At 43.9% G+C, this 141,879-nt stretch overlaps 5 protein-coding genes across 14 annotated transcripts; all 5 read left to right on the forward strand.

Annotated features, from left to right (window-relative positions):
• The first annotated feature begins 1,705 nt into the window (after positions 1-1,705).
• Positions 1,706-34,433, forward strand: ENTPD3 (ectonucleoside triphosphate diphosphohydrolase 3). 4 transcript variants are annotated; one of them, XM_055321158.1, is made up of 12 exons: positions 1,706-1,786; positions 2,158-2,281; positions 2,856-2,977; positions 5,543-5,670; positions 12,686-12,803; positions 21,353-21,503; positions 23,665-23,824; positions 24,712-24,945; positions 29,928-30,200; positions 30,369-30,479; positions 30,867-31,004; positions 33,185-34,433. In XM_055321158.1, exons 3-12 carry the CDS (start codon positions 2,938-2,940, stop codon positions 33,419-33,421), a joined length of 1,590 nt encoding a protein of 529 aa, XP_055177133.1. In that variant the 5' UTR covers positions 1,706-1,786; positions 2,158-2,281; positions 2,856-2,937; the 3' UTR covers positions 33,422-34,433. The 4 variants fall into 4 exon arrangements, with proteins under 4 accessions (XP_055177133.1, XP_055177134.1, XP_055177136.1 ...); XM_055321159.1 differs by having other exon boundaries at positions 2,926-2,977; XM_055321161.1 differs by lacking the exon at positions 2,158-2,281 and having other exon boundaries at positions 2,926-2,977.
• Positions 34,434-52,389: 17,956 nt separating this feature from the next.
• RPL14 (ribosomal protein L14) lies at positions 52,390-56,088 on the forward strand. Its single transcript, XM_055321751.1, has 6 exons — positions 52,390-52,455; positions 52,947-53,048; positions 53,616-53,710; positions 55,307-55,406; positions 55,497-55,550; positions 55,760-56,088. Exons 1-6 carry the CDS (start codon positions 52,453-52,455, stop codon positions 56,036-56,038), a joined length of 633 nt encoding a protein of 210 aa, XP_055177726.1. The 5' UTR covers positions 52,390-52,452; the 3' UTR covers positions 56,039-56,088.
• A 14,172-nt stretch (positions 56,089-70,260) lies between these two features.
• ZNF619 (zinc finger protein 619) lies at positions 70,261-81,837 on the forward strand. 2 transcript variants are annotated; one of them, XM_055320885.1, is made up of 5 exons: positions 70,261-70,370; positions 71,058-71,143; positions 75,123-75,249; positions 75,819-75,935; positions 78,178-81,837. In XM_055320885.1, the coding sequence occupies exons 2-5, from the start codon at positions 71,120-71,122 to the stop codon at positions 79,611-79,613; spliced, it is 1,704 nt and encodes a 567-aa protein (XP_055176860.1). In that variant the 5' UTR covers positions 70,261-70,370; positions 71,058-71,119; the 3' UTR covers positions 79,614-81,837. The 2 variants fall into 2 exon arrangements, with proteins under 2 accessions (XP_055176860.1, XP_055176861.1); XM_055320886.1 differs by having other exon boundaries at positions 75,822-75,935.
• An 11,896-nt stretch (positions 81,838-93,733) lies between these two features.
• Positions 93,734-108,303, forward strand: ZNF620 (zinc finger protein 620). 2 transcript variants are annotated; one of them, XM_055321062.1, is made up of 4 exons: positions 93,734-94,119; positions 102,354-102,480; positions 102,950-103,063; positions 105,570-108,303. In XM_055321062.1, the coding sequence occupies exons 1-4, from the start codon at positions 94,096-94,098 to the stop codon at positions 106,565-106,567; spliced, it is 1,263 nt and encodes a 420-aa protein (XP_055177037.1). In that variant the 5' UTR covers positions 93,734-94,095; the 3' UTR covers positions 106,568-108,303. The 2 variants fall into 2 exon arrangements, with proteins under 2 accessions (XP_055177037.1, XP_055177038.1); XM_055321063.1 differs by having other exon boundaries at positions 102,985-103,063.
• A 5,986-nt stretch (positions 108,304-114,289) lies between these two features.
• ZNF621 (zinc finger protein 621) lies at positions 114,290-132,257 on the forward strand. 5 transcript variants are annotated; one of them, XM_055321064.1, is made up of 5 exons: positions 114,290-114,689; positions 114,978-115,066; positions 124,554-124,679; positions 125,280-125,391; positions 126,963-132,257. In XM_055321064.1, exons 1-5 carry the CDS (start codon positions 114,665-114,667, stop codon positions 128,021-128,023), a joined length of 1,413 nt encoding a protein of 470 aa, XP_055177039.1. In that variant the 5' UTR covers positions 114,290-114,664; the 3' UTR covers positions 128,024-132,257. The 5 variants fall into 5 exon arrangements, with proteins under 5 accessions (XP_055177039.1, XP_055177041.1, XP_055177043.1 ...); XM_055321066.1 differs by having other exon boundaries at positions 115,011-115,066; XM_055321068.1 differs by having other exon boundaries at positions 114,290-114,673.
• The last annotated feature ends 9,622 nt before the right edge of the window (positions 132,258-141,879 follow it).

The raw sequence follows: 141,879 nt of genomic DNA on the forward strand, positions 1-141,879 counted from the left end.
CGAGTCAAGAAGAATCTTGTTTAAAGATGTCAAAGTTTTCATTAGCAATTTAGGGGTGAGTAATGAGATTAAACATCTTTGCCACGTTTACTGGCCACTTATACCTCTTGTGTAAATTGGCCAGGGTGCATCATTTGTCCATTTTCCTTTTTTTTTTAATGGAGAACTATATTTATTTTATTTTTTTCAAATATTGCTATGATTTTTTTAAAGTTTTAATTTAAACTCCAGTATATATATATATATATATATATATATATATAGATATTATTATTGGAGTTCAATTTGCCAACATATAGCATAACACCCAGTGCTCATCCCATCAAGTTGTCCATTTTCCTATTCTAGAAATTCCTATTTTTCTAGATTTGTATGACTCTATATATTATGATTTTTCACTCTTTGTTATCATATTCTTAAATATTTCCTCACGATTTATCTTTTTTTTTAAAGGTGTCTTTTTCCATGCAGTTGTTTTATTTTTTTTCCCCCTGCAACATTGTTGTTTACTTTATCTTCCTGCTTTGATTTCATGCTGAAAGAGGCTGTTTCTTCCCGGGGATCATAAAAATGTTCTCCTATATTTTGTTAGGATATTAAATTCTTTTTCTACATTTAAACTTTTATCTAGGGCAGCCCCAGTAGCTCAGCGGTTCAGCCCCGCCCTTGGGCCCAGGGTGTGATCCTGGAGACACGGGATCGAGTCCCACGTCGGGCTCCCTGCATGGAGCCTGCTTCTCCCTCTGCCTGTGTCTCTGCCTCTCTCTGTGTGTGTCTCTCATGAATAAATAAGATCTTTAAAAATAAATAAATAAACTTGTATCTATCTAAAATCTATTTTGGGGTATAATGAGTGACTGAGATTTTTTTTCTCACTTCAGTTGACCAATACGTTCTTTCGATCTTCTGTTTATGTTAAACTAAATTCAATAACCATTAATCCGGTGTCAGCCTATCTCTTTCGTTCTTTAGATCTGTTGGTTTAGATCCTGTGCCCAAACCAGGCTGTTTTAATTACTGTAGCTTTATCGTATGGTTTGATATCCAGGGAGGCACATCTGTATCACTTTATAACCAGGAAAAATCATAAAACTAGAAAGCTCTTCCAGGAAGAGCTTGTCCTGAATCTGAGCCTAATGATACTTATATAAAATGGGGTAGAGAAGGGCCCTGCTGAGTACAGGGAGCAGATCCCTGCGCAGGGCCAAGGCAGTTGGTCTGAAATATATGACAAGGGACGTCTCTGTATCACTTTGCTCTCCTGGCCCAGGTGATTCAGGGACCAGTGTGCCTGCTGTCCTCACGGCCAACATTACGGGTGTTTACCGGCTTCCACCTCGCGGAAAGACGGGGGCACGCGCCCACCTGTGCACGCGCACGAGGTGCCTGGTTTCCTCTTTGCCCTGCCCCCACTCCCCCTCCAGTTAGGCTTGGGGTGAGGATGGAGGAAACCAAAAGAGAGATCAGAGGGTCCTTGGCCTCGATATTGATGGAAGAGGGAGTCAGGCAGTGGACACCCTCCTGGCCTCCGCCAGGTGAGCTCCGGCGGGATAGGGGTGGAGGAGACTGGAAGACGGGGTGAAGCCCGGGTGCCGGGCCTTGACCCGCGGGGGGCGGTCCCCGGCCGCCCCGCCCCGCCCCGCCCCGCCCCGGCTCCCCGCCCGCCCGGCTCCCCGCCCCGCCCGGCTCCCCGCCTCCGCAGAGCCTCCTGCAGAGCCTCCTGCGGGCTGAGCGCCGCCTGTCACTGCGGCAGCGCCGCTCGCGCTCCTCCGACGTCCGCGCGCAGGTGAGGACCGGGGACCCCGCGCCCCAGCCGCTGAGGAAGGAGCGGGAAGCTTCGTAGATCTGGGAGCTGGGAGGGAAGGAAACGAATCGGATCCCGCCGCGGGCCGCAGGGAGGGAAGGAAGGGCGCGCGCCCGGTCCTCGGCGGCGGCGAGGTGGCCCCCGCCAAGCCCGGAGAGGGGGACGCGTCTTCACCGGGCGCATCCGAGGCTCCGGCTCCGGAGATGCGCCGGCGCGTAGCTCTTCTGGCTGTGTGGAGACACAGTTCCCGAGCGGGGCCTCCCAGATCCTGGGGCTCTGGATCCCGGGGGCCCCACATCCCCGTGCAATTGTTTCCAGCCAGCAGCTAAAAATACCCCTCCTGGATCTTCCAGGGGCGACTCCCGGCTTGCGGGTCGCCAAGCCCCACAGAAACCTCCCTTGCCGCTGTGATTTGAAGAAGAGCCCTGCCTCAGCCCCGTGAATGTTACTGATAGGTGGAGGACTTGTTCTGCCCAGGTTGGTGTGTACAGGTGGAAAAAAATCTGCAAGAAATGACGGACTTAGGTCTTGAAATTTTTCAGTTTAAAATTTCGACAAGCCTGTTCTCTTCCTTGCATCTGCGGAGGTGACACTGGAACTTGAGCCCAGCTTTGGGTTTATAGGCAGAGGGCTGGGTTTATCTGTCCCCCAAGAGGTTTTGAATTTTTTTTAATTTTTATTTATGATAGTCACACACACACACACACACACACACACACACACACACACACAAAGGGAGAGGGAGAGACACAGGCAGAGGGAGAAGCAGGCTCCATGCACCGGGAGCCCGACGTGGGATTCGATCCCGTGTCTCCAGGATCACACCCTGGGCCAAAGGCAGGCGCCAAACCGCTGCGCCACCCAGGGATCCCCCCCAAGAGGTTTTGACTTGGAAGAAGTGAAGTGGGTTCCAAAGCGGGTTTCGCTTCCTGACAGGCTTTCCTGCTGGTAGTTGTAGCTTTCTACCTGAGGACCAGGAGGCAGCCGCCTGGCCGTGGTCAGGAGACTGCTTACTATCACCTCCCTCCCTCCCGGCACAAATGTTCTTTAGCACTGCAAGTTTCTGGAACTGAAGTCGGGGTCCACCGACACACCGTCATTCTGTGTTCTCTCACCTGCAGTTGGGAGGAAAGATGTTCACTGTGCTGACTCGCCAACCTTGTGAGCAAGCAGGTTAGTATCTCTCAGCCGGCAGCAAGTGTGGCGTTCTCGAGTCACACTCCCCGTATCAGCCTACAGTTCTTCCCGCGTGTCCCCTGCGAATGACCTTAACGTCTTTGGTTGGAGACTCGGTTGCTTACCAGGGTTTCATCACCAGCATTCCTCAGGTGGAAGTAATGCTTTTGATCACAGCTACACGAAACAAGGACTAACATGCATGTTCCACTGAAATGGTTTTTCCGGTTTGCATAATCCATTAATTTGGCCGTTTGTGGTTTCTCTTACCAAGCTGTGTGTGAGATCTGCTTTAGAATATTGTAGATTTTGTGATAGACTCTAAAGTACGTACCTCTGTCCTCTGCTTCCATCCCAGTGTTGTTGCTGGCACAGCGCCTACAGCGTCCTGCATTCCCTACCCCCTCCCTAGGTCAATATTGTTACCCTTGTAACTGGAGGCACATATGTAGAGTTCACACACACACACACACACACACACACACACACACACACCCAAGCTTGTCCTGCCTGCCTACCTCTGGAGCATGTTTTGCAGTTGCTCATGTGAAAACCCAGAAGGGTCTGGCCTCTCCACCCTCAGACACCTTGTAATTACAGTGTTTGCTCACTCCTAATGACAGCACAGCTCTGAGCTACATTCTCTAAATGAATGAGACCTGGTCTAGTCCATTTTGCTTTGTGATAGGCTTTTCTGCTGGAGCAAGGGTTTGCTGAAGGTAATCATAGCTATTTACCTGCTAAGTGCTGAAGCACAGAGAGGACTGGGAGGCCAGCCACATATCTGTGGTCAGCAGACTGCTCACGTATCACCTCCCTCCGGCCCCTGGACAGATGCTGTCTTTAGCTGTGCACCAAAACTGGGCATTCTTGTCTTCCAAAAGGATATAATTTTAGAATGGTAGGGGCAATTTATACAAATCTTGTTTTGTAAAAGGAAATTATACCTAAGAAGCCTAGTTTACTTGGATTTTCACATTTTCCTCAAAGGACTTTGGAAGGTTTGATGAATCTTGACAAATGCACACACCTATATACCCCGTAATTCTCAGAAGATATAGAGGATTTCTGTTACCCCAGAAAGTGCCCCTGTGTTCCTTCCTAGTGAGTCCCTACTGCCAATCCCCTGGGCAGTCACTGTTCAGATTTCTGTCACCTGTCTGTTTTAGAACTTCACATGGATGAAATAATTTCAGTATAGAACAGTATTTGTTTTTTTAAAAAATGTATTAATGTATTTGCTACTTTATTTATAAAATTTCCATTAGCCCACATTGGTTTAAGACCCAAGTAAATATCTGCTCAAAATCATTTATGTAAGCAATATTAGTTTAATACATAGACATAGTCCATTATGGTAATTATATACTTTTATACAATACAGCTATAATTATCTTTATTCAGAGGCTATATATTTAGTTGAAGATTATTCATAGGCTTTGTTATTATGATTATTATTTTGCTCTTAAATGGATATAGTTTACATGTTTTCATTGAAATACAAATGCCAGAGTTGATATGATCCCTTTGGGAGAGAACACATGGCTTGGGATCTAGCTATTTTTTGTGAAGATGTAGGTGAGACCCTATGCCTTCACTGTAGACACAGGAAAAATCACTGAGATTAACTTCTTACTGCAAACCCAAATATTTCAGAAATTCATACATGTTACTATTTGTGTAATAGTACATTACTGTGTACTGGATTTATAATCATTGATTATATCTGAAGTATAGTATTGATTTCTTTTATTTATCTGATATTATTTTTAGATGAAATATTATATCACCTGCTTTAATAGAAAACCAATATTTTAAGAATTCAATTAGCCTACATATTATACATCATTAGTTTTAGATGTGGAGTTCAATATTTCATCAGTTGCATACAGCATCCAGTGTTCATCACATCGCGTGCCCTCCTTAATGCTCATTACCCAATTACCCCATCCCCCCACACCGACCTCCCCTCCAGCAACCCTCAGTTTGTTTCTTAGAGTTAAGAGTCTCTCATGGTTTGTCTCCATCTCTGTTTACTTAGAAAACCTGTATTTTAAAAATCTACAGTGAAATAAATGTTATTTTTTTTAAGATTTTATTTATTTATTCATGAGAGACACACAGAGAGAGGCAGAGACATAGGCCGAGGGAGAAGCAGGCTCCATGCAGGGAACCTGATGCGGGACTCGATCCTGAGACCCCAGGATCATGCCCTGAGCTGAAGGCAGATGTTTAACTGCTGAGCCACCCAGGCGTCCTGAAATAAATGTTATTGTAAATCACCTCAGGGACAATCAGTAATATACATAACACATTTTAGGAGATAGTATAAACTATGCACACTGTCTCTGCAAATGCTATCTATTCCACTCTTTGACGGAAAAATAAATGGGCATTAGAGTCCAATCTCCACTCCAACTTTAAAATGTGGGCCTCATTAAAGGCCTCATAAAGGAAGTGATGTATGCACATGTTATGTATCCAGTCTGTGGATTCTACAAAGAAAGCCAGTGCCTTGTTCCTACTTCTCCCTCATGTGTCTTCTGGGTCTTCCCATTTTAGGCCTCAAGGCCTTCTCCCGAACCCCAGCCATCATCGCCTTGGTGGTCTTGCTTTTGAGTGTTGTGGTGCTTGTGGCCATCACACTCATCCAGTTTCACCACAAAGAGGTCCTCCTTCCAGGACTGAAGGTAAGTGTGAAGGGATTAGCACTGATGGGATGGGCTGTGACATCAATTATTCTACAGCTGTGAGTTAGATGAAAAGCCTTTTCTCTGCATCCAGTGGGAGAAGACCCAAGGGAGAACCGAAGGATCTTTGGTGTTAAGACCTAAGGGAAAAGCTCTGGACATTCTGGTTTTGTAACATTTGACACCAGAGTATGTTAATGGTGACACCTTCTCTAAGGACTGTATGTCCTTACTTTGACTCCTGACTGTTGCCCAAAGCTAGACTTTGTAGCCCAGATATAGATGGCTACCAAAGATCTACCAGCTTGTGCATTCCCCAAGACCACACAACTCTGATCATGAGTGGAGACCAGCAGACCCAGGCTTCTCTTCTGGCCTAACCTAGGAAACAAAACATCAAGGACTTGAAAAAGTCTCCTTGAGCTGTATGTGCGCTACCTCTCTTGAGTCTAGAAGTGTGCCATGATCCTTCTAACTCTAACCCTTGAAAAATTACTCAGGATCTTATGCTCAGTTTTAGAGGCAACTCTTAGCCCTTGATAAAGTCTGTCCCCAGATGGCCTCTCAGATGATGCCTGATAGTCTGAGAACCATGTGTATCACCCCAGCCTTGGTGTAAGGGCAATGGGAGGTGATCTCCTGAGAGGCTGTCAAGTGAAGTGGAAGAGTCCTTTAGTCATTTGGGTAGATGTTGGCAAACTTTTTCTGTAATGAGCTAAATAGTACATATTTTAGGCTTTGATGGTCATTTGTAGTCTCTGTCACATATCTTCTCTCTTTTTTTTTGTCTTCTTATGATTCTTTAAACATGTAAAAACTCTTAGCCTAAGGGCCATAGGAGCCAAGAAATTCAACTGTTATTTGAATCTCATTTAGCCTTTACCCTTGACCTCATGTGTCCTTTCTACATCTTCCTGCTCTTAGTGACTGTTCAAAGGCTATACTTGAAGTAGAAGTTTTTTAAGTTCTTAAAAGATAAAATAGAAACTAATATTGCCTCAGCTTTGTGGGTGTGTTTGACCTACCAATCTGAGGCTGCTCTTCTGGAAGATTAAAGTAAAATGTCCTTTAGATAATGGCATTTGGTTCTTTTATAGGATGTTTTACAGTAAGAATCTTAGTACCTCCCCCCCCCCATGAATAACATGAAGAAAAAAGAAAGAAAAAAAAAAGGAAAGAAACGTTATACAACTGTCCAGTGATGAGAGGAAAACAAATTATCCAGTTGTCCAAAAACATTAGCCAAGGCCTAGAGAAGCCATTTCCCAAGCTCCTGGCACTGCCTTCTTCTATAAACTACAGAAAATCAGGATTGCAACTGGGAGTAAATACTATCTCCTTACACTTTGTAAGCCGCTTTTCCATTTAGTGAAACTTTTCCCTGAATTATCTCATGTAACCCTTGTGACAGCTATAGCAGAGGGGCAAAGGAAGCATTGTCACCACCATCTTGCAAGTGAAGAAACATACGTTTGGCCAGGGAATGGCAGACCAGAACTGACCAACCCTCCTGTTTGTAAGGCCAGGGTTTTCTTCCCTCACCTCTCTCTTCTCCTTGATCCTAAGTTCAGAACAGAGAACCCAGGAAAAGATACTGGCCCCCGAGAGGATAATTTTTCCTCCTTTACATAAGAAGAAAGATGGGGAGGTGGGTGCAAATGCAGGAAGTTTTGCTGAACTGGGGGATGGAAGTATCCCCCAAGTGGGGGGAAGGCTTATAGCCCTCTTAGACCTCTAGAACCACTCTTATACCCCATATTTCAGAGGAACACCTCTAGCTGTATTCCAGAGTTATCTCTGTCCACAGCACAAGGGAATGTGCCCACCCAGAGCCATGCTTCACCTTCTAGAATAAGCTGTGGTGCCGGGGTCTGTGTGGGCCTCCTCCTGAGGACTGACCTCACCACTGGTCTGAAAGGTGCCAAAGGGGCAACTGTTTGCAGAGAGTGTAGACAGAGAATGGATGTGGAGTCTGGGCCACCACACCTTCTACAATCAACATATAAGTGCATGAGGCTCTTTAACTCTGTGTATTTGCCAGAGGTGGGATGAAGACAAGTGGAAGTTAAAAGGGAGAGTAAAAGACTTCATTTATAAAATTTCCCCACAGGCCCAATGAAAGTTAGGGATAGGCTGGTTATGGCAGTTGTCAGCTGCTGGCTTCCACTCTTTCTGGGAGGTAAGAGGTAAGTCTTCTGTTCATACTGGAGGAACATGGAGGAATTGACAGAAGACCAGAAAACCGAGTAGAGTAGACCCCAGGGCAGTAAGGAGGCTACCGCTGAAGGAGGTCCTGGGTCAGGTGGGTTCCCCTGATCAAAGATGTGAGCAAAAGTAGACCATCTGGGAAGGACCCTGGAAGCACAGGCCGAGGGTGGGGAAGTGAGACAAGAGGGAAGCAGCCAATGGAGGGCCTGCTATCCAGCCAGTTATGAGCAATGGAGGCTCAGTCCTGCAGAGGATCCCTGGGAGCTGGTACAGAACTCTTCCCAGGGTTATCCTCTACCAAAGGGCATCTAGAACACCTGCCTCAGAGGTATCTCACTCAAGGATACTTACACAGCAACTTCTTCTGGGTAATGGTTGAGTAGCTGCTCCCTGGGAGACATGAACTTCCTAGCATTTCCTTAACTCCCTAACATCCCTGGGCACATTGTATGCTCAGGTGAGCTCAGGTCACTGGAGAAAGCCTTAAGGCAGGTGGAGAGTGCATGGCTGGGCATCACCAGGGTAAGGCCTGAAGGACATGGGTAGGGAGCCCTCAGTGATTCTTCCACATAGATATGATTATTGTTATCCTCATTTTGCTGATGAGAAAGTAGAGGAACAGAAAGGGCAGATAGCTTCTCACAGTTACACAGACTGGAAATAGCAGACGCGGTGCAGAAGAAACAACAGAGAGCAGAGAATGTTGGCGGCCTTGAACAAGGACTTAGAAGGACCAGAAGAGACACCTTCACCCCTTCGCAAAGAGTTCAGAGATGGGATTTTTAATCTCCCCAGATCTAGCTGTCAGGCCCCAATCACAGTGTAGGGGACAGGAAGTTGTAGAAAGTTTGAATATTGGCTCAGAAGACCCATTCTGCTTAATCGGGTGGATTAAATGTGAGAAAAGACAGATGTTCTGAGCCAGTGGAACCAGAGCAGAATGGCCACTTGAAAGAACATTCCACTTGCAGCTCTTTTCAGAGTGAGGACAAGCCTCTTTTTTGGGTTTTGTTTTGCAGTGTGTGCTAGGGGTGGGAAGGGCAGTTGTGGAAGTGAAGCTGAATGAATACAAGGGCTTTTAAATTGTTATGTTGATGTTTTCATACCTGGGACCTTATTTTGCCTTTGTGTGCAGCTGACAGTTGGTTAGGAGGGGCCAGCTCCACAATGGCCTATGGGGGGGGGGCGGCTGGAATGTTCCTTAAGACCCTATTGAAAGGTGATCGCTGTCTATTAAATCCAGCCTTAGCTTACCTAGCCTTGGTTTATCTGAGTTGAATGGCAGAACTATTAAAACAGTCAAAGGTCAAAGCGTCCCCAGTCCCTTTTCATTGTTACTGGTCTGACTTGTTCTACAAACCTGAAGCGTAAACATGACAGCATCACTTTTATTTTTCACTCAAGCCCTCACTTGCTTTATTATCATTAAGTCTGGTATCTTCCTTTGGAGACTTTGCCCTCCTCACCCCCAGTCACAACTGTCTAGAAGCCCTGCAGCTTCTCAGTCCAATATGATCAGCACCCCCATCACCATTGTCCCTTGCAGCCGCATGATGTCACTGTTGAAGGGGGGCCTACATAGTCCCTCTCGGGTCACACTAGATCCCCATGTTGCATCAAACTCCCACTCTTGGCCATTCCTCTCCAAAGCACAACCAGGGGACGAGGCTGTGCTAAAACCATTCCCTTCTAATCCTCACCAGTTCTCAGTCATTGGGCTGGAGCTCTGGTGCCTATGGCCCTCCCTGTTTTACCCTTAGGAGAGTGAGAGTTAGATAATTGGTTTCTTCCTTTCCAGAAAGACCCAGCACTTTCATCACTTTGATCCACCTCCTCTCCAGCCAGATCTGCACACTACTTAACTACGAGTTTGCTTTTGAGGGACTTTTTGTCTGAACAGAGAAAGTCTGCGATATCACATCTTATTATGAAACAATCAACCCTGATAGACCTGGTTTCCTTGGAACTCAGTGAAAGCATGGGGGCTCTGTGTATAGGTTTGGGGTTGGTTAGATCTAGACTTGAGCCCAAGTCTGGGACTGTGAGCAATTATTTAGCTCTGTGAGCTTTAGTTTCCCCAACTGTCAGGTGGGAATGATGACAACACCAGCCTTATGAATGCCACACTACAGCACTTTGTGTGTGCCTGGTATACTGTAAATAAATACTCAACAAATGTTTACTACTACAATTCCTATTATGATGCTAATAGTGGTGATGATGATAATGATGGTAATGATAAATAAATCTAAGAAAGTTGATCTTATGATCTTTGCTTTTGCTTTGTTAGAAGCTCACACAGTCCTTAAGTTGGGGATCATCGGTTCATATGGAAGGCTGTTTCCTTTTGGTTAATCCATTGAGCGTGTCTCCAGTTCCATGTTCAAGCCATGTTTTTCCTGACACTGCATTAGACAGAGGGTTACTTATTGCTTTCCATGTAGCTGAACTGAATGAAATTCAGTTCCCACCCCAACCCCTCTGTCAAACCTCATTGAGTGCCATTGATCTAGGCAAATGAACTCTGAAAACTGGTTAAAGACCAATTTTTCCACTTTTGAAAATGTCAGCAAATGATGGTGGTTACTCGGAAGTAGCACTGGGCTCAAGATTGGTCCCTGTCAGCACATTGGCTGCCGGAAGAGCAGCCATTTCTCCAGGTTCACAGTGGAAAGTCTCTGGCTGTCCCCACCCTGGTGAAAACTGGATCCCAGCTAGGATGAGGAGGAGAATGAGAATGACCCTTCTTCCTCCTTTCTGATCTTGGCCCAACAGCCCCAAGTTTTCTTCACGGGGAAAACACAGTTTGCAAAGAGCCGGGATCCAGAAGATGTGGAAAGGGTGGGGACCCTGTGGAGTGGCTGCTCTTGTGTGTTCCCTTGCTAGTCAGCACCAGGGGTGGAGGGGCAGGTGGAAGGGTGGTGAGGTGTCAAAAGCGGAGGGGAGGGGAGAGAGTGGACTGGTAGGGAGGCTCAGATCTCTGAAGTGCCTGGTTTCCTTCAGCTCCACCTATGCACTAATCTCCGGGTGAGCCTGCCCAGAGCAGGCTGTGAACAATGCTTCCCTTGTTTGCAGGGGGTGTCATGTCAGGATCCCTGTCAGCATTCATCATACTGAAGGCTGAGATTAAGAGGCTGTCCGAGTTCAAATACCAGTGGACACAGGATGTTCCATCTCAATATAATGGCGAGGCTGTGATTGAGGAGCTGGAGCAACATGTTTTTATTTGGTCCCATTTCAAAGGAAACAAGCACTTGTTAATAGTGGAAAGCTGGAATCCTCCCAAATGTCTAGAATCAGGGAATTAGTTAAATAAATTATTGCGTATCTCACAGAAGATGTGGGGAATGTATTGAAAATGATGGTATTTTTACTGGCAGGAGAGATGTGCATGATATATTTATTAAGAAAAGAGCAATGGAAAAGACTATGTACAGTGTAATCCTCTATTGAATTGAATACATATGTCTAACCATATATTCATATATGTAGTTGTGTACACCAAAGACCGTTAGAAAAGATATACAGGAAGGTGTTAAAACAATAGTGGGATTTGAGAGGTTTTATGTTCTTTTCTCTCCTCTTTTCCTTGCTTTGTAATTTTGTTTATTTTGCTTTATTGATCTTTCCAAATAGCCTGTGTTCATTGAGCAGCCACTGAGTGTCGAGCATATGGTCTCCTGTTTACTTCTCAAGGTTAAGTTGCCTGAAGATGGGGAAACCCAGAGAACTTAGGCCTTGTACCCAGGGCTGTAAAGCAAGCATCAATCTGAGTCACCTTGCCTCCAGAACCCAAATTCATCTTCCTCACTGAGACAAGCAGCCTAACCCCACAGCAGTGGGATTGGGGAAGAGCTGTGACCCAGAAGCCTCTGCTGCCCTGGGCTGACTCCAGGCCCCAGTACAAGCTGACCTAAGTCAGCATTACTCGTTCCAATCCCCATAGGCTGCTAACGCATGCTCTTTCCAGGTCAGGTTTGGTCCAGAGCCTGAGCTGGAAAGACTTGAGGGGAAGCTCCCTGGTGCTTGCCTCTAGCGAAAGGGATGGTCCAGGACTCCTAGCCAGCTCTCCTGGGCACAGCTAGCCCTGGCACTGCCCTGGCAACACCCTTTGTCTGTTCATGCACCATGTAACCAAAGTGGTATGTCAACATTAGTTTGTGTTTGGGGGTTTTCTCCTTAATTATGGATACTTTCCTTCTGAAGGCTAATGCAGGTATTGATGTGTGTCTCCTTCGTGAGAACTTCCTATGTTGTTTTTCAGGCTAACAGGCCTGGAAGTTTGGAGAATAGAGAGCATCAGGTGACTGACTACTCATTTCCCTCCTGAGACCCAGGTGGCTTCTGTCCCCCACCTCCTCAGAGCTCTGGATGAGGAAGAAACTGAGGATGGGCAAGATTCTCACAGTGCTAATTTTCTACCTTGGCTGCATATTGGTGTCACCAAGGGAGCTTTAGAAACCGCCAATCCCTGGGTGCACTCCCAGAGATTCCAATTTGATGGGTCTGGGATGTGGCCTGGGAACTGGGAGTTTCAGAAACTCCCCATGTGATTCTAATGTGTGGCCAAAGCTGAGAACCATGCCCTGGAACACCTGACCCACCTCACCCCATCCCCTTTCCCCATAGTCCAAGGAGACAAAGTTGGTTTGGAGAAAATCTTTTTTCCCCTTTGTTCAGCCCCTACCTATATGAAGCAGTGTGGATTAAGCCCTTGAGAGTATTTGGGGTTCTCAGTGGCCCATTGGAAAGGTGTCCTCAGAGAGGCCCAGCCCATTTCTGACTCTCCCTTCCCCCTTTTGTTCAGTATGGGATCGTGCTCGATGCCGGGTCTTCCAGAACCACCGTCTACGTATATCAGTGGCCAGCGGAGAAGGAGAATAATACCGGAGTAGTCAGTCAAACCTTCAAGTGTAGTGTGAAAGGTAAGGTCCTGAGTTTGTGCAGGAGGCCGATTGGGAAGCAAGGGAGAGTCCTAAGGGCCTTCAGAGGCCTGAAGGGATCCTGAAAAGCTGCCTGGAGACAGGGAATGAGCACTGGACTGGGCATCAGGAATATAGACAATCCTGTGCTTGTGCTGTTCCTCTCCATGCAGTGACCTTGGTCCAGTCCCTTCCCTTCCCTGGGCTTCAGTTTTCTCATGTCTGAAATATGGTGGTGCATAGTGTGAGATTTTACCTTGCCACACCTGCATGAATGAAGACTGGTAGAAAACACAAGTCTCCTGGGTCAGAACCAAGGATGATTTATTGCTCACAGTAATTGCGGTAAGCAGAACATCAGCATTTTCTTGAGCTGGTTCTCTGAGCCTCACTTTGCACAAGATGATGTAAAGAGGACCAGACAGTATCTGCTCACACAATAGGTTGTATTACAGAAGACAAACCCTAAGATTAGGGAACCTGAAACATTTATAATGCTTCCCTTTTGATCTGGGGGAAAACATCCTTGAAAAAATAATTCAGAACAAAGGCAGTCAGGGCCTCTGCTCATAAGACATGCAGAAACATGAGTGAGTCATGGAAAATTATATTCCAGTAGGGGAATTGTATTCTAATTGGCTGTGTATGTGAGGGTGGGGTGGTGGTGGTGGTAGAAAAGAGGTGAACAAGGATGGACAATACATAAACAAATGGGCATGGCTCTGCTCCAGTAAAGCTTGATTTATGGACCCCAAAATTCTGAATTTCATAATTCCCAACTGGAACACATATTGTTTTAATTTTTCCTTGTTATTTAAAAATGTAAAAACTGTCTTAGCTCACAAGCTGTACAAAAAAAAAATGGTGATGATGAACCGAATTTGGCCTATGAGATGCCAACTCCTGAAATAGAACATTCTCAGCATTTTTAATGACCCTCCAAAACATAGCCTGAATTTTATATATATAAACACATATTTATATATGTTTCCTTGTTCTTCTTTCTAGTTTTGTCCTTATGCATCTAGTTTTTCCTGTTCTTGAAAATCGAATCAAACATGTATTTGTATAAATGGAATCAAACATTTATTCTTCTGTAATTTCCTTTGTTCATTAACATTGGGCATTTAAGATTCATCTACATTGACAGGAGTAGCGGAAGCTCATTCATTTTTACCTGTTGATGGACATTTGTTTTTTCATGGTTATGGAAAGGATGGTTATGAATAAGGTTAAGGATATTTTTATTTATAAAATTACAAATTATAAATGCATTTGCGTATTTTATATTTACATTGTGTATACTTATGGCCATTTCTGGCTTTGTGAAATACCTGTTTGTGCCTTTTTTTCAGTTTTCTACTGAATTGCTTGGCTTTTTCTCATTGACTCATTGGAGTTCTTTATATATATTGTGAATATGAGTACTTTGCTAGTATTGTTATATATTATGTTGTTCTCATATCCCCTTACAGCTTATGGTTTCTCTTTTTAAGTCTCTTCACTGTGTCTTTTGATGATCAGAAGTTCTTACTTTTTATGTAGGAACAATTATCAATCTTCTCCTTTATCATTTGCTTTTTTATATTCAAGAAATCCTTCTTAACTTGAGGTCATAAAGATATTCTTCAAAGTTTCATAATTTTTCCTTCTACAATTAAGTCTTTAGTACACATAACAAACCCCACTTAGTGAGTGTGTGTATGTGTGCATGTTTTTAAAAGCAATCCTCTTTAGAGCATCATGATCTTTGACTTGGCCTGGAGCATCCCAACCAGTGTATCCTGAATGTGTTAATAGGTATACCCTTGGCCCATAGACAACAGGCTAGAGACTCTGGACCAGTTCCCCAACCCCAAGCAACTTCCTTTTTTTTTTACCTCAATGAACTGCCAAAATATAATAATTGGGGGGAGGGGTGTCATGGCATTGAAAAAGCTGGGGAGAAGAATTAGCCTTTCCCATAGGGAGGCCAACAGACTTCTTTGAATAACAGAGTCAGTTCTGATCATCTGCTCTTCCATGGAAGGCAGCTAGGAGCTCACCTATCCTGGTACATAGATGTCCCAGATTAAGTTAGAAGCTAATATTGAGATAGTGTTTGGGATGCAAGGTAATTATTAGAGATTCACACCTGTGGAAGGAAGGGAACAGAAGGAAGACTGGTCAGAAGGAAAAGTCAAACAACCACATGGGCCTGACAAATCTTCAGCCAATCAGAGTTAACCTGCATGGCCTGAATTGGCTGGGCTGCAATGCTCCTTTTGAGCAAGGCAGATCTCTGTAGCTGAGGCAAACCATGAAAGAGATGACAGCTGATGCATTAAGTCTTTATTTGAAGGGGCATCTGCTTGGCATCTCTCTCTGGGTTCCATACAACAGGGGACTTAGGTGTTTTCTGAGTACTGATTGCATTGTTATCCATGAGACACAGGTGGCCACAACTTTGCTTGGAGCTCAGCCAGAGACCATATCTGTTGTCCTAACTTCTGAGCCATTTCCTTACCTTCAAGCATGAAAGAGGGCAGCAGGATGCTTATTTAGAAAGGTGAGACCCGCCACTTCAAGAAAGAGAGGATAGTGTAGGATAATGATTAAGACTTCACCTCATCCCTCCTATGTGAGCTCTGGGAAGTTTCTAATATCTCTGTGTCTTGACCTCTTCATCTATAAAATAAGCATAATAGTAGTAACTCCCATCCCAGAGGAATCATTTGAAGATTCAGTGATAATATATGTAAAGAAGGTAGCAAATGCATGGCATACAGTTAGCACTCAATTAAGTGTTAGCTATTATTTTTTCATGGGGCAGCACACTTGAGAGCTCCTGGTGGATATTCTTGCTAAGAAGTTAGTCTGTCCCAGATCTATCTTTAGACCCAGAGAAAAATTCAGCCAAGTCAGACCTGCTGATCTTCTGACCATAGGGGGAGATGTGACCTTCATGGAGGGACACAGGCAGTCTCTCAGGGAAGAGGGCCCTTGGCCACCCTGGATGTGATTTAGAGGAGGGGCAGGATCATGAAGCCCACACCACATCCATAAATGGATCTTCCCTTTGATCACAGTAGCCTCAGGGATCCATATATATACTCCAAATGACCAGAAGACCACAAACTAAAGCTCAAAATACAGAGTTAAAGTTTGGCAAGTGCCATCCCCTTGAAGACCTGTGGCTTCTCCAGGGATAATTTGGGTTTCTGGTTTCCCAGTCGCAAATTTCCCAGGACTCCCCTGCCTCAGCCATTCTGAGAGGGTGATGAATGCTTGCTTGCCCAGCAGTGTTTCCCAGATACTCAGGCTCTTGGAAACTTCTTTCTTGGGGTGGGGAGAAGAGGGGCGGTGGAGGGGCCCTGGTAAGTATCGTCAGTCCTCAGTTGCTGCTGTTTTCCTGAGCTTACTGGGTGCTGCCTTAGCTGCTGGTGCCCATGCTGACATCTGAAGCTCCGGCTGCCATTCCCCAGAGGGCACAGGGCCTCTACATGCCTCTCATCTCTTTCATGGTGTGTGGTGCTCATGCTTGCTGCTGCCTCCTCCCACAAAAGACATTCATGTGTTTCCTTTAAACCAGTGGTTAAAGTTCTTTAAACTCCACTGAAGTTGAAGTGTAACCATCCCCTCCATTGAAATAACTTAAAGAATTACTGTGGGGACATGGGCACTATGGCGTTGAAAGCATCCATTGCTTGGGTACATATCTTCTACTTCTGTCCCACCTTGAGTACATTTTGTGTCATCTGTCCAATCATCTTTCTCAGATTGGAATAGCAATTTCAATCCTCCTTTCTTGGGGTTGTGACTCCCAGGATCCCTTGAGCCTGTGAGCCCAACCTTGTTTTTTCTTTAGGAGGCTTATTGGACCTTATGCAAATAGGTCTCAGGTGACACGCTCAGATACTCTGAGTTTTGACATTCCAGCAACCCTCCTAAGTCTCTTTCCAGAGACCAGCTCTGGCAGATCAGATTGGATTACCTGATCCCTTTAATATAGAGTTACACACTGGTTTGAAAATCTCATTGACTGATTCATTTATTCATTTATTTAATAAATATGTGTTGGGTATCAACTGTTCTTGACATCAAGGATTCTAAAATGAAAATATACAGAAGTCTCTGCTGTTGTGGAACTTACATTTGAATCAAGGAGATAGATCATAAATAAAAAGGTCTATAACACGTCAGGGAGAAGTGCTGTGAAGAAAAAAGTAGGGAAGGTGGACAGAGAATAATCGTGCTATCTTATTTTATTTTTTAAAGATATTTATTTATTTATTTATTTATTTATTTATTTATTTATTTATTTGGCAGAGAAAGAGCATAGCAGGGGAAACAGGAGGCAGAGGGAGAGGGAGAAGCAGGCTCTCCACTGAGCAGGGACCCCAACACAGAACTCCATCCCAGGACCCTGGGATCATGACCTGAGCCGAAGGCAGATGCTTAACTGACTGAGCTGTGCAGGCATCCCTGATCATATTTATTTAGACAGGACGGTCAGGGAAGAACAAAGGAGGGGGTAGTTAAATACAGGCAAAAGTGAAAGGAGAGTGTGAGCATTTTTGCGAGAAGGACGTGCCTGGCAAGCAGAAAAGCCAGGGGTGGAAGCTGCTCAGCATCTTCTAGGAAAGGCAAAGGGACGGGTGTGGCAGAGCAGAATGAATAAAAGGAAGCAAGGTAAGTAATGAGGCCAGAGCTATGGTCGAAGGCAGCTCACAGAGGACCTTGAGAGCAGTGAGAGGTTTGACTTGTACTCAGATGCATTTCCGTCAGAGCATACTGTGAAGCCATTAGAGGATCCTAGTCAAGGAACTAAAATGGGTATGACTTATACTTTTAACAGAGCACTCTGGTTGTGGAACATGTAGTCAGAGGCTGAGATCAGAAGCAGGGAAACCAGGATGCCTGGGTGGCTCAGTGAGTGGTTGAGGGTCTGCCTTTGGCTCAGGGCATGATCCCAAGTCTGGGGATCGAGTTCCACATTGGGCTCCCTGTGAGGAGCCCACTTCTCCCTCTGCCTATGTCTCTCATAAATAAATAAATAAAATATTTAAAAAAAAGAATCAAGGAAACCAGGGCTATCAGAGCAGTGCATGTTATGATGCAATAAAGTTATGACATTGTGGTGGTCTGGCTGAGACTGTGCTTGTCAGTGTGAGGTAATTTGGGGGCAGTGTTCCCCAGGGAACATTTAACAATGCCTGAGGACATTTTTTATTGTCACTACTGGGGTTGGTGGCATCTAGTGATAGAGGCCAGGGATGCTGCTAAACAATGTACAAGACAGCCCCACAACAACGAATTTTATCCAGCCCCAAGTGTCAGTAGTGCCGAGATTAAGAAACTGTGATCTGAGGAAGGGTGGAAGAAGTGCTCAGATTTGAGAAGTATTTTGAAAGTAGAGCCAACAAAATTTTATGATAGATTCAATGTGAAGTGTTTAAGTTGGTGATGCCTGAGCACTAGTTGTGACCTGAGCAATTGCATGCATGATGGTACCACTTCCTGAGAGGGGAACACTGGGAGTGGGTCAGTTGGGAACATAGCAGGGATTAAAGAATTTGGTTTTAGACAGATTAAACTGGAGATGCCTACAAACTATAAACTCTCAGAATAGCAAATTTTTTCTGTAAAGAGTTCGATGATAAATATTTGTTACTTGTTGGCCATTCAACTCTGCCACTTTAGCACAAAAGCAGCCACAGACAATGTGCAGACAGATTAGCATATACATATATGTATTTCAAGAAAATTTTTATTTATGGATGCTATACATAGGGTCCATAATGCCTAATGGGATATACCGTAAGGACAAAAAGAACTTAAAAAATATATCTTAAACTGTTTTCAATAACCATACAGTTGGTGGCAGTACTAGTATTGTCATACTAAGAGCCTTGTGGGTGGATTGTGAAATAAAGCAAGTGAGTTCTTCAGTTGGAGTTGCTGGGAAACAGGATTCTTAGCATAGGAAAAAGAAAGTAAAGATCAACTGAAGTGAAAACCTATAGCTTTGAAGTAGAAGTACCAAAAGAACTCATGATGCATTTTTCTCTCAGAACAAAGTTTCTCCTAGGTCTGTCTTCTGAAAAGGCTTGCAAGGGCTTCCAAATTTCAGACGCTAAATACCATACTCAAAAAAAGAAGCCAGGACTCCTTGGAGAAATGGCTGATTCCAGAGTCAGAGCAAGAAGTGTGTAAGATCACACATCTAATATCAGAGAGCAAAGGAGCTCTCAAAGGTTTCTGGGATCATATCTAAAGGACTCAGGAGTCATGTTGAAGAGAACTCTACTGCCCAACAATGGGACCATCAATAAGAATAATAATTGCAATGAATCGAAACACATCAACTATATATTCAAATTCATATGATCCTAAAGATATGCAGCAAACAAATAAAATCCCTCACTGGATAAATTAGGATATAGGACATGCAATATTTATTTCTTAAGCTGGTGAAGGGGAAATATTCAAGCACTTATCCTGCCTTCCCTGTACAAACTGTACTGTAGGGTAACCAAATAGTTAATGAGAGAGAAATTTTCTTCTTATGAAAGCATTTAGGTAATAAGCAAGAAAGATGGAGATAAAACATCACCATTTCGTAAACCCTATTGGGCTAATGGGTCTAAACAGTGATCTCTGATGCCTGCTCACAGCACAAAGAGAAGCAACTAGATCCGTGTACCTCGTACTAGAAGTGCACACTAATCCCTATAAATGATTTCTTCAAAAAAAGTCCAAACCTGAATCTGATTGGGCCGCTGTGTTCAGTTACCAATTCATTGGAGAAGCCTGGACTAAACAGCATGTTACATGAACCATAGGGATACAGTCAGCAAATTCTAGGCTGTGGAAAACTCTATAGGACAAATGAAATTGCAAGGACAGGGCACGCCTGGGTGGCTCAGTGTTTGAGCATCTGCCTTCAGCTCAGGCCCACATTGGGCTCCCTTGCATGGAGCCTGCTTCTCCCTCTCCCTGCGTCTCTGCCTCTCTCTGTGTGTCTCTCATGAATAAATAAATAAAATCTTAAAAAAAAAAAAAAGAAATTGCAAGGACAATTTTTTTTTTTAATTTCAAGGGAAAATTTGAAAGGGAGGATAGAACTTACAGATAAAGAGACTTAAGAGACATACCAGCCAACTGCAATGGGTGGAATTTATTTGGACTCTAATTCATACAAACTAGTTAGAAAGAGGGAACGGGGGAGTGAGGGGAGAGAAAAAATATGAATATGGAGGAATGTGCACCTTCACTGGAATTTGAGTCTATTAGGGATTATTTTTAATTTTTATAGGCATAATAATAGAACAGTGGTTATGCTTCTTTAAAAGAAGTCTGGCCTAACTCACTTTCAGTTCTTTTTGTGATGGTTCATTTCAGCTGCATGGAGATTTCTTTTTTTTTAATATTTTATTTAATTATTCATGAGACACACACGGAGAGAGGCAGATACACAGGCGGAAGGAGAAGCAGGCTCCACGCAGGGAGCCCAAAGTGGGACTCGATCCCAGAACTCCGGGATCACGCCCTAAGCTGAAGGCAAATGCTCAACCGCTGAGCCACCCAGGCGTCCCTTCATAGAGATTTCTGACCAAACTGAGGAACTCTGTCATATGTCTCTCTACGTATGTTACTTCTTGAAATTTATAAATGTGTACTTTTGGTGCTTTATTACATTTAATGTTTAAGATGATATCTTGTTAAATTATATATAGTTACACTAAAATGTTTCGTGAAGATAAGTCATGACAAGATTCCTTTTTCCCCCTCTGTCTGAACACATGGGACACAGATTTGAATTTTTGTTCCATTTTTCCTGTTCCACCTTTCACTGTGTCTCTAAACCTATTTGGTGGAAGTTCTGTCAAAAAATGAACTTAATGGAGTGCCTGATTGGCTCCATTGGTGGAGTGTGTGACTCTTGATCTTGGGGTTGTAGGTTCAAGCCCCACATTGAGGATACAGATTCCTTAAAAATAAAATCTTTCTAAAAAAATAAAAAATAAAATAAAATATTTAAAAAACAAAACAAAAAATAAATGAACTTACCAAAGGCAAGTAGTGTGAAAGGATACTAGAGAAGCAAAAGGCCAATAAGATTGATTATCTCTGGGAAAAAAAAAAAAACAACTTTCTTTTAGTGAAACATACTGATGTATCTAGAGAATGAAATGATGTTTCTGCAGTTTGATCTGTGAGGAGAGAGAGCAGATGAAACAAGAGTTGATCATTGTGGAAGCTGGAAGATGGGTACAATGGGGTTCATTATACTATTCTCCCTACTTTTATTTGTATTTGAAATTTCCATAATGAGACCTTTTTCTTAAGCAGATCCTGGTTCATTTTTCACTTTTGTAATTCCTTCTTTCCACATTTTGGGAGTTGACTCATCAGCGTGACCACATGTGACTTAGCATATCCACTTGTTTTCAGCCCCCTACTTAAACCCAGTAATTTCCAAAGCTGATTTGTTTTTTTTTTATTTAGAAGTTGTACTGCTCTTATTGGTTCCTGGAAATGCTAAGAAGTACTGACTGCTTGCTCTTCAGGCTCTGGGATCTCCAGCTATGGGAAAAATCCCCAAGATGTCCCCAAAGCCTTTGAGGATTGCATGCAAAAAGTCCAGGGACAGATTCCAGGCCACCTCCATAGATCCACCCGCATTTACCTAGGGGCCACAGCTGGGATGCGCTTGCTGAGGTAAGGGCTGGACTGGCCCATGGAGCCCCACCTGACCAAAATAGCCAGGAATGTGTTGAACCCTGCCAAGAATGTAACTCTATTTCTGGGAACAAATCTGAAAGAAAGAAACCTATATTCTGCCATAAATTTACGCTTCAGAAGCAGGGAAACTTTCAGTCTTTATTTTAATACACAGAAAGAAATAGTTCTAAATGGATTCCCTCCCGCTTGGTGATTTTCTTGAGAACTCTGGAAGAAAGGAAGGGAAGATGAAATCTCATGGGGTGCACCTCTTGTTTTTTAGAAAAGTGAAAACTGTGTTTGATGCCTGGGCCTTTGAAACCTGTGCGCACCTGGCTCCACTGAATGAGGCTCATAGTTATGTCGCTTCTACCCATGCGCACAATGTCACTGGAATCTGCTTTAAATAGAATTTCTGCTATTCCCAAAGTCTTTTGAACTGTTAGTAAACAAACAGCTCATTTCATTCAATTAAGCAGATCCTATTAAATTTGCAACCGTGACTTTAACCCCAGTTGCACTGGTTTTAAGTGCCCTTTCTCTTTTTTTTTTTTCCTACTATTTAATTTCCTTGACCTTGAAATAAAAGAAAAATAGTTTTTTTAAAAAAATCAAACTTTATACCCAGGGTAGAGGCTGCTCCAAACTTTGAAAATAAGGCGTTAGCCCCCAAAGATGACTTTCGTCCTGCTTCAAAGCCACTTTGTCTCTGGTGCCAGTAACATAAAATTGTATGTGTGGGCATGAGGAAGATACATAGGAACAAACAAACAGAGCCACTTTAACATGATCATTAAAATACATCAGGGAGCACCCTCAGTTGGATTGGGCCTTTTTCTTGTGGTTTTTCTCTCCTTGTTTCTACTCCTATGTCCTGGTTGGCCAAGTAGAATGTGGGAGAAAGTTGGATTTCTTTGCTTTCTCTTGAAATCTACAGTGTGTTTCAAAACTGTTGTGTTTACCTGAAATAGAAATGATATAGAAATTCCTTTCTTCTGTGTTTTCTTTCTTATAGAAACAAAGCACTCAACTTTTTTTTTTTTTAACTCCTTTTTCTCCCAGTCTTCCCAGTGAGGAATAATTAAAAGACTCTGTGATTTATTGCCCATGACAAAAACCATAAAATAGCCCACAACAAAAACCATAGAATAGCCCATGACAAAAACCATGTAACAGAAAGTTCACCACTTAGGAACACAGTGAATGTCCCATTTGAATAAACTAAATATTAACTCCTCCTTGTAAAATCTTCTGATGGTGATCCGTTCTTTCTGAGGAACTAGCTGACATTTTAATTGCTAGAAAAATCAAATATTTTTTAAAAAGCAATTAATGAGAACCCTCTGGGATGGAAACTGATAAAACTAGGAAAACTTTTGAATTATTTTCCAAGCAGTGATAATTTGCTGCTGAATTAGAATGAACTTCAGCTTGTAGCATGGCTATTTCTTCTTGAGCCAAGAGTGAGTCAATGCCCCTGGCTTTCTTAATCCACTGATGAAAGGTAAAATAATCTCCCAAGTGAATCTTCTTCCATAAGGTAAAATGGCAGCAAATGAATATTATAGTACTACGTCATGGGTAATATAGAAATGCCACTCTTCCATGGCTCAACACACTGATGGATTTCATTCCAATGATGACCGTGATGGCCATCATATCCCCTCATGATGAAGAGCAAAACAGGGACTGCTGAAAACTCAAGCCTCTTCTTTTCCTCCCTCCTCCTAAGATCCCACTTCCTTCTGGCCTGATGAGGGATCCTTTATATATGGTCCCCCCAACAGATTACTTATGCCACCCCTATGGCTTCACAGTTCCCTTTCCTGTGCTGATCTGAGAGTAATGGTGATTAAGCAGGAGCCTCTTTTGTTTAGCTGGTTGCTAGAGAATGGGATGGGAACAGGTAAGGGAGGAAAGGACAAGAGGTATTTTTACTTGAAGATATTTTTCTGATTGGCAGTTTGACAGGTAACAAGTGAATCTGCCTTCACGGTTGCCTAGGAGGCTTCAACTTGCAAAAGGGTTGCCATTTTTGCACACATCTGGAAAACCTTCCCTGCCAGCAGAGGGGTGGGGAGGTTTACCTTTCACCTGAGATTATTTTAAGACTCTCTTGTCTAGGCACTTAGCCTTTTGTGTTCTGTGCCTTGCATAGGTTACAAAATGAATCAGCAGCTAATGAAGTCCTTACAAGCATCCAAAACTACTTCAAGTCCCAGCCCTTTGATTTTAGGGGTGCTCAAATCATTTCTGGGCAAGAGGAAGGGATATATGGATGGATTACAGCCAACTATTTAATGGGAAATTTCCTGGAGGTGTGTGAAAATAAATGCATGGTTTTTAATCTTGCTATTTATCCTGTCCCCTGTGGGTGGCCACTTAAAGCAGAGGTGCATGCTGAAGGGGGCATCTGTCCTGTGTCATCCCTATCATACAATGCATTAAGGAAATACCTATGAGACAATAGCTAAGACAAGACACATAGAGCTGGGGCAAAAACACTGCATCCTAAACAGGACCAAATGCACAGAGCAGATGGAATAACATCACTTACTAGCTGATAAGAAATTGGAGGTTGGGGTGGGGGTGGAATCTAAATCTAAAGCTTCTGAGTATTTTGAAGGGTAGTTGGAGAATGATCCTTCCCAAAGCTCCACAACTCTCTGAAATTTCTGGAACCCTCAGGCTTCCCAACCCATCCTGTGTCCCCAGGTCCCTTATATTGCAGTCCCCACATGCCCTGCCCCTTGTTCAAAGAAAAGTTAACTCCAAGAGATAATCCCCATGTTATAGAGGGCATAAACCACATCCTGCCCAAGACTTATTTTGTTCCCCCTCAAATATATTCTTTAATTTTAATTAATTGCCAGCAGTTAATATTTTAGAAATTTCACATAAAAATTGACATTTCTAGTTTGTCCTGACCCCTGGTCCCCCTAAAAGTTGGAAGCACTGGTCACAATGGACTCACATTTTGCATGGCAATTGTCTACACCTAATCTGCTTCACTCATTTGTGTTGCCTGCCCAGCCTCTGAAAGCATTTGAGGTCACCACCCTTGAAATAAAGGAGAGATTTGACCCCCAAATGTTCCCCATGTCATACTCTTTAGCAATAAGATATGAATCTTGGGTGGAAAGCCCTGGGCAAACAGAGATGGTGCCTCTCAACTTTTCTCTTGCTTCCTTTTCCCACTGTGCAGAAGAACCTGTGGCATATGTGGGTGCATCCAAATGGAGTGGAGACCATAGGTGCCCTGGATTTAGGTGGTGCCTCCACTCAAATATCCTTTGCGGCTGGAGAGAAGGTAGGGCTGAACACCAGCAGCATCATGAAAGTGTCCCTGTACGGCTATGTGTATACACTCTACACACATAGCTTCCAGTGCTACGGCAGGAACGAGGCTGAGAAGAGGTTTCTGGCAATGCTCCTTCAGGTACCTGAGCTGGGGCGGGGAGGTGGGGGTACAGCAGGTGTTCCCTTGGGGGTCTTAAGGGGAGGGTGCCTTGCCTTCTGGTGTCTGTCCTTTCCACTTCAATTAGAATATGGATAGATAGGGGCCTGGGTGGCTCAGTTGGTTAAGTGTCTGCCTTCAGCTCAGGTCATGATCCTAGGGTTTTGGGATAGAGCTCATGCCTCTCTGTTCGGTGGGGAGTCTGCTTCTCCCTCTGCCCCTCCCCATGCTCATGCTCACTTGCTCGCTCTCATATAAATGCATAAAAATCTTTAAAAAATAGAATGTGGACAGAAACAAGAACATTATCCAGCTCACTCATGGGGGTCCTAGATCTCGATCTCTCTCTCTCTCTCTCTGTTGTATTGACCAATTCCAGTGAATTTGAATCAGAAATCTAGGGAAATTCCAGGGCACCAGATGTTTTATAAATGATTCAAGACCTGGGATCCCTTTATGGACACAAACTGTTTAAAACCAATAGCTAAATAAGCCTGAGCATTTTTCAACTCCCTTGAGTCCAGACAAAATAATAAAAGTGATTCCAAGAGATATATTTGCTGACGGGAAAGGACTGAGCCTTCCCCAGGCTCAGCCTCTTTTTAGATGGGCCTATATTAGGCTTGATGGCCTTTATATGGTGGGATTGTGGAGTAACAGAAGTCAGTCACATGGTAACTATTCCATGGCACAGATGGCTACTGCAGGCATCAGCTAGAAGGCTGTCAATAAGGTAAACTCAACATTAGTGTGGTGTGTGTTGGAGGCTGGGCACTGCCTGGAAAGAACAGAGTGGGAGACACTGCACATGGTCCTTGGGGCTTCAGAGACCCAGTGCCCACCCCAGACACAACACCCCTAATTGGCCAAACCAAGCTCCATGGGGAACCCTGTCAATCCTCCCTAGCAAGGTCTCTATAACCACCACTCCACCCCACTTGCTCACTAACATACTTCAGCCAATACGATACTTTCTAGGACAGAAGTTCTGGAAACACCTCTTTTCTCCATCTCTTTTTATTTCTAGCAATGCTTAATGCCCCTCCCTCCAGCTCTGGTCCTGACAAGGGTGGAGAGCAGGGGCTCCTCTAAACTTATATCAGGAGAAAGGCAGGTGAAATCCTCTTCCCAGGGTGAATTAAGGTCAGAGAAGCTAACCTCTTATATTTGGCTGGCCCTGAAGAATATTTATTTGTGAGTTTTTATTTTTATAATGCTTATTAACGAATGATTATGCATCCAAGAATCTACAGTAGAGCAGCAAATACTCCACCTGTCTGAGGTCTCATTTGTGTTTGAGAAACGTAGGTCTCAAGGTTTGAGCTCAGGCCTGGGGCATGTGGGAGACCCCAGCCTCTACTGTAGACAGCTCGCAGGGATGAGGACAGCTCTCCAATTTGCCTGGTAACCTCTGGATGCCCTCAAAGCCTTCTGACTCAGGTGAGGGGAAGGACCCAGGTGTGCTGAGGATCACCCACAAATGCATGTCCAGACCTGCCTAACCAATACTTTCATGTGCCAAATACATACTGCCAAGCCCCAACTTAGGAGGTTCATAAAAATTGCATCATGAACACTGGCTGAGTAAATTCCACCAGTCTGGATCTGGTTTCCTTATCTGTCACAGTATGGTGAGAATGATACCTAGGTATATGCTTTGCAAACTGTTTTCGTATGAACAAGCCTTTAGATGCCCTGAGCTGGAGTCTCTGACAGCCTGTAGGAGGCCAGAGACATGCATTCACTGTCTTTCTTTCCCTCTTTAAGAAAGTTTTTTCTTTTTTCATTTTTAAAAAAGATTTTATCCATTCACTTGACAGAGAGATAGAGCCAGAGAGCACAAGCGAGGAGGTAGGGGAGGTGGGGGACAGCAGAGGGAGAGGCAGGCTCCCCACTCAGCAGGGAGCCTGACCTGACTGACTCATTTCCAGGACCCTGAGGTCATGACCTGAGATGCTTAACTGACTAAGCCACCCAGGCTCCCTAAAAGTTTTTTCTTTTGTTTTTAAAGACAGACATGTTGAATGAAAACAGACATGTTTGCATTTAGAAAAGGAAAAATATAAATAACAAAACAAAAAAAAACCTAGAATTAACTACCATAAACATACTGCATTTTCTTCCAGTTTTTTTTTTCTTCCTGTTTTTTTTTTCATGCAGGAATAAGTATATTTACAAATTTGGCTTCATATAGTATATATAATTTTGTATCCAGTTTTTTCTTTTACGTAACAGTAAATCATGAGCAGTTTCCTCTGTTGTTCAGTATCCTTTGAAGTTATTATTTAAATGGACACATAAAAAATATAAAAAAATAAATGGACACATAATATTCCAGGTATCATTATTTAAAAAGAAAAACTGAATTGGGCATTTTATTATAAAAGAAAGTACATTTTTATTGTAAAAATGTCAAACTGTATAAAACATTAAAGTAAAAATGAAAAAAAAATAAAGTAAAAATGAAAGAATCCCTTTCCAACCCTATTCACCAAATGTCTTCCCTGTTCACAGCTTGATACGTTGTTGCTCTAGACTTTCCAGATCAATCTCTAACTTACTTTCTTTACCTTTTAGTATTTCACAATTTGTCAACCATTCCTATCTTGATGGACATAAGGCTATGTCCTGTTTTGCTGCAGCAATCTTAATGCAGTGAAGCTTCTTGTGCATATGACCTTATGAACTAGTGATTTTGCTGCTATAGGATAGACTTGAAGAATATGTATATTTTTTATATAAGTGAATAAATAGGCAATCTTCCAAAAAGTTAAAAACCAGCCAGATTCCCACCAACAATGTTGTGATGACAATCTGATAATTTCAGGGATTCTGAGACATTCTATTAATAAGTCCGTGGATAAGGAGGATCTGTTTCTGGATTTCCTATTCAATTCATCCATTTTCCCATTTTTGAGCCAACTGTTCTAGTTGCAATAGTTTTTCTTTCTACTCTCAGACATTTATTCTGAACTTCAAAACATTTTAAGTAGTGACAAAATGGATTTTTTTCATTGAGATCATGATTATGGTTGCGGTGAGTGAAAATTAATTTGGTAAAAAAATTTGCTTATTGATAATATTATAAATTCCTATATAGGATTTAAAAATATCCTTCCAATTATTTAGTTCATGGTTTGTATCCTTCAAAAAACATAATTTTCATTTTTGGTCTTGTACCTTCCTTTTAAATTTGCTTCTTTGTATGTGTTTTTAATAGTTTCTGTCACTATTAGGGAGAGTCCCTATTGCTGTTTTTCCACTTTTGGGAAGATTTCTCTAAGATCGAGATATGCTGTAGTTTTCTAGTGGACTTAGTTGCTCTGAAGCCTAATGGTTGACCCATTAGTGCCAGTGCTGTGCAAACACTATTCAGAGTAAATTTGTTGAAAGTTGAGGGCCTGAGCAACTTGGACCATTGGCAAATTATATTTTAAGAATGCCATCACAAATCATTTAAACTCCAAAAAGATCATAGAAATAATCTTTACTGAGCTGCTTCTATGTTCCAAGCCAAAGATAATCGATATTCTCTTGCTTCTTCTCCAGACCAAGCCAGAAATAATTTATTGTGTTTTAATGATTTAAAAAGTATGTCAGATTTGGAGGGGGAAATTAAATAACCATCTGATTGATTCCCCCCCCAAACCAATACTTCAGCCATAGAGTGACCCTGGTGTGACATGTTACAAATTAGACATATTAATTTTTGAAATCATTTTTTTCATACTATTGAATCAGAAAGGAGCCTGTTTGCTGCCTCCACAGACTCAGTCATTATAAGACCTTCCTGGAGGACACAGATTTGAGCTACACTGGATGAGTGTTGGACTTCTGTAGGCCTATGTGTGGAGTCCTGTCACTGGTCTTTGTTAAATGATTGTATTAAATTGTTGTGTACCTCAATTTCCTGCATCACTAAACTGAAGAGTTAGAAAAAAATATTGTGAGTCAAGACTTTACTACAGGAGATGCTTGGTGACTTTGAAATTGGACAGAGTTCTAATCCAATATCTTAGAAAAGAGAGTCCATAAATAGGACCAAGAATATTTAGAATTTAGCATAAGAAGAATATTTTTCACCAGTAGATAAAATATTGGATAGTCATTTGAAAAAAGTAAAGTCAGGTTCCCTACTACAATATTTACACCAAATAAATTACAAATGGATCAAAGATTTATATGTAACAAGGATATTTGTTGGACCATTGTTTATAATAGCAGAATGATTGGAAACCATCTAAATATTCACATAGAGGAGATTCCTTATCCAAGGAATATTTGTATAGTGGAGTGCTATACAGCTACTAAAAAGAGGAGGCCATTCTGTATGTACAATGGAAAAGATGTGAAAGGTATATTTTTAAGTAATAAAAGCAAGGGCAAAACAGTGTGTATAGAGTACTACCATTTATACTTTTTAGAAAAAGAAAGAAGGGGGAAAATAAAGATATTTGCATATGCATATAAGAAGTATCTCTGGTAGGAAATCACAAAAATTGGCAATAAAGGTTACTTCTAGGGAGGGGATCTGGTGGCTAGAAGTGGTTGGGATGGAACCTTAATTTTCATAATATACTTATTTATAACCTTTTGGATTATTTTGTTAACTGGATAAGTGATCTTCTATTCAAAATGATCAATTAATCTAAACATACCTTGTTTTCCCATCAAAATGAATTTCATACAATCTGTTTCATAGGACTGCCTTAAGGGGTGGGTCAGATAATGTGAGCAAGAGCCTAACCTTGTGCCTAGTGCAGGGTAACTGTTCACCCACCCCCAGTGGAGTTCTCAAGACAACCTGACAGTTGCCTTCAAGTACACACTGACACAAAATGGCATGTTTTTCATCCATATCTCTCTTGGCATGGGAGGGTAACAATAGTGAAGATTTGCAAAAGGGAAACACTTGGCCCTCCACAAAAGAGTAGTTTCTGACACCCTCCCTCTCATTCCTCCAGAATTCTCCCATCAAAACCAGTATCATCAACCCCTGTTACCCTCAGAATTATGTCACCACCTTCACTGGGGGCTACATATTTGACAGCCTGTGCACAGCAGACCTGAGGCCTGAAAATTATGATCCTGATGACATCATCACTTTTGAAGGAACCGGGGACCCATCACTGTGTAGGGAAAAGGTGGCTTCCTTGTTTGACTTCAAAGCTTGCCATGACCAAGAAGCTTGTTCCTTTGATGGGGTTTACCAGCCAAAAGTTAAAGGGGCATTCGTGGTAAGAGCAAAAATCACTAAAAGATTCCCTTTTTCCCCATTGAAGATTTAGCCCTCACGTTTGTTTCTCTTCTGCTGATCTGTTTCCCACTTTCTTATTCCCCACCCTGAAGCTCCATATTACATGCCATTCTGAGAACTGACTTTCTTCTGTGCTACCCCCTTCCAGGCTTTTGCAGGATTCTACTACACAGTCAGTGCTTTCAATCTTTCAGGGAGCTTTTCCCTGAACGCCTTCAACTCAAGCACCTGGGATCTCTGCTCTGAAAGCTGGAGTCAGGTCAGTATTTACAGAGAAAGGGGCAGCATCAGTATGAAACAGTAAGTGGAGTTGAATATATTCCATTTGTGTACATGTGTACGTTTGTTCCGAATTTGGACCTTATGCCGTTCTACTTTCACCACATCCACAAAATGTGTTAATAAGGAACCTACCTCGAACCCACATTGTGAACTAATGTTCTGACCATGGGCACAATGGTTACAACAGTATGTGATACAGAAGAAGTATGATACTCCCTAGAGGTATTTTCATTATGGTATGGTACAACTGGAATATTTATGGTGATGGTATTATGAAATTGTAGGTGATGAGATTCTTTAAAATTGTTCTGAAACATGCATTTTCAAATATGCCTGCCTCACCTATTTGGAATTGCCTCTTTAGCTCCCACTGCGGCTTCCTAGGTTTGATGAGGTATATGCCCGCTCCTACTGCTTCTCAGCCCACTATATCTACCACCTGCTTGTAAATGGATACAGATTCACCGAGGAGACCTGGCCCCAAATACGTTTTAAAAAAGAAGTAAGTCAAGGCACAGGTTGTTTTCTCCTCTTCCTTTTAAAGGTATTGTGCATATATACATGAAAGAAATGTAGAAATTATGAGGGTATTGGTGATTTCAGTTTGCTGAAGGGAAGCTGATGAGCCTTTGATCCCTTGTGAGCTTTCCAGAAGAGATAGTGGAGAATTCAGAGAAGGTGTCACTGGAGACCCTTCCACATGAGTGAAGGAACAGAGGCCAAGAGCTCACAGACCCTGAGCGCCACAAGGGCAGGACCTGTTGTATTATCTTCACATTCCTAAAATTCAGCACAGAGCAAGAACCTAGAAGGGGTTTACTAAATGTTTGTTGAGAGATATAAATATTGTAAGGATCAGACTTCATCCAGAAAAGAAGCTTTAAATAGAGCAGTAATTTTTTTTTAAGAGGATGGTAACTAACTGCTCTCCATTTTATGCAGATGTCAGGGTAAATGCTCTCTCTTAGGGTATTAGGGATTTACAGCAAACAAGAAGTAAGAGCTTCTCTCGGAATGTGCCTGAGGTCACTGTATTTACTGTCAAGTGTTCAGGATGGCCTGAAGCTGTAATCATAGCTGTCACCCTCCAGACCTTGCTTTCAGGCAGGACTCACCCAGCACTATGTTCCCCAGGTTCGAGGAGAATTTTCTCATTTCAGGAATAACTGATATAAAGCCTGAAGTCAGTCTACTCAATATTAGCTTTAGCAATAATTAGATTTAACCAATCAATAACCAGCATTATGCCTGTGACTGTCTACTTTTACATAAATAAAATTGAGTCATTTACAAAAAGATAAGGCTGTCTGGAGACATATAAGGACTGTTGGTGGGCATGCACTCTCTAAGCTTTGCTTCTAATGAATCTAATTAGCAGGAAAATACATTATAAGAATGGAACATGACGTCCCTTGGATACCAGTTTGGATGGATATAGAATTCCAGCTTTCAAGTCCCTTTCCTTTATTCATAAAGAAGTTTATATACAGCCAAATTAGTATTCAAATGTGAAGGCATAAAAAGAAAATATGCCACACAAAGATGTCAAAAATATTTTTGGAGGAAATAATCAAATAATAAGAGATATAAATTCAAGGGTTATAAAAATATAGGCAGTAAAAATAAATTATGTGGTGGCTTAAAATGTATATTTAAAAAAAAAACTTACACCAAAGAAAAGTAAAAGAGAAGAGTCCATCCATATATAACAACCCAAAATTCAGTATTGCTAATATCTAATGTGAAGAGAGCAGGTAAGGGGTCATAAGAGTGGCCTAAAATGTCCATCTTATAAAGGGGGACTTCATATATGAATATCATTTTTAAGGCAAGAAAAGAAAAAATATAGAAAAAGGAAAGAAACTGAAAATTTAAAACTAAGATACTAGGAAGTAGTAGTCCAAATATATCAATAATGACAATAATCATAAATTGACTAAACTTACCAGTTAAAACACAAATATTGCAGATTGTCTTTTTAAAAATCAAACATATGCTGTTTATAAGAGAAACCCTTAGACGTTAAGCATAAGGACATGGAAAGATTAAAAATTTTTAAAAATTTTAACTATCAGGCAACCCAAAAGAAATGGTAATTAAAAAAAATTTCTGTGCAGCTATTTAATATCTGACCAAATAGTCTTTAAAATGAAGAGGAATGTTCAAGGTACAGAGGATTATAACATAATGATACAGAATTCATTCTTAAGATTGCAAATTGGAAACTTTTTTGTATCTAATAAAACAGTCTAAAAACATGGAAACAAAAACTGATGGAACTAACATAAGAAATTGACACAGCCTGTTCCCTATTTAGACTGACACCCTGTGCTTAGAAGCTGGTCCTGGGTTCAGTAAAGTGCACATTACCCTTTCTTTGGCCACAGACACTTCTGTACCTGACAGTAGAAAATCTCCCACTGTTGTTAACTGTGCCCTTATGCCATTTGGCTGTGACAAGGTTGTGAGGGCTCTGACGGTTTTCTCCAAGGTGCTGAGCATAGGGCCCTCAAGCCTTTGTGGTCTCACTGACCTGGATTCTAGCCAGTGTCTGAACGTGAGAAAATTCTTTGACCTTAGACTGCAGTTTCAGGTGGGTGTTTCATGAAGATGATGGTGGGACACGTGTAATTCCCAAGTCAAACCCTACCCTGAGAACTGAGCCATCTTTCTACCATACAGGTGGGGAACAGCAGCATAGCCTGGTCTCTGGGCTACATGCTCAGCCTGACCAACCAGATCCCAGCCGAAAGCCCTCTGATCCGACTGCCTATGGACCCACCTGCCTTTCTGGGCATCCTCGCCTTCTTCACAGCAGTGGCCTTGCTGAGTCTGGCATTTCTTGTGTACCTGTATGTTTCGTCCAGGAAGCAGAGGCAGTCCCAACACACCTTCAACCACACAGTGGATTCTGAGTGAGCCTTGTGAAGCAGCTCCTGGAGCCTGAGGGCTGCCCAGGACCAGCCTGGGTAGCACAAGACAATGTCAGCGAAATGTCCATCTTCAGGAAATACAACGAAAGTCAAGTACCTAGGTCATGCACCTCTCTGATAGTGATTTATGCCAAAGCACCTCTTGCGGAATCCCCCAACCATTCTGGGCACATTGCTTCTCCAAGGACCCTACCATCCACTTGCTGGCCTTTTGGAGAACTGAGGAGAGACAGGCCATCAAGATCAGGCTTTTTATTCCAAGTGTTAGGAACAGTAAGTTGAGAATATGACAGTTTGATGTTGAAGAACTGACCTCAGGGCTCAGTTTGCATTTTTCCTTCCTCAGAAGTGCCCTATACCTCCTGGCAAGTTTGGAAGTTGGCAGGTGCCCATTAAGCATTTGACACAGTTAGATATGTTGCATCATGGCTTCCTCCCATTGATTCTTAACTAAGAGTTAGCAATCCCATAAACATTGAGGTACCTCAGACTAGTAGAATATAGTATCTGGGGGAGAAGATTCCTTTACCCCAAGGATAGTGGCCATGGCCAGGCTCTGTCATACCGGCAGAACCTGGAAGACAGAGACACATAGAAAATCTCCCAGGAAACTGCAGTCTTTCCAGAGTGGCATTCCCACTCAGGGCACTAGTCAGTAGATTGCAGCCTGTGTGCATGAATTCATTCTCACCTACCCTTCATATGGCTCGGTCCTCCTATAAAACATTTACTCCTAGTGAGGCTATCATGTAACACATCTTTTTGCCTTTCTAGGCTTTTGCTTAGGGCTATTTCTCCATTGACAGCGTGGTGTGTGTTTTGCCCACTGTTCCCACAAGTGTACTTGATGCTGTCCTGAGATTTCCTCACTTACCACTTTCCTACGTAGGATGAGAAAGAACTATGGCAAGTCCAATGTTGAAAAAAAAAAAAACAATCAACATTATTTCCGATTGTTGTTGGTTAGCTGAATATGGAATAAAGGACTCTTATTTTGATTTGAAATGTGTTTGCTGCCTTGCAAACAGTACTTTTTCTACTAAGGACCCAAGGTGGTATTTATGAGAGGAAGTTCTTAAAATGAGGAAAAATTTCTTAGGAAATCTTTCCTAGTGAACTAAGAAAATTATGCATTAATATCACCTTTATTTCAGAGAAGTCAAAGTACTTCACTTTGGAAAGTCCTTGGCTCCTTGAGGTAATTGAGTCAAACATTTCTGTATCTTATTTGACATCTAAAACTTTTGTGCTACAACCTGCCACTCAGATCTGATTCCCACCCAGAATGGCTGCTCCATTCCCAAAATGCATCTTTGCTCACACAATTCTCACTCCTTCACCTGTGGGTCATCCTCCCAACCATCCAAATCATGCATATTTCTCAAGCCCTAATTTAGCTCTGCTCTTTCCACAAAGCTTTCCTTACACACACACACACACACACACACACACACACACACACACACACAAACACTATGATCTACTGGACCACCTTTTAAAAACTAGTTGGGGGTGGGGGGGCCTGGGCTCTGGGCTCAGTGGTTGAGCATCTACGTTCAACTCAGGTCATGATGCTGGACCTCCAGGATCAAGCCCCACATCTGGCTCTCTGCTCAGGGGGAGTCTGCTTCTCCCTCTCCCTCTTGCCTCTCCTCCAGCTTATGTTTGCGCGCTCTGTGTGTGTGTCTCTCTCTCAAATAAATTAAAATATTTTTTTAAGAAGCTAGTTCAGGGGACACCTGGGTGACTCAGTGGTTGAGCGTCTGCCTTAGGCTTAGGTGGTGATCTGGTGATCCTGGGATTGAGTCCCACATCAGGCTCCCTGCCTGCTTCTTCCTCTGCCTATGTCTGCCTCTCTTGTGTGTGTCTCCCATGAATAAATAAATAAATCTTAAAAAAATAAAAAGCTAGTTAGGAATACATATATACATACATACAAACTAGTTAGGTAAATTCTTATTTATCTTGTGTGTGTGTATGGCTTATTTCTAAAATAGACAGTAGGCTACTGAAGGGCAAATCCTGTTATTAATCACTCATTGATTCAACAAAATTCTAAGAAATACCTACTATGGGCCTAACACCTTGCCAGGTGTGATCTCGGATTTGGATAAGTGCTATAAATGTAATATACTTACTTAATGTATTTGTTGGTTGGTGTTATTTCCATAAAGGATGAAGAGTGGGCAATAAAGTATAGATATATTAGATAAAAATAGTATCCAAATAACCAAGAGTTTGCATGAAAAGACATTTATGTCTAAGCAGGGAAGAGGGCCATGAGTCCAAGAAGGCAAATCATAGTCAATGTTTCTAGCTGATTCGGGAACTTGGAATAAGCTAATGAAATATTTTGTGTTTCCTAACATACATCAAAGAATTCTTACCAGATGAACTATCATGAAATCTGCAGTCCTGGTAACATATCTAGTAAGATTATGATAAACAGAAGTCTAACATGGTCCCGCCACCTTTCCTCCTAGTGTTACTCGGGAGATTATGTTGTACACCGCAAAAGGGATTTGCAGATGTAGTCACCAGTCAGTGGACCTTAAATAGGAGAGATTATCCAGGTAGGCTTTTTTCTCACGTAAACTCTTTAAAGGTAGAGCACTTGCTCCAGAAGACAGAGATATTCAAAGCCTGAGAAGGAGTTGATATGCTATTGCTAACTTATAGATGGAGGAGGCCAGGCATGAGAGAACCCAAGAGCAGCCTCTAGGAATGAAGAGCAGCCCTTGGCTGACAGCCCACAAAAAAGCAGGGGCCTCAGTCTTACAACTGCAAGCAACTATGTTCTTTTAGCAATTTGCATAAACTTGAAAGCATAGTTCCCCAGAACTTCCAGTTAAGAGCTCCACCAGATTTGACCCGTCAATTTCAGCCTTTAGAGACCCTAAGCAGAGAACCCAGTTGAGCTCACCCAGACTTCTGACCTACAGAATTTGGAGGTAATACATGGGTATTGTTTGAGGCCACTAAGTTTATGGCAATTTGTTACACGGCCAATAGAAAATTAATACTATAGAACCTAGGCCCCAAGACCCCAACCAAAACAAGTGCTTACATTTGAAATATAAGTGAAGATAAAAGTGATACTAAGTATCACAAATTGTGTCTATTCCTTACAGTAACGTGCAGGAAAAGCATAGGCTTAGAGGTAAAATAACATACCAACATTACCCAGCTAGTAAACTTCTTTGGAGGTGGAGACTGTGAGTTGAAATTCTGGTCTGATTGAATCTAAAGCCCATTATGTCTGTCACATTTCCTGTCACAGGAAAAGGCAGTGTCACATGGCAGATAGGAGTTTGGCTTTAGAACGTTGTAGTCCAACATACTCATTCACATATAGACACTTGATGTATGACAGAAGTATTACACCAGAGCAATGAAAAAGATGTGGGACAACTGGATTTCCATATGGAGGAAAAAAAGGAAATTCGACTCCTTCCTCACACTATTTTCAAAAATTACTTGCAGGTCAGTTAGAGACCTAAGCATGAAAGACAAACCTACAAAGGTTTTAGAACAGAAAAGAGGAGAAAAATTTTAAGATCTTCAGTAAGGGAAGGGTTTCCTAAGCATTGCACAAAATGCACTTACCATAAGAGAATATGTGATATTCGATTACATTAAAATTAAGAACTTCTATTCCTCAAAAAACAGTGAAAAGATAAGCTACAGAGTGGAAGGAGGTATTTGCAACGTGTATGACTGATAAAGGACTAGTTTCCAAATTACATGGAGAATTCCTACAAATCAGTGAGAAAAAGGCAAGTGAAAAGCCATTTTACAAAAGGAGAAATCTAACTGTTCAATAAATATGAAAAGGTGCTCAACTTCATTTATAGATTAGGGCAATGCATATTAAAACTATGATGAATCATCATAATACACCCACTGTTTGATAAAATTAAAAACTCTGACAACACTAAATGTTGGTAAGTATGGAACAACTAGAACTCTCATGCCTTGGATGTAATTAATGTAACCATTCTGGGAAACTGGTATTATCTAAATAAAGTTGAAGCTATGCATACCAAATGAAATTCTAGTCTAAGGTATATACCTAGACATACATGTTTTAATGTACACCAGGCTACATGCCTAAGAATGCTTTTACCAGCAGCCAAGATGCCTATCCCATAAAATGGAAGGGTATATAGTGATATATCTATAGTACTAAAAAATACCGTATAGTATGAAAACAAAAGAAATGTAAATCTATGCTCAAAATGGTTGGATCTTGCCAAGGTGACATTGAGGGTAAAATCAAGTCACAAAAACACATATGAATAATTCCATTTATATGAAGTTCAAAAACCGGCAAAACTAAACACAGAAAGTCAACTCTCAAGGAAAGCATGGAAATTATTACTCTTAAATTTGAGGGAAGATGGAGGTAGTGTTTAGAAAGGGATACATGAGTGTCTTAGTATGTTAGGGCTGCCATGACAAAGTACCATAGAACAGGTGACTTAAACAACACACATTTATTTTCTCACAGCTCTAGAAGCCAGAAAGCCTGAGACCAAGGTGTCAGCCAATTCAGTGCCTGGTGAGAGACTTCTTTCAGGCTTATAAACAGCCTGCCTTCTTACTGAGGCTCCCCTTGGCCTTTCTTCTGTGCTTGTGTAGGGAGAAAGACAGTGAGCTCTCTGGTATCTCTTCTTTTAAGAGTACCAATCCCATCACAAGAGCCTGACCCTCATGGCCTCATCTCACCCTAAATACCTGAAGTACCAAATACCATCACAGTGAAGGTTGGGGTTTCAATATATAAATATTGGGGGATACAAACATTTGGTCCATAACAAGTTCTGGGGGTGACAGTGCTGTTCTGTAACAGGCCAGTAGTTACAGGTGTTCCCTTTTTTCAACCATGTATACACTTTCTAGATGTCTTATATGACATTTAAAAAATAAAATTAGGGCAGCCCTGGTGGCGCAGCAGTTTGGCGCTGCCTGCGTCCCGGGGTGTGATCCTGGAGGCCCGGGATCGGGTCCCGCGTCGGGCTTCCTCCATGGAGCCTGCTTGTTCCTCTGCCTGTGTCTCTGCCTCTCTCTCTCTCTCTCTGAATAAATAAATAAATCTTAAAAAAATAAAATAAAATTATAGATCTACATTAACTCAAAGATTTTCTATCTCTATGATCTTCATAAAGCCTTTGAATTTCTTTGAGCTCTGATTTCCTCATATATAAAATAGGGATAATACCTACCTCATGGGATGGTTATAAGAAAAGAGAAAATTGGGATTCCTGGGTGGTTCAGCAGTTGAGTGTCTGCCTTCGGCTCAAGGCATGATCCTGGAGTCCTGGGATCGAGTCCCACATCTGGCTCCCTGCATAGAGTCTGCTTCTCCCTCTGCCTATGTCTCTGCTTCTCTCTCTTTGTGTCTCTCATGAATAAATAAAATCTTTTAAAAAAAAGAAAATTTAGCATATTGCCAGTGCCTGGCACAGAGTATAGCCAATGAATACAAGTTTAAAAAGTATTTCTTTCACCCACGTACTTACTCATTCATTCACTCATCATATATTTACCAAAAATCTACCATGTGCTAAGTAAGCACTGGGCCAAACGACTGAGATTATAGGAGAAACCAAACTACTTTCTTCTGGAAAATGAGACACATGAGACTTGAGGCCCTCTGCTGGAGCCAAGAAGAAAATCATTTCCAGACTTTTTCCTTCCCTAACTAAATATGCTGGAAAAAAAAAATCAGTAGTTCAAAAATATTTTTAGTATTATGAAGTTATGTGACAATTGGAGGTCTGAACATTTGATGATATCAAGAAACTGCTTTTGATTTTTGTCTAGGTGAGATGATGGAATTGTGTATTGCTTTTGTTTGTTTTTCAAGAATCCTTACCATTTAGATATTGCTCAACTATTTCCAGATGAAATGACATATGTGTGTATCAGTCAGGGCTTAGCTGGAGAAGGAGAATCAGTAGGAGATATATGTTAAGGTATTGTTTTTGCAAGACATTGGCTTATGTGATCATGGGGGCTGAAGGCAAGTCTGAAATCCACAGAGCAGGCTGTCAGGAGGGGCAGGCTGGAACTTCATGTAAATAAGCCAGAAAAGTATTTTCTGGTGAGATGACATTTGAACCAAAACTTGAAGAAAGTGAAGGAATCAGCTGTTTGAGTATCTGGTGGAAGAGCATTCTTAGCAAAGGACATAGTATGTGCAAAGGCTCTAGGGTAGGAACATGTTCAAGATACAGAGAGGCTGGAACAGAAGGAATGAAAAGATGTAGGAAATGAAGTCAGAGAGTTAACAGGAGGTAGACAGGGCAAGAGGGAGCCACTGGAGGGTTTGAAAAAATGAAGGATATCTGGCTTCTGTTTTAAAGGGCCTATTCTCTAGCTGCATTAAGAAAAATAAAGTGAAGTGTACAAGGGCAGAAACAGGAAAACCAATTGGTAGGCAATTAGAACCATCCAGATGAGAGATGCTGGTAGCTTGGACTGAGAGGTAGCAGTAGACACTGTAAGCAACAGTCAGCTACTGCATATTTTTGAAAATAGAGCCCATAAGATATCCTGGTGCATATAGAGTAAGAGAGAGGAGGATTCAAGAATTATTCTGAACTTCTGCCTGAACAACTGAAAGTATAGGGTTGCCATTAACTGAGATGTGAAAGCAGTAAAGGGAAAGGGTTGAGTAGGGAGAAGGTTAGAATCCAGACTGCTTTTGAAGAAGGCTGTCCATATCAGCATAAATCCACAAGCAGGGGGCAGAACAGAAGGCAACAATAACATTTTGCACCTGAAATGCTGATCAACCAGAGGTAATTGATTTAGCAGACCCAAGAAATCTTAATCCCAAATCAATTAGGAAATTAATAATCAACCAGGATGCTACTGCTAATTAAACAGTAGCATCATTTAAAAGCTCAGGAATTGGAGATCCCTGGGTGGCTCAGCGGTTTAGCGCCTGCCTTTGGCCCAGGGCGTGATCCTGTTGTCCCAGGATTGAGTCCCACATTAGGCTCCCTGCATGGAGCCTGCTTCTCCCTCTGCCTGTGTCTCTGCCTCTCTCTCTCTCTCTCTCATGAATAAATAAATAAAATCTTTAAAAAAATAAAAGCTCAGGAATTAGTGAATTAGGTACAGCTGGAACTTGGGTTGGGGGCACAAAATAAACATGATTAGTTTAAAGCTATTTGAGAAATAGGAGCTCCCGGGATCCCTTCTCCCTCTGTTTGTTGGTGAGAGACTACCTCTCCCAAATGCAGGCAGAGGGATTGGAAGACTCACAGTTGAGGGTGGAGGCATCATACCCCAAAGAGCAGGGTTAAGGGAACTGGGGTATATTCAGTGTTTAGAATCCAATGTTTAGAGCCCTCTAACCCAGGCTCTAGGCTATCTCTGCCCTCCAGGCAGGTCGGAGGAGCCTTTTGTTATGGGGAAGCCAAGCAACTGAACAAAGGACAAAATGTGGTGTTGGTGGGGTGCCTGGTGGCTCAGAGGGTTAGGCATCTAATCTTGATTTCACCTCAAGTAATGATCTCTAGGCTCTGAGATGGAGTCTCATGTTGGGTTCATGCTGGGCATGAAGTCTACTTAAGATTTTCTCTTTCCCTCTGCCCTTCTCCCATCCTCTAAAGAAATGTTGTTGGCATTTGGACTTTCCCAGTAAAATTATCCTATAGTGAAGCTTGAATCAACAACTGAGAACCTCATTTTTACTTCACCCCCTAGCTTAAATATGAGAAGATAAACAAGGGTTTCCCGGTATCTAAGGAGTCTCACCACAGTTTTGTAGTGCAGTATTAAGACGGAATGCAACTAGATATTTGTGTTCTATCAGCCATCTTTACCCAGAGTCTGTCTGTCTGTCTGTTGTTGTTGTTGTTGTTGTTTTTTACCACCCCTCTACTTTTATCACCTGCCCTTTTCCTTACTAAAAAGTAGTGGTGTTTCAAGGGGCCTCTGATTTTGTTTCTTTGCTCTTGTCTACCTAAAACTCACTTTTTAAAATCTTTTTCTAAATACTTTATTTATTCATGAGAGACACACAGAGAGAAGCAGAGACAGAAGCAGGCTCCATGCAAGGAGCCCGATGTGGGACTCGATTCCAGAACTCCAGGATCACGCCCTGAGCCAAAGGCAGACCCTCAACCACTGAGCCACCCAGGCGTCCCTAAAACTCACTTCTGAAACATCTTAGAACTTGACCTCTCAGCAGAGGGAAAGTCTCATTGCCTTTCTCTGGATTTCAGAACCACGGTCAGGGATAAAAATACTCTGGGGTAAAGTGGGCTCCATAACACTTTCATATTACTTATGGTTGCTTTTGCACTAAAAAAGCAGAACTTAATAGCTGTGGCTAAGACTGTATGGCCAGCAATGTCTAAAATATTCACTATTAGGCCTTTTGCAAGAAAAGTGTGCAGATCCCTGATATAGATAGTACCATTTAGTCCTAAAAGCCCTTGAAGTTGACATTCATCATCCTTATTTTATCATGAAGGAAGCTTAAGTTTAGAGAAAGCAAGTAACTTGCTCAGAGTCACAGAAAGTATTGGGAAAATCATCAAAGTGTCTGTTGACAATAGCATACAATCTCCTATCACAGTCACTTCCCCACCTCCTGGAACCCTCAATGAGGAGATACAGGTCAAAGAAACCCAAAGTATTGAAGTATCAAGCCACCTGAGACATCATAAGTACTTTTTCTAGAGCTAACAGCAATTCTACATGTCTCTGTCCCTTTAGTTTTTCAGAAGTGACTCTGTTCATTGGTGCAGGAGCACCAACCTCACCCTAGGATCCCAACCAACCCTCCAGCTCTCCCTGCAAACCTCCTACATCTCTGCCACCTTTCCCCAGGCAGACAGCCCAACCTTTCTGAGGTAAACTCATTCTACAGGTGAATAAGAATATCAGTGGGTTCCAACAAAGCCATCGCAGAGTGCTCCTTCCCACTTTTCCAGAGCTCTGCCAGCCCTCCCAGAGGAAAAGCCCTTCCTTGTTCTCAGGTTCCAATGAGCACAGAGGTGAGAGTAAACCAAACCCAACTCTCCTGAGGGAGAGGCTGCCCCAGGCTATGGAGCCCCGTCTTATCAGGCGAATTCATCCCAGGCTGCAGTCCTGCGCTGGCAGAAGGCAGTCCCCTCACACAGCTAGAGTTTTTTGAGGGTGGAGGCTGTCTTATGGACCACAGGGCCTTATTGAGCATAGGGCTTGGCACTTGTTAGCAACAGATGAGAGCTATAATCATTATGTGTGCATGTGAGTTTGCTAAATAAATGAATCAATGAATGATAATCTCACTACAAATCTCTTAGCACCAGGGTAGTTAATTACATAAACAAATTTATACTTTACAAAGTATTTTTCATATCTTCTATCCCAGTTCATCCTTCCAACAATATTTAGGGAAATACAGAGAGCTTTCAAACCTCAATTTTAGGGAGGAAGGACCACTAAAAGGTTGAGTAATTCAACCAATATCACACAACCAGAGAGGGCCAGAGGGGAGATGTGAACCCCTGGCTGACTCCGCAGCCTGTGTTTTTCCAGCAAACCACATTGCTTCTCTCTGCCAGACACCCAGATGCACTCACAATGTATGTCTTTTTTTCTCTCTTGTCCCTTCTGTCTGAAGATCCCCTTTTTACTCTCTCTCTCCCTTGCCTCTCAGGTCCCATAAAAGGATTCCTTGACCCTACTAATGACTCTATACTAGATATTGTTGCTTTTTTAAAAAAAAAAAAAAGGGTGCTTGGGTTTCTACCCAGGGTTTCTCCACAAAGTTTTAATCTAATAACAGCAGGTAAAGAAAACGTACAAGGCCACTTGCATTAAGAGCCCACACATAGTACTATTTTCTTTACTGAATCACTGATTGAATTTTAAATATATCGAGCAACCATACTTGCCTCTTATGCAATTGTCCCTCAACCTGACTGCATTAAAGGTTCACAAGATTTACCTTCTCTAGTACAAGTACAAGCTCCGTTGACACTTGAAAGCCTTTTTAAAATAATCACATAAGTCAAACAGCAAAACCCAAAAGTCTGCTCAGCAGATACATTTGCCTTGGGGCAAGTTCCAAGTACCAGTTATAAGGTGAGCAACTCAGCCTTCTAGCCACTGTGTGTGTGTATGGGTCAAAGTCATCCAAGACCTGATGGCCATCAGATGTCCTGAGGAATTCATGTCAGGGCCAGCCCAGGCAAGTCTTGGCTCCCTTCCAGAGTGCCTCATCAGATTCTCTCCTGCTGCAGATTGGACATGAATAGGCATAGTGGCCAACATAGTGGCTGGAATAGAGACAGCTGTACTGATACAGGTAGGAAATGAGATTCAAGTGTAAGGCAGCAAGGATATTATATGATTGCCCTTGCCTAGGAACAGCCATCCTCTGCAGCTCTGCTCTATACTCACTCAGGTACGGACTATCTCCCTGGAAAGCCTCATAGAGTACCACCTCAGACTCATCATTCTCCAGCAGATGCAGATGGTGTGGGATGAGGTACTGAACAATGTATCACAGTAAGCATTTCAACAGCTGCTCCTGCACATCAGAAATGACATGGTTCAGAAGGAGAATGAACAAGGCCTTTCTGTGGCTCTCTCGGAAGCCTATGGCTATGAAGACATTATGGGAACTTGTTGGCCATTCATCATGGGGAAAGTGGGAGGAGATCCTTCTATTCTCATACTTTACTTCACTGTACCAGGGCACAAAGCCTGGGTCCCCACTTCCCCTCATCTTCAGAAACCTCTGGATGACAAGGTTGGCATCATTTGACAAGTGAACGGGGTCAGTATCAGCCTGCTGCATGTCCTCAGGCAAGGACTCGGGATATGAAAAAAATGTATTCAACACACAGCATCATCACTGTAAAGTCAAACTTGCTGATAGAATAAAAGAGGCCTCTCAGCACCGCTGTAGGAGCCTATTTCCTGAAAAATGTTAATGGTGATTGTACACTTAGCTGTTAAAAAGCTCAGACTCTGAGAGTGCTCCATGTGGCATTTTCTCTGATGCTTCTCTCCCACTCCTCTTCCTCCTCCCAGGATTTCCAGGAATGCCTGCAGCAAACCCAGCCAACTGGTGAAGTGCTCTGAGAAGCAGAGCATTAGCAGTCCATGACTTGCCCACGGTGTCTAGAAGCCTGGTAACTGGCTCCACTGCATAGGACCGAATAACAGCTGAAGCCATCTCCCATGTTTTAGAGGTCAAGAACAAGACCTTGTGGAAGCTGTCACAAATCCTTGCCAGCTGACCATTGACGGATAAATGAAACCCCACAGGTGCCCCTCTGGTAAACCTTAGACTGCTATATTCTCTGCAAGAGACTCTCAGTCATGTCAGCAGCCTTTACAAATCAAACAGATCTTAACAAAGTTCCACCTTACCTTCTGCCCTCTGGTGAAAACAGCACACAAAGAGGGGGAGATTTCCATTGGAAGAGATACCAGTGCTCCTATCTAAAATTACACTGAAGAATGTACCTGCTTTTACATGTTCCTGGAGCTTGTTCTGAATTTAGGGGCCTATTAGCTTGACCAGTTCATTTTGCAATTGTTCAACTATTTCCAGAGTACATAGCTAACATTTTAACAGTGGGCTCCTGTTCCATATTATAATGTGAGAAAGTATATATAATCTTGGTGTCAGTGAGCTTTCCATGCAATGGAATATTCTGTCTTCCACAGAGTATAAGGAGTTTAATGGTCTATTTTAGGGCATGACAACTTCTTTCTATCAACAGCTTCTTACACTCAAAGGCAACAGAAGCCTCACCTTTGCTGTGGCCTTACCACGTCCCATAGAGCTGCTATATTTCCCAAGCATTTTCTTGACATTGGACCAATATTTTTTTTTTAAGATTTTATTTATTTATTTGAGAGAGAGAGGAAGACAGAGAGAGAGCAGCAGGGGGAGCAGCAGAGGGAGAGGGAGAAGCACATTCCTTAATGAGCAGGGAGCCTGATGCCTGACTCCATCCCAAGACCCTGGGATCATGACCTGACTGAAGGTAGACGCTTACCACGCTGAGCCACCCAGTTGCCCCAGGACCAATCTTTGAAAAGCACAGAATCCAACACTGACTCTTTGGTTGCTAGACACAAAAAACAAACCACAAAATACCCCATCCAGGAATTCGGAGTATTGGACAAATTCATACTGCTGAAGGAGCTGGGTGCTATATCCCAAGAGTCCTGACCCATTCTAGAGTCCATCATCTCTGGAAGCTGGAAGTGAGCAACCAATGGGATGGTTAAAAACCCTCATTTTCTGGGATGCCTGAGTGGCTCAGTGGTTGAGTATCTGCCTTTGGCTCAGGGTTTAATCCTGGCTCTGGGGATCAAGTTCTGCAGCGGGCTCCTTGCGAGGAGCCTGCTTCTCCCTCTATGTCTCTGCCCCCCCTCTCTCTATTATATATATATATATATATATATATATATATATATATATAATGAATGAATAAATAAAAACAAAACAAAGCCTTCCTTTTCTCTTACTCAGGTCCCCATGATTTAATAGCCAAATGTCTTCTACATTGTATCTTTCTCATACCAGAATATGTCATTACCTGTGATTTGTGACTTTACCTCCTGCTTTACAACATAGAAGATCTAAAACTTCCCCATTGATAAAACCTTCAGAGTTCTTTCCTTCTATATGTATTATCAGCATTTCTGTGGTGTAAAAAAATTACCTCTAAGAGAGTAAAATCTTCATAGCTCTTCCTTCAGGCAGACAAAAGAGATACAAATAAACACAGCAATAAAGTCAAAAAGAAACACTATTTCTTCCAATGAATACTACATCTATAGTGTCATAATAACTTTCTTCCAGGCTTTGAAGACTATTGCTTTCTTACTAAGAAACTTTGCTCTCTAAAATCAAAGACTCTCTGAAACGCTGGTGCTTGGAATTTTATCAGTAAAAATGAAACAGTTTTAACTTACCACTCAGATAAGAAGCTTCAGAAAAGTGGTTTCTACACAAACTTCTCAAAGAAACAGGACCATGGGTCCATTTTGCTGTCTAGGACTAATGTTGACCCCTTTAAACAGTCCTGCTTTGCACTGAGCCTATCAAAACAGTGTTTCGTTTAAATTTCATCTAAACTTTACACCTGCCCACAATTCTATAACTCTCTTTTCCTTCTTTTGGTTAAAAGCCTCATGGTGTCTCTGGTGTGCAGTCTCCCTCATTACAATGAATCAACACACCTGATTTTGCAGGACTACAGGTTTATTCCTGATGGTTTTAGGTTGAAACAGCTGTGACTCTGTCTTTCTCTGCTTTGGGGTTCCTAAGACGAAAATCCTGAAAACAGATGTACCATACACTTCTTTTCACTCCTAAATATATCATGCCAAGTAGGCATACGTATGACTACCATGCCAGTTTGGTCATACCTGTGATGTGTTCACATCCCAAAGAGGTTACAGGAACAAGAAAGAAGTCAGGGTTCCGGGTAGGTTTCTGTTCACTTCTCGAACAGGCTTAGATTTCTGTTTTGGGCCCTCCACAAACATTCTGCCTGCTGAACCCACACTTCCACCCTCCTGACTGACAGAAACAAACGAGACACGCCTACCTCACCTGAAGCCGGCAGGTACTCCAGCTGGTTACAGGCGGACAGTCCTGGACACGCCGACACGTGCGGGACCCTAAGGGGAAGTGGGCTGCTGCTGCCGTCCCCCGTGCCCCCGCCAGGACCCACGACCAGCTGGTTACAGGTGGACAGTCCTGGACACGCCGACACCTGCGGGACCCCAAGGGGATGTGGCTGCTGCTGCCGTCCCCCGTGCCCCCCGCCAGGACCCACGACCAGCTGGTTACAGGTGGACAGTCCTGGACACGCCGACACCTGCGGGACCTCAAGGGGATGTGGCTGCTGCTGCCGTCCCCCGCGTCCCCCGCCAGGACCCGGACCAGCTGGTTACAGGTGGACAGTCCTGGACACGCCGACACCTGCGGGACCCCAAGGGGATGTGGCTGCTGCTGCCGTCCCCCGCGTCCCCCGCCAGGACCCGGGACCAGCTGGTTACAGGCGGACAGTCCTGGACACGCCGACACCTGCGGGACCCAAAGGGGAAGTGGCTGCTGCTGCCGTCCCCCGTGCCCCCCGCCAGGACCCACGACCAGCTGGTTACAGGCGGACAGTCCTGGACACGCCGACACCTGCGGGACCCTAAGGGGAAGTGGCTGCTGCTGCCCCCGTCCCCCGCCAGGACCCACGACCAGCTGGTTACAGGTGGACAGTCCTGGACACGCCGACACCTGCGGGACCCCAAGGGGATGTGGCTGCTGCTGCCGTCCCCCACGTCCCCCGCCAGGACCCGGGACCAGCTGGTTACAGGCGGACAGTCCTGGACACGCCGACAGCTGCGGGACCCCAAGGGGAAGTGGCTGCTGCTGCCGTCCCCCGCGTCCCCCGCCAGGACCCGCGACCAGCTGGTTACAGGCGGACAGTCCTGGACACGCCGACACCTGCGGGGACCCCAAGGGGATGTGGCTGCTGCTGCCGTCCCCCGCGTCCCCCGTCAGGACCCGCGACCAGCTGGTTACAGGCGGACAGTCCTGGACACGCCGACACCTGCGGGACCCCAAGGGGAAGTGGCTGCTGCTGCCGTCCCCCGCGTCCCCCGCCAGGACCCGGGACCAGCTGGTTACAGGCGGACAGTCCTGGACACGCCGACAGCTGCGGGACCCCAAGGGGAAGTGGCTGCTGCTGCCGTCCCCCGCGTCCCCCGCCAGGACCCGCGACCAGCTGGTTACAGGTGGACAGTCCTGGACACGCCGACACCTGCGGGGACCCCAAGGGGAAGTGGCTGCTGCTGCCGTCCCCCGCGTCCCCCGTCAGGACCCGTGACCAGCCACTTTAGGTGGACAGTCCTGGACACGCCGACACCTGCGGGACCCCAAGGGGATGTGGCTGCTGCTGCCGTCCCCCGCGTCCCCCGCCAGGACCCGGGACCAGCTGGTTACAGGTGGACAGTCCTGGACACGCCGACACCTGCGGGACCTCAAGGGGATGTGGCTGCTGCTGCCGTCCCCCGCGTCCCCCGCCAGGACCCGGGACCAGCGCGACCCCTCTGCTCGGTGCTCCCTCGCAGGAACCCCACGCGGGCGCCCTCCTTGCCCCTCACATCCATCTCTCGCCGTAAGCAAGCGCACGACGGCGCGGCTTCAGCAGCACAGAGCTCCCAAACAGCCCACGGGAAGGCTCAACGAAGGAACCAAGCCTGAGAGCGAGCGCCAGGGGCCGCCCAGAATGTTAACCCGCGCAGACCTCGGCCCGCCCTCCCTCCCGGTGATTGGACGAGCCGCGGCGACGTCCGGCCGGGGCGTGGCTCCGCAGGGAGGAGCCGAGCCCACTACGCAGCGTGCCGACGCCATCTTGGATCCTGGCGTGGTCCCGGAGTTGCCCTTCCTCCCGGTGATTGGATGAGGCCGTTGGGTGGGCGGGACGGGGCGTGTCCAGCCACCCCGCGCTGCTCGCCCGCCGGGTCCGGGGGTCTGGCTCCCGAAGTGTGTAGCTGTTAATGATGGTCTTGCTCATTCCTGGACGCCCGCGACCTCCGGAGGCACATAAGGCTTAGTTGGATTTACCTACCCATTCCAATGGAGCTTCGAAGAAATCTGAAAACCGCTTTGGAGTTGGTTGGGGTGGGATCTTTAGATGCTTCTTCAAGGACGTGCTGTCGTTCTTCAGGGCGAGTGGGATCATATTCTAGGAAGAGGGGGCACAACTGCATGAAGAGCTGCGAAGCCTACAGCTAGAACGAGATTAGGGGTGAAGGACGCAGAAGTGGCAGGAGGAAAATGCGAGGAAGGTGCTGGGGTGAGATTTTGGGGAACTTTGAATGCCAGGCTAGGTGGTGTGGACTCTATCCTGTAGAATACGGGGTAAAATGAACATTCGGAGGCTGAACACACTGGTGTAACCAACACCTAGATGAACAAACGTCACCAAGAGCTCAGAAGCCCCTCTTCCACCCCAGCCACTGCTACCTGCACCAAGGTTAAACATGATCATTATTCCTAACAACCATAGATCGCCCGTTATGAATTTTATATAAATTAAATCACACAACATATACTCTTTGTATGTGGCTTATTTTACTCAGTGTTATGTGTATTGTTCCTTATAGTTACTGTTGACTCCATTGCTAACAACTTTTATCTATTCACGTTTTTTTTTTATTTTTATTTATTTATGATAGTTACACAGAGAGAGAGAGAGAGAGAGAGAGAGAGAGAGAGAGAGGCAGAGACACAGGCAGAGGGAGAAGCAGGCTCCATGCACCGGGAGACTGATGTGGGATTCGATCCCGGGTCTCCAGGATCACGCCCTGGGCTAAAGGCAGGCGCTAAACCGCTGCGCCACGCAGGGATCCCTCTATTCACGTATTTATGGCCTTTGAGTAGTTTCCAGTTTGGGGCTATTACCAAAAAAGTGCTGCTATGAACTTTCTTATTCATGCCTTTTGCTTTGTAAATTATAAAGCAAGATCCCAAGGCTTAAATACCAATTCATTCACTACCCATTCATTGAGCCTACTATACAAAGAAAAAAAAAATGGGGCACCTGGGTGACTTCGTTGGTTATGTGTCTGCCTTTGGCCAAGGCCTGGGATCAAGTCCTGCAAGGAGCCTGCTTCTTCCTCTCCCTCTGCCTGCCACTGCCCCCTGCTTGTGTGTGCTCTCTCTCTGTCAAATAAAATTAAAAAAGAAAAGAAAAGAAACAACAACAAAAAAATGGCCAAGGTCCTGCCCTCACGGAACTTATTCCAACTGGTATAAAACTATAATCTCTATGGATAGAAAAATAAGTCAGGGGATCCCTGGGTGGCGCAGTGGTTTGGCGCCTGCCTTTGGCCCAGGGCGCGATCCTGGAGACCCGGGATCGAATCCCACGTCGGGCTCCCGGTGCATGGAGCCTGCTTATCCCTCTGCCTGTGTCTCTCTCTCTCTCTCTCTCTCTCTCTGTGTGTGTGACTATCATAAAAAAAAAATAAGTCAAACAATTGCAATTATGATAACAGCTCTGAGGAAATTTAAAAATTGAGCTAGAAAAGGAGGGAGGGGACTAACTTTTTTTTTTTTTAGGTGGTAAGTTTTTCAGAAGAGATCTCTAGAAAAATATACAAGACATGGTTGACACTGCTATACGAGGAGTATGAACAGAGGGAAGAGCATTCCTGGCAGAAGAGTCACCCTGTGAAAAACTTATAGACCAGGAGAGGACTTGTCCTGTTCAAGACCAATGTAGCTGAGGCACAATGAAGATGGGAAAGGAGAGATGGCTCAGGTGTGTTTGAATGTAGGAGCATATGATGCAGGGCCTATGTAGGCTACAGTAAGAAGTTTAGGTTTTATTGTAAGTACTGTAGAAAACCATTGAAGTGTTTTAACAATGAAGTGATGTTATCTGACTTATGTTTTTACAAGATCCCTCTGATGAGCAGAGAATAGATTAAGGGAAGCAATGGAGAAAGTAGATCATTTAGGAGGCTGGTGGAACAGTCCTGGGAAATGCTGATACAGAGCTTAGAGGAAAGGACTGAAAGACTTTTGGGAATTGCCAGTACAATGATCACCTTAACCTGGTGATGATGATGGCAAAGAGATAGCCTAAGCTTGTAGTCTTATGTTTTGCATCAAAGGCACAGCATTTCTACTAAAAGTGCATAATCTGAATCTGATCACGGGGGAAACTTTAAGTCCATATTAAGAGATAGTCTACGAACCAACTAGCCTGTATTTTAAGATATCAGTATCGTGAAAGAGAAAGATGTAAAAACTATTCTAGAATTTAAGGCTAGACATGACAGCTTCCAATTTGTAATCTTCCATTCCATCACGAACCAGGAAACAAAACTTTATTTGCACTAAAGGACATAAGTGGGACAACTGATAACACGTGAATAAAACTCAAATAAATGATAGATTACATTGGTATAGTTTTCCTGATTTTGTTCATTGTACTGATATGTAAGATGATGTCGTCGTCTTCTTCTTCTTTTTTTTTTTTTTAGGAAATAGCACATTTAAGTGCTGTTAAGAGATAAAGGAACATCATGTATAACATTCTCTTAAAAGGACTCAGCAAAAAATGATAGAAAGATAAAGCAAACAGAAATGTTAATATTTGGGGAGAGTTGCCTGGGTGGCTTAGTCAGTGAAGCATCAGACTCTTGATTTCCGCTCAGGTCACGATCTCAAGGTCATGAGATCAAGCCCTAACTCCAGCTCTGCACTGGGTGTGGAGCCTGCTTAAGACTGTCTCTCTCGGGCAGCCCGGTTTAGCGCCGCATTCCACGCAGGGCCTGATCCTGCAGTCCCGGGATCGGGTCCCACGTCAGGCTCCCTGCATGGAGCCTGCTTCTCCCTCTGCCTGGGTCTCTGTCTCTCATGAATAAATAAAATCTTAAAAAAAAAAAAAAAAAGACTCTCTCTCAATAATGTAAGATTATTTGGGTAATTTAAAAGAAGCGCTTATTGGAATTCTTTGTGCTAGTTTTGCGACTTTTCTGTTAAGTCTAAATCACTTTAAAATAAAACGGTAACAGAGTTGCTGGGATTACTTAGGGAGAGAAAAAAATCCTAGTACTAAGCCGTAACAACCTTTAAGCAAAAATCTGAAATTCTTAGGAGAAAGGGAAGGAAAAGTGGAAGAATGTTACAAGAAGTAAAACAATGCGGGCAGAGTTACATCGAAAGGCACAGCCGCGTGCTCTTCTTCACCCTAAAGTCCTAAGATGCGGCAGCCCCCCCCCCCCCGCCCGCCCGGGCCAGGCGGTACCACCGGAGCTAAGCTCACTGCCAGCCCTTGCGAAAAGGAAGTCCACTGCCGACCGACTCCGCCGAGTTTTCCCAGCGCGCATGCGTGCACGTACGCACGTACGACCCCAGCCAATCGGTGCTGACGTCGGCGGCTCGTTAGGCGCGGGGGCGGGGCGGCCGTCCACACATGCGCACGGGCGGGCGGGCCTTCTTCCTTCTCGCCGAACGCCGCCAGCATGGTGAGTCTCGCTGTGCCGGGCTCCTGGGCTGGAGGCCGTGCCGCTCCACCTCCGCCTCGGAGGGGGAAACGAAGGCTTGGAATGACGCCCATCGGGTCTTAGGTGGCGAATGGAGAGGGTCCCTGGGCGGGCGGAGCACTGAGCCGAGGAGCTTCCGGGGCGCGCGGCCGCCGAGCGCGTGGAGGGCCGTGCAGGCCGGGTGCGCCTGGGGCCTCGCGTGCGCCGCGCGGCCGCCGACCGGGAACGCCGCGGCGGCCCGGCCGGCCTGGGGCTTTGGAGAGCCCGTAGCCCGGGAGGCCGGCGGAACCCTGTTTTTGCCGCTGCCGTCTCTGCGTATTCCTGCGTCCATCAGATCGCCCGCGGCATTTGGGCGTGTTCCCTAACGTTCTTTTTCGCTGTGCTTAGTTAGGCAGCCTTTGAGCTGCAAGGCCTTATAAACTAATGAGTCTTTCTAATATAAGTCTCGTTGTCTCTCTCGCCCTCGATTTTAGGTGTTCAGGCGTTTCGTGGAGGTTGGCCGGGTGGCCTACGTCTCCTTTGGGCCTCATGCCGGGAAACTGGTCGCGATTGTAGATGTTATTGATCAGAACAGGGTAAGTGTAAGGAAAAGTGTCAGTCTCCCACGCCAGTCAATGACCGATGGTCCTGGTCATCTTCCCAACGGCCCTCTAAGGGCGGGAGTGCTGTGGTAGTTTTATTTTACCTTTAAGGAGACAGCTGGTGCGAAGTGGGGATTTCGAGCACAGACTGGAGTTGGCCAGTATCGCTGAGTTTCCGTGTTATCTCTGCCACTTAGGCTAGCCAGACCAATTAGCCTGTTATGGGTGGAAACACTGGTGAGGTTTCAGGGAGTTAGAACAAAGTCAGTCGGGCACGCAGCTTCCTGTGCCCTTGTGTGCTCTTGTTGGTGTTTGAGAACCACAAACTAAGGGGTCAACCAAAGACAGTGAATGAACAATGATGTTGATTGTTAGAAGCATAAGGATCAAAGACTTAAAAATTGCCCAGTAAGTTACACGTACTACTACGGATAGTAGGTTTATCTTTCTTCAAAACATTTAGATAATAGAGATTTGGTGGTTCTAAAAGGACAAATATAGAGATCTGCTTGGGGTGCTGTTATGTTCTGCACTGGAATTTTTTTATCTTACGTGTTCTAGGCTTTGGTTGATGGACCCTGCACTCAGGTAAGGAGACAGGCGATGCCTTTCAAGTGCATGCAGCTGACTGACTTCATCCTCAAGTTCCCTCACAGGTAACTATCCACCTCTCAACACCCCTCCCCCAGCTTTGTTTGTACTGATAAAAATTTGCTTAGTTTAATTGAGAAAGTGTTTTTGCTGTCTTGTTTCTTAAGAATGTAGTACAGAAGAAGGATTTTCGTTATAGAAGTGGGTGGCCATTTTTAAGATTTTTTAAATGTTCTGTGATTATTCCACTCTGCCAGTTCTCTGGCTTTAATTTTCCAGATTTGCCACCCTCTTTCTCTTGCCCCCTTTCAGGATTTACACAACGAAGACCTCTCTCTGGAATTCTGGTCTCTCCAGACATATTTTAGTCGCCTTAGTCACCGTTAGCTTCAAAACAAAAATACTAAATATTTTTTTCTTAGAATAGTAGCTATCATTAGTTGAGCTTTTAGTGTGTGTCAGTTAATAAGTGTTTAAAGTATGTCATCTCATTTTGACCGGTACTAAAGAGGTTGTTCTCTTACTAGCTGCTTAGGGAATTGAAGTCAGTAGTGATTCTTTCTTGACATGATGTAGGTTATGGAAATTAAAATACTGGTGGTTACTCTTTGGCTATTTCAACTACAATGGCGGTTGCAGTGGAACATTCTGTAAAGTGTACTGGTACATCTTTTTAAGCATGCAGGCTTTGGTACTTGAAATATTTGAAAGAAACTTCAAAATGGTTAGACTTTGTGGTGTTTAGCCACATTCCTTTAAGCATTATTGTACGGAAGCCCCAAGGATTAGCTTTACCTCATTCCTTTTTTTTTTTTTTTTTAATTTTCTAAGATTTTACTTATTTATTCATGAGAGACACAGAGAGGCAGAAGGAAAAGCAGGCTCCCTGTGGGACTGCTCCACAGGGAGCCTGATTGATGCAGGACTCGATTCCAGGCAGACCGCTGGGCCACCCATGTGTCCCTTTTTAAGATTTTGAGAGGGCACAAGCAGTGGGGAGGGGCAGAGGGAGAGGGAGAAGCAGGCTCCCTGCTGTGCAGGAAGCCCAATGTGGGACTCCATCCCAGGACCTCAGGACCACCACCTGAGCGGTAGGCAGATGCTCAACTAACCAAGCCACCCAGGTACCCGCTTTACCTCATTCTTTATGAAAAGGAAATTGCTTTCTATAATCTCCATAGAGTGATGTTATATACAAGATCAGAGGTGATTTTTAAATACAGAAAATACGCTGATTTGCCTTTTTTTTTTTTTTTTTTAATTACAATGGCTTGTTTGAGGGGTGCCTGGCTGGCTCTGAAGAGCATGTGACTTAACTTTGGGGTTATAAGTTCAAGCCCCATATTGGAACTAGAGCTTACTTTAAAAGTAAATAAAAACAAAACTAAAAAATTTAAAATACATAAAATCCTGTGCTTTGGATTATAAGAAATCCCGGTTTAGTGAACAACATTCAAGTAAGTAAAAGACGTAATGTGCTAAGTGGTATGTGGTGTATGGAGTCACCAAGAGCTGGAAGTACAATGAATGTGAAGCGTGCTTTTGGCTTATGCTTTTTAAATTAAGGGGGCGTAAACTATGCTTTCAGAGGGCTCAAAGCTGTCCTTGGGTCTGTGTGGCTTCAAAGCTGGTTCCTTATTCTGGTCTTGGCTCTTTCCTAGTGCTCGCCAGAAGTATGTCCGGCAAGCCTGGCAGAAGGCTGATATCAATACAAAATGGGCAGCTACAAGATGGGCCAAGAAGATTGAAGCCAGAGAAAGGGTAATGGTTTAGGGTCATTTGAATTGTGACATTTTCTTTTGGGGGAAGGTGATAGGTCGTGTGAGTGATTATGTGCTTTATTTTTAACAGAAAGCCAAGATGACAGACTTTGATCGTTACAAAGTCATGAAGGCAAAGAAAATGGTAAGTTTTTAAAAAATCATTTCAGGATTTTTATATTCTAACCCTAAACTTGGCTAGTAATTCTGCTTGCTTGAGCTTAGTGTCGACCAGAGTTGAATTCATACGGGTTTTAGGTTTGTTTTCTTACATATGCATTCCATACGTATAGGTTAGACAAAATAGTTTTTTATGTGCATATATGACAAATAACTTATATTGAATTTTTTCAGAGGAACAGAATAATCAAGCTTGAAGTTAGGAAGCTACAAAAAGCAGCTCTCCTGAAAGCTTCTCCTAAAAAAGCACCTGCTGCTAAGAGTGCGGCTGCAGCACCTGCTGCAAAGGTTCCAGCCAAAAAGGTGGCTGCTGCGGGCAAGAAGGCTCCAGCCCAGAAGGTTCCTGCCCCGAAAGCTGCAGGCCAGAAAGCAGCACCTCCAAAGGCTCAGAAGAGTCAGAAAGCTCCAGCCCAGAAAGCACCTGCTCCAAAGGCATCTGGCAAGAAGGCATAAAAAACATAAGAAGCTGTTATAAATAAGTAATAAAGGTTCTTTTTGACACACTGGCAAGTGCACTTAATCTGTGGCGTAAAGTCTGTTGTTAGAGTCAGGATTTTGAAGCAGAATGTTGGGATTGTTAATGTTGTCATTAGAGAATTGGTTCTTTAGCCTCGGTCTGTCCAGACTTTATAAAACCATCACAAAGGCTAGTGTGTTCATGGGAAATAGATCATTTCAAAGACTGCGTAACTTTCTCCCCTTGTACAAATACATTTCCTATAAATAAAGTCCCAGCAGCATTTGATGCTTAAGAGTTTAGCAATTTTTCTTTAGAAAATGTACTATATATAAGAAAGCAAGACAAGTACACAATACATTATGGTATGATAAAGTTTCTCTTATTTTTATTCTCAGAAGTTGGCTTCCGAGCCTCACTGGGATTAATGGGGACAAAACTCAATGGCAACAAGCCATTGAGGATTTCCAGAGTAATCCCTCAGATTTAGATCCTATTGGATTGAATCTTAAGAGAAAAATACTGAGAAGATCAAGGTGGTACAAGTTTGGCAGTATTTTCACTTTGATGGTGTTCCAAACCAAGAGGCAGTAATACCACCATTTAGTAGGCCTTGGCAGATTGGGCTAAAAGGAAAGTAAGCCAAATAATGCCAAGTTTCTGGTTTGTACTTCCGGCTCATTGTGAAAGAAAAAATTGGAATAGGTAAGGATGCCGACAACCTGCATTCAGGTCCTGCTTCTGCTACCTAAATGCTGTGTGATTTAGGCTTGCTCCTTATCCTCAATCCTGATAGCCTGTGTGGTGGTGTGCTTCATGGAGTAGGGAAGTTAAATTATGAATGGACAGCCCCATGACTGGTTCACAGTAATAGCTGTGATAGTTGTGACATGGCTCTTAAAGACAGGTTTGCAGGTATGTGAACAGTCACTCCAGATTGCCCAGTGATAGAGATGAACAGAGATCGGGAAGGAGTGTTTAGAGGTGGGCAACCAATGGGACCACGGAAGCCAAAGAATGTTGGTTGAGATTGTCAAAGTGAGGGGGAAAAGGCAAGTGAGGGAAGAAGTGTTAATGGAGTTTGGAGGTTGCAGTTTCATGAAATTGGAGTGATGGGCATATGTGGATGCTTCTGGAAAAGCAGCTAATCAGAGGAAAGGAGTTAGGTTTTTGAGAAAGAATGGGGCCTAGAGGAGGGATTAATAGAACCTTTGAAGAGGAAAGAAGTGGGTTTAGAAGCTAGATTTGTAGTTTCACTGTCAGAAAATTGAGAGTGTGGTATCTGAATTTCTTGAGTTAGAACATGAGAAAGGAAGAGGGATATAGATTTGCAGGTTTGAAATTGCTCATGGAATAGAGGGGAAAGTGCTTTTGTCAGATTGTCATTGATTTGAAAGTCCTTTTACCTCCAATCCGTGTGCTGTCTATACTCAGGATGAGAAAGCTTCAGGGTGGAAGCATTTACACTGCACCTACACGGTAGCGCAATATGGTACAGCAGAAATTGGAAATTCCAGTCTAGGGGACCTGCTGGAAAGTGAGGTATAAGGCACTTGTAAAGGAGTGGGAAGGATGTATGGGTGGCTCAGCTGGTTAACTATCTGCCTCTGGCTCAGGTCGTGCTCCTAGAGTCCTGAGATGAAGCCCAGCGTTGGGCTCTCTTGAGGAGGTTGCCTCCCTCTCCCTCTGCCACTACTCCTACTTGGACTCACTCTCAAATAAATAAAATCTTAAAAAGGAGTGGTAAGTACAATAGGTGGTGGACCCAGATAATAAAGATTTTTGATTTAGGTTGTAATCCTCAGAAAAATCCATCTGGCAGCACTGTCTGGATTGGATTGGGGGTTTGGAAGAGGATATCTGGAAATATTAAAATACAGAGGTATATAATCTGCTCTGTTTATAGAGGATTGTGTACTTATCCACTTACCTTATTAGGTAAGCATTGTGGGGACAGCATTATGAGAGCATTATGAGAGAATATAGATTTAAGACTCCGATCCAAGCTTCAATCCTGTCATGCAGCCCCAGCTCATTCTGGTACTTCATGTAAGTCTTATCTGAAGAATAGGGACCCTGATAACCTGCCTTACACAATATTGTGGCAAGGATCAAATGAGATAGTGTGGACAAGGTCCATATCCCCCACACACACCTAAGAGTTCTTTTCACACATTAGGTTCTCTATTTTGGGTTTAATTAATGTTGAGGTAAACTGGTCCTCTAGGCAAAATTGGGCTGTTGGATAGTTTGTTTTTCAGAGAGCCTCTGCCCATTTGGCAGCCTCCGTTTTCCAGGTAATCAGTATCTCCCAAATGTGACACCCCACAAGAATTTGTCTTGAATTCCATTTTCTCAACTTCACATGTTGGTTATCTTTTAGTACCAAAGTTATTAAGGTTACCTCTAGGTCCTTCAGCTAGCTGAATTTATTTTTATTCAGAATAAATTATGAATACATCTACATTGTAATAAAAATACTAGAATTGAGATTAAAGGACCCCTTGATTATCTCTACTACAATTGCATTATCTTGCAAAGGAAACCATTGTGTATGTCCTTGCAGACATTTTCCATGCATTTAAAATAGACATGATAGGTTTGCTTGTTTTAAACAAATCTTACACTGTGTATATTCTGCAACTTTTTTTTTTTTATTTTTATAAATTAATTTTTATTGGTGTTCAATTTACCAACATACAGAATAACACCCAGTGCTCATCCCGTCAAGTGTACCCCCTCAGTGCCCATCACCCATTCACCCCCACCCCCCACCCTCCTCCCCCTCCACCACCCCTAGTTCATTTCCCAGAGTTAGAAGTCTTTATGTTCTGTCTCCCTTTCTGATATTTCTCACACATTTCTTCTCCCTTCCCTTATATTCCCTTTCGCTATTATTCATATTCCCCAAATGAATGAGAACATACACTGTTTGTCCTTCTCCGGTTACTGTGGCCAAGTTCAAAAAGGGTGTTGCCTGAGTTCTCCTCTGGGATTTTGATGGAATCTTGTCTCACATTTAGATCTTTCATCTATTTTGAGTTTATCTTTGTGTATGGTGCAAGAGAGTGGTCCAGTTTCATTCTTCTGCATGTGGATGTCCAATTTTCCCAGCACCATTTATTGAAGAGACTGTCTTTCTTCCAGTGGATCGTCTTTCCTCCTTTATCGTATATTAGTTGAGCATAAAGTTCAGGGTCCACTTCTGGGTTCTCTGTTCTGTTCCATTGATCTATATGTCTGTTTTTGTGCCAGTACCACACTGTCTTGATGAACACAGCTTTGTAGTACAACCTGAAATCTGGCATTGTGATGCCCCCAGATATGGTTTTCTTTTTTTAAAATTCCCCTGGCTGTTTGGGGTCTTTTCTGATTCCACACAAATCTTAAAATAATTTGTTCTAAGTCTCTGAAGAAAGTCCATGGTATTTTGATAGGGATTGCATTATACGTGTAAATTGCCCTGGGTAACATTGACATTTTCACAATATTAATTCTGCCAATCCATGAGCATGGAATATTTTTCCATCTCTTTGTGTCTTCCTCAATTTCTTTCAGAAGTGTTCTGTAGTTTTTAGGGTATATTTTGAGAACCATTTGAATGGTAAATGGTTCTCCAACCTTTTATTTTCAGGTTGTAGGTGTCCTTCTGTCTAAAATGAGTCTCTTGTAGACAGCAAATAGATGGGTCCTGTTTTTTTATCCAGTCTGAAACTCTGCGCCTTTTGATGGGGTCATTAAGCCCATTCACGTTCAGAGTTACTTGAACTTCTTCTTAAAGGGGAGTTTTAAGAGTCCCCCTTAAAATTTCTTGCAGAGCTGGTTTGGAGGTCACATATTCTTTCAGTTCCTGCCTGTCTTGGAAGCTCTTTATCTCTCCTTCCATTTTGAATGAGAGCCTTGCTGGATAAAGTATTCTTGGTTGCATGTTCTTCTCATTTAGGACCCTGAATATATCCTGCCAGCCCTTTCTGGCCTGCCAGGTCTCTGTGGAGAGGTCTGCTGTTACCCTAATATTCCTCCCCATGAAAGTCAGGGACTTCTTGTCTCTTGCTGCTTTAAGGATCTTCTCTTTATCTTTGGAATTTGCAAGCTTCACTATTAGATGTCGAGGTGTTGAACGGTTTTTATTGATTTTAGGGGGGATCTCTCTATTTCCTGGATCTGAATGCCTGTTTCCCTTCCCAGATTGGGAAAGTTTTCAGCTAGGATTTGTTCAAATACATATTCTGGCCCTCTGTCCCTTTCGGCGCCCTCGGGAACCCCAATTAAACGTAGGTTTTTCTTCCTCAGACTGTCATTTATTTGCCTTAATCTGTCTTCATGGTCCCTTAATTGATTGTCTCTTTTTTCCTCAGTTTCCCTCTTTGCCATTAACTTGTCTTCTATGTCACTCACTCGTTCTTCCACCTCGTTAACCCTCGTCGTTAGGACTTCTAGTTTGGATTGCATCTCATTCAATTGATTTTTAATTTCTGCCTGATTGGATCTAAATTCTGCAGTCATGAAGTCTCGTGAGGCCTTAATGCTTTTTTCTAGAGCCACCAGTAGCTGTAGAATAGTGCTTCTGAATTGGCTTTCTGACATTGAAGTGTAATCCAGATTTTGTAACTCTGTGGGAGAGAGGGCTGTTTCTGATTCTTTCTTTTGAGGTGAGGTTTTCCTTCTAGTCATTTTGCTCAGTGCAGAGTGGCCAAAAACAAGTTGTATTGGAACACGGGGGAGTATCACTGGTCCGTCCAGCTGGTCTTCTGGGGGAGGGGCCTGCTGTGCTGATTTTCAGGTGTTAGCACTTGGGGGAGCTGCTCTGCCCCTGCCTGCTGCAGGCTCAGCGGGGGTTGTTTACCCCGTGGGCCCCAGGAGGAACAGCCGCAGTTGCTATGGCAACTCTGGAAGCCTGGATTCAGCCTCCGCAGGAACTACGGGGCTCGGGCTCTCGGCTCTCCGTCCGCAGGGCCTGGAGGCTCCGGGGCGGGGCCGCTGATCTGCTCAGCTCGGGCAGGAGCGTCCTTGCTGTCCTGGGCCCTCCCGGCCTCTGCCTGTCCCGGGGGAGGCCGGATCCTGGGCTGTGTCCCGGCGCCCTGTGCTCCGGGGCCTGCGCTGTTGGATTCGCGCTCCCGCCCCGCAGCCCCCTCCGCGGAGCCGCCGCCCGAGCCCCTCCGAGCTGCTCCGGGTCCCGCAGTGCGCGCTGCAGCCCTTAGGGAGCTCGGAGCACTCTCCTGGGCTCGCAGGTGCCTGTTAGTGTCCCCGGGAGCCCGAGGGCATCCCCGCCCTCCTGGGTCCTGCTCCAACTCCCTGCGAGCCCCTTTCCGCCCGCCCGGGAAGGTTGGTGCAGCTCCTGCTCCTCCGGGACGGGGACGGGGCTCTCCTGTCCTGGGGACACTCGCCCCGGCCTCAGCCCGGCTCCTCGCGGGGCCCCTCCCCCTCGGAGGCCTTTTGTTCCTTTATTTCTTTTTCCCCGTCTTCCTACCTTGATAGAAGCGCGGACTCTTCTCACTGTAGCATTCCAGCTGGTCTCTCTTTACATCTCAGGTCGAATTCGTAGATTTTCAGGATGGTTTGAAGGTAATCTAGGTAATTTGGTGGGGACAGGTGATTTGGGGACCCTGCTCTTCCGCCATCTTGCCCCTCCCCTCCTCTTTAATACATCTGGAGATCTTATCTAGTCAGCCCCTATTGATCTACCCAATTATCTTCTACATAATAATCCCTAGTGTGAATGTTGGTGTGACCTATTGAAGTTCATTGTGGAGGTTTATTTGATCTCTATTGATAAGAATGGTGCCAATTTTCTTGTCATAAACAGTACACGTGTGAATATCCTTGCATGTTCCTCTTTCGGTACATGTCATTTTTTATTTGAGGCGCATTACCAGTCAGTGCACTTGCTGGGTTTAAGAATGCATGCATGATTTGTTTTGTTTTTTTTTAAAGGTTTATTTATTTGACAGCAGTGGGAGTGGGAGAAGGAGAAGCAGACTCCACCAAGCAGGGAGACTGAAATATGGGCCTCAATCCCAGGACCTAGAGATCATGACCTGAGCTGAAGGCAGATACTCAACCAACTAAGCCATCCAGGCACCCCTGAATGCATGTTTTTAATCACTCCTTTGGTAGGTTCTACCAATTTAGACTTGCTCTATCAATTTAGACTTAAATCAGCAGTGAATGAGGACGTTCCTGCCTGACAATCTTGAACTGCTGATATCTTACATTTCTGCCAATCCAGTATGTGAAAAGTAGTATGTTACCTTAATTTGCGCTTTCCTGGACCAATATAACACTAATACCCTAGCTTTACATTCTGTTTAGCCATTAAGGCAAGTCCTTTAGAGTTATTTCAAATTCTTTTTCCTTTAGTAACCATATACATTTTCACTTTCAGATAAATTTTTATTTTTTAAAAAAAGATGTATCCGTTCGTTTTAAAGAGAGAAGGAGAACTTGCATTCAAGTGGGGTGAGGGGCAAAGGGAAAGAATTTTCAAGCAGACTCTCTGCTGAGCATGGAGCAGCTGCAGGCTTTCATCTCATGACACTTGAGATCATGACCTGAGCAGAGACCAAGAGTTGGAAGCTCAACCCACAAGCCACCCAGATGCCCTTAACTTTCAGATAAATTTTAGAATTTGCTTGTTGAGTTATTTAAGTCCTATTGTGATTTTAGGATTGCACTGAATTTATATATCTATTGGGACATGCCACATCTTTGCAATACTAACTTCTATCCAGGAACATGGTATATCTCCAACTACTCAGGTCTTATATGCTTTTCAGAATTACATATATTTCAGTTTTTCCTAGTCATTTTGAACTAGAACCTTTTTAAATTGGGCATTAATGGATATAAAAGGGTTATGAGAGCAGTCCAGGTGGTTCAGCGGTTTAGTGCCACCTTCAGCCCAGGGTGTGATCCTGGAGACCTGGGATGGAGTCCCAGGTCAGGCTCCCTGCATGGAGCCTGCTTCTCCCTCTGCCTGTGTCTGTTTCTCTCTCTTTCTCTCTCTTTCTCTCTGTGTCTCTCATGAATAAATAAAATCTTTAAAAAAAAAAAGGTTATGAATTTTTGTATGTGTCCATATTGCTGACCCTTCTTACTAGTTCTAATAGATTTTTAAAGTTGGTTTTCTTGGATGTTTATTGACTTTTTTAAAAGTAATCTCCATGCCTAATGTGGGACTCAAATTCATGACCCTGAGATCAAGAGTCACATGCTCTACTGACCTAGTTACCAGGTGCCCCTAATGGATTTTCTATGCAGATGATCATGAAAACAGCTTCTAATAAAATAGCACTCTACCTCAGTAGGTAAAGTTAGTCTCAGAAAAACAATAGATCCTTAGATGTTTTTAATGGATAAACACTGCAACTTCTTTCAAATGTATGTTCTTGCCACTCCTTTCAAATAGATGTCTTACAAACCATGAGAGACTCCTAACTCCGGGAAACAAACAAAGGGTTGCAGAAGGGGAGGTTGGTGGGAGGGTGAGGTGACTGGGTGATGGGCATTAAGGAGGGCATGTGATGTAATAAGCATTAGGTGTTATACTGTGTTGGCAAATTGAATTTAACTTAAAAAAAACAAACAGATGTCTTGAGGATTACCATCCATCACGAGAACCACAAAGTCTTACCTCAGATACCTGAATGTTACAAGGCCCTCAAGATCATTCTTGGAAAGGGCTTCATTTTATACTTATGTATAAAACAAATCCTGGGCCTGGGTAGCTCGGTCCGTTAAATGTCTGCCTTCAGCTCAGGTTGTAATCCCAGAGTCTCAGGATACAGTCCTGCATTGTACTTCCTGCTCAGTGGAGAGTCTGCTCCCTCTGCCTCTGCCATTCCCCTAGCTTGTGCTCTCTGGCTCTCTCTGTTAAATAAAATCTAAAAATCAATCAATCAGGGATGCCTGGGTGGCTCAGCAGTTGAGCATCTGCCTTTGGCTCAGGGTATGATCCCAGGGTCCTGGGATTGAGTCCTGCGAGGAGCCTGCTTCTCCCTCTATGTCTCTGCCTCTCTCTGTGTCTCTCATGAATAAATAAACAAAATCTTTAAAACATAAAAAAATGAAAAATAAAAATCAAATCCTGTAACTGTGGTGTGCTAAGGAATAGAAGTCTGTATCAATTCTAGTAATAGTTAATCCTTATTAGTTATATCACTCCTATGAATAGTTGCTCAAATAGTTATTTAAATTATTTAAATTCTTTGTATCACATATTTTCGGCTATTTGAGTTTGGGAGAGTTGTGAAAACTCCCTTTATAAGTATGGATTCGTCAATTATATTTCTATCAGGTTTTTGCTTTACATATATTGAAACGATGTTAGAGACATAAAGATGGGTTGTAATTAGATCTTCATGTGGATTAGCTTTTTCCCAATACAGGTGTCTCTCTTTTAATACTTTCTTCCTTGAATCATTTTTTTCAGACGTTAATATTGTCATTTGTTTCGTTTTTTTCATTGTTTTCATTTTGTCAGCATTTGATAGATCTTGTTCTACCCTTTCATTTTTAATGTCACTGTTATTTTTATTTTGCTTCGGATGTGTCATGTGTAAATAGATTACAACTGTTTTTTTAATCTAATCTGAGTCTCTCCATACATCAGTGCAAGCCGTTTATGTATGCTGCATTTCATTACCCTGTATTTGGACTTTGGTCATCTCTGTTTTCCACTTGCTGGCCTCTGGTATATTCCTCCTCCTTCCCTACACTTCCACCCCTTGTTTCTTGAATTGGTTTTGAAGTCACATACCTTCTATTTCTGTTATTTTGTGCATCCACAGAATTAAACCAATATCTATCTTTTGCCCATCCTCACTGAACAGTATTTAAAGAGGCAATATGGGGCAACTCGGTGGCTCACTTGGTTAACTGGCTGGTTCTTTTTTAAAAAAAATATTTAATTAATTAATTGAGCTTGAGAGAGCACAGAGGGAGTGGCAGGCTCCCCACTCCCTGGAGCCCAACATGGGGCTTGATCCCAGGATCCTGAGATCATGACCTGAGCCAAAGGCAGATGCTTAACTGACTAAGCCACTCAGCTGTCCCTAAGTGGTCGATTCTTGATCTCAGCTCCAGGGATCCCTGGGTGGTGCAGCGGTTTAGTGCCTGCCTTTGGCCCAGGGCACGATCCTGGAGACCTGGGATCGAATCCCTTGTCGGGCTCCCGGTGCATGGAGCCTGCTTCTCCCTCTGCCTGTGTCTCTGTCTCTCTCTCTCTCTGTGTGTGTGTGTGTGTGTGTGACTATCATAAATTAAAAAAAAAAAAAAGATCTCAGCTCCAGATCTCAGGGTCATGAGTTCAAGTCCCACACTGGGCTCCATGCTGAGTGTGAAGCCTACATACATACATACATAAATAAAGAGGTAACATGTATTTAGTTTAATATCCTTTACAAAATTGCTTGGTTTACCACTGCTGCTTCTGTCCCACAGCTTCCTCTTGGATTCACATTTTTTTTTAAGTTTCCGTAGACTGCATCCTCTAGTATTTCTTTCAGTTAGCATTCACGAGTAATGAACTTTCTGAATACTTGCTTCTCTGAAAGCATTCTTATTTTGCCCTTATATAGATAAACTGGTTTTTATTACAGCATTTCTGATAATGTGTAGGGTTTTTTCCCCCATGTCAACCAATTTTCTAACTCTCTGGACACCAACTGGATGTCCTATAAATTTCTTTTTTTTTTCTTTTTTCCTTTTTTTTTTTTTTTAAGTAGGCACGGGGCTTGAACTCACAACCCTGAGATCAAGACCTGGGCTGAGACCAAGAATTGGAGGCTTAACTGAGGCAAAATCAATTTAATTCATGCACTGTTAATGTTGGACCCCACAGCTTAAGGAGTCTGCCACACTTGAGATGTCAATCCCAAGTCCCAGGCCCCCTGCACTTCTGACTACCCAGCTATACATTGGAGTTCCCATGACTCCCTCCCTCAGGTTGGATAACTTACTGGAATGGATTGCAGAACTCAGGAAAATACTATTAACAGCTTATTATAAGGGATACAACTCCGGAGCATCAAAATGGAAGAAGTACATAGGGTAAAGTGTGAGGGAAGGGGCAAAGCAGTGCACATCCCCTTTCCTGCTTGCCACCCTCCCAGCACCTTGATGTGTTCACCAGCCTGGAAGCTCTCTGAACCCCCCAACCCTTTAGTGTTTTTTAATGGAGGTTCATTATCGGTTTCAGTAGAATTCAGTGATTTATCACTTATATACAACACCCAGTGCTCATCACAACAAGTGCCCTCCTTAATACCCATCACCCACCTAGCTCATTCCCCACTCACTTCCCTCTGTAACCCTCAGTTTATTCTTCATTGTTAAGAGTCTCTCATGGCTTGCTTCCCTCTCTTTTTGTCTCTCCTCCCCATATGTTTAACTGTTTTGTTTCTTAAATTCTACACATGTGAAATTATATTGTATTTGCCTTTCTCTGACTTATTTCACTTAGCATAATATACTCTAGCTCCATGCACATCATTGCAAATGGCAAGAGTTCATTCTTTTTGATGGCTGTGTAATATTCCATTGTACACATATGCCATGTCTTCTTTATCCATTCATCAGTCAATAGACATTTGGGCTCTTTCCATAGTTTGGCTATTGTTGATAATGCTGCTATAAACATAGGGTGCATGTGCTCCTTCAAATATATATTTTTGTATTCTTTGGGTAAATAGTAGTGCAATTGCTGGGTTAGACTTTAACTATTTTTAACTTTTTGAGAAACCTCCATACTGTTTTCCAGAGTGGCTGCACCAGCTTGCATTCCCACCAACAGTACAAGAGAGTTCCCCTTTCTCCACATCCTTGCCAACATCTGTTGTTTCCTGAGTTGTTAATTTTAGTCATTCTGACAGGAGTGAGGTGGCATCTCATTGTAGTTTTAAGATTTTTATTTATTTATTCATGAGATACACACAGAGAGAGGCAGAGAGAGGGAGAAGCGGGCTCCTTGCAGGAAGCCTGATGTGGGACTTGATTCCAGGACTCCAGATCACACACTGAGCCAAAGGCAGATGCTCAACCACTGAGCCACCCAGGTGTCCTTCATTGTCATTTTGATTTGTATTTCCCTGATGATGAGTGATGTTGAGCATCTTTTCATGTGTCTGTTAGCCATCTGGATGTCTTCTTTGGAAAAGTGTCTATTCATGTCTCCTGCCCATTTCTTAACTGGATTATTTGTTTTTTGGTGTTGAGTTTGAGAAGTTCTTAATATAGATTTTGGATTCTAGCCCTTTATTAGATATGTCATTTGCAAATATCTTCTCCCTTTTCGTAGGTTGCCTTTAGTTTGTTTCCTTCACTGTGCAGAAGCTTTTTATCTTAATGAAGTCCCGATAGTTCTATTGCTTTGGTTTCCCTTGCCTCTGGTGAAGTGTCTAGTAAAAAGTTTCTATGGACTATGTCAAAGAGGTTGCTGCCTCTGTTCTCCTTTAGGATTTTGATGGTTCCCTGTCTCACATGTAGGTCTTTCATCTATTTTGAATTTATTTTTGGGTATGGTATAAGAAAGTGGTCCAGTTTCATTCTTCTGCATGTTGCTGCCCAGTTTTCCCAAGATCGTTTGTTGAAGAGACTGTCTTTTTTTTTTTTTTCCATTGGATATTCTTTCCTGCTTTGTCGAAGATTAGCTGACCATAGAGTTGGGGGGTCCACTTCTGGGTTTTCTATTCTGTTTGTTCCATTGATCTGTGTGTTTTTGTGTCAGTACCATACTGTCTTGGTCACTACAGCTTTGTAATTACTTTGAAGTCTGGAATCATGATGTCTCCTGCTTTGCTTTTTCAGGATTGCTTTGGCTATCCAGGGTCTTTTGTGGTTCCATATACACTTTAGGATTGTTTGTTCTAGGGGATCCCTAGGTGGCTCAGTGGTTTAGTACCTGCCTTCGGCCCAGGGTGTGATCCTGGGGTTCCAGGATCGAGTCCCACATCGGGTTCCCTGTGTAGAGGCTACCTCTCTGTGTCTCTCATGAATAAATAAAATCTTAAAAAAAAAAAAAAGAATTGTTCTAGCTCTGTGAAAAACGCTGGTAGTGTTTTGATAAGGATTACATTAAATGTATAGATTGCTTTGAGTAGTATAGAAATTTTAACAATGTTCTTCCAATCCATGAGCATGGAATGTTTTTCCATTTCTTTGTTGTCCTCTTTACTTTCTTTCATAAGTATTCCATAGTTTTCAGAGTACAGATTTTTTTTCTTTCAAGTTTATTCCTAAGTATTTTATTATTTTTGGTGCAATTGTAAATGGGATTGATTCCTTGATTTCTTTTTCTGCTTCGTGATTGGTGTATAGAAATGCAACAGATTTTTTGTATGTTGATTTTATATCCTGTAATTTTGTTTAGTTAATTTATTAGTTCTAGCAATTTTTTTTTTTGTGGTATCTTTTGGGTTTTTTACAGAATGTATTGTTGCAAGTGACAGCCATTCCAGAATCTGAAGGTTTTGGGACAGTATCTGAAAAATCAGATACTTTTGAAGGGTTTTAAAAAGCAAACCACCACCAACAAAAAAGCAGAACCGTGTCATGACCAGATTCATATTTTAGATCATCCTGGCTGTCCTGAGGAGAGAAGGGAGCAATGGGGCCAGACTGGGGGCAAGAACAGCAATTCAGGTAGAAGCTGTTCCTAACAGAACAGTTAGGAGGCAGCTACAACAATCCAGGTAAGAGGAGATGCAGAACAAGGGATCAGTTATGACTCCCACACGAATGATTTGGTTGGTGGATGGAGAGGGGTGCTGAAACCATGCTCCACAGGGTTAATGAGGTAAAATGTTACCAGCAAGACCTCCACGGAGCCCCTTTCTTCACAGGAATGTTAACTTTATCTTTTAGAGGCAAACAACAGGAAGAGCTCCAGCTGGCCTAAACCAGTTCCAGCTCTGACCACTGGCTCACACTGTGATCTATCTAGATCATGGAGTATTTTGCCTCATTAAAATCTCACTCCAGAGAAGCACAAGCTTTATTAACATAACACAGAATGCATGTATAGGCATGTTTTCTAAGTACACCTGTGCAACCTTATGCCCACCTTTACATGTGATGACAAAACTCTCCTTTCTGAATATTCATGCTAACCTAAAATAAAAAGAACCCGCTCACCTCTGCTGTGCGAGTCACAGCCTTGGGAGTGATTCCTGGTGATTCCTTCAGTGCAAAAAAAGTTTCCTTTGTCTGACAACTCCACCTGGTGTAGTCTCTACCTGTAACGCACCAAGAAACAACTCACCTCGTTGGGTTACAGTTTGTGGGGGGGCAGGGGCAAGGCAACCCTGGAAAGTGGAACAGGAGGGCGAGGAAAGGAGGATGAGATCAGCCTGGAACAGTTTTAGGTTCTCGTGGATTAGCCAAGTAGAAAGAGACAGCAGGCAAGTTAATACGCAGGACTTTAGCTCAAAGGGGTCTGCACAATGTCTGGCCAGGAGGAAGCTGTGCTACCCTATTATTCTACCGGGCCTGGGGAAAGAGATAGGGGAGCGTGTCACAGGGAGCCGGCCACCACACAGGAGTATGTCAGCGCTTCTTTATGCTGCAGATCCAGAGCTGACTCCGTGACTGTGCGGAGTTCGAGTTCGAAACTACTGCCGGTTCCCAGTTAAGGAACGGAAGCACAGGGGATCCCCGGGGGGCGCAGCGGTTTGGCGCCTGCCTTTGGCCCAGGGCGCGATCCTGGAGACCCGGGATCGAATCCCACGTCGGGCTCCCGGTGCATGGAGCCTGTGTGTCTCTCTCTCTCTCTCTCTCTCTCTCTCTCTCTCTCTCTCTCTGTGACTATCATAAATAAAATTTAAAAAAAAAAAAAAAAGAAAGAAAGAAAGAAACGGAAGCACAGAGTTTCAGTCACCCGCACGGAGCCTACAGCGACCAGCTGGTGGAGCCGGGGCCCGAACCGGACAGTCAGACCTGGCACTTGGCGATCTCAGGTGCCGGGCCAGTGGCCGCTGGACAGAGCCTGGGGCCGGGGGTTGGCGAGGCGGTCACGATACTGCCGGCGACCCTCGGGCCGCACAGTGCGTGGCGGGCTCGGGGTCCCGGGCAGGCGCCCCGCGCAGGGCCGGACGCAGGCGGCGCGCCTGGCTCGGCACCACGGAGACGGCGGCCTCCCGGCTTCCTAGAGCGGCGCGGGCGGGGAGCGCCCGGGCTCGCGCTTCCGCCTCGGCTGCGCCCGCGCCCGCGCCCGCGCCCGCCCCCGCCTCCGTGCGGCGGCCCGGCCCGCGGGGTCCCCGAGCTCGGGCGGCGGAGCTGCGGACGCGCCCTCGGCCTCCTGCCCCGCGGCGCTGGCCTGACCCCCGGCTCGCGGTACTCGGGGTGGGGCCGGCGGCGCGTCGGGGCGGAGCGTTCCGGTGCCCGTCGCGTCTGCGGGCAGCGCCGAGCCCTGGGGCTGGGGCGCCGAGCGCTTCCCCTCCCCCGGGGCCCGGGGCTCCGTTTTCCTGCTTTGCTCTAAATTCTCGCTTTGGGTTTTTGCCACGTTTGCTAGAACCGTTCGGGACAAACTACTACTTAGTAATTCATTCGTAGTGGCCCAGGGATTTCCTTGACTCTTGCCCCGCAGACGTTCTTTCGAGGAATTTTAAGCCTCACCAGGCAGATTTGTAGAATTTATTTATTTTTTAAAGGTTCTATTTATTTATTCGTGAGAGACAGACAGAGAGGGGGAGAGAGAGAGAGAGAGAGGCAGAGACCCAGGCAGAGGGAGAAGCAGGTTCCCTGCAGGGAGCCCGACGCGGGGACTCGATCCCGGGTCTCCAGGATCGCGCCCTGGGCTGCAGGCGGCGCTGAACCGCTGAGCCACCGGGGCTGCCCCAGATTTGTGGAATTTATAGATGCAGGAAGCAGATGCAGCACCCCATGAACCACTGGAGAAGGTGCACCGAGAGCATCCACAGTGTCCCAAGAATATTGTTTCCAATGAGAGAGGCAGGGAGACGGAGGGGGAAGAGGTGGGGAACAAGGCAAGGTCAGCCTCATTGTCATTCTCTCTCTTAGCCCCGCAGGTTCTTGCCTTTCCAAACAGAGAGGGCAGTGCATGAAGCCAGGGGTCATCAGCCATGCTCCAGACAGTGTGGCCCCAGGTGAGCTGAGCTTTCTTCCAGCTTTCCACATTCAGAACAGATCTGATCCATCACTACAGGAGTAGTAGCCTGACCTGGCCAGTGTTGTGCCTAGCTTTGCATCCATCAGTTGAGTATGGCAGAGGAGTATGTTAGGGGAAGTGATGAGGGCGAGTAGGTAAATGGGAGGATCGGGTTGCTTGGAAATGAGGGAAGCTCCAGCTAAGAAACTCTCCAAGAAAGTGAGGATCTGTGCAGACTAGGGACCATAAAAGTATGGCTCACAGATGAGCAGCTTCGGCATCACCCAGGGGCTTGCTAAAAAGGCAGAATCTTAGGCCCCGACACAGATATCCAGAATCAGAATCTATGTTTGTATGATATCTGGGGAATGAATGGACAAGTTAAAATTTGGGGAGTGCTAGTCCGCATCACACCATACAGAGGAAGGCCACATGCTGCGTTTAAAAAGGCATTCCCACAGGAGGAGCTTGCCCTGTAGATCACAAAGTCAGTGCACAATGAAGCCAGCACTGAGGAGCCTTTGGAGGGTGTGGATTGATGAGGGAGGTAGATTCCTGGAGGAACACGGAGTTTGGAGCTGATGCCAGTGCCACCAGCCCATTGCAAAGATTATAGCTTAACCTCTGTGAAAGCCTGAACCCTTTGTTGGCACAAATTCATACAGCACTGGAAGCAGTGGTCCTTCCAAAAATTTCCTGGCACTAGAGGATGCTTGCATTGAATTTTTCTCCAGCATTCTAGATCATGTCATGAGAAGCCTGGTGTCTCATGTAATGGATGTGTCATGTAATTAGGAACCCTGTTCAAGACTCAAGGATGATGTGTATGTAGACACTGGACCATCCACCCCTGTTCCAGCACTTAAGCCAAAATTAGTTCCAAGTCAGGAAATGTTTAAACATCTGTAGGGGCAATCTCTTCTCTCCTAGTGCTTTATGTGGGGTATGGTAGTCACTCAGGATTGGGTTCCAATAAGGAGACCTGAAGTGACAGTGGCTTAAAGGAGATAGAGGCTTCTTTCCCATGCAAGAGAAGTCGGGGAGAGGCGGTCCAGGGATGTTGTAGCAGTGCCAGTGTTATCACACACCAGGCTCTTTCACTTCACCATCAGTGTTATCACTTCACCATCTTACCACTGACTCTTATGTTCAGGGCCATTTCACGGTCCAAGGTGGCTGCTTTATCTCCAGCTATCATGTGTGCATTCCAGATGGAGATGACAAAAAAGCCTAACCTCTCATTTGTTTGCACGCTTTCAGGAACCTTCCCGGAGAGTCCCCAACAATTTTTGTACTTGTGTTTCATTGGCTTCACTTAGTTGCCAGAGCTGGGAGCAGCCCCAAGTAAAATTACAATTTGATTATTAAAAAAGAAAGGGAGGGAAAAAAAATACACATGCATATATGTTTAGACAACGGTCATGCTTTTTTTTTTTAAGATGTATTTATTTGAGTGAGAATGAGGGAGAGAGAGAGAGAGAGAGAGAGAGAGCGTGAAGGGGGTAGGAGGCGAACAGAGGGAGAGGGGGAGAGAGAGAATCCTTGAGCAGACTCCCCACTGAGCATAGAGCCTGACGTGGGGCTCGATCCCCACACCCTGGGATCATGACCTAGGCTAAAATCTAGAGTTGGCCGCTTACCTGACTGAGGCATGCAAGCCCCCCTAGACAACTGTGTTATCTATAATCTCTATGAGAAATGTTCCCCTAATCTCATTTGTACTTGTAAGTGCAGGGATTTATATAACACCACGTGCCAGACAATATTTTAGTTCATTACATGTATCAACTCATTCCACCCTTATAAGAGCCTTGTAAGATAGGCACTCCTATTATCCCAGTTTTCCAAGTGGGGAAACCGAGGCAAAAAAGTTTGAATATCTCATCCAAGGTCACACAGAGATGGGATTTGAACCTGGGGATTCTGAGTTTAGAGCTGAGTTTGTCAACCTCAGTGTTATTGACATTTTGGACCAGATAATTTTTTTGTTGGTGGGGAGGGTCTCCTGTGTGTTGTAGGATGATTAGCAGCATCCCTGGCCTCTACCTACTAAATGCCAGTAGCACTCCCACCATCTGATGGTTGTGACAACTAAAAACGTCTCCAGGGGCGCCTGAGTGGCTTAATCAGTTAAGCCTCTGCCTTCAGCGCAGGTCATGATCTTGGGGTCCTGGGATCGAGCCCCACATTGGGCCCTGCACTCAGTAAGGAGTCGCCCTCTCCCTCTGCTCCTCCCTCCCACTTGTGTACACTCTGTCTCTCAAATAATTATTATAAATAAATCTAAAAAAAAAACAACAGTCCCAGATAGTGAGTGCCATATGTCTCCTTGTGAGCATTTTCCCGTTGAGAAGCACAGCCCTAAAGCCTGTGCTATTTTTCTCTGTGCTATGCTGCCTCCAAACCCACTTCCCCTATAGGGGAATCAACAGCCCTGTTTCACATCATGGAGAGGGACTAAGTGCTAGCAAAGGACAAAAGTGGAGTGATCAGAGATGAAACAAGATGTTGAGAAGCTGAATGTTGTAGGAAACAAGGAACAAGGAATGCACCAATTAGAGGGGTGTCTCAGAGGTGTGGAGGGGTAGAAAGCCATGATATGAGGAAGGCAGGTCAAGTCCATGTTCCCAGCTGTTGGCTCTGAAGGAAGTAAAGAGAAGTTTGGTTAACATTTGGGGTCAGTGAACTATTTATTATGTACTGTCCAGTAAGGAAGCCACTAGCTATATGTGCCTGTTTAGAATTAATTAAAGTAAGAAATTCAGTTCCTCATACTAGGCACATTTAAACTTCCTGGTCAAGGTGATATCTGATTTCTTCAGTGTCTGGTTATTATCTTTCCTTTGCAACTATTCAGAAATCTATGGGGAGACATTTAAGATCATGCAAGTATCCTGCTCCTCACCAAAATCTCCTCCTAGATTTAGCATCCATTGATGATTCTTGTCTGTACCAGTTCTTTATCATGATGGCTGCAATCCTGCAGTTCTTCTGTAGTTCTGTTTCTTCCATCCAGCAAGACACTAGGCAGTTTGTTGACAGACTGAGATGTAGAGTATAGTGTAAGACAAGGAGAGACGGCATAGTGCCCCTCATTTATATAAGTGGTTAGTTCATTTTGAAATGTTTGCTTCCTTATACAACCTTAAAATAAACACTCAGATAAAGAAGACTCCTTCTTGTCTATTTCAAGGTGCTTAACATCACTAATTCCCATCATCTATAATAGAGAATAATAATTCTTACTTCACATGTGTGTTCTGATGATTGAGTGAATTGATGTAAAAGTAGTTGGCATAGGACAAGGGATGGTTTCCTTCTCTCCTGAGAACATGGAAATGGCCCCATCGGGAGGCAGTGAGACACACTTGGCGCAGAGGGCAGGTTGGATGGAGCTTAGATGATCAGGGAGCAAGTCCATGCTCAAGGATGGAGACTGCCATCCTGTTCCTGGAGTCAGGTGTTAGGGGAGGAGGTGTCACTGCACATTGCCTTCAAGGGACAACCAACTCTCTGATAAGACCTTAATCAGACCATATTCTCTGATTAAATCTGATAAGGCAAGATGGCAGAAAGAGGGAGAACCAACCAGGGTGAAGGGAACTCTGTGCCCATGGAATTGTTCCTCTGTCTATAAAAAGACATGGAAGAAAAAGACCAGAGAGAAATCCAGTAGATGGAGTCAGGGTAAAAGACAGATACCTGCTATGGTCATTTTAGAGAACATTCTAGAAAGATCAACCCAGCTCACGGAACCAGACATGGGGGTGATGTGACCATCAGGCAGGTGGGCTCCAGAGGTATGCACATGGAAGATGTGCTGAGGGCTGTCCTCACCTAGGGTACTTTTGTGGCTCTCCAGTATAAGTCTCCCATGGGGCTCCGAGCCATGGACTCCAGTAGAGTCAGCTCTTCCCTGGAGTTCAGGTCCCTCCTCAGCGCTCACATGGGGCTTGAGCAGGAGCCTGTTGTTCCAGGGGCCAGTGACCTTTGAGGATGTGGCCGTGTACTTCCCCCAGAGTCAGTGGACCAGCCTGGACCCCATGCAGAGGGCCTTGTACCGGGAGGTGATGCTGGAGAATTATGCAAACATAACTTCCTTGGGTAAGTCCTTCCTTGTCCCTGAACTAGCTCTGCCCAGGGGCTGCTGGCTTCCTCCTTGGTGGGTCTGGGATCTCCTGTACCCCTAGGATTGATGTGCCATGAGGCGAGCTTCCTAATCCCCCATTTCTGGTGCAGCTAATGGAGAAAGATCTAGGCTCACTTTGGTTTTCAGAAGGACTTGCCTCTTCACTTCTTCTTGGTGGGGACTCTCCTGAGAGGGGTTTTTGCTCAGCACAGACAGCTGAGCGGGTTCCTGGCGGCCCCACCTTCGCCCCTCCACTCTTGTAGTACCCTGAAGTCCTGGGCCCCATTTCCCCTGTGTGAGAGGCTCCTAGGACCCCTGGACACACCTCTAACTACAGCAGGAGCTTTCTGTCTTCTCTTATAGAGCTAGAGTACGCTTCCTCTCCAGCAAAACAATTTGCGCCTTCCTTAGATCCCCAGATTCTCTCCACACTGAGCTCACTTCGTGTCTCAGGATGCTTAGTCACCTGGCAAAGCAGATGATGGACGGACAGGTGTCAGCAGGGACCCTGTTCAGCTTCTTGTTCCTTTTCTTTCTTCTTCAGCAGCATTTCCATTCCCCAAACCAGATCTGATATTCCAGCTGGAGCACGGGGAAGCACCATGGGGCCTGGATCCCTGGATACCCATCGAGGGAGAGGCCTTGGGATGTGTCCACCCAGGTAAGCAGGAGAACCTATCACCTTCCTCTTTGGCTTGGCCTCCTCCTGTCTTTTAATGATTCAACATGAAAAGAGTTTTGCTTCTGTCTTACCAGTTCTTGTGAGGGTGAAGATGGTCACTCTCATTCAGGAGAAAGCCCCTCACTAGAGCTTCAGCCCCATACTGGAAAAGATCCACCCAGAAATTTCTTTTTCTGTTATTTTTCTTTGTAAAGCTAAAGGATTTCAGAGACACTTAGTGAAAAAAGGCTTTTGGGGGTCAATTTAGGAATATAAATACAATATAGTAAGAACTTGTTTCTTTTTTTAAGACTTATTTATTTATTTGAGAGCAAGAGAGAAATGGGGAGGGGTAGAGGGATAGGGAGACAGTCTTTTTTTAATATTTTATTTATTCATGAGAGACACAGAGAGAAGTCAGAGACACAGGCAGAGGGAGAAGCAGGCTCCTCGAAAGGAGCTCGATGTAAGACTTGATCCTGGAACTCTAGGATCACATCCTGAGCCAAAGGCAGATGCTCAACCACTGAGCCACCCAGGTGTCCTGGGAGAGAGAGTCTTAAACAGACTGCACTAAGAATGGGAGCCTTATCCCATGACCCCTAGATTATGACCTGAGCTGAAACCAAGAGTTGACGCTTGACCAACTGAGCCATGCAGGAGCCCCAGAACTTGTTTCTGTAAGAACATTTTATGTATGTGTGTATGAAATTGTACATGGGAAGAGAACTTCCATGAACTCCTAAACATTATTAGCTTTTGAAAGAAAGCCTGTTTATTTATTGGGAACAAATGCTTTCCTGTTTTGAAAGGTACAGAATTGAGGTGAATGAGAACCATCCAGAGATTGGGTGCTTAGCCTTCTCATTCAGTTGGCTCTGTTCTCATGCTCTTTCCATTCCTTATGTTGTTCAGAGTCTTGTAAACCAAATGCTCCTTCCTAATTTGGCGCCACTTCTGTCATCATCTGTCCCTTTGGGTTGACTCAGCACTTCCTATCATCATTTTTTTTTAAGATTTTATTTAATTGAGAGAGAGAGAGAGAGAGACAGAGAGAGGGAGCATAAGCAGAGGGAGAGGGAGAAGCAGACTCCCTGCTGAGTAGGGAGCCCAATGCACGACTCAATCCCAGGACTCTGGGATCATGACCTGAGTTTAAGGCAGACGCTTAACTAATTGAACCATCCAGGTGCCCATTTCCCATCTTGATGAGAAACCTTTTCCTGTCGACCGCCTGCAGTGGACAGTGTTTTCCTTTGCCACAGCTGTGCATGGTCTGTTTAGTGTGCCAATGGCTTTTTAAGCCAGCACTGTCTAGTGATAGAAATGTTCTATATCTGTGCTGCCCAATATATTAGCCATTGTCCTCATCAGTGCTTGAACTGTGGCTATACAAACAAGGAACTGAATTTTAAATTTTGTTCCATTTTAATTAAATTTAGTTAGCCACATCTTAGTCAGTGTCTGCCTTCGGCTCAGGTCATGATCTCAGTGTCCTAGAATCAAGCCCCATGTGGGGCTCCCTACTTATTAGCAGGGAGTCTGCTTCTCCCTTTCCCTCTGCCCCTCCCTCTTCTTGTGCTCTTGAGCATGCTGTCTCTCTTTCTCTCTCTCAAATAAATAAATAAAATCTTTAAACAGCCAAAAATAAAAGAAAAATAAGAAAATAAATTTAAATAACCACAGTGTCTAGGGTTGCCTTATGGGCAGTGCAGCTTAAAACAATTACAAGAACAGCCTCCACCTGCCTTTTTAGCTTCTAGATCAGTGGTTTCGAATTCTAGTGAGCATCCGAATCTTGTGAGGGGCTTGTTAGAACGTGGACTTATTGGATACCACCTCCGGAGGTTCTAATTCAGCAGGACTGGAGTGGGGCCTGGGTATTTGCATTACTAACAAGTTTCCCTGAGGTGGTAGTCCCAGGACCACGCTTTGAGGGCTACTGTCCTTGAGAATCTCAAACCATATCTTTTAAACTCTGTAGAGTATGCGACTCTTGGTCTCAGGGTCATGAGTTCAAGCCCCACATTGGGTGTAGAGATTATGTGATATAAATAAGTAAATAAAATTTGAAAAACTACGTAGTTGTAAAAAACCTAGTTCTTCTAATAGAGAAGACTCAGTTAAAAAAATTAGTCTGGACTATACTAAAATAGTATAAAATCTGTCAAATCCATTTTTTTAAAGTAAACTCTACATTTATAGCTTAAGTGCTTCCTCTGTTTTCTTTTTATCATGTGAGGTGGTAAAAACAAGACTGAGAATGAGGAGCAAACCCCAAGACTGAACATTTCCGAAGACTCAGTGGTCCACAGGCTGATGGTGGAGGGGCTGCTCAGAGAAGCTCCCCAGCCCCCTCACCATAAGGATAGCTTAGAGAAGCCACAGCTGTGTGACATAGGGGAGAAAACAAACAAAGGAGTTTTCACAGACTTGCTGGCCCAGGATTACAAATCCTCCAGCATTGAAAGAGAGGAGACAGTCAGGCAACTAGAAGGAAATGCTGGTGTCAGCACACATTTCCTTACACAGCAGGGCCTCCCCAGAGGACAGGCAGTTTATAAATGTGCATGTGGCCGGTATTTCAGTCAACACTCAGACCTTCTCCAGCATCAGAGGATTCATACTGATGACCAGCCCTACAAGTGCAAAGAATGCGGGAAAGCCTTCAGGTATAACTCAAAACTATTCCGGCACCAGAAAACCCACACCGGGGAGAAACCTTACTCATGTCAGGAATGTGGACAGGCCTTCAGTCAAAATTCCCACCTCCTTCAGCACCAGAAACTCCACGGTGGACAGAAGCCCTATGCATGTAAGGACTGTGGGAAAGCCTTCAGCTACAACTCAAAACTCATCCGGCATCAGCGAATCCACACCGGGGAGAAACCCTTTAGGTGTAAGGACTGTGGGAAGGCTTTCAGGTGTGGCTATGACTGCATTGTCCATGAGCGAATTCACACCGGGGAGAAGCCGTACGAATGTCAGGTGTGTGGGAAAAGTTTCAGTTCAAATTCAGTCCTCGTTCAGCACCAGCGAATCCACACCGGAGAGAAACCGTACGAGTGTAAGGAGTGTGGGAAAGCCTTCCGCCGAAGCTCGGTATTTCTCCAGCACCAGAGGCTCCACACGGGGGAGAAGCTCTACAAATGCAAAGAGTGCTGGAAAACTTTCAGCTGTAGCTCACGCTTTATAGTACACCAGCGAATCCACACTGGGGAGAAGCCCTATGGCTGCCTGGAGTGTGGGAAAGCATTCAGTCAGAAGGTAACCCTGGTCCAACATCAGCGGCTCCACACAGGGGAGAGGCCTTACGAGTGCAAGGTGTGCGGGAAAGCCTTCAAGTGGAGCGCAAGTTTCATTCAGCACCAAAAGTTGCATGCTCGCAAGAAAGTGGCCCAAGTGACAGGGCCAGCCACACTGGGGCCCCGCTGCCCCTCTTCTAGCTGCCCCCCTCTGCCTGCCCCACGTGTGCACTCTGCCCCCACCGTGCCAGGGGCTGCCTCAGCTTCCCCACATCCCATGCTCCTTCCTCCCTCCATGCCTGTCTTTGTGCTGCTCCCCTTGTCTGAAATGGCCAATTCTTCACCTGTTCAAATAGTGCCTTTCTTTCAGGATCTCACTTCCCCTGGGAAGTCCTCCACTGGGAGCCCAAATCCTTTGTCCCGCTCCCCCTGAGCTCCCTCACATCCTCCACCACCTACCCACCTAGACTTATCAGTTTCCCTGGGCTCCTGACCATGTCTGTGTTGTTTCTCCTCTCATCTTCCCAACTCCATTTTTGTCCTCACACTGAAGAACTGGGTTTGATTCCTCTCTTCCATGCCCTGGGTAAGAAATGGTAGGTGTTGTCCTTTACAGTTTCCAGTTTGGGCCTGTACCATCAGTCTACTAGATTTGGTAGAGTTTACAGAACATTTTGGGGCTTAGGGAGATGGCATTCCAATGGCATAGCCTGTTGTAATTCAAGAGAGAGGAGATTCAAAAGCTGTGGGAGGAGGTAATGAGAGAAAGTATCCAGTGATTGCTTTCAGAAATTAAGGAGGCTCATTTGGTGGGGCAGTAGCAAGGCTCGCTGTGTGGAATCTGAGCCTGGAACTTCTTATTACCTTGATAATGACCATTATGAGGATCCTGTGTAACTAGGCAATAGACCGAGGAAACCACCAGTGAAAAGAATATGAAGTGATGAGTCAGCATTGGTAGCAATGTAAAATCATGTCTCTAAACCTCTTTGGAAGGGGATGTTTCTGTTTGGGTTCCTTTTCTATTCCTGTCCACATCTTTGTTTAATTTCAGTGCCCACTCAGATATGTAGGTATGAAAAGTGATTTGGGCCTGTCTAGTAGAGGGCAGGTGCCTGGTTATAGCCATCTTTCAGTTATACATGGAATGAACTTGGCATCATGCTGGCGAGCCTCTGAGGAAAGGTGAGAAACCTGACCCTGACTTACTGTAGCTCCTGCCTCAGAGGAAAGATCATAATTAATCATACACATACTTGGATGTATTCTCACACCTATTCCACATCCTCTGATTAAATCTGAATTTTTGAGTCCTGGTACTTTTTTTTTTTTTTTATGATAGTCACACACAATGAGAGAGAGAGAGGCAGAGACAGGCAGAGGGAGAAGCAGGCTCCATGCACTGGGAGCCTGACGTGGGATTCGATCCCGGGTGTCCAGGATCACGCCCTGGGCCAAAGGCAGGCACCAAACCGCTGTGCCACCCAGGGATCCTGAATCCTGGTACTTTTTTAAAATATTTTTTTATTTAGCCATTTGACAGAGAAAGGGAGAGAGAGAGGGCACAAGCAGGTGGAGTGGCAGGAAGAGGGAGAGGGAGAAGCAGGCTCCACACTGAGCAGGGAGCCTGATGTGGAACTTGAACCCAGGACCCCAGGATCATGACCTGAGCCAAAGGCAGACGTTTAACCAACTGAGCCACCCAGGCACTCCTGTTTATGGACTCTAATTTTACCAGATGTTTTGATGTCACTGGTTTAGTTATACTGTTCATCTAATGGTATGGGCCCTGATCCTTCTCACAATCACTGCTTCAGGACCGTGTAGCAACATATGGAAACGTACTTTACATAGTTAAGGAATTTAGCACTAAGGAAAGGATATGTACGCTGTTATGATAACACCATACTATTATGTCTGCAAGGGAGGGCATAAAGAAACATTTTTGGTTAGGCTTATTGAGATATACTTCATATCCTTTACCCTTTTTTTAAAATTTTTAAAAGATGTATTTATTTATTTATGATAGAGAGGGACAGAGACACAGGCAGAGGGAGAAGCAGGCTCCATGCTGGGAGCCTGACATGGGACTTGATCCTGGGACTCCAGGATCGTGCCCTGGGCCAAAGGCAGGCGCAAAACCACTGAGCCACCCAGGGATCCCCGCTTTACCTTTTTAAAGTAGACAGTTTGGTGAACTTTGACAAATGAATACAGTTGTGTATCCAAGGTACAGTTGTGTATCCAAGGTAAAGAAAATTTCCATCACCCTCAGCATAGGGAGAAATTTAAATGGTTTGTGGGATGTTGGAGGTTTTTCTTTATTTTCTTCCTTGATAAGATTTGTGTAATACATATAATTCAGCAGAAGAAAAGGCAGAAACCAAACTTACCTTCAGGGCTTCCAGACTCTGCAAAATGCAAAGATCCCTCACCTAGAATCAGTTTTAAGAAAAGCAGTCAAGGGATCCCTGGGTGGCGCAGCGATTTGGCGCCTGCCTTTGGCCCAGGGCGCGATCCTGGAGACCCGGGATCGAGTCCCACGTCGGGCTCCCGGTGCATGGAGCCTGCTTCTCCCTCTGCCTGTGTCTCTGCCTCTCTCTCTCTCTCTCTATGACTATTGTAAATAAATAAAAATTAAAAAAAAAGAAAAGCAGTCAAAATGCAGGAAAATGACAATGACTGGTTTCTTTGTCATTATTTCCCTCACATACACTATATATATATATATTTCTAAATATATAGATATTTAGATCTATAGATATAGATATAATATATTTATTAGAATATAATAAATATTTAGATCTATTAGATCTATTTAGATCTATTAATTAAATATTATTAGATCTATATAGATATATTTCTAAATATAATATATATATATATATATATTTCTAAAAGTCCTATTTCCCACAAGCACTATTCAACAGGACCTCAGGGCTTCTGGGAGGATTAGAGAAAGAAGAGTGGGAATGAGAGGCTCTGAAACTAGCCAGACTTCAGAAAAGTAGAACTTCTAAATATAGTTTAAGGTGAGAAGCAAGCAAAAAGTGTAGGGAAAAATAAATACCAGCTCTGGCTTGAAAAATGATTTTTGATTCCTCACAGCCAATAGATCTATGGGTTTCTGATGATTATTGTTGTTTTCTCATTTATTTCTTCCTTTTTCATTAACTCAACAGGCATGTAGGGTTGCACATTGTTGCACAAATGTGCAATACAACCTCCACAGCACTTATTAGGTGCTAAAAGATGAATAACGTGCCATTCTTTCTAATGTAGGGACCAGTGTCACCAGGTTGTCTGGCATTTAGTAGGCACTTGGGTGTCTTTTGACAAGAGCCATATGTAGCTCACAGAAAGGGCAGTTGTATAAAAATAAACTTATATGTCACTTAAATTCCAACGTAGAGTTCTTCCAAGAGTTTGATTTTCTCTAAAGTGCAATGACAATGTCTAAACATACCTACTCCCCCCTCCCTCCCAAACTTATTAGTTTCACATGAGCAGGAGTACTGCCCACCTCCTTCAGGAAAGGGATATGAGCATCACAATACCTGAATTGTTTAGTTTTGTGACTTTTGCCTTTATCAGTGAGTTGGCTAGGTTAAGACCCTTTAAAAATAACAAACTTACTTTAATGAACGTAAATACACTCAATTATCAGGATTCCTACAAGTAGCCTGGCAGCAAGGGCAAGAGTGCAGCAGGAGATCTGGAGCCTAGAAGACCCAAGCGGGAACAACAGGCTGTCTCTGCTTTCTTCACTTCTGACCACTAGTCTCCTCTTTGCAGTGCTGCTGTCTCTGCCCATAGGCACACAACAGAAGTTGCCCTAGGTTTCATGTTTACAACTCCATTCCGGGGAGCAGTCCAATCTCCCAGGCTGTGGTGCATTTCTGGGAGAGAATCTAATCTCACTTTAGGTGAGGTGTTCACTTGTCTACTCCTTGCTGGCAGAGGGGTTAGGTCACATAGTGAATGAGGCTGCTCTGGTCCCACTCTGGTAAGGGGGAGTTAACTGGGCTGATCAGACACCTGAAAAGTATCTTGCGGACTTCTGAGATCACAACCTTTTCTCTTATTTCTATTGTTCCAGGTCTCCTGGCACTAAGATAACTGAGGAGAAGCTTCAGGGTATTTTTTCCCCAATGTCTGGAATTTAGCTTTGACATCCCTCTAGGGGAGGTGTTGATCATCCTCCATTAATGTTTCTTGGTTCACAGTAAGCTCTCAGTGTGTGCATTCAGATCTTTTGTTGACAACTTGTGACTGGCTAGTGTTGGGGTGGAGGAGCTAGTGGGTTATGGGAAGTGAGGTAATGGTTCCCTCTGATTTCCACATACTCTGTATTTGGGATAAACAGGCACTTCTGGTCATGAGTTGAGTGAGAGTGAGTCTCTGTGCCTCTTGGGCCTTTTCCTTTGGGGTCTGTGTAGTCCACTCAGCAGCTGCAAGGCCAGCTCCCTGGTTAGAGCTCTCCATCTGGTTCATTTCTTGTTATAGTTATTGATTTTCCTTGTCTTTCCACAGCCACTCCAACATGGAAGTTGGCTGGTGGTAAAAAACAAGGTGGCTGCATGATTTCTCCTTTAATCTAGCTACCACTGCCATGCCTCCTGAAGGAATAGGCCTCCAGCAGGTACTCCCTCCATCTTCCTAAACTGTTCCTACCCCATCCCTCATTCCCTGAAGCTGAGATTTCTAAGTAGCACCTTCAGAGAGCTCTCATTCTGTACACTGCCTGTGTCCTTTATGGTAACAGAGATCAGGCATGTTGTGGGCAGACCTCCTCCTACAGTCCAGTGTAAATTGTAATGTGCTCAGTTGTCCTCAGTGTTTACAGTGTGAAGTTGGGCTAATTCTCTAGTTTCTGGCCTTCTCTCCAGGTTAGCACTCAGTATGTCAAGTCTGGCCCTACTAAGACCTCAGTTAAGGGAACAGTGATAGAGCACAGACTCCAAATTGTTCATCTTCACCAGTCCCGCCCCTGCGTTGGGTTCCAGGAACAGTGGGGGCTTAGGAGGTGCACACAGCTGTTTGCCTGTATGACGCGCCCTGCAGGCCAACAAGTCTGGCTTTTCCATCACAGCTGCACGTGGAACCCCCAAACATCTGCGTAGTTCCTGGCCCTGCTGCAGCCCCATCTGTGGCCAGCTGCTGAAGTGTGCGCAGGCAGGCAGGCTTGCAACAAGACCGCTGCTAGACATCTGCAGCACTGACACCTGCAGTGAGGGCGCGGCTTTGCAAGCAGCGCAGGAGCGTCCGGGACCAGCGCACCACCGAGAGCGAAGCCTCCGCTTCCTAGAAGGGGAGGCGGGCTCCGGGGGCTCCGGCTCGCCGCGGGGTGGCCGAGCCCCTGCGCTCCGCAGGAGGGGCGCTCGGTTGCGGCCCGCTGGTGCCCGTGAGCCGTCTTCGGCCTCTCGAGGGTCTGGCCAGCCTTGACCGGGAAGCGCCTGGCCCAGGGGACCAGTGATCTGCGCCCCGGGCGGTGGAGCGCGCTCCCTGGTCTGCGAGCGCACCTGCCTCGTGCCACCGCCCCGTCGCAGCTGGAGGTGGCGGCTGCAGGTGGCGGCTGCAGGTGGCGGCTGGCGTCCCGGCTCCCCGGGGGTCCGAGCGGGTCTGCGCCCGCCGCCACCCAGGGGCGCACTGGAGCAGCTTTGTCCTGCTTGGACTCGCGGCCACGCCGCCACCTGCAGCTCGTCCCGCAGCCCTTCTGGGTCCAGGCGTCCTCCGCCCTCTTTCTCTCCAGAGGCGGCCTCTCTTCGTCGTGGTGTCCAAGATGGACAAAGCCCGACAGGTTTTAATCAGTAATAACTGTTGCAGGAGGGAAGAGTCCAGGGTGAACTGAATGCAGCTTTGACTGCAAGAAGTGGCGTGGCTGGACTTTTTAAAAGGAGAATGGACCGTGTGTGTGTGTGTGTGTGTGTGTGTGTGTGTGTGTGTGTGTGTGTGTGTGAGTGGAGGCCCCGGGGAGTCAGGGAGAAGTCATGTGAGACCCATATGGTTTGCTAGCGGGTCTCAGGGAAGTTTGGCTCCTACCCTCCAGAGACTGGGAGACAGGGGCCCTGTCTTCAGGTGTTGGGTGGAACGAACACTAAATTCTTTTGGCAGCCCTGAATTTTCTCAGATAGACACTCTTGAGTGTTTGTTGGTCTTTACACGCCAAGGTTAAGGCTGAGTAGAGAAAGGGCCCAGGAGAGACCGGCTCGAGTTTGGCCAAGGACAGAATCTTTGTCAATGGTCAGGGTCACTGAACATGCTCAGTAAAAACAATTTTCTTCTCCAACCCAGTCACTGAAGCCAGGATTCTCCAGCTGAGACTCAGTTCCGGACAATGGAGTGTAGTGGTTTATTTTGAGAAGCTTTGTGCCTTGCCAGCAAGAATGTGGAAAAATACACTGAAGGAGTAATTACAACTGTGGGTGAGGGTAGGGGCCCAGCTGCCCTGGAGTGGTAGGACAGTCATTGTTTTGAGTCTAGGAGTCCGGGACGGTGAGTAATAGATGTACTTACAGGCTGCAAGAGAGGGGAAATCTCACGTGGAGGTCTTCTGCTGTCTTACTCTCAGGCTCTTCCTTTTCCAAAATTAGGGAGCCATGCGGGAAGCTGGGACTCAGTACCTATGCTCCAGAAAGTGTGGTCTTAGGTGATCTTGATAACCTTTCTTATATTAGCTCTCAGATCAGCATAGGACTCAGGCATGACATGGCTTCCCCTTGCTACACAGTTATGGAAAGTGTATATGTGTGTCTATGCACATGACGGTGTGTTTGGGAAAAGTGGTTTGAGGTGACATGAGATTATCCAGGGAAATATCTTTGATTGGAGAGAGGACATGCTATTCAGAAGATCCATTTAAGTGTGTGAAGTTGGAAGCACCTGCCAGTAAAACTTTCTAGGAACTATAAATCCATATCACTTTCAACAAATGAAGTCTATCAACAGGCAGGAAAAGCCTTTTAGGGGAATATGTTTGCTCTGTAAATTGTGTATGCAGAAGAGCATAAGATTAGGGCTTTTCTGTTCATTCAGTAGGTATGTACTGAGCACCCTATGTGCCACGCCATGAATTAGGCTTTGGAAGTATCAGGGAAACATCACTAATTGTTACATAATGTATTGATCTCTTACTTTTATAGATTCATTCATTTAACAAATTTTATGAAGTTCCTACTTTGTGCCAATGCTCATCAAAACTGCCTTCATAAAAGAGCTGAATAAATGACAAGAGCACATGTTCCTGAATGAGACACATTAGTTTTATGAAACTGTCGCTTCACAAATCTATAAATCAAGGCAATCCCAATGGAAATAATTTTTGTTCCAAAGTCCTAAAGAATCTGGATTCAGAAATTTATATGAAAGAATAGGTCAAAAGATTAGCTAAGGATATTTTGAGAAAATAAAAAAGGGAATTTGCTCGACCCAGATAGCAATATTTTCTTGAGATCTTGGTTCTCTACCGCTACCCCTACTTTAGTACATACTCAGGGCCTCCTAAGTTTCTAAAGTTTCTTCCTGAGTAAGATAGTTGTGCTCCTTCTTTAGAAGGCTCCTCTTTCCCCAACCCACCCACCTCGTCCTCCTGGGTGTTCCACTTCCCTTTCCACTTGCTAAAAGCAGAGGATGAGCTGAAAGGAGTTCCAGAACCACTTTGATTCCCAGTACTCTTCTGTTCTAATAGCTCTGGTGGAGCAAGGTAAGGTTCCATGGGCCCAGATGCCTGCACACAGGTTGGCTGAAAGGTCAAGAGAGAGGTCAGTACAGGTAAGTAGGAGAATCTATGAACTTCCTTTCCAATTCATCTCTCCTTTTTTTTAATAATTTATCACACATGGGACACCTGGGTGGCTCAGTGGTTGAACATCTGCCTTCAGTTCAGAGCATGAACTTGGAGACCCAGGATCTACTCCCTCAGTGGGCTCCTTGCAGGGAACCTGCATCTCCCTCCTCTGCCTCTCTCTCTGTGTCTCTCATGAATAAATAAAATATTTTAAAGATTTTGTCACACAAAGGGGTTTTCTTTCTCGAATGGCTGCTGTGGGGGATGAAAATGGTCATTCTTAAAGTATTGTAGAATTTTTGGCAGAGGCTCACTGGATTACCAGCCCTGAACTGGAAAGGACCTTCCCCAGGGATCCGTACCTGCAAGGGTTCTACAGGTTTTGCCACATATTTGTGTTACCACCCTCCTCCAGCCACACACTTTTTTTTTCATGTAATGGGATAATTTAATTTTCTACTATTTTCAGTACAAAGATGCATTTTATGTTTATTTTTATATTTTTAAAAGATTTTATTTATTTGAGACAGAGATACAGAGACAGCAGGGGCAGAGGGAGAAGCAGACCCCCTGCTGAGCAGGAGCCAGATGCAGGGCTCCATTCCCTGACCCTGAGATTATGACCTGAGCGGAAATCAAGAGTCAGATGCTTAACTGACTGAGCCACCCAGGTGTCCTAAAAATGTAATGTCCCTAAACATTGACCTAAAAATAAACTTGGTGAGGAATTCATGGTCATAACTGGGATGGAGACTAGCTTTCTTCATTTGAAAGAAGTCCATTAAGTGAGATTTTTAAAAATCCAGAAGAGTATATTGTGGCCTTTCCTATTCTTCTCAGCCTCTTCTAATTTCTCAAACTATACAGTGTTTATATAGCATTTCCCCTTTTAATTCAGCCCTACTGTTACTTTGAAGCAGTGCCTCTCAGGAAGGACTTTACTCCAGGAAGGACTTACGACTATTTTGGTGAGGGGACGCCTGGGTGGCTCAGTCTGTTAAGCATCTGCTTCGAGCTCAGTTCATGATCCCAGGATCCTGGGATGGAGCCCTGCATCAGGTTCCCTGATCAGCGGAGAATCTGCTTGTCCCTCTTGCCCTGGCTTGTTCTCTCTCTCTTGCTCTCTCTCTCATAAATAAATAAATTCTAAAAAAAAGACAATTTTGGTGAAAAAACTTCCCTGCATCTACTGTGAATTCTCTTTATGGGCTGTTTAGCCTGGTAATGACCTTCACGGGGGAACTCAGAGGACTTTTCTTCCATTCTTTTTTAATGGGTAGGAAATAGGTAGGGCTCAGGAGGAAAAAAATAAAAATTCAAGCTTAGTGCATCCAGATGCAGATGCATCACTGCATCACTCCCACATCATCTCTAAGAAAAACAAAACTGGAGAAAAAAAGATAATGATTTTGATTTCTGGAAGTTATATTCATTAACTGTGTTTTCCAGTAGTAATTAGGAAGAAAACTTTCAGTAGAGAGGATCTTTAGTGTAGCGAGTAGGGGTCCAGACAAGCTGGAGGTGCACCATCTTTTTTCATAGCTAGTCTACAGGACAGAGGAACCTCTGAAAAACCATTGTATTATAGCAGTGTAAGACCAGGAGAGAAAAAGATGGGATCTCTGTGGTCCTATTTGATGGACAGGAATTTGTCCTGCGCATAGTCCATCATATGGAACACTGGGAAGGCTGAGACAGTATGCCTTAAATTATTTGTAATAGTCCTTGGAGTATTTATAAAGAGCTTGATCGTAATATTAGATTTCAGAGACCTATTCTGCAGTGAGTTAGTATTTTTTTTATCAATGACAAGATAAAACAGAATAAAAGCCCATCTAGAATAATGCCTTATATACAATATAGGAAAGATAACATCTTTGATGGAGAGAAAAACCTTTGTAAACTGTACAGATAAGAGAAAAAATCTAAATGCTCCTTCAACACTTAACAGAAAACAGTTTTCCTCTCAGATACTAAAGGACTAATGGAACTGGTTTTGGAATAGGATTTAGGCTTATAGTCAGAACAAGGACGTTGGGCAAATGGTAGACAAAATGAAAGAAGATAAGCTGAGTGGGAGGGAAAGGAGTTTCCTTAGAAGAAAGTTTGAGTCCATAAAAGGCAGGCCAGGCAGATATACAAAGGAGCAGGACATTCCTATATATAAATGGCCTTAAAGATACAACTAAACATCTTCATTAATAGAGGGCAAAAAGAAGGAAGAATGGGGAGGACATCATGTCCAGGGAAGCATGGATCTGTTGTGGGGGAAACTGTGGACTCAATGTGACAGTTGTCCATGCTCAGCAGCAGGGCTGGAAACTTGTGTCCTCATACTGTTAAGAGTAGGCAGATAGTCAGGTTCTAAGATACCCCTGGAGACCAGCACTAAGGAAGTCATGGCCAGCTATCAGGAAGCTCAGAGTCCTGTCCTGACAGTGTTCCACAATAGGCCAGATCAAACCAGATAAGCCCAATATGGCAGATGCCATAACAGGAAACTCCTGATCAAATTAGGAAGAAAAAGGAGGAAACCCACTTTTCACCCCAAGTAATGAATATTCTGCCCCCTAGTTAACAACTCTCAATAAAAGATAAAAATCCAATGGACTGGGCACACATCTCTCTCTTTTCTCTGTCTCTCTTGAGGTCACCTGCTCTTATATCTCACGTGTATTTTTCACTTTAATAAACTTTCCCACTTGTGTCACTTGTCTGCTGTGCTGTGTGTCTGTCCTTGAATTCATTCTCATGACAAGACCAAGAACCTTCAGTCGCTCCTTTGGGTCTAGTTGGGTCAAGGCCCCAGGGCCTGAGGTCTCCCCATTTTACCCAGCAGCAATAACCAAGGAGGGTTTGTAAAAAACCTAGGATATCATAAAGTCAAGCAGTGGAAAATAGAAAGGCAACTAGGAATTTTTAAAAATTGTGCAATAAGAAAATATAATCTTTGTACACCATTTGGCTCTATAGTGAACACTGTTTGCATGGTACAGGGAAAAGGTCTTTCTAAATTACTGGAATAACCAGAGATAGAGATATTGTTGGGTGATATCTGGGCACTGCAATCATTATTGCCACCTACAGATTCTGGCCATATTGCAGGGACCAAAAAGGCCCAGAATTTATAAACATTCCTTTACACACAGCAGTGCACAAATTTGTGTGTGTGTAAATTCTTCTGACTAGCTTACCTTGAGTATAAAAGCATGGCTCGCAAAAGAGGAGTTGCTCTGATACAGAAGGACCCACTCCAGTATCCTAATGCAGGGCTTGATCTCAGGACCTTGAGATAATGACCTGAGCTGAAATCAAGAGTTAGATGCTAAACCGAATGAGCCACTCAGGCACCCCTGCTTCTGCTTTCTGTGGTTACCTCATTTCAAATAAAATTTCATAAAACTTTTGCTAATTAAATCTTATTTAACCATATATAAATGTTGCATGACGTTTTCTCAGGGTATTCGTCATTTGTTAGTTTTTAGCAGTGATAATTTGGTATTGTTTCCATTAGTTTCATATTTCTTTCGTCTTTACTTTCTTTGGCATAAACGTTCAGACATTAAATATTACATGTGTGGGTAGCCCGGGTGGCTCAGCGGTTTAGCACTGCCTTCAGCCAGGGCCTGATCCTGGAGACCCGGGATCGAGTCCCACATCAGGCTCCCTGCATGGAGCCTGTTTCTCCCTCTGCCTGTGCCTGTGCCTCTCTCTCTGTCTCTGTCTCTCATGAATAAATAAATAAAATCTTTAAAAAATATATTACATGTGTGCTTTGTAATGTCTTAAGTATATTGAATATAACACCTTCCTAAGACAATGCTGAACGAAGATGGTCACACAGCCATATTGTAATTAATGAAAGAAATGACTTTTTTGTGATATGTCAAATGTTGAAATAATTGCTTTTTTTCAAAGATTTTATTTATTTTAGACAGAGGCAGAGAGAGAGAGTGATTGACGGGGGGAGAGAGAGAGAGAGAGAGAGAGAGAGAGAACAAGCAAGGGGAGGGAGAGGGACAAACAGACTCCATGCTGAGCAGAACTTGACTTGATCCCATGACCCTAAGATCATGACCTGAGCCAAATCAAGAGTCAGACGCCCAACTGACTGAAACACCCAGGTGACCCAATTGTGTTTATCTTAATAAACTTTGTTCTGGCATAATTTGTAATGTTAGAGCTTGGAAATTTTTAAATCTTTTCCATGTAGATTAATAGTATGATAGTTTAACTGACTTAACAGTAAATGGCCTTAAGGTTTTTTGTTTTTCAACATATTGGCCTCATGATTTGGGGAAGATGCTCTTGTTTAAAAGTCCTTAAAAGAAACAGCCTTGGGACACCTGAGTGGCTGTCTGTTACACATCTGCCTTCAGCTCACATCATAATCCTGGGGGTCCTGCCTGGAGCTTGGTGTCTGGCTCCCTTTCCCTCTGCCTGCTGTTCCCCCTACTTGTGCTCTTTCAAATAAATAAGTAAAACCTTAAAATAAAAAAAGCAGCCTTGATGCAGCCTGGCTAGTTCCAAGGACCTAGAGGGGGTCCTACAGGCCCAGCCAAGAGTACTTGGCTTTGCACAGGATGGAAATCAAACCAAAGCTGAGAGATTAAGAGCATAGATACAATCAGAGCATCTGAGAGCCTTGGAAAGGAAAGGGAGGGAAAGTAAGTCTCATCTTTGCTTGGGACCTGGGGTTTTTATTGAGGACAGTCTGGTGCACTGGTTTTCTCAGTAATCCAGAAACAAAGATTTAGGTGTTCTCCATAAGTCACTATGCCCTGGAGGCAGGGGTCTTAAATAATTGATCTTGGAAAACTTTCATAAAGACCCCACTCAGTCCTTAGATACTATCTTCTGTGTTAGAAGACTCCAAAGAATCATTAAATCCTTGACCTTTACAAGGAGGACATATATCATCCATTCTATGACAGTTGTGTAGGTCCGAGTAAGAATAGAAGCAGGAAAAGGAGTTAGCAGTTTTTCCCTTTAGTTTCCCTGTCTCAGCCTGATCCCAAATCCTTTTCCTGATTCCATGTAGCCTAGAGACTCTCCTTCCCCTACCCAGGCAGAAATCTTAAAGTAGGTTTTCTTGAACTGGTGAACCATAGATGTTTTTCAGGGACACCATGCAAAGTTGAGGGGGCAGGAGTGAGCCATCCAGTTTTAGAAAACTGGCATTATCAGAGGATAATGCATGCAGTATGCATCTGACTCTCTAGGCTCCTCTCCCTGCTCAGCTTCTAGAATGCTCAAATCATTCTTCCTAGTCTTGGAGAAGAGGGAGTGTAGCTAGGGCTCAAGAGCCAAACAGGCTAGGTTCAGCCACTCCCCACTGACAAAATCCAAAGGCAGAGAAATGAGTGGTGGTGAAACAAGAAAGTTTATTGTAGTGAGCAGACTAATGTCTCAAAGACTGTCACCAAAATGCTAAAAATACTTCTAGGTTTATATAAGGAGAATGTGGGACAAAGTGGGTGTATATGTGCCGGTAGGCCAGTGAAGGTTAAAAGGATCATTGACTTGGAACCAATCACCCATAGGGTCTTGCTGCCTCAGGGCAGTTCTTATTGCTTGAAGGGGTAGTTTTGGTTTCCATCAGGGCCTACTTGGCTCTATGGGTCTTCTGGCTGAGCCAAGAGACAAGCTGGAAAGGAGACCCGACTAAAAAGTTTGAGGTCAGAATGGAGGCAGCCAAAGTCCTCCTTCAGGAGGACAATTCTTATGTGGCACAGTAGTGCTTGGCTAGTTAGAAGCCATGTCTCTGAAGCTATTCTCAGGAGTATTAGAGCCCTCGGGGTAAAACAAAGCCTTCCCACATTGACAACTTCCAAGAAGAGCTTTTTGGGATTAGGATGGAGACATTTGCTTGGATTGCAAATATGTAATAAAGGTGAATCATGGTGACTTATCCCATTGGCATGTCTAGCTGTGTAGTGGGGTGCCCTGGCAAGTCTTTGAGGATGAAATGGTTCTGAAGACTGGCAGAGGAGGGGCTATATGAAACATTTAACTTAATACGGAGGAACCAGTATTCCCAGGAAAGGCTGGTGGGCCATTAGCTGAAATCTGTTTCCAGGCTGGGCGTGGAACACATATCCAGGTATAGGGTGGGAAGAGGGTCTAAGGCTAAATTTAATAGCTCTTTCCCTAAACTGTGCCATATCTTGAAAGTCCCAGCAGCACTCGTATCTTCGAAAGATAGGTTAGAAACAAACACAATTAGAAAACAACTCACAAGCGCTAATCTTGTGCCAGGCGTTGCTGTAAATGTCTAGCTAATCCACCAACTCATTTAATTATTAAACCTTGACAGCCCTTTGACGTTGGTATCACTATTATACCCATTTAACACATAAGGAAACAGGCAAAGACACTTGCTGCTGCTCACACAGCTAAGATGTGGTACAGCCAGGTTTCTGGACCTCGGTAGTCCACACTCTCCACCGATACACAGTTGAAGTGACGGGCCCCGCTCCTCCCATTTCCACCCCCCCACCCCCCCCCACCCCCACTGCAGCACAGCCCCAGAACCTGGGCAGCAGGCACCTTCAGTCCCTGGAAGAGCGGCCAGGTGGGGCAAACAAACGCCAGGGAACCCTAGAGGGATTCCCAGGCTTGCAGCCCGCTCTAGAGCCTGAGCGGGCGCGGCGACCTCCCCCGGAGGAGCTGCCGAGAGGGGGCGCTGCAGGACCCGGGCCTGGAGCCGGCAACTCTGGCTCGCAGTCTCCGACAGTAGAGACCGGCAGGGGCGGCTGCCGCTGGGCTGGGGGACCACGGAGACGGGCCCGTTTACGGGTTCCTAGAGAGGAGGGGCAGCGGCCCTACGTGCTTCCGGCGGAGCGCGTCCCAGCCTTCCCCGGATCGCACCTGGCGGCTCTCCCGCGCTCCCTGTGCGTGGCGGCGCAGCCTCGGCGGTCACCTGGGCTCCGGGCCGGCTGACGGGGTCGCATCCGCACGGCCTTCTCAGTACCCGGTTCCTCAATCCCTATGCCTCCGGGGTGACGGGGTCCCAGGACGGAGGGGGCATCTGTGGGGTCCCCGGCAGCAGCGGCGCTGCCCGTGCCTCTGTTTTCTCTTCGGCCTCACCTCGAACCCCGGGGGCGCTGTGTGGCGCGGGGGCCCAGCCATGCTCCAGATCACGTGGCACCAGGTGAGCGAGCGTCCTGTCTGCCTCTGTGGGCCCTACTGGTCCTCCCACCCTCTGGTGTCAAGAGGTAGCAGATGTCAGCCTGCATTCAGGCGTTATGGGACTCGGGTCCTTGGACTCTGCATTGGTAGAAACGAGGGGACCCAAAACATAAAGTCACAAAGGCTTTATTGAGGCTGACGCCCGAGTACAGGGGAGCAGCACCAAGGAAAGGATGCTCAGGCTGCCTTTCCAAGGAGACGTCAAAGAGAGGGTTTCGTTTTGTTCTTAAGATTTTTATTTATTGGGATCCCTGGGTGGCGCAGCGGTTTGGCGCCTGCCTTTGGCCCAGGGCGCGATCCTGGAGACCCGGGATCGAATCCCACGTCGGGCTCCCGGTGCATGGAGCCTGCTTCTCCCTCTGCCTGTGTCTCTGCCTCTCTCTCTCTCTGTATAACTATCATAAGTAAATAAAAAGAAATTAAAAAAAAGATTTTTATTTATTTATTCATGAGAGTCAAGAGAGGCAGAGACATAGGCAGAGGGAGAAGGAGGCGCCTCGTGGGGAACCTGATGCGGGACTCGATCCCAGGACCCCGGGATCATGACCTGAGCGTGAAGGCAGATGCTCAACCGCTGAGCCACCCAGGTGCCCCCAAGGAGAGTTCTTAAAAGTTACTTAGGTGGGTAGAGGGTGCCGTCTAAACAAGTAGAGGCGGGGGTTTATTAGCACCTGCACAGTTAAAGGCCCTGTTTCTTCACGTATCACTTGCATAATGAACTTGCTACATCCCCACCGCTAGGCATGATTTTTAGTATTATAATGGGGCGGGGGCCGGGGGCGGGGAGGGAGTCGTGAAAGTACCGCACTGCGGTTGATCTTGGAGGAGACTGGTTTGGACAGGTCGGAGCTTGCTCCTCAGGTGGTGCTTTGCTCTGCAAGCAAAGTGGTAATAGCCATTGGGGAGTTGTGCAAGAAAAGAGTTAAGGGTCAGCAGGCAGCGGGGAGTTTCACAGGTTTACATGGGGCTTGTTACCAAGGTTCCTGTTTCACAGGTTTGTGGCTTTCGTTGTGCGTCTGTTGCTATCAGGTGTGTTTGCGCAGGGGAGGAGGAGTTGAGAATGCCCAAACTAAGACGTAATCAGAATGGAAATACAGTAGTGGGGGATTGATTGGGATAGGTTTGCAGTTGAAGCTGAAAAGTAGAAATCTGAATCATTGCATACAGCGAAGATGCTTTTCACCTTTGTCTGCAAGATTGGAGAATTCTTTCCTTGGATAAAGTAATTCTAGGGTTTTGTTTTGTTTTGTAGATGCCATTGGATTTGTTACATCGACATGCCACCTACAAATAAAAAGTTTTACTTCTTTCCTGTTTGGATACCTTTTATTTATTTTTCTTGCCTAACTGCACTGGCTAAAACTTCCATTTCAATGCTGAGTAGAGGTGATGAGGGCAGATAACCTTGTCTTATTTGTGATCTTAAGGTGAAATATGCAGTATTTCCCTATTAAGTATGACCTCCATCAGGTTTTGTTTTGTAAATGCCGCGCATATCAGATTGAGGATGTTCTATGTCTATAGCTTGCTGAGAATTTTTATCAAGAATGGATGTTGGATTTTGACAAATGCTTTTTCTGTGTTGGTTTATTTATTTTTTTAAAGATTTTATTTATTTATTCATGAGAGAGAGAGAGAGAGAGAGAGAGAGAGAGAGAGAGGCAGAGGCAGACACAGGCAGAGGGAGAAGCCGGCTCCATGCAGGAGCCGGATGCAGGACTGGATCCCGGGACTCCAGGATCATGACCTAATCCAAAGGCAGACGCTCAGCCACTTGAGCCACCCAGGTGTCCCTTCTGTGTTGGTTTAGAGGATTATATGATTTTTCTATTTTAGTTTCTTAATGTGGTAAATTGCATCGATTTTTCAAGTGTTCAACCAACCTTGTACTCCTTGAATAAAAAATACTTAGTCATGATGTATCATATTTATTCTTTTACTATATTTTGGGTTTTCTTGTTAAAAGTTTGATTACAATTTTTGCTTCTATATTTGTAAGAGGTGTCTATGTGCGGTTTTCATTTCTTGTAATGTCTTTGTCCTATTGAATGAGTTGGGAAGTATTCTGTCCTCTTCAATATTTTGGAAGACTTTGTATAGAACTGATTACGTTTCTTCCTTAAATGTTTGGTAGAATTAACCAGGAAAACCATTTAGGTGTGGAGTTTTCTTTCTGACGAGTTTTAAGATACAGTTTCAGTTCCTTTGGTAGGTCTATATAGGGCTATTCTATTTCTCCTTGAATGAGTGTTGGTAATTTGTCTCTTTCAAGAAATGTCTAATTTGTCTCAGTTGTAGACATTAATGGCATAAAGTTGTTCATAATATATCTTCATTATCCTTTTGTTATCTGCAGTGATGTCACCTTTTTTAGAACTAGTGTTACTAATTTCTTCTTTTTTTTCTTTTCTTTTTTTTTTTCTGATTAATCTGACTAGAGATTTGTAAGTTGCATTGATCTTCACAGAGAGCCAGTTTTTTGTTTTGCTGATTTTCTCTATTTTTGTGTGTGTGTTTTATGCCACTGATTTCCACTTGGATCTTTTTAAAATTCAATTTGCCAGCATGAAGTATAACACCCAGTGCTCAGCCCGTCAAGTGTTTTCCTTAGTGCCGGTGACCCAGTCACCCCATCCCCGCAACCACCTCCCCTTCCACAACCCTTTGTTTCCCAGAGTTAGGAGTCTCACATGATTTGTCTTCCTCCCTAATTTTTCCCTACTCAGTTTCCCTCCCTTCCCTTATGGTCCCTTTCACTGTTTCTTATATTCCACATATGAGTGAAACCACATGATGATTGTCTTTCGCTGATTGACTTATTTCGCTCAGCATAATGCCCTCCAGTTCCATCCACATCAATGTAAACAGTAGGTATTCTTCCTTTCTAATGGCTGAGTAATATTCCATTGTATATATAGACTTTATCTTTATCCAGTCATCTGTCGATGGATACCGAAGCTCCTTCCACAATTTGGCTACTGTGGACATTGGTGCTATGAACTTTGGAGTGCAGGTGTCCTGTCGATACACTACATCTGTATCTTTGGGGTAAATCCCCAGCAGTGTAATTGCTGGGTCGTAGGGCAGGTCTATTTTTAACTCTTTGAGGAACCTCCACACAGTTTTCCAGAGTGGCTGCACCAGTTCACATTCCCACCAACAGGTCCCCTTTCTCCACATCCTCTCCAACATTTGTGGTTTCCTGCCTTGTTAATTTTCCCCATTCTCACTGGTGTGAGGTGGTGTCTCATTGTGGTTTTGGTTTGTATTTCCCTGATGACAACCACTTGGATCTTTATTTTGTTTCTTCTGCTTAGTTTGTGTTAAGTTTGCGGTTCTTTTTCTAGATTTTAAAGGTGAATCTGAGGTCACTGATTCAAGACCCTTTTTCCTTTTCAAATTTTGTAATACAGGCATTTAATACACTAAATATCTTCCTAAGTACTGCCTTAGCACCATCCCTCATTTTGGTACATTGTGTTTTCATTTTCCTTCAGTTCAAAAAAAACTTTCTGCATTCTTTTCTGTTTTATTCTTTGATCTTTATTTAGAAATGTGTTATTTAGTTTATAAATACTTGGGAATTTTCCATGTGTCTCTGTGTTAATTCTAATTTAATTCTGTTGTGATTAGTGAACATTCTTTGTATGACTTGATTTTTATGGTCCAGAATTTGGTCTACTTTACAAAATATTCTTGGTCATCTGGGAAGAATGTGTATTCTGCTCTTGTTGGGTGGAGTGTTCTGTAAATGTCCATTAAGTCAAGTTGGGTAATAGTATTGTTCGTGTTTGCTGTATCCTTGTTGAGAGGGGTTATTGAAATTTCCAGCTCTAATTATGAATTTGCCTATCTCTCTTGCAGTATTATCAGTTTTTGCTTCATGTATTTTGAAGATCTGTTACTAACTGCATAAATCTGTAGAATTGTTATGTCTTCATGATGACATAATCCCTTTATTTTTATGAATGACTCTCTTTATCTCTTAATATTCTTTGCTCTGGGGGTGCCTGAGTGGCTTAGTGAGTTAAGTAAGCCTCTGACTTCGGCTCAGGTCATGATCTCTGGTTCGGGATCAAGCCCATCTGTTGGGCTCTGCACTTACCAGGTAGTCGGCTTGAGGATTCTCTCTCCTTGCTGTGTGCACCCCCTGCCCCGAAACAAATAAATCTTTAAAAATATATTCTTTGGGGTGCCTGGGTGGCTCATTCAGTTAAGTGTCTGGCTTCAGCTCAGGTCATGATCTCAGGGTCCTGAGATTGAGCCCCGCATCAGGCTCCCTGCTCACTGGGGAGTCTGCTGCTGCTTCTCCCTTGCTTGTGCTCTCTCTCTGGTTCTCAAATAAATAAATAAATAAAATATTTTTAAAAATAGTCTTTGCTCTGAAATCTACATTGCCTTAAATTAATATAGCTGCTCCATCTTTTTTTGATTAGCATATTTTTCCATGTCTTTTGCTTTTAACTTATTCTTTATTTTTTTTAAGAATTTATTTATTTATTCATGAGAGACATAGAAAGAGAGACAGAGACACAGGCAGGGGGAGAAGCAGGCTCCATGCAGGGAGCCCGACTTGGGACTCGATCGCGGGTCTCCAGGATCAGGCCCTGGGCTAAAGGCAGCGCTAAACGGCTGAGCCACCCAGACTGCCCTTATTCTTGTCTTTATGTGTAATATGTGTTTTTTGAAGGCAGCATATAGAAGGCCTTTGCTTTTTAGAAAATCTGATAATGTTTACCTGTTGGGATGTTTAGATTATGTGCATTGGTATAACTTTTTTTTTTTGCATTGGTTTAACTATTGATATGGTTAGATTTGAGTCTGTCATCTTCCTAATTGTTTTCTAATTATCCTATCTGTTCTTTGTTCCCTTTTCTCCTGACTTTCCATCTTTTTTAGAACGAATGGTGTATTTTACTTCATGTTTCCCTCTCTGCTGGCTATATATAAACTATAACTCTTTGTGTTACTATTTCAGAGATTGCTCTGGGGTTTGTAGTATGCATCTTTAGTTTATCACAGTCTACTTTCAATTACTTGTCCATTAAGCTTTTCGAGGTTCTCTCACAGCTATCTGATGGCTCTGCTTTTTTTGCCTTCAATCTTTTTCTGTTTCCTTTTGGTTTTAATTGCTCTGCCTTCAAATTCACAAGTTGTGTGTGTGTGTGTGTGTGTGTGTGTGTGTGTTTCCTGCAGTGTCTGATTTGCTGTTAATCCCATGAATTTTTCATCTCAGATACTGTCGTTTTCATATCTAGAAGTTTGATTTGGGCCTTCTTTTCTTAAATTTTAAAAAAGATTTTATTTATTTTTTTTTGACAGAGCAAGAGAGAGAGAGAGCACATAAGTAGGGGGAGTAGCAGTTAGAGAAAGAAGCAGGCTTCCTGCTGAGCAGGACCTTGACATGGGACTCAATTCCAGGACCCTGGCATCATGACCTGAGCCAAAGGCAGACACTTAATTGACTGAGCTTCCCTGGCATCCTGATTTGGACCTTTAAAAAATATTTTTTGGGATGCTGGGTGGCTCAGGTCGTTAAGCATCAGACTCAATTTCTGCTCACGTTGTGATCTCAGGGTAGTGAGATCCAGACACATCAAGATTGAGTGAAGTGTAGGGCTGTATGCTCAATGGGATATTGAGTCTGCTTGAGATTCTGTCCCCCTCTCTCTGCCCCTGCTCCCCAGCTCAGCTCGCTCCCTCTCAAATAAATTAATCTTTTCTTTTTTAAAAGATTTTATTTATTTATTTGAGAGAGAGAGAGGGAGAGAGGCAGAGAAAAAGGCAGAGAGAGAGAAGCAGGCTCCACGCAGGAAGGAAGGCTGATGCGGGACTCGATCCAGGGACTTGAGGATCATACCCTGAGCCAAAAGCAGATGTTCAACCACTGAGCCACCTAGGCGTCCCTCAAATAAGTAAATCTTTAAAAAATAAATGTCTCTCTATATATCTTCCTTGTCTCTATTTAACTTTTTTTTTTTTTTAAAGATTTTTATTAGAGAGATGGGGGTAAAGGGAGAGCACAGAGGGAGTGAGAGAGGGAGAAGCAGGAGCCTAACACTGGGCTCTATCCCAGCATCCCAGGATCATGACCTGAGCTCAACTAACTGAGCGATTGAGGCACCCCCCTATTTAATTTTTGAACATTTGGAATACATTTATAATAACTGCTTTAATGTCCATCTTTGCTAATGCTGTCAGTTCTGGGTTGGTTTTGATTAACTGATTGGTCTCATTATGGGTCCTGTATTCCTGCCTCTTTGAATGCCTAGTAATCTATGATTGAATGCCAGATATTGTAAATTTTACCTTGCCCAGTTCTAGATGTTTTTATGGTCCCCCAAATCTTCTTTTTAATATTTTTTCTTTAGGATTTTATTTTTAAGTAACTTCTACACCTAGTGTAGGGCTTGAACTTAAAACCTTAAGATCAAGAGTTGCACGCTCTACTGACTGAGCCAGACAGGCACCGTTCCCCAAAATATTATTTTCTGGAGTAAGGTTGTGATTTGGAAACAATTTGGTTCTTTCTGCTCTTAATATTTATGATTTGCTAGTAGAATCTGGAGTGGTGCTCAGCCTAAGAATAGTTATTCTCCACTACTGAAAGTTTCCTGAGAGCTCTAGCCAATGGCCTATGAATTATGAAATTTTCCAGCGTGGCTAGTGGATATAGGTACTGTTTCTGGCCCTGTGTGAATGCCAGGCATTGTGCCCTTCAGTCCTTTCAAATGATCCTTTCTGACTTTGGGTAGTTTCCACACACCTATGCCCTGGTCATTCTTCTGTTGAATACTCTGGGGAACCCAGTGCAGATAATTGGTTTGTTTCTTGGTGCAGCTGTCTTCTCTATGCTATTCTGTCCTGTAAACTCTACTGTCTTGGTCTCCTCAGAACCCACCAGGGAATCTGCCAGGCTCCACCTCATTTCTCCCTCCCTGTGTTGCAAACTGGAAACTCTTTTTAAGGTAGTAAGCTTGGTGAATCATAGGGCTCACCTCTTTATTTCCCATCTCTCGGGGTTTGTTGTCTTTCATTACCATCACCCAGTATCTGATAACTTGTTTTGTGTAATTTGTCTTGTTATGGTTCAGGCAGGATAAACCTGATCTCTTTGACTATCTGGAGAAGAAGCAGTTTTCACTCAGCATTTTAAAATTTTTTAAAATTATTTGAAGGGGAGGGCGGTGGAGAAGGCTAGAAAGAATCCCAAGCTGACTCCGTGCTGAGCATAGAGCCTGACACAGGGCCCACCTCATGACCCTGAGATCATGATCTGAGCAGAAATCAAGAGTCAGAGGCTTAACCGACTGAGCCACCCAGGCGCCCCTTCACTCAGCATTTTTCAAAACATTTCTCCATTTACTTTCACCATGTAGTCTGTTGCTATCTTGATTCCCCAGGCTGTATGTGTGTTTTTCCTGCTCTGAAAGCCTTAAGGATTTTTTTTAAGAATTTTTTTTTTTTATGTTCTCATTTTTCTGAGACTTCTAAGTGATGGGTCTTTGCATAGGTATTTTTCAGTTAGTGCCCTAAGTACTTTGTGGGTCCTCTCTCCTCTCTGGTGCTTTTAAACAGATAGAATATTTTACCAAGTTTTAAAAGTGGAGCACACTTTAAAAAGTCCTGAGCTCATCCTTGGTTTTATGTGATGATCAGCCTCCTTTTTGTTTGCTTCCCCCTCTGCCAGCAGTTAAGATTCAGCTTTCTCTGCTCGTCTAATGTAGTTACCATTTATCCTTTTTATGCCTTCTAAAATTCTGTTAACACCCCTGCTCTGCTCTGACTCTCCTCTTGGGCCATTATGTTACTGTTACTTTAGTGGGATTAGGGAGAGAGTGGAGATGAGTACAGAAGTGCTGTGGGCTGTGTTTATGCAGATGTCCCCTGTGCACATGCACACAAAACCGTGGAAAGGAACATGAGGGACCGACAGGCACAGAGAGCAGGGCCCAGCAGAGTCAACACAGAGACCAGCAGGTGACAGAAGGGCTGTTTGTGGGGATGCTCACAAAGGGGTGCAGTGAGTCTTGGACTGTCCTGTTGAGGAGGGTGATGCTAGCTGAGGGCTGGCCCCTGAGGGGTGGGTAGGGGCCCTGGAGAGCTGTCTTTGGCAATCCCACCACACTCACTCTGCCCCAGTACTTAGGCTCCTCTGCCTTCACACTGGGCTTGAGCAGGAACCTGTTGTTTCAGGAGCCAGTGACCTTTGAGGATGTGGCCGTGTACTTCACTCAGAATGAATGGGTTATCCTGGACCCTTCACAGAGGGCCCTGTACCGGGAGGTGATGTTGGAGAATTATGCCAATGTGGCTTCTCTGGGTAAGATGTCTCTTCTCTTTGCTGTTGTCTGCCTTTGCCCTGTGTGCGTCCTGGCTTCTTTCTTCCTTAGACACTGTGGCCTCTCTGACAACCCTCATGGGCATTCGCTCCATAGGCTACTGGGTGGGGAAAGTTTTGGTTCCCCAGGCTTTGAAATCCACTGTCCCTCTGGCCCCGGGAGGGACTCTGCCCCATACATAGAGGGAAAGCAAGAGCTCTTGGGAGCTCAGCAGAGCCCTTTTGCCTCTGTCTTCCATGTTCTCTGAACAAGATCTGGGACTCCCTCATGTGAGTGGGGGGGGTATTCCAGGACTCTACCCCCATTTGTGGGGATTTTCTGTCCTCTGAAATAGCACAAGCTGACTTCTCTTCTTTCCCTCCTTGGCTCAGTGAAGAAAGGTCAAGACAGCCATGAGGGGACCTTGCTTCCTGATTCGCTTTACCTTTTTTGTTCCTTTCTCCTGGGCAGCTTTTCTATTCACCAGACCTGTTTTGGTCTCCCAGCTAGAGCGAGGGGAACTGCCGTGGGGCCTGGAACCCTGGGAACCCGTGGGCAGGGAAGCCCTTAGAGGCATCTGTCCAGGTGAGCATAAGAACCTACCAGCTTTTTTTTTTTTTTTTTTGCTTAGCCTACTTTCCTGTTTTCACATTTCAGTGTGCGTGAAGAGTTTCTTCTCTTGTAAGGCTGTTTTCTTTCCTCTGGAATCATTACATGTGGTTCTTGTGTTGACGATGGTAGCCCCCCTCAAATGAAGGAGGGCCAATCTCTTCTGGACAGGGATGGCTGCAAGATTTCTCTGCATGTTCATCTTTGTCTCTCCACCTCACCTGCTAAGGGACACCATCTGACTGAGCAGCTCTTGAACCATGACAGCCCTTTGGAGCCCTGTGTTGTGGAAAGTTTATTTTTCTACCAGTTTGTTTTTGCTGAGATGAGGACATCAACCACCTTAGAAGGAAAATAGGCTCCTGGGGTCTATTTGGCCATTCACATGTTCACAAGAGCACATTATTTCTAGGGAATTTTCTTTTTTTGTGTGTGTGTGTGTGTGTGTGTTTTTTTTTTAAGTAATCTGTGCCCATTTGGACTCACAATCCTGAGGTCAAGAGTTGCATGCCCTCCCAGCTGAGCCACCCAGACTCCCCTATATGGGAAATTGAATTATTAGTTCCCAAACACTGACTTAAATAAAAATAAAAAATAAAATATAATTTAAAAAATTATTTAAAAAATAAAATCCATTTTTGTAATGGAAATTTTCACACATAGGCAGACACCAGCACAACACACCTCATGATTCCCTTGCCTCTATAGCCATCTGTCATCTTTTTCCCCGCAGACACTTAAAAAAACTTGTATTTTAACAGCTGAACTTTTTGAAACAAAACTTGTTATAAAAGAAAGGTAACTCACTTTCTCATTTTAAAAGGTATGGATAGGAGATTTTTAAATAGCAACATAGTGTATTTTTTTTGCCTTTTTTACTCTGCTTCACCCCTACTCTGCCTATCACATTTCTTTTTATTTTATTTTATTTTATTTTTTCATGTATTATTTATGATAGACATAGAGAGCGAGGCAGAGACACAGGAGGAGGGAGAAGCAGGCTCCATGCCAGGAGCCCGACGCGGGACTTGATCCCGGGACTCCAGGATCGCGCCCTGGGCCAAAGGCAGGCGCTAAACCACTGAGCCACCCAGGGATCCCCTGCCTATCAAATTTCATATGCTCTTCAGACTCTTCACAGAGAATGTCCATTAATAATGCACAACTCCCCCCCCCCTCCCCAGCCTTCTGTTAAAATTGTGCCTTTTTTGGATATGATCCCAGGACTTCAGGTTGTCTGGCTAAAAAGTATTTAAACAGTGTTGCCCTGACCCAGTGCCGAGGATTGTATTAGCCTGCAAAAGACCTTATTTAACAGGAGAGGGAAAATAGTCTTTGGTTTTCTCTATTTCACATTCCTGCTGTCATATTAAACTGTATACACAGTCTGTACAGCGTTTTAGGAAAAGTTGTTAATCAGGTCCGCTCTGAGGCTTATGTCCCTTCTTGGAAGGGTTCTTCACATGTGCAGTGAGTGCTCTTTTGTTTTAGAAGCAAGTCTCCATGTCTTCCCCCTTTCCCTCCATCTGCCATGGTGTTAGCCTGCCATAGTCCCCTTAACCACAGCAAAGGAGTCTGCTGCTTTACTAGAGCCAACTTGATGACAGAGATGATTTTTTTTTTTAAGATTTTATTTATTCGAGAGAGAGACAGAAACATAGGGAGAGGGAGAAGCAGACTCCCTGCGGGGAACCAATGTGGGATTTGATCCCTAAACCTCAGGATCATGACCTGAGCCAAAGGCACACATGCAACCACTGAGGTACCTGGGTGCCCCCATTCTTTTGTGTTTTTTTTTGTTTTGTTTTGTTTAATTTTATTTATTTGAGAGAGGGAGAGAGTATGAGTGGAAAGGAGGGGCAGAGGGAGAGGGAGAAGCAAGAGTCCCTGCTGAGCAGGCAGCCTGGCTTGGAGCTCAATCCCAGGACCCTGGGATCATGCCCTTGGCCAAAGGCAGATGCTTAATGACTGAACCACACATTGCCCCAACAGAGACCATTTTCTTTTCAAAGATTGACATGGATAATGTTGTAAAAAATAGGCAGCTCTTAGGAAATTTCAGCTGTGGGACCCTTTGTAGTTTGAGCTGTTTGACCTGCCCCTTCTTCAGTCTGGTGGATTTCCTCTAGGGGTCTCTATTCATCACTTTTCCATGCCTTCTTATCTCACCCATTTGCTTGGGAGAAAGCTGTTGGTCTTCCCATCCTAGTAGGTAGTAGGTAACAGTCTTTGCTGTTTTCCAGTCTTACACTCTTTCTGGGAATGCCTCTTGGCATTGCTTGCCTCCCACCCATAGAGTCTTCATTTAACTTGTGGGGCTGTGCTGTGTGGTTGTCTTTGGTAGCCATTTTGTGTGCATATTGGAAAATAGCCACATAGGGCAGACTAGAACCATTTGATCCTGTTTCTTCTTCACAAGTATTTTCTTTTTGCACTATCAGAGGCTGACACTTGTGGTTTTTGTTTTGTTTTGTGATATCAGGGGGTGAGACCAGAGCTGAGAAGGAAGAATCAACTCCAAAGAGACACATTTCTAAAGAAACAGAGTCCCACAGACTGACATTAAGAGGGCTGCCAGGGAATGTTCCCCCACACCTGGACTTTGGGAACAGCCTACAGCAGCAGCATGGTCACTGGATAGCTAAGAAGACCAAGTCAAAGAGGAGAGATTTCACAGATGAGCCAACCAGCCATCGTGAGGCCTGCACTGTTGAGACTGAGGAGCAGTGTGAGAAATCTGGGGAAAATGTTAGTGTCAGCACACAACTCAGTACAAATCAGCCAGCTCTTAGTGGTCAGATATCATATGAATGTAGAAAATGTGGCAGATATTTTAGTCGAATGGCAGATTTTCAGGGCTGTCACACTGGTGAAAGGTCTTTCAAATGCAAAGAATGTGGAAAAGCCTTCAGATACAACTCATTGCTTATTCGGCATCAGGTAATTCATACTGGAAAGAAACCATTTAAATGTAAAGAATGTGGGAAAGGTTTAAGTTCAGACACGGCCTTGATTCAGCACCAGAGAATCCACACTGGAGAGAAGCCCTATGAATGTAAGGAGTGCGGCAAGGCCTTCATTAGCAGTTCCGTCTTCCTCCAGCACCAGAGGTTCCACACTGGGGAGAAACTCTATGAATGTAACGAATGTTGGAAAACTTTCAGTTGTAGCTCAAGCTTTATTGTTCATCAGCGAGTGCACACTGGGGAGAAACACTATGAATGTAAAGAGTGCGGAAAACGATTAAGCTCCCCCACGGCCTTGACTCAGCATCAGCGCATTCACACCGGGGAAAAACCTTTTGAATGTAAGGAGTGTGGGAAGGCCTTCAGTCAGAAAATCACCCTGGTCCAGCACGAGCGAGTTCACACTGGTGAGAAGCCGTATGAGTGTGAGGTGTGTGGGAAAACCTTCAGCTGGTGTGGGCGATTCACTCTGCATCGGAAACTACACACACAGAAGATACCTGTGCAAGAGTAAGGTTGTCTGCGGCTGGGGGTGCTGTTCCTCCTTGTTTCTCCCAACTCGTGTTCTTCACCAGTGCACTCTTCATAGTTAGACAAGAAGAAACAAACCTCCAGACTCACAAGTGTATGAAGAAATGTAACTGGCTGATCCTCTGGAATTTGTGGTGTCCCTGAGTGCCCTGCAGAATGGATGAGGAATGTGTCAGAGGACCTATGTGAGAGAACACCGCTGTGAATTACCAAATAATTCCAGGCTTAAAGAGGAGATCTTTAAAAGGTTCAAGAGAAAACAAAAGATCGGGAATAAAATTGCACTGGATTTCATAACAGCAGTTTTGAAGGTAAAAGGACAATGGTGTGTTCCTTCAAAATTCGAAGGGAAAATAATTCCTACTCAGAATTCAGTACCCTCAAGTGTGAGTTTGTATAAACCCTTAGATTTTGAACCTTTATTTCCCATGTATCCTTTCTCAGGTGTGCAACACTAAAGAGGGGGTCAACCAGAAAAGAAAAAGATACATGGACATCCTATCACAATTAATATATTAGGAGTCTCCTAAACTCAGAAACAGAAGGCCCTTGTCCATATAGAGCCATCTGTATTTTGGAGGACATTCCTAGTGGGCTGCAAATTTTCAGAGACCTACCTCAGTGCAGTGCCCACCCACACTACTTTGTAGTTACTTGTCACTGCTCAGTTGTAGGCTGTGCCTTTGCAAAAGTTGCGGTGTATGCACCCTTTGAGTCAAATGCAAGGCCACTTATCAGTTCATCCATCTCATTTCTGTTCCATGTGACCTCACAGCAGGAAGAATTTCCTTGCAACTTCATCTAGTTCTTTCTCATCACGGAAGAAGTGTCCATTATTTTCTGTTACTAGTGGAAAGGGAGATGTAAATGTGTTCTGTTTTAGCATCCCTCTTCTGCAAGCTGCTTGACTTTGCCCATTGCAGGAAGCAGAGCCAGGCAGACTTTGGTATGAGCCTAGGCATGTTACCTTGGTTAAGTTACAGATACTACTCATTTCCTTGTTTGTAAAATCTGGATGACAGTCTACCTCATAGGTTTGTGTTGAGTATTAACTGCATTAATACATGTAAGAGTGCTTAGAACAATGACTAGACCCTAATAAAAGTGTTATTTATTATTAATAACACCATTGCTAAGTTTTGACTTATGTATACACCAGTGAAACCAGTCAAGGTAATAAACAGAGCCATAACCTCTCAAACATCCCTTATGCCCTTTGGTAATCCCTCTCAAGCTTTCCACAGCAACTGCTGATTGTCACTTTGGATGAGTAGTGCTTTTCTAGGATTTTATAGAAATATTCCATTGTATGTACTCTTCTTTTTGGTGTCTTTCACCCTCCATAAATTATTTTGAGATTCACCTATGTTGCATATTCATTATATCATTGGTTTTTCTTCTTCTTCTTCTTCTTCTTCTTCTTCTTCTTCTTCTTCTTCTTCTTCTCTTCTTCTTCTTTTCTTCTTCTTCTTCTTCTTCTCTCTTCTTCTTCTTCTCCTTCTTCTCTTTCTTTTCTTTTCTTTTCTTTTCTTTTCTTTTCTTTTCTTTTCTTTTCTTTTCTTTTCTTTTCTTTTCTTTCTTTTCTTTTTTTCTTTTTGCCAAGCAGTATTCCACTATGGAAATAACCAGAATATGTTTTATTCATCTCTTGATGGCCATTTGAATTGTTTCCAGTTTTTGGTTATTACAAATAAAGCTGCTATGAACATTTGTGTTTAAGTCTTTGTAATGACGTATGCTTTTCTTTCTCTTGGGTAAATAAGAGGAGTGGAATGCCTGGGTCATAAGGTAGGTATGTATTTACTTTTTTAAAAAATATTTATTTATTTAAAGGAGAGGGACTCCTGCGTGGCTCAGTGGTTGGGCGTCTGTCTTTGCTCAGGGTGTGATCCTGGGATCCAGGATCGAGTCCCACATTGGGCTCCCTGCATGGAGCCTGTTTCTCCCTCTGCCTGTGTCTCTGCCTCTCTCTCTCTCTCTCCGTGTCTCTCATGAATAAAGAAATAAAATCTTTAAAAAAAATAAAAGGGAGAGAGGGACGCCTGGGTGGCTCAGCAGTTGAACGTCTGCCTTTGGCCCAAGGCACAATCCTGGAGTCCTGGGATTGAGTCCCATATCAGGCTCCCTGCATGGAGCCTGCTTCTCTCTCTGCCTGTGTCTCTGCCTGTCTCTCTGTGTCTCTCATGAATAAAGAAATAAAATCTTTAAAAAGAGAGGGAGAGAGAGCGTGTGCCCACACAGGAGCGAGGCAGGGGGCGAGTGGGGCAGAGGGAGAAGCAGAGCATGGAGCCCCATGCCCAGACAGCTGGGGCTCTCTCCCAGGAAGCTCTATCCCTGTGATCATGACCTGAGCCAGACACTTAACCCAACTGAGCTACACAGTTGCCCTGTTATATATTTATGTTTTTAAGAATCTTCAAAATGGTTCTACAAAGAAGTTGGACCATTTTATATCCCCACTAGCATTGTATGAGAGTTACACTTCCAAGACATTTTTGGCTATGCTCAATAGTGCCAATCCTTTAAATTTTAGCTCTTCTAATAAATGTAATGCTGTCTCATTGTGATTTTAATTTGCATTTCCTGAATGACTTGATGTTGAGCATATTTTCATGTGCTTATTTGCCTTCCATATATCTTAGGTTAAGTGTCTATGTCTTTTGCCTGTATTTTTATTCTTTGGGATATCTTTTTGAGGTGGGGGGGCTCTTTATATATTGTGGATACAAGTCCTTTTTCAGATGTGTGATTTATTTTTTAAAATATTTTATTTATTTATTCATGAGAAACACAGGAAGAGACATAGGCAATGGGAAAAGCCGGCTCCCTGCCGGGAGCCTGATGTGGGATTTGATCCTAGGACTCCAGGATCACGACCTGAGCCAAAGGCAGACGCTCAACTGCTGAGCCACCCAGGTGTTTCTGGATGTATGGTTTCTAAACATTCTCTCCCAGCATGTGGCTTGTCTTTTCATTCTCTTGATTTTTTTTTTTTTTAAGATTTATTTGAGAGTGCTTGAGCATGAGCAGGGGAGGGGGGTGGGGGGGATAGGGACAGAGGGAGGGAGAGGGATAAGCAGACTCTCCACTGAACAGAGTCCAATGTGGGGCTCAATCCCAGGACTTTGAGATCATGACCCAAGCCAAAGGCAGATGGTTAGCCAACTGAGCCATCGAGGCATTCCTCATTCTTTTAGTGTTTGAAGAGCAAGCAGAAGACTTTAATATTAATGAAGTCCAGTATATCAGGTTGTTCATTTATGGATTATGCTTTTAGTGTGTCATATTTAAGAAATATTTGTCTTACCCAAGTTTACAAAGATTTTCCCCTCCTATTTCCCAGAAGTTTTATAATTTTAGATGTTATGTTCTATCATCTATTTTGTGTTAAGTTTTGTATAGGGTATGAGGTATGGATCTACATTTCTTCCTGCTTTTTTAGGTGGGTATCCTATTTTTGAAAATGACTCCTCCACTGAATTGCCTTTGTACCACTGTTGCAGATCAGTTGCCTGTATAGGTTTGGGTCTACTTCTGGATTCTATTTGTCCATTGGTCTGTGTCCATCTTGACGCCGTTGCCTTAATCTGTAGTTTTTCTAAGTGTTGAGGTCACACAGCATTAGTTTTTCTATTTTGTGTTTTGCCAGAGTTTTGGCCTTTGCATTTCGAGGCCCTTTGCATTTCATATGAATTTTGTTTTATTTTTAAAAGATTTTATTTATTTATTCATGAGAAATACAGAGAGAGAGAGAGAGAGGGAGGGAGGCAGAGGGAGAAGCAGGTTCCATGCAGGGAGCCTGACGTTGGATTCAATCCCTGGTCTCCGGGATCCCACACCCTAGGCTGAAGGCAGCACTAAACCACTGGGCCACTGGGGCTGCCCCTCATATGAATTTTAGAATCAGTTTGCAAACTTCTACAAAACATATCCTGATTGAGATTGTATGGACTCTTTAGATCAATTTTGGGGAGAATTCACATCTTTCTTAACTTTACAGTCCTTTTGGGCAGCCCAGGTGGCTCAGTGGTTTGGCGCTGCCTTCAGCCCAGGGTGTGATCCTGGAGACATGGGATCGAGTCCCACACTGGGCACCCTGCATGGAGTCTGCTTCTCCCTCTGCCTGTGTCTCTACCTCTCTCTCTGTGTCTCTCATGAATAAATAAAATCTTTAAAAAAAAAAACAAAACTATACAGTCTTTTGACTCAAAATCATGGTAAATCCATTTATTTGGATTTTTATTTCAGCATTGTTTTATCATTTTTACTGTATAAATCTTTCATACCTTTTCTCAGATTTGTCTATCATTTTTTGATTCTGTTATAATAGTAAATTTCTAAGTGTTTATTGATGGTATAGAGAAATGTAATTGATTTTTGTATTTTGACCTTGTATCCTGCAATCTTGCACAACTCATTCAGTCTAAATTTTTTAGGGCTAACATTGAGAAGCATGTTTATAAATAACCATTTTACTTCCAATTCTGGATTTTTTTTCTTGCCTGTTGCACTGGCTAGTGGCTGGGGATAGTGTGTTTCTAGGGAGAGCACTGGCCAGGTGAGGGATATCCAGCTCTAGACTTTTAATTTTGCTGATACATGAGCAGACTTCCTGACCACTGTTTCCCATCCCCTGGTTCACTTGCCTGTAGGTCAGCACTGCCTGTATTCTGTCCCTCTGGTGAGGCTGCTCTGGGAAAGAATGGAACTCTTGTTGCATTTTTGTCCCGTTTTTGTCCTCTGACTGCCCATGATTCTAATTCTCATTTTCACAACTTGGGGATTTTTGAGTCTACCAAAACTTCCTCACTTGTTCTCCCTGTACTATAATACAAGATAGAGGAGTTCCATGTCCAGTGTTATCCCCCTTCAAGTTAAACCTGTTTGTGATAACTGGCTAATATTTTTAAAGAAGTTGTGATGTTTATGTGTATATGTATGTGCACACATGTGTGTGGTCATGTCTCTAGATTGGTGGTAGATGTTCATTTTGATAGGTTTAGAGAAGGGGCAGTATGAAAATATAAGTCCTTATCATGTTATTGTTCCTGGAAGTCTAATTCATTTATTTAAAACAATTGTACATCAGCTTTACAATAAAAATACTGGGAATTTATAAAATACACAGTTTCTGTGATAGGCAAAATCTCAGTGTTAGGCAGTCTCCATATTGTCCCCAGTGATTCTGATCCTTGCATTCATGCCCTTGTGTATCTTATCTAACACTGTATTATGACTGGCCTGTGTTGGTAGTATATTGATTGATGGTGCATGACTTCCAAAGCTAGATTATAACACTGTAGTTGGCCTTGGCCTTTTTTTTTTATTTTTATTTTTAAAAATTTTGATTTTTTTTTTTTTTTTTAAATTTTCATTTATTTATGATAGGCACACAGTGAGAGAGAGAGAGGCAGAGACACAGGCAGAGGGAGAAGCAGGCTCCATGCACCGGGAGCCCGACGTGGGATTCGATCCCGGGTCTCCAGGATCGCGCCCTGGGCCAAAGGCAGGCGCCAAACCGCTGCGCCACCCAGGGATCCCTAAAAATTTTGATTTTTTAAGTTAACTCTACACCCAATATGACCCTGAGATCAACAAGAGTCATATGTTCCACCAACTGAGCCAGCCAGGCGCCCTTGGCCTTGGCCTTTTGGATTGCTTACCTTAGTTTGAATCCTGTAGTCATGTTGTTGAGGACTCAGCTGTGTGCAGAAACCTGTGTGGGGAGGGACCGCAGCTTCACACCAATAACCAGTACCAATTTGCCCGTCATGGAAGTGAGTTATCTAGGTGCTCTAGGCTTAGTCAAGCTTTCAGATGATTGCAGCCCCAGGTTACACCTGAATGGAATTTCATGAGAGATCCCAAACTGCTGTCTTACAGCCAAACCACTTGTGAGTTACTGGTTTATAGAAACTTTAAGAAATAGTAAGTGTATATTGTTTTCAACCACACAGTTTTGGGGTGATTATGCAGCAGGAGATACCTACTGTACTCTTCGTGGGAGGACTTTAAGCTATAGTTTGTCAGTAACAGTTTTAATTCCCTTGGAAATGTAACAGCACTCTAGCAGGTCTTAAGAGTTAATTCGCTTCAACTTAACACTCCTTATTTGCTGACATAAGGCCTTTGGTCTGTAACAGAACTGATTTACTTTCTTTGAGATTTGTAGGCCCTTGGCCTTGAGAAGTGAAGAAACAGAAACTTCCCAGGCCCCAAAGTCCAGCAAGTGTGTTTGAAGCCACCTCAGATTTTTGATTAGTCCAACATTTTAAACAAAATATTTTTCTTTTCTTAGGTCACATAAATGATTTTACTAACCTCCCTTTGTCTATCTGTAGACCTTGCCCTCCTTTGCAGAAAGAAGAGTACTCAGGCACCTCAGGAAACAAGAACCAAAGCCCCCAAGCACAACCCCTGAGCAATGAAAACGTAGCTGGCATCTAGTCTGCACGTGATTAAAGAAATGTTGCAGGCCACTGCACTCCCTTTGCCCATTAGCTACCCTAGACTTCTTAAAACCCTCCTGGGCCAGGCAGAAATATCCGAGTGGGCTTTTGGACAAAAGTCCAACTTCTCCCTAGGTTGCCAGCCTCCCGAATAAAGCTCAGATTCCTTTACAAACAACTCTCTTGAGTGATGATCTTTCAGGTAACAGGCAGCCAAAGGGGTTTTTGGTAACAAAAGGAGTAAAACTCCTATGATAGAACCCACGTCCAGATATCAAGGATCGCGCTTTCAGCAGTGGGAGGCCAATTCTCCTCCATAGCACCGAAGCGCCTGGTGAGTAGGAGGCGTCTATCTGAAAATGTGTTCAATAGAAGCAATCAAAGTAAAGTCTGTTCACGTTGGCAACCACACTGGCAAACCGTGGTCATTGGAACCAGACTACCCAGGGATTTTCAAAAGCTCGGTCGCTCTGTGAAGGGCACTGATTGGCTAACTTTCAGGGGTATCTGTCACTGATTGGCTCATGTTCAGAAGCTTGGGCTGCCGTCGATCTGCTGCCTTTCCCAAGCGAATGGCCACCGAAGCGAGGCTGTACTGACCCAAAGTTATGCAAATTAGCGGCAATTACTTGACTCTAAAGAACGTAATTTTAATCTGTTTGTTTTCTTAAACTTCACTCAGCCAAATTGCAGGAGAGACTGTTAACGGATTATCCAGATCTTCATGGAAGGTTCTTTTTTTTTTTTAATTACCTAAATGCCAGTTACTGGGTGGGAAAATAGCTCTAAACTGCAGATTTGTTGGTAAATTTCTTGGGAAAAGCTAAACAGAGGACCTATAGATCGATACAGAACAAAATCATCTAATAAAGGACATGTCCAGTGTACACGGGATGCCTGGCAGCTTGGTCACCAGTATTCCGGTAGCCAAGTGAGGCTGTCCCAAGACACGCCCACACGTGCGGGTCCTCGGAGGGGAGAGGGCTTTGAACGGCCGGACGGAAGCCTCAGTTTTCCTAAGGGGGGCCCAGCTTGCGACCCACGGAGGGTGCTTGGCTTGGGCCTCGGGGCGGCGGCACGCCGGCACCGTCCTCCGCACAGCAGCGCAGCCCGGGCGACCGCGCAGTACAGGCGGTCCAGAGGGTCCCCAGGAGGCAGCGACGGCGGCGGCGGGGGGAGCCAGCAGCCAATGAGCGCGCGCGGCGGGCCGGTCACGTGGGCCGGGCCGCCGGGACCACCGAGAGGCGCTGCCTCCGCGGCCTAGAGGGGCGCCGGGCGCTCGCGCTCCCTTCCGCGTCGCGGCGCCCCTGGCGGCTTTTCGGCGCTGGGTGAGGGACGGCGTGAGTCCCAGCTCGCTGGACGCCGAGGCCCGCGGCGTCCCTCCTCGCCGGGCCCAGTGTCGGAGGTCGGCGTGTGGCCGCGCCGAAGCCGCCCGCGGTGGTTGCGCGGCCTCCCTCGCGGAGCCCCGGTGCGGCCCCCCGCCCGCCGAGGCGCGGGGCTCCGTTCTCCTGGGGGAGGTCCCGGGCGGGCCTCCGGTCAGCGTCGCCCGCCGGACACCGAGTATTTCGCCGTTAACGCGCAGCCCGGCACCTCTGCGTCCTTCTCCATTGGCTCCGTGTGGGGTCAGCGTCATGGTTCCCGTAAGCGCGCTTTTAGGTTTGTGGGGACTCAGCCCTGCAGGGCTAGGATCCGTCGGTGCGCTCCGTGTGGATGCGCTCGGGCGCGTGCGGGCCTGAGCAGGGCCGCGCGCAGCCGTTCCTGAGGTCGTCGGGGCCCGTCGGCCTGGGCCTGGGCGGGGGCGGGGGGCGGTGCGGGGGGCGGCGGGGGGCGGCGAGGGGTCTGGGGGCGCCTCCTCCGCGTGCTGGAAATGGGAGACTGGGGACGCTGCGGGCGGCTTACGGTGTTGCAGGACAGGGCCTGTTGCGCTCATGGCTCTTCTCTCAGCTCCTAAGGTTCTTCTTGCTTTTCCAAATCAAGGCGACAGTGCACGAAGCCAGGGGACATCAGCCATGCTCCAGACAACTTGGCCTCAGGTGAGCTGGGCTTCCTTGCAGTCGTTTAAACTCACGTTAGCTCTCAGGGAGGAAATCAGGAAAGGACCAGGAAGGCCTTACTTGGCCACGCTCTGATTTCCCCCTTAAGGTTATCTCACAGCTACAGCTGTCAATAGTGGTGGAGGAGAGAGGAGTTGTGTGTATGAAAGTGATGACTGTCCGTGTGTAGGGTTAAGTGGGAAAAGAGGCACCCAAGCTAAGGAATCCTCCCTGAATGTGCAAACACAGATCATGTTTTGCAAATAAAAGTTGCCTGCTGAGATCGGAGAAATTCTCTATTGAGGAAGTTGTTCTACAGATTCTAGAGGTATCACAGGGAGACCAGCATTGTTCTTTCCATAGGCAGTTTGTAAGTGCGAGGTACATAGTATTGGATGATGCAGAACGAGTTTCCTTTTCTCGTGGAAGGTACTTGCAGCAAAATGGTTTGTAAACAAATCAGTTAATTACATGTTGCTAACCTAAGTGTTTCTCAAAAGTGTGGTCCGCCTGTGGGCAGCATCAGCATCACCAGGGAGGTCATGAGAATTGCACATTTTTGGGCCCCATCCTAGACCCAGAATCAGACTGGGGAGGAGGGAGAGTGGGACCAGGAATCTGTTGTAACAAGCTCTTCAGGCGATTCTTATGCATGTACGTTTTCAAATCTGAGAAGCCTTGAGGAAGCTCCCCCTCAAGGAACATGACATGAGGTTGAGACCCCAAGGGTGAGCTAGAAGCAGTTCTGGGAAGCCCTGAAGAGAGAGCTAAAGAGCACTTTCCAGAGAGAAGGACAGCAAATGCAAAGGTCCTGAAGTCAGGGAGAAAGCTGGGTATACTCTAGAAACAGGGAGAGATCAGAGAAAGTAGTTCACTGTGCAGTAGGAGAAATAGTAACTATAAAGACTTTGATTTCTATTCTGAGTTCAGAGGGAAAGCACTAAAGGATAATTATTAAGCAGTGTAGGTGACGTGGTTGGATTTATGTGTTAAAAAGATTTTCCAGGGCAGCCCGGGTGCCTCAGCAGTTCTGCCTTTAGCCCTGGGCGTGATCCTGGAGACCCCGGATGAAGTCCCACGGCGGGCTCCCTGCATGGAGCCTGCTTCTCCCTCTGCCTGTGTCTCTGCCTCTCTCTCTCTCTGTTTCTCATGAATGAGTAAATAAAATCTTAAAAAAAAAAAAAGATTTTCCAGGTTTTGGCTGGCTAAGTTGGTAGAGCATGCAACTCTTGATCTCAGTGTTGAGAGCTCAAGCCCCATGTTAGGTGTAGAGATTACTTTAAAAAAGGGGGGGGGGCACCTGGGTGGCTCAGTGTTTCAGCATTTGCCTTTGGCTCAGTTGGTGATCCCAGGGTCCTGGAATCTAGTCCTGCATCAGGCTCCCCAGGTGGAGTCTGCTTCTCGCACTGCCTGTGTCTCTGCATCTCTCTGTGTGTCTCTCATGAATAAATAAATAAAATCTTGGGCAGCCCTGGTGGCTCAGCGGTTTAGCGCCACCTTCAGCCCAGGGCGTGATCCTGGGGTCCCGGGATCGATTCCTACGTCAGGCTCCCTGCATGGAGCCTGCTTCTCCCTCTGCCTGTGTCTATGCCTCTCTCTGTGTCTCTTATGAATAAATAAAATCTAAATAAATAAATAAATAAATAAAATCTTAAAAAAAAAAGATTTTTCCAGCCCCAGTGGTTTTAGTTGTAGAAGGGTGTGAGTCAGTTACAAGCATATTTTAGTCCCATAAGAGATAAGTATTGTCCTTTTTTTTTTTTTAATTGGCTTTATTTTCAGACAAGTTTTGGGTTCATAGTAAAATGGAATAGAAAGCACAGTTTCCATACACACCCTACCTCCATATATGCATAACCTTCCCCCATTGCCTTTTTTTGGTAAAGTTTTGTTATTAACATAGTTCTCTGTAGGTTCATCCATGTTGTTACAAATGACACAATCTGATCCTTTTTTTGTGGCTGCAAAATATTTCACTGTGTGTGTATGTATATATATATTTATATCTGTCTTGTCTCACGTGCATCTTCCATATCCATTTGTTTATTGATGGAAACTTAGGTTGATTCCATATCATGGCTATTTAAATAATGCTGCATTAAACATAGAGTTGCATGTATCTTTTTGAATTGGTGTTTCTTTTTTCTTTGGCTAAATATCCAGTAGTGCAATTATTGGATCATATGGTATTCTGTTTTTAATTGAGGAACTTCCATCCTGTTTTCCACAGTGGTCAGTCATACCAATTTACATTCCCACCCACAGTGCACTAGGGTTCCTTTTTCTCCGCATCTTCACCCACACTTACTATTTCTTGTCTTTTTTATTTCAGCCATTCTGACAGGTGTGAGGTGATACTTCATTTTGGTTTTGGTTTGCATCTTCCTGATGGTGATTGATGCTGAGCATTTTTTCATATGTCTGTTGGCCACCTGTATGTAGGTCTTTGGGGAAATGTCTATTCAAGTCCTCTGCCCATTTTTTTTTTTAAATTTTTATTTATTTATGATAGTCACACACACACAGAGAGAGAGAAAGAGGCAGAGACACAGGCAGAGAGAGAAGCAGGCTCCATGCACCGGGAGCCCGACGTGGGATTCGATCCCGGGTCTCCAGGATCGCGCCCTGGGCCAAAGGCAGGCGCTAAACCGCTGCGCTACCCAGGGATCCCCCCTCTGCCCATTTTTAAATCAGATTGTTTTTTGGTGTGCTTTTTTTGGTGTTGAGTTGTATAAGTTCTTTGTATTTTTTAGATATTAAGTCCTTATTGGATATATTATTTGTAAATAGCTTCTCCCATTTAATAGGTTGCCTTTTTGTTTTATTGCTGGCTTCCTTTGCTGTGCAAAAGCTTTTTAGTTTGGTGTAGTCCTAATAGTTTATTTTTGCTTTTGTTTCCCATGCCTTAGAAGACACATCTAGAAAAATATTGCTGTGCCTGATGTCAGAAAAATTATTGCGTGTGTTCACTCCAGGAATTTTTATAGTTTCAGGTCTCATATTTAGGTCTTTAATCCATTTTGAGGTTTTTTTTTTTTTTTTTTGATACGTAAGAAAGTAGTCCAGTTTCATTCTTCTGCATGTAGTTGTCCAGTTTTCCCAGCACCATTTATTGAATGTCTCTTCCCCCATTGTATATTCTTGCCTCCTTTGTCACAGATTAATTGATCAGATAAGTGTGGATTTATTTCTGGACTCTATTTTGTTTCATTGATTTGTGTGTCTAGTTTGTGCCACTACCATACTGTTTGGATCACTACAACTTTGTAGTATATCTTGAAATCTGGAATTGTGATACCTCCAGCTTTGTTTTTCTTTTTTAAGATTGCTTTGGCTATTCAGTCTTCCCCATAATCAACATCTGCCATCAGACTGGTAATTTTGTTAAAATTGGTAAACCTATACTGACACATCACAATCACCCAAAGTCAGTAGTTTACATTAGGGTTCACTCTTGGTGTTCAACATTCTGTGGGTTACAAATGTATAATGACATGTATCCATCATTATAGAATCATACAGCGTATTATTATAGAATCATACAGGATATTTTCATGGTCCTGAAAATCCTCTGCGCTGTTCATCCCTGTCTCCTTGGCAATCTTTTTACTATCTTCATAATTCTGTTATGTAATTGGAATCAGGAAGTATGTAGCTTTTTCAGATTGATTTCTTTGACTTGGTTACATGCATTTAAGTTTCCTCTATCATTTCGCATGGTTTGGTAGTATAATTCTTTTCAGTGCTGAATAACATTCCATAGTCTCTGGATGTACCACAGTTTATCCGTTCACCTCTACTGAAGGACATCTCCAAGTTTTGACAATTACGAATAAAGCTATTACAAACCTCTGTGTGCAAGTTTTTATATAGATAAAAATTTTCAGCTCATTTGGGAAGATCCCAAGGAGAATGATTGCTGGATCATATGGTAAGGGTATGTGTAGTTTTATAAGAAACTGCCAAGGGATCCCTGGGTGGCTTAGTGGTTTAGCGCCTGCCTTCAGCCCAGGGCATGCATGATCCTGGAGTCCTGGGATCAAGTCCCACATCAGGTTCCCTGCATGGAACTTGCTTCTCCCTCTGCCTGTGTCTCTGCCTCTGTCTCTCTGTGTGTGTCTCTTATGAATAAATAAATAAAATCTTTAAAAGAGAAAGAAAGAAAGAAACTGCCAAACTGCCTTTCAAAGTGGCTGTGCAATTTTGCATTCCTATCTGTAATAAATGAGATTTCCTGTTGCTCCACATCCTCACCAGCATTTGGTGTTTGTTCAGTGTTCTAGATTTTGGTCATTCTAGTGGTATCTCAGTGTTTTAATGTACATTTACCTGTCAACATATGATATAGAACATCTTTTTGTATACCTGTGTGCCATCTGTACATCTTTGTGAGATGTGTCTTCTGGTCTTTTGCACATTTTTTAATGGGGTTGTTTGTTATCTTTGAGATTTAAGAGTTCTTTGTATACTTTGGTTAAGCCCTTTATCAAATAGGTCTTTTCAGCTATTTCTCCCTGTTGGTGGCTTGTTTTCTTATTTATTGTATTATCCTATTTTTTTTCTTTCACTTTTTAAAAGGAAGATGTTTCATTTAGTGCAATACACCTAAAAGGAAATCACAATACAGTGAACGATTCAAATCAGGGCTTTGGAATTTCATACAAACACCAAGACCAAAATCCTGAAGTATTGATATTGCATCTCACAACTTCCCCATTAATTTTTAAAAAGCTTACATTTCAATGCCTGAGACTAGAATTAACAAACATATCAAATGTTTCTACTGTAGAAACAGATCCCATATTGCATTTCACACAAAAACCATGTCTTTAAGTGTGCATCCAGTATTCAGTGTAATGTGGCATAAGAGCAACATTTAATATAATTTAACTGCATTAAACTAAATACACTTACTGTTTATTTACATCCTACAGTACCTCTGAGAGAAGCTGTTTAACTATTAACAGTGTATCCAGTTGTTCTCTTAGATGAATGTCCCTGTTCAAAAGAGTGAGCACAAATCTGAAGTATTGGCCTTTTATTTTTATTATTATTATTTTAAAAATTTATTTATGAGAGACAGAGAAAGAGAGAGAGAGAGAGGCAGAGGCACAGGCAGAGGGAGAAGCAGGCTCCATGCAGGGACCTGACATGGGACTCGATCCCTCTTGATCCCGGCTCTCTAGGATCGCCCTGGGCTGAAGACAGCACTAAACCGCTGAGCCACCCGGACTGCCCAAGTATTGGCCTTTTAATGTAGAGTTTAATTCCTATTCATCTTTTTTTTTTTTTTCAAAACTTCTTCAAAACATTTGGGTAGTCTTCCACACTTACTTTTCCAGGTAATACTATTATTATTATTATTTATTATTATTACTATTATTAAAAGTAGGCTCCACATTCAATGTGGGGCTTGAATTCATAATCCTGAGATCAAGAGTCCTGTGCAGCATGGATTGAGCCGCCCAGATGTCATTGACTTTTTTGGTGGGAGCATGGATATTATGGAATTCCTAGACATAATTGGACATAACTGTTTACAAATTTGATTCTTCCGACTCAGAAACACTATTTCTCCCATATTTACTTTCCATTGTGTTCATCTGGGCCTTGCACATTTTTGTAAGGTCTAGTCTTAGCTGTATGAATGGCATCTTATTTTCTCCTATTTTATCTTTTTTTAAATATTTTATTTTATTTTTATTTTTTTAGTTTTTAAAGATTTTATTTATTTATTCATGAGGGACACAGAGAGAGAGAGGCAGAGATACAGGCAGAGGGAGAAGCAGGCTCCATGCTGGGAGCCCAACACGGGACTCGATCCCGGGACCCCAGGACCACGCCCTGGGCCAAAGGCAGGCACCCAACCGCTGAGCAACCCAGGGATCCCCTAGGATTTTATTTTTATGTCCTCTCTACACCCTCTGTGGGGCTGGAACTCACAACCCCAAGATCAAGAGTCACGTGCTTTATCAACTGAGCCAGCCAGGCATCCCCCATTTTATCTTTAATTGTTATGGTATTTAGGAAAGCTAGTGATTCCAGTTTACTTATCCTATATCTAGCTATCTTATTGAGTTATTTTGTCAGTTCTAAATATTTTCCATTTATTCCGTTGGCTCTTGGATATTTTTAGGCAGATAGATACTTCATATGTAGGTAAAGATGTTTCTGCTCATTTCTTGGGTTTGTACTCCTTGTTTACACTCTTTTGCAAAAAGATATTTAGGGTCTTTTCTGACCATAAGTTTAAAAAATTTTATTTATGCTCAAACCTTTTTTGGAATTCATTTAGCAGATTTATATTAAGCATCTAGTATCTGCCAGGCACTGGATCACTGTGTTATAGTGAACCGGTTATGAGAGTCCTTGCAGAGTCCTTGCCTCATGGACCTTTGTTCTGCTGGAGGGAGATGGATAATGAACTGTCTAATTTGTTGAATGATCAGAAAGACTAAGAAAAATAAGGTGAGGAACATGGGAACCCACCCACAGGAGGAAAAAAAGTATTTTTGCAACCTGACTACCTAAAAGCAATAAGTGTTCCTTCAATTATAGGCATTTTTTTTTTCAGACTCTGGAACCCTGGGAATATTTGGTGGTGGGGAAGAAGGATAGTGGGGGAGGAAGAGATTGGTGGTGGCAGGCTGGGAGGAGGAGGAGGTTGTGAGAGTAGCCCAGGAGACATTAGGAAGTAAGGTCTGACTTGCTGTAAATGGAGGTGAACTTTGGCTCTCCTATGATCCTGTGGCTGGTGTCCTCAGAGACCTTACCACCGTGTTGAATCAGTAACTACTCCCAGGATATCATGGTTCTGTCTAGTGTTGGGATTTTTGTGTCAGACTATTTTGGGGGCCCTTTGTACCTTGTCATTGCCTAGTTTAAAGGTCAGCTCTTGTTCTGAGGAGTATCCACATTTGTACTTTTTCTTTTAGTGTCTCCTTTTGAACTGAGTTCCCTAACTGTTGTTTTAAAAGGACACCCTCAGGGGGTGCCTGGGTGGCTCAGTTGGTTAAGTGTCTGACTCTTGGTTTCGGCTCAGGTCATGATCTCAGGGTCATGAGATTGAGCCCAGCGTTGGGCTCCACACTCAGTGTGGAGCCTGCTTAGGATTCTCTCTCTCCTCCCTCTCCCCTTCCCCCCTAGCTGCTCTCTCACTCTCTCTCTAAAGAAAATAAATAAATAAAATGGGACGCTCATAAGGATCTGAGTGTAGAGCAGCCATGAACAGTGTGATTGCCATCGTTTATCCTTGCGATACATTTCTTCTTGGCTTCCTCCAAGAGCAGTTACAATAGCCTTCCCTTCTGCCTGGCCCCAGTGCTGACCCCACTGCAAGGCTGTTGCCCTGAGAGACAGTGGCACACAGATTTAGGGGCTTAGCTGAGCCCCTCTTGGTAGGTGTTTTCATTTCTGGCTGCTAGAAGAACAAAGCTGACTGCATAAGGTACTGAATATCTCCTAGGATGTGGATTCTGGGGGAGCATCAGGGTGAGAAGGCACAGAAGTCATGAAACTTCTTCCAATGTGAGAATCTAGTTTTTGTGGTCTATACTATCCTGACTGTAGAAGCAGAGGAAGTAGTCAGTGGACACTCCCATGGAAGATTCAGGGGCTCTGGTTTCCAGGGTGGTATGTGACATTTTAAAATAGCTGACCCTTTAGTCCACATTGGGGGAAGGAGCCCTGTGGCTTGGAGGGAGCATGGTAAAGATGGATTGACAGGTGCTGTTGGGAGTTACGAATTTGAGACACTGTTCTTCAAAGATGGGACAACACCAGGTCATGATGAGGATCAGGGGTGAGCCCAGTAATGGGAGGCAGCTTGGTGTGTGGAAAGAGCCCAGGTTTACTGTTTGATGGATCTGGCTGAAATCCCAGCTCAACCAGTTCTTTCTGTGTGGTCCTGGGCAAAGTAATCCTTCTGAACCTTACTTAGTTTCATCATGTGAAAATGGGACTAATAATTACTACTTCATACATTTAAGATGAAAGGAAATACATGGGTGCCTGGGTGGCTCAGTCAGTTACGTGTCCCAACTCTTGACTTCAGCTCAGGTCATGATCTCAGGGTCCTGGGATTGAGCCCTGCATTGGGCTCTGCGCTCAGCAGGAGTCTATTTGAGATTCTCTCCCTCTCTCTCTCTCTGTGCCTCCTGCTTGTGCTCTTTTCTTCTCTCTGTCTCTGTCTCTGTCTCTGTCTCTCTCACACACACACATCAATCAATCAATCCATCAGTCTTTAATAAAAAAGATGAAATAAAGAAGATGTGGTTTATGTATACAATGGAATATTACTCAGCCATTAGAAACGACAAATACCCACCATTTGCTTCAACGTGGATGGAACTGGAGGGTATTATGCTGAGTGAAGTAAGTCAATCGGAGAAGGACAAACAGTGTATGTTCTCATTCATTTGGGGAATATGAATAATAGTGAAGGGGAATATAAGGGAAGGGAGAAGAAATGTGTGGGAGATATCAGAAAGGGAGACAGAACATAAAGACTTCTAACTCTGGGAAATGAACTAGGGGTGGTGGAAGGGGAGGAGGGCGGGGGGTGGGGGTGAATGGGTGACGGGCACGGAGGGGGACACTTGACGGGATGAGCACTGGGTGTTATTCTGTATGTTGGTAAATTGAACACCAATAAAAATTAATTTATTAAAAAAAAAAAGATGAAATACCTGTCCTAAAAGTACTTACCTAAGAGCCTGGTGCCTAGTGCTTAATTAACAAGTATTAACTCCCTTCACCCTTGGGGACACAGAAGGCTGCAGGGGGAGGCAGAGAGGGGCCCATCTTGGCAGGTGGGGTGGAGCTCAAGACTGGGGGATGGATCTGTGTCCAGAGACAGGGCACTTCTAGCTTTCTTTGAAGATAAGTGGTTCAGAGAAGAAGCCAGAACAGGCAAGCTGCAGGTTTCCTTCAAGAGAGGTTTCTGATAAAGTAAGAAGGTAGAAAAAATTTGGAGTAGCTCCTACCTTTAAGGAGTAGCTCCTCTGCACTAGTGGAAATGTTGGGGAAGACCAAGGAGTTGCTAGGTGCAGGGATGTGTGTGTGTACTTTGGACATGTGGAGACAGGGTGAATGACAGTGGTCGGCAGCAGTCTCCATTGGCTGATGTATAGAAAATAGAGGGACAGGATTGTGGAGTACAAGAGGGTAGGAGATGCCATAGGGACAGAGTCAGGAACATGGGGGTTGATGCAGTGACCAGGGAGAGAGCCCCAGCTGCCAGGCTATGAGATTGGGATGACAGCTTTGGGGCCTCAGAACCATGCAGATGGAAGAGTGTTGGGGTTCTCCCTTTGGTAGCGGGAACATTGGTTGAGGGCTTGCCGCTTTGGGCTGCTGGGTGCTCTTTTCACTAGAGCCGACCTTCCAGGAGGCTCAGAGTTGGAGACCCTGGCAGGTCTACCTTGACCCTGCAACTCAGGCCTCTCCTGCCCTCACATGGGGCTTGAGCAGGAGCCTGTTGTTTCAGGAGCCAGTGACCTTTGAGGATGTGGCCGTGTACTTCACCCAGAGTCAGTGGGCCAGCCTGGACCATGTGCAGAGGGCCTTGTACCAGGAGGTGATGCTGGAGAATTATGCTAATGTGGCTTCCTTGGGTAAGGACTCTATCTCTGGTCCTTTGTGATAGTTTGACCTCTTCCTCAGATGCTCTGGGGCTTCCAGAAGTTCTTAGGTTTGATGACTTCAGAAGTTATTTCTGTAGTCACCAGCCTCTGGAGATGCTGGGTGAGGAAATCCCTGGTTCCCTCTGGTTTTGAAATCAGGTTTCTCCCCACATTCCGGAGAAGGGCATGGTTCTGGGCCCTGAGGGAGAGGACTCTTCCTGGTGCACTAGGAGAGCCCTCGGTTCTTCCATGTTGCCAGTGTTGTGGGGATACTGGTCCTCCCCCAGTGCGGGAGTCTCCCCGGATATCAGGACCTGTGTTCTTCCTGAGGGCATCTCTTTAGGTCAGGGCGAGATTGCAGTTTCTTCCTGAGGAGAATGGCTATCTCCTTGGCCTTGCCTTGGACCATAGTTTGGAGCTCTTTCTCAGAACCCCTTGGTCTCCCGGGCATTTCATCCCATCCCCCTTCTTCTCCCCCTTGTCCACTTCCCTCCCTCCCTCCCCCTGCCAGCCTATTGTGAGGTGGGCCAAGAGGGATCTCAGGAAAGCTCTGGAAGTCTTCCCTCAACTTGTTTTTCCTTTTTCTTGCTGGAGGAGCATTTCCATTCCCCAAACCTGTTCTGGTCTCCCAGCTGGAGAGAGGGGAAGCACCATGGGGCCCAGATCCCTGGGAAGCAGAGGTTGTGAGATGCATCAGTCCAGGTGAGTAAGAGAACCTAGCGGTTTTTGGTTTTGCCTTCCCAGGTTATTAAAAATGTTCCTTCTGCAGCAGAGAACATGGCTCCCTGTCGTTTATAAGGCATTCAACGCACTCTTTGACCTCTGCCCAGTTCCAGCCCTGAGCCTGGGGAAGACCAGTCCCTAGGGGTGCATGGCCACTCACCTCCCACAGAAAAGCTGTGACCCAGTAGCTCCTAAACCACCTCTTTTCTTACTTACCAGGGGAAATACTTAGTTTTACGCCAATTTTATTTGAAAAAGTAGGTTTCAGCCATACTTTGAGAAAAATATGATTCTATGGGTCAAACTGATTTATTTGTGCCACAGCTATGAGTTTTGTTTTTAGGCCTTTAGCAATGAAGTGAATGCCTTTAATTTGCCTTTTTAGTGTTTGAGTCACCTAAAAGTTCTATATGCCATAATCTTTAGGTCTTACATTATATTTGTCGTAGTCTTACATACAGATGGAAAGGCAGGAACTGTTGCCCATCACTGCACCCAACATACACAGACACATACCAACACACACATGCACACATGAATACACATATGCACACACCCAACACCAGTAGCCTAAAATTTTCCTGAGACTGCTCACCAGTCCTGGGGCCTCTTGATTACTCCAGTTTTCTTTCTTTGGGAAGAAAGTTTCCATATAGGAAAATTTTTGTAAAGAGTGGTTCTTTTAGCAGAAATATGCTCCAGTTGAATCAACTATGTTCCAGCTGACTTTCTGAAAGAATCTTTATCTTAGGAGATTATGTGGAATATTTATTTATTTTAGAGAGAGAATGAGTAGGGAGGGAGGGAGAGAAAGAGTGGGGGAGAGAGAGAGAGAAAGAAAGAAAAAATCCTCAAGCCGACTCCATGCAGAGTGCAGAGCCCAATGTGGGGCTTGATCCTACAACCTGGAGATTATACCTGAACGGAAATCAAGAGTTAGACACTTAACTGACTATACCACCCAGGTGCCCCATGTGGAATATTTAAAAATAGAATCATTGGGCCATTTAGAATTTAGGATGGCTTCCTGGTTTATGGCAGGGGTGGGGCATTGAGATGCAGTATTTTTGAGTTTGGTTTGCAGCCTGCTAGACCCCTGCTAGTGTGAGAGCTATTCATCTCTTCTTCCCAGGAGTACGGATTTCCTTTCCTTTTTGGGGTCTCTCTCTCTCTTATCTCCCTTTCTTTCTCTTTTGGAAATTTTGCCTTTTTTGCTGATTCCTCTTATCTCTTCCATTCTGTTTTCTCTTTTTCCCCCTGCTGCCTTCTTTCTTTTCCATTCTGGAAGGTGTCATCGTGCTCCTTTCACCTGCCTTAGTCCACTTCCCAGCCTTCCTCGTTAGAGGCGCTTCTGGTCTGTTTCTAGTGTCTTCCTCCTCCACCTGTAGATGATCGTTTTCCTTTTTCTCTCTTACCCTCCTGTGTGGATGGTTGTAGCCACTTTGTGAGTATGTTTTTCAAAATCACATTCTACGAGAGAAGACGGGAGCCCAGGATCCTGTTTCCCTTCCAGGTCAGTAACTCGGAAAACTTGTGGTTTCTTTGGGCAGGTGGTGAGTCCTGGATCAAGAAAGAGGAGCCTGCTGTAAAGCAGGAAGCAGCTGAAGAGGCAGAGTTGCACAGAACGCTCGGAGGGGGACTTCTCAGAAATGTTTCCCAGCACTTTGACTTTAAAAGCAAGGCCACATGGCAGACTTTCAGTCTGAATCCGAATCTGATACTTCGGGGTGGAATGAAGTTCTATGAATGTAAAGAATGTGGGAAAATCTTCAGATATAACTCAAAGCTTATTCGGCACCAGATGAGTCATACTGGGGAAAAGCCCTTCAAGTGTAAGGAATGTGGCAAAGCTTTTAAGTCCAGCTATGACTGTATTGTACATGAGAAGAATCACATCGGGGAAGGGCCCTATGAATGTAAGGAGTGCGGCAAAGGTTTGAGTTCCAACACAGCCTTGACTCAGCATCAGAGGATCCACACTGGAGAGAAGCCGTATGAATGTAAGGAGTGTGGAAAGGCCTTCCGTAGAAGCGCGGCTTATCTTCAGCATCAGAGATTGCACACTGGAGAGAAACTCTATAAATGCAAGGAGTGTTGGAAAGCTTTTGGGTGTAGGTCGCTTTTTATCGTCCATCAGAGGATTCACACAGGGGAGAAGCCATACCAGTGTAAGGAGTGTGGCAAGGCATTTACTCAGAAGATAGCTTCCATCCAGCATCAGAGAGTCCACACTGGAGAGAAGCCCTATGAGTGCAAGGTGTGTGGGAAAGCATTCAAATGGTACGGCAGTTTTGTTCAGCACCAGAAACTGCACCCCGTGGAGAAGAAGCCTGTCAAGGTTCTTGGGCCATCGCTGATGGGTCCCCCATGCCCCTCTTCAGCCTTCTCTGCTGCTCCTATCCAGGGCCCGTGCTCTGCTCCCACCGTGGCCGTGCCTTCACTGACCTTTCCACATGCTGTACTTATTCCTACCTCTGGACCTTTGTTCATGATACTGCCCGCATCTGGAATGCCTTCTTCACCTGTCCAAATAGTGCACGTCTTCCAGGGCCTTCCTCCCACTGTGAAGCCTTCCCCAGTTATTCTAGCCCCATCCCCTCACCCCTCATGAGCTTTATCTCAGCACTCCTCCAGCTCTTAGGCCCAGCCGACTGTCAGCTTCACTTGAGTTTCATTTGTATATTTTGTCTTTACCTTACACTCCTCACAATTGTTTCAGCATAAGCTCCATTATAATCTATATATATTGAAAGACCGTGTTGTTGTATTTCCGTCTGGGTAGAAAGTGCAACTATCTGACCTTTGCACCAGTCTCTTTCAGGCTTGAACAGTAATGGCTGTATCTGCCCTGTGAGGATGTGGGTGTTGGAAGTGCTGGCAGGACACTTGGTTGCATTAGAGTGTCTGCGGGAGAGCCCATCCTTGCACGGGGCCTTTGTGGTTAGAGCCAAGCGGCTTGGGGGAAGCAGGAGAGCTGTGCAGGAACTGGAGGGGATGGCAGGGTGGGGTGTGGAAGGAGAGCACCAGCAACCGCTTTCAGCAGCAGACTCAGAAATTTGGATTGTTCAGTGGGCTAAGGTGACGTCAATGCAGTTGAAGTCATGTTGCCCTTGGTATGGATCATTGAGGATCTCCTGCTGTGTATGCAAAAGAGCATGAGAAATAACCAGTGAACAACTATATGCAGTGATAATTATTTATGCAATTGATAGCAGTTATGTCTTTGAACAATGTGTTTTTTTCTTTAGTTTTGCTCTTGATATCTAGATTTTTTTTATCTTTGATTTCATAAGTAAATATACACCAAAGTATTCATCTTTGTTCCCTGTGCTGTGTACATTTTTCTCAGTGGGCATTCTGGTTTTCTGTTTGCAAGCATTGGCTTCAACATTTTACGTTCTCCGGATAGTATGGATTGTAAATAAGAATATGGCGAATTAGGAAAGAAATAGCATCAGTGTAAAGCCAACTTGGGGGAAATTTGAATAAGTTTCTAAATTATTTTTTAGGAATAGAGGGAGCTGTGTCTCCACACAGCTAAATGGCAGCTAACCTGTGATAGGTCTGGGAAGCAGAATTTTGGATTGCTCTTATTTTTTACCTTGATGGGAATCTTTTACAACTATGCAAAGGACTATGTGAGCAATTCCTTTTCTTTTTTTAATTAAAAAAAATCTATTAGAGCATGAGAGAGAGAGAGAATGAATGGGGGAAGCGGGGTAGAAGGAGAGAAAGACGCAGACTTGCTGCTGAACAGGGAGCCTGACACAGAGCTTGATCCCAGGACCCTGGAATGATGAACTGAGCCAAAGGCAGATGCTTAACAGAGGAGCCACCCAGGTGCTCTGAAGTGATTTCTGAAAAAAGAATCTGAGTTCTGCATTATCAGCATTGGTATAAAGTGACTCCTTAAACATTGGGCCATACATTTTATTCTTTTAAGTTGCTTTTGCTACCTAGATATTTCTCCACAGCAATTAACAGAAAAACCTTTAAATTAGTGGTTCTTACACTTTACCATGCATCTGAATAACCTGGTCTGAAAAGAGTAATTTTCTGGCCGAACTCCCAGAACTTCTGATTTTGGGTATCTATGGTCATACCTAGACATAACATTGAAAGAAACTCTGAGCACAAAGTGGCTATGGGCTGTTGGAGGCATGTATTTATACAGGGTTTGGGAGGGAACACCTTACTGTACAGTGGATCTTCATGAGAGAGATCTCTAAAAGCAGTGTGGTTTAGAAGCAGAGAGAAAAGCAATTGAAACATGGCTAATAGGAAAGAAAGAAAGGGGCAAAGAGGTCTGAGGTGGCTATGAGGTGTTCTAGAGTTCTCCACTGCCAGAGGCTTATGGGGGTTGAAAACAGGCTACCTTTTGCTATTTGCCTATTGACTGAAGTAATGAAGAAATATTTTCTTACTAGAAAGTTAATTCCCCTCCAAGGAGCTCTTGGGTTAAAGAGAGCACAAATTGGCTGTAATGGATGATCAGGAACTGAACAGTAAGAAAAGGATGCAGCAGGGTCTGGGATGTAGCAAAAGGTGGTACTCAGAGCAGTATTTACAAGCTTGGATGCATCCCTTAGAAGATGAGTTTGAAACCTTGGTAGTTCAGGAGGCTGGAGATGGTGTTTGGTGGTGGGAAACAAATTCACTACAAACTAAAGACAAGAAAACAGACCAAAAAATCCAAAGCATAGTTGGCAAAAATAAAATATACAACAGACTTTTTGGTGAAAATGGTGGTTGGACATGTTAGCATTCATGCCCTCCTGAAACTCCACTAAAACAGTAAAAGATTAAAGACCAGCTTACAAGGATGATGAAAATATGACGTGACGGATAGCAGTTTAGCACCTGCCTTCAGCCCAGTGTGTGATCCTGGAGTCCCAGGATCAAGTCCCGCATCAGGCTCCCTTCACTGCATGGAGCCTGCTTTTCCCTCTACCTGTGTCTCTGCCTCTCTGTGTCTCTCATGAATAAAGAAATAAAATCTTTAATAAAAAAAATACGATGTGAATAGCTTGGAAACTGGAAGGTGATGAAGAGTTGTAACTTTGAACAGCCAACCCGAGGAAGCTGAGCAGCCATCTTATGTGGCAGATTTCCCACTTAGGAGACTTAGGAGTTGAAAATTCGGGTTTCTGTGGGAATAGAGGATGCCGGTGGGGGTAGGAACAGGAGAATTTACTAAGTCTTTACCAAGTACTTAGATTCGGTCACCTCCCCTATCTCTCTGGTCACTGGAGCAATAAAACAGGCGTTTTAGAGGTCAGGGGTACCATGCTGAATGTCAGGTCCTTGTCCCTCTCCCTCTGCTTCTATCCAGAATGCTGCCAACTAGACTTGGGTACCTTCTCAGCTAGAAATCAGAAGAACTTTGAGAGATGAATCAAGAGAAAAATGATACATCTTGGATTCCTCAATGAAATGGCTCTCCAGAGATGTTCCAACTGTGCACATAATGCTTCTTAGCCTGGCTCCCCCCACTCCTTTAGCCTCTTATTTATTTATTTTTAAAGATCTTATTTATTTGCGGCACCTGAATGGCTCAGTGGTTGGGTGTCTGCTTTTGGCTCAGGTGGTGATCCTGGGATTGAGTCCCACATTGGGCTCCCTGTAGGGAGCCTGCTTCTCCCTCTGCTTGTGTCTCTCATGAATAAATAAATAAAATCTTAAAAAAAAATCTTATTCTAAGAGCATGAACTTCTGGGGTTGGGGGAGGGCAGAAGCAAAGGGAGAGAGAATCCCAAGCAGATTCCAGCAGAGTGCTGGAGCCCAACACAATGCTTGACCCCACGACCCAAACTGGTGAGCTGGCATCACAATGCTTGACTGAGTTACCCAGGTGCCCCTCCCCTAGCCAGCCTTTTAGTGTTCCATTCTTAGATATAATCTAATAGCCAAGGATAGGAAAGAGGCTGGAGCGAGGATAAAGAAAGCCCACTTGAAGTAGACTATGGCGAGAAGAAGAAAATTTACGCTAAGGTTAGAGAAGAGGTTCGCATCTATGAAGCAAAAGGCTGCCCTTAAAGAGGAAAATTCAGAGACCTCTTGAAAACTAAAAGTTGAAATCAGAAATGAGACTTAGAATAAGCACTTGAAAATAAAGTCAAGGGAATCACCCAGATTCCCTAGCAAAAAGAGGGGGAGTGCAGGTGACCTAACAGGCGTTAGGGGAATCTGGAAGCAAATCCTAAAAGCTTCTGGGAGATTTTTCTAGAATCCAAGCTTAGGGTTCTGTGCCTTCAGCAGCACGTGCTAAGGAGCCTCAAGTGCTTGGAGTTAAGATACCTCACTTGAGGTCTCCATGCCTCTCCTGGCAGGAGTGAAGAGGGACTCCAGCCCCACACCCCCATCTACCATGCTCCCACCTCGGTCTTCCTGGCCTTCTAGTCCTGAGCCTCAGGGGTAGTCTTTGCATACACCGCACGTTTATCTAGGTCCCACAAGGAGCCCCGACCTCCCGGAATAACCCCCGTCTCCTGCACATTTAATCCTCAGCATCTCTGCATTCCCCCTTTTGTCTTCAACTGTTACCTCCTCAGCTCCTGGAAACTTTTCCTTGTTCTGCTCTCTGAAATGGCCAGTGCTGTGGTAGTCCCCTGTATGCTAAAGCCACCTGCACACTGCCTTTTCCTTTGTCCTCTCATCGGAACCTGCCTGTCCCTTGAAGATGCTGCTGCCCAGCACCCCCTGACAGGGCAGTCCCCTTTTTTACACAGTGCTGGTACCAGGTATCTTGGATCCTCTGTTTCTCTTTGCCAGTTCCAGACCATTCTGCGCCCCTCCCCTTTGCTAAAAACCTTTGAATCTCATGTCATTGGGCTCTACTGCTGGACTTCTGGGTTGCATGCCTTTATTTCTGGAGGCTTTTAGCTCCTGGCCAGCTGTCACTGTCTTCACCATTATTCTTTTTTTAATTAAAAAATTGTTTTTGAAGGATTTAATTGTTTATTTATCAGAAACACACAGAGAGAGGCAGAGACACAGGCAGAGGGAGAAGTAGGCTCCCTATGGGGAGCTTGATGCAGGACTTTATCCCAGAACCCCGATCATGACCTGAGCCGAAAGCAGACATTCAACCACTGAGCCACCCAGGTGCCCCTCTTCAACATTATTCTTGTCCTAATTCTAGGTGATTTCAACAGCTGATCCCTCCAATGTCTCACCCTCTCATTTCCTTTGTGGTCCTCCATTTTACCTCAGCCACTCCTCTGGTTGGATCCTAGACCTTATTGCTACCAAACACAATATCTCACTTCTGTGGCCTCAGCACTTTATTTATTTAAGGCTTATTTGAGAGAAAGAGAGAGAGAAAGAGAGAATAAGCTGGGGAGGGGCAGAGGGAGAGGGAGAAAGTGGAGACCAACCTGGGGCACGATCTCACACCTTGAGATCATGACCCGAGACCTGAGATGAAATCAAGAGTCAGATGCTTAACTGACTGAGCCACCCAGGGTGCCCCAACCTCAGCACTTTAAATATCCTGCCTTCTTACTTATTTTCATTCCCTTTAGAATCTTGATGCTAACTAACTTCAGCTCCCACCATTCTGTCTTTTCCACTGCCCTTCATTTCCTTTGTGTCTGTCTTTCTCCTTCATCCAGCATGGATTCCCATGCTCAACTATTCTGTCTCCCTTAACTCCCTTGTTGTCTTGCATTGTCATGTTTATTTGGGAGAACCCCACCTCTACCTAAACTTGTTCCTTGACTTCTCTGTGCCTGCACCTGCGCTACCGAAAGTGACCAGGAAAAAAAAAACACTACTGTGCTCAATTGTTTCACCTTAGGGTCATGACCAGTAACTGCAAGTAGGCCCTCCTTTAATGCTTCCTGACAGTTACATTACATTTCAGGGGTTCACGCGACTCCCCCATTCCCCTAGACCACTATTCTGTAGCTTCTCTTTAATTTGGTCGTCTCAGTCCTTGGGCTCAGCTGATGATCATTTCTGAGCTCTGCCCAGAGAGCATTGGGCTCCTGAGAGCCTGGGTGACACGTGGAGAAGACATGTGGAGCCAAGTCGGACCCAAATTTGCTGTGGCCACCCTGTCTTGCCCATCTACCTTCCAGCTTGCAATATCTGGTTCTCCATCACCCTGCTCTCACTTACTTCCACTAACGCACTTCCACCTCTACTGTCCATCCACACAGCAACCCACTTCTGGCTCCCAGTTCTGTATCAGCCAGTGTTCAGTTGCTGGCTGCAGATCCACCTTAACTAGCTGAAGTGGAAACAGATTTGTTACATATTCCTAGAGGGAACCAGGGTAGAATGTCACATAGGCAGAAGCCAAGAAAAAGAACCAGCAGTGACAGTACCAAATGGTCCTAGTGGAAACCCAGCAGCTGCGGGTGTCTGCTACTGGACTGTCCCCTACCACCAGGGGGTTTCTACATATCCTGGAGAAAAAGCAAGTATCTGCAGAAGATCGTAGGGCACTATGATCTTCTACCTTCTGCAAGGGTGTACCTGCCACTTAAGTTGGTTATATGTGTACATATATGTAGCAAGGGCTTCTGGGAAATACTTTTTGGATTCTACCTGGGAAAGTGAGATTTATATGATGGAGAAGTCCTAAAATGGAGAAAGGATTTTCAGAATATTTTGGGCAGCCTAAAATAGTGGATATCTACTAGAGGCACAGAAGATGATCAAATGACTGAAGGATATTCTCTACTCATGGGTGGGAGTATCAGTACCATCAAGATTTCAACTTTTGCTAAATGAATTTATAAATTAAAAGCAATTCCAATGAAAATGGCAAAGGAGATTGTGTATGGGACCTGAGAAATATGCTACAGTTTATATAGGAGAGCAAAGAACAAAGGATAACTAAGTTTTGAAGAGTAAGGGGGAAGATTTTGTTTTACCAGATATTAAATATAATGATCATTGACAACAGAACAAAACAAAGCAAAACCTTCCAAAATACAAGTTATGAAAATAGGTATACTGTGGTATGATTTGCATAAATTAAAAATTATAATCAAAAGTATACTATTTAGTAATATATATTTTATACAAAATTATACACATACAATATATAAAATTATAGAGAAATGAGATCTATAAGCATCAGTGGCATAGGCTGAGAAAATATAAAGTTCCTTCTTCATTTCCCTCTTACTATTTTTCTCATTTTGTCCCAAGTGCCAGGAACCCAATCCCACACTCTGTTCACCAATTGTCCAAAACCCTTCACTGTTGCCACCTCTTCCTTGTCTGAAAATGAGTCAGATATTCTGATCCTAAAATATCTTGAATTAATGATTCCCAAAGTATGAAATGTGGTCTCTTAATCTCCCTGCAAGTAGATCAGTACTCGTATCTTACTTCATGGCTGTCCAGAAGTTATGTAACTTGCTTTAATCTAAAAATCATATAATTTTAGGGACACCTGTGTGGCTCAATTGATTGTCTGACTTGATTTTGGCTCAGGTCATGATCTCAAGGGTTGTGAAAATGAGCTCCATGACGGGCTCCACAGTCAGTAGGGAGTCTGCTTAAAGATTCTTTCCCTTTGTTCCTCCCCCTACTTGTGCTTGCCCATGCTCTCTCTCTCAAAAAAATAAATCTTTAAAAATAATCTAATTTTAGGGTGCCTGGGTGGCTCACTTGGTTGGGCATCTGGCTTCAACAAAGGTCATGATCATGGGGTCCTGGGATCGAGCTTCACATGGGGCTCCCTGTTTGGCAGAGAGCCTGCTTCTGCCTCTCCTTCTGCTTGCTGCTCACCCTGCTTGTGCTGTCAAATAAATAATATATTTTTAAAAATCATACAGTTTTAAAAGCCAGATGATTGAATGTGTTGCTTACAGAAAACATTTTGTTTTATTACATGAAGCCCAATTATAAGACTGGCTCATATTTTTCTCTTTAATGAATCCGTAATCAATGTTATAACTTTGTTTCTGCTGATCTACTTGCTAATTACAGTTGAGTTTGATGTTACAGGAAATTTTAATTGGTTCAAAAGTTTCCATCTACTCCTTTTTTACTACCTCTACAAGGACACCTTGGATTTTTTTTTTTGACACCTTGGATTTTTTTTTAAATTTATTTATGATAGTCAGAGAGAGAGAGAGAGAGAGAGAGAGAGAGAGAGAGAGAGGCAGAGACACAGGCAGAGAGAGAAGCAGGCTCCATGCACCGGGAGCCCGACGTGGGATTCGATCCCACGTCTCCAGGATCGCGCCCTGGGCCAAAGGCAGGCGCAAAACCGCTGCGCCACCCAGGGATCCCGACACCTTGGATTTTAATAATGATAAAAATTCTTTCCGGGTTTACCACTTAATATTTAAGCACAATACATTGCATGTGAGGCTTCCTATCCTAGGTTTGTATAAAAAGAAGCTCCAGAGATGGTGAAGGACCTCTCTCCTGGTCACAGTGGTTGGGGACAGGAGTGAAATATTTTGATGCCGACTTTCAAAGGAAAACAGTCACAAGTGTAGTGATTTTCAGTGTGTCAAATGATCGCTTACAGGGCCGAGGTTTTCCTCTTCCCCTTGTTTTGTAGGCCATCTTAGCAGTTCAGTTCTAATTTGTTGTCAACGACTACTAGCAGATTGGTTAATTAATTGCAGGGGCAATGTTCGTTCAGACTGTCAAAGTGGAAATAATGAATCTTAGCTGTACAGGCAGCAGAAATCTAAAGCCACATTGTGCCTGTTCCTGAAAAGAGAGGTTCTCCTTATAGGTGCTATGTTCTGGAATTGGGCAATATTCCCATATTTCTCAGGTCTCTCATTTTCCATCAACGGATACCTAGTTGGTTGTTGTTTTGTTTTTAAAAATATTTTATATTTACTTATTTGACAGAGCGAGAGAGCACAAGCAGGGGGAACAGCAGAGGAAGAGGGAGAAGCAGGCTCCCCACCAAGTGGGGAGCCCAATGTGGGAATCGATCCCAGGACCCTGGGATCTCATGACCTGAGCCAAAAGCAGATGCTTAAGTGACAGATCCACTTAGGTACCCCACCAGATGCCTACTTGTCTTATAAGGATTGAGGTGTCTCCATCATTTGTATGAATTGTCCACTTTTCACTTCCTGACATATAAAGCACCTTTTTTTTTACACTTTTTAAAAAAGTAAGCTCTGCACCCAACAGGGGGCTTGAACTCATGACCCCAAGATCAATAATCACATGCTCTAACACTGACTGAGCCAGCCAGATGCCTTATATATATAAAGCAGCTCTTAAAACTAAAAATATTGATTTTCTAATTATAGAAGAAATACATACTAGAGCAAAAATCTTACTAGAAAAGATTCTTACTAGAATCTCACTTTGTCCTGTATTTCACCTCTTTTAATACTTCAGTATTAAACACGCACCCAATCACACAAGCATGCACACACATGCATGCATACACAAATTCTAATATGCATAGTCTATCACAGATTCCTTTTTTTCAGTTAGCAGAATCCTAGTCAACAATTAATATTATGTGTATTAGCAACATAATATTACATTACATGGATTTACATTTTTTACATAACCAGTTGTTATTGAACATATAGGATAGTCCCATTTTGAATCTTTTTTTTGAATCTCTTAAATACTTTGATGAATGCCTAGTACATACATAATTGTTACAGTCATGATCTTTTTAGCTTATTTCTCTGTACTTTTTGAAGATAAATGGAATATTTTCAACAAAGTAGGGGTCCCTTTTGTTCTTCTCTTTCCTATTTGCCTCTTCCATTATTTCTCCAGAGTTAACCCATGAATAATAAATGGCAATCCTCTGCACATTTAAAAAAGCTGAGGTAGGTGTCAGTGTCCCAGGGACACTAGAGACAGTTTTGTGTGTACAGCCATGCACGTGCTTATCTGTTAGTCTCTGTGGCTTATTAGCCTCTCTCTTATTCAATAACTTGCCCTTTTTCTCTTAACATTATACTTGAGTGATATTACTAGTGGACTGTGGTTTGGCAAAATGAGGGAGTGAGCCAAAAAAAATATTTAGGGGCATCTGGGTGGCTGAGTTGATTAAGTGTCTGACTCTTGGTTTCAGCTCAGGTCACGATCTCATGGGGGTAGGATTGAGCCCTGTGTCAGGCTCTGTGCTCAGCACCAGAGTCTACTTCAGATTCTCTCTCTCCCTCTGCCTCTCCCTGGCTCACATGTGCACACATTCTCTCTCAAATAAATAAATAGAATCTAAAAAAAATATTTAGAATCCAAGGAATGGAGGGTCCAACATTCACAGAATAGTGAAGGGCTGAGAAAACAATTATACACTTGTCTTAGACACCAACCAGTTCAAATATGCACACACATACAATTTCTAACACCCCCAGTGGAATCATACTATATCGATCAGCACTTCTCAAACTCAAATGTGCTTAAGAATTATCTGGAGGACTTTTTTTTTTAAGTTTTTATTTTAATCACATGGTCCTCATCACAAGTGCCCTTCTTAATCCCCATCACCAATTTCACCCATTTCCCCACCTCCACTCTGGTAACCACCAGTGTGTTCTCTATAGTTAAGAGTCTGTGGGATCCCTGGGTGGCGCAGTGGTTTGGCGCCTGCCATAGGCCCAGGGCGCGATCCTGGAGACCCGGGATCGAATCCCACATCGGGCTCCCGGTGCATGGAGCCTGCTTCTCTCTCTCTCTGTGTGACTATCATAAAAAAAAAAAAAAAAGTCTGTTTCTTGGTTTGCCTCTCTCTCTCTCTCTTTTTTCCCCTATGCCCCTTAGTTTTGTTTCTTAAACTCCGCATATGAGTGAAATCATATGCTATTTGTCTTTCTCTGGCTGATTTATTTCACTCAGCATTATACTCTAGCTCCATCCATGTCTTTGCAAATGGCAAGATTTCATTTTTTAAATGACTGAATAATACAGTGTGTGTGTGTGTGTGTGTGTGTACACATCTTTATCTATTTCACCAATCAATGAACAACATTTGGGGTCTTTCCATAGTTTGGCTATTGTTGATGCTGCTGCTATAAACATTGGGGTGCATGTACCTCTTTGAATTAGTATTTTTGTATTCTTTGTATAAATACCTAGTAGTGCTATTACTGGATTGTAGGGTAGTTCTATTTTTAACTTTTGAGGATCTCCATACTGCTTTCCACAGTGGCCACACCAGTGTGCATTCCCACCAATAGTGCACACGGGTTCCTTTTTCTCCACATCTTTGCTATTGCTTGCTGTTTCTTGTGGTTTGATTTTATGCATTCTGATGGAAGTGAGGTGATATCTTACTGTAGCTTTGTTTTGCATTCCCCAGCTAATGAGTGATGTTGAGCATCTTTTCATGTGTCTGTTGGCCATCTGGATGTCTACTTTGGAGAAATGTCTGTTCAGGTCTTCTGCCCATTTTTTAAATTGAATTATTTGATTTTTGAGTCTGGAGGACTTCTTAAACACAGATTACTAGGTGCTGTCCTCAGAGATTGCCACACTGCAAGGATTATAGCTCAGTCCTCCCAAGTACTAGTGGATAAATGATCTGGGGTTCCTCTACCTCAGACCCACTGAATATGCATGCCTCATGTCCGTACCCCTCCCACTTCTCTTCCTGTTCCTAGGAAACAGCAGTCTTCATTCTAGATCCCCCTTGTTAGGCCAGAAAACCACAAAGCCTGCATTGCATCCTCTCTCCAGCCTAGTTAATTCTCTCAATAAACTTTTAATAGCAAATGCCTGCTTCTAAACAAAGGTATTGTTTTATGTGACAGTAGACTCCAATTTGCTGTCTTTTTTTCCCTCCCCTTTTATTTTTTTAAGAAACAAGTGCTTATTAACTGCCCCCACAGGGAGAGAAAAATTCGGATTTTAGTATCTAAGATATCTAGCTACCCTCCTGCCCTCCTGGGAGAGGAAAAAAAAATGTTCACTCTTTTATGATTGACAGCAGCAAAACCAAGAAAACAAATCACAAGCCACTTTCTTAATCAGCCTGCCACATCCACGATACACCAGATGCTGCAGTAAGCTCTGCTATGTCATCGGAGGAGCTTTTGAGTAATGTTTTCTGCCTTGTCCTTGACTGATTTACCATGTTCTTTACAGCATATTCCCCCCCAAATGACTGCATGCTTGATCTGTTTGATTTTCTACCGACTCCCAAATGGAGGTCCATTATGGAGATAGTGAGAAGCAGGTTGGCAGAGACCTCCAGGGAATATCAACAGCACTGGATGTAAAATGATAACTGTTCCTTAGAGACGGACTTGTTTTAAGATGCAGCGGTGCTTCTCTAACACTAGTGAGATTCAGGACAGTGGATGACACATTGGTAGATTTAAATTCATTCATTCTCTTAAAAATATTTATTGGGTACCTACCACGTACCAAGCCCTGCACTAGGACAGAAGACATGATGGTGGACAAATCCTCACCCTCCTGACTGTTAGAATCCTTTGTGGGAGACAGATCGTGGGATAAATAATTGAACAAATTATTATAAATTTGGTAAGCATTTGAAGGAAAGGTATGGAAGATTGTGAGAGAAGCCAAGGAAGGGGAGGGCCTGAGATAGGAAGGTGCATGAAATAAAAATTCATTTGATGGGTACCTGGCTGGCAAGAGCAGGTGACTTGATCTCAGGGTCATGAGCTCGAGCCCCACGTTGGATGTAAAAATTACTTAATAAATAAAACTTAAAAAATTCAAATTCATTTGAAAAACTGAAGCAAATTTAGTGTGGCTGGGGTAATAAGCAAGCGATAGAGGAAACACAAAGTATAGAGTCATTCTACTAGTGCAACTTGCTTACTAAGTAGAGATTTTTTAAAAAGTCTATATACTTGAATGGCTGCCATATAGTCAACAACTCTTAACATTTTTTTTCAGATTTGTATTGTCTGTCTTCATACATATGTATATATTTTCCTAAATAATCTGAAAGTAAATTGTCGACATCATGTTTCATTCTGGACTTCTTCAGCTGTATCTACTTTTAATTTTTATTTTACTTAAAAATCCCAATATATTTAACATACAGTGTTATATTACTTTCAGGTATACAATATAGTGATTCAACAAAGACTGATTTTTAAAAAACTGCTTTATTGAGGTCTCTTTCACATATATAATGTACCCACTTCAACCCTACAATTCAATGATTTTCGAAACTCTACTTAGGAGTGAAAACATGACCTTAAATCAGTTTAACAATATTTCCCTCCTCCCAATAAGATCCCTTATGCCCAAGCAACTACTAATCCACTTTGTTTCTATAAAGTTGCTTTTCATGAACATTTCCTGTAAGCAAAATATAGTATGTGGCCTCTTATATCTCGCTTCTTTCATTAAGCATAACATTTATCCATGATGCAGCATGGTGTCAGTAGTTCATTTTTATTGTTGAATTAATGTTGCATTGTATGGATATATAGAATTTTGTCCATTCCTAGTTGATGGACATTTGGATTCTTTCCAGTTTTTAGCTATTATGAATAAAACTGCTGTGAACATTCAGGTATAAGTCTTTGTATGGATATATGTATGTTTTCATTTCTCTTGGGTAAATCCTTAGGAGTATAATTGCTAGCTCTGATGGTAGTTTTAGGCTTAAAGTTTTGAGAATCTGCCAAGCTCTTTTCCAGAGCGGCTGTACCCACTTGGATTTCTACCATTAATATCTGAAGGCTCCTGTTTTGCCACACCCTTGACAATATTTGTTACTCGTCTTTTTCATTCTAACCATTCTAGCAGGTGTGAAATGGTATTTCATGTAAGTTTAATTTGTATTTCTTTAGTGACTGATGTTAAACATCTTTTCATTTGCTCATTAGTCGTTTGTATATCTACTTTGGTGAACTGTCTGTTCATATCTTTTGCCCATTTATTGATTAGGTCGTTTGTTTTAGTGAATTGTAGGAGTTCTTTGTGTATTCTGGATACAAGTCTTTTATTGAATACATGTTTTACAAATCTTTTCTCCCTGTTTGTTGCTTGTTCTTTCACTTTCTTAATGGTATCTTTTGAAGTGCAAAAGTTTTAATTTTTGGTGAGGTTTAATTTATCATTTTTTTCTTATATGATTATGATTTCGGTGTCATATCCACAAAATCTTTTCCTAACCTATTTTTTTCCCTAATTTGGAAAATTTACTCCTATGTTTTCTTCTATAAGTTTTACTCTTTAGCTCTTACATTTAGGTCAATGGTCTATTTTTAGTTAATTTGAGTAAAATCACTGTAGGTTTTCTGTAGATGCTCTTTATCATGTTGGGGAAGTTCCCTTCCCTTCCTAGTTTGTTAAGAGTTTTTGTGAAGAATAGGTGTTTGAATAAAATCCTTTAAAAGGTGGGGGGTGCACCTGGGTGGTTCATTTGGTTAAGCATCTGCCTTCAGCTCAGGTCATCTCGGGGTCTTGGGTTGGGCTCCCTGCTCAGTGGGTAGCCTTTTCCCTCTGCTGCTCCCCCTGTTTGTGCTCTCACTCATTCTCTCTCTCACATAAATAAATAAAAAAAATTATTCTTAT

The sequence above is a fragment of the Nyctereutes procyonoides genome, unplaced genomic scaffold (genome assembly GCF_905146905.1).
Source record: "Nyctereutes procyonoides isolate TBG_1078 unplaced genomic scaffold, NYPRO_anot_genome, whole genome shotgun sequence".
Lineage (NCBI taxonomy): Eukaryota > Metazoa > Chordata > Mammalia > Carnivora > Canidae > Nyctereutes > Nyctereutes procyonoides.

Excerpts from the sequence above, each read along its gene's own strand:
- ZNF619 (XM_055320885.1), top strand. The coding sequence starts at position 71,120 with ATGCTCCAGACAGTGTGGCCCCAG. Across the intron at positions 75,250-75,818 it reads TGCAAACATAACTTCCTTGG|CAGCATTTCCATTCCCCAAA; the intron begins GTAAGTCCTTCC and ends TTTCTTCTTCAG. Across the intron at positions 75,936-78,177 it reads CTTGGGATGTGTCCACCCAG|GTGGTAAAAACAAGACTGAG; the intron begins GTAAGCAGGAGA and ends TTATCATGTGAG.
- RPL14 (XM_055321751.1), top strand. Across the intron at positions 55,407-55,496 it reads AGATTGAAGCCAGAGAAAGG|AAAGCCAAGATGACAGACTT; the intron begins GTAATGGTTTAG and ends TATTTTTAACAG. Across the intron at positions 55,551-55,759 it reads TCATGAAGGCAAAGAAAATG|AGGAACAGAATAATCAAGCT; the intron begins GTAAGTTTTTAA and ends GAATTTTTTCAG.
- ENTPD3 (XM_055321158.1), top strand. The coding sequence starts at position 2,938 with ATGTTCACTGTGCTGACTCGCCAACCTTGTGAGCAAGCAG. Across the intron at positions 2,978-5,542 it reads CCAACCTTGTGAGCAAGCAG|GCCTCAAGGCCTTCTCCCGA; the intron begins GTTAGTATCTCT and ends TTCCCATTTTAG. Across the intron at positions 31,005-33,184 it reads AAATACGTTTTAAAAAAGAA|GTGGGGAACAGCAGCATAGC; the intron begins GTAAGTCAAGGC and ends TCTACCATACAG.
- ZNF620 (XM_055321062.1), top strand. The coding sequence starts at position 94,096 with ATGCTCCAGATCACGTGGCACCAG. Across the intron at positions 94,120-102,353 it reads TCCAGATCACGTGGCACCAG|GAGCCAGTGACCTTTGAGGA; the intron begins GTGAGCGAGCGT and ends CTGTTGTTTCAG. Across the intron at positions 103,064-105,569 it reads CCTTAGAGGCATCTGTCCAG|GGGGTGAGACCAGAGCTGAG; the intron begins GTGAGCATAAGA and ends TTGTGATATCAG.
- ZNF621 (XM_055321064.1), top strand. The coding sequence starts at position 114,665 with ATGGTTCCCGTAAGCGCGCTTTTAG. Across the intron at positions 115,067-124,553 it reads TCCAGACAACTTGGCCTCAG|GAGCCAGTGACCTTTGAGGA; the intron begins GTGAGCTGGGCT and ends CTGTTGTTTCAG. Across the intron at positions 124,680-125,279 it reads ATGCTAATGTGGCTTCCTTG|GGAGGAGCATTTCCATTCCC; the intron begins GGTAAGGACTCT and ends CTTTTTCTTGCT.